Source organism: Anabrus simplex, chromosome 1 (genome assembly GCF_040414725.1).
Source record: "Anabrus simplex isolate iqAnaSimp1 chromosome 1, ASM4041472v1, whole genome shotgun sequence".
Lineage (NCBI taxonomy): Eukaryota > Metazoa > Arthropoda > Insecta > Orthoptera > Tettigoniidae > Anabrus > Anabrus simplex.
The window spans coordinates 1,757,801,788-1,757,945,966 of NC_090265.1; the positions used below are offsets into that span (position 1 = coordinate 1,757,801,788).

A 144,179-nucleotide genomic window follows, 5' to 3' on the forward strand; every position below is an offset into this window, starting at 1 on the left:
TTGTCACTGGGTTCGTCATCCAAAGTAAATCCAGTGACACACACATGAACAGAAGATTCTTGTTGATGACTCGCTGTTAGTCACTAGCAACTGAGTGTATTGTAATCTCGGGTTACGCCCTGAACTTTGCTCGCTATTTCATTATAAAAGAGCCTGTATCCCAGCCTCATCAGCTTCACTTAATCATCAACTCGCTGTAAGGTAGGACTCTGCTAGTCCGTCACCAATAATCGAACTCTGCATTAACATCAGCACTGAGAGTAGATTATCAGCAACTGTTTAACTTATTCAATCTTCAATAAAAGTCAAGTTATTTTAAACCTGCTACCAACAAGTCTAGTTATTTCTGAAAGAGTAGCCTACAGCAAGCGGTGACGAATTCGAGACCTTAGTGGTTTAACATTAACACTGTTTGAAGGTTCTACTTTCGAGGTATAAACCGCTAAAACTTAACTCACTCAACACTGCAGATGGTGTACTTCATACGAACGGGACATATGGCGCGAGGTCTATAAAGACACTTTATTGCACCGCTAGACATTCATCCCTCTTTCTAAGAAAGAAAAACCTTCGCTACAATGACACTGACCTCAGAGAAAAGGCAAGGAATGTGGGGAGAGGTATGTGGCAGCCAAGTATTAAAATCAGCGTAATCGAAGAAAGTCAATTTCCGCCAGATCACAAATGATACCGCGCCCCAACTCCTGGACACTATTTTACGTATAGGAACCTTATAGTGTATTTATCCCCCTCTGAATATCAGTGGAATCATGTTAGCCCCTGAATCCCAAGGTTACGCGCGCATATCTAATGACGGTAATGGGATTTTTGATAGACGGGATAAGAAGTCAATTCAGTACTCAATGAAGTACGATGTCAGTAGGTAGAAGATGTCCGGTGACGCATTTGGTGTTTACCTCAATAAATTGATTAAAAGTCACTAATGGATGACCTACCATAAGTTAGTGGTATCAGACGAGTTGGCCGTGAAGTTAGGGACGCGCAGCTGTGAGGTAGCGTCCGGGAGATACTGACGGCAGCCCTGAAGATGGTTTTCCGTGGTTTCCCTCTTTCACACTAGGCAAATGCTGGGGCTGTACTATAATTAAAGCCACGGCCGCTTCCTTCCCATTCCTAGATCTTTCCTATCCCATCGATATATTAATATTCAATATTAATAATTTATGCTTTGCTGGCGGAATCTACTATTTACAGTGCACTAAGTCTTCAGGTATGGGCTAGAGAAATTTTGTTACTTTCATTGATCTGTCTCTTTCTTTCCTTTCGCTTTAACAAAATGAAAGTGACTGAGGTATGAGCGATGCTAGTAATGCCAATCCTTACGCAGCCAGTCCCTGCTATGAACGGTGTGAAACTGTTGTTCATAGGGTCAGTTGGTGCATGCATTTCAGTGGGCTTGGCAGACTGATGTGTAATTGCAACTTCTGGCTCGGTGAGGAAAGCAACGGTAAACTGCCTCACTCCTCGTTTCCCTAGTATGCCTCTTCAGTGATGCCTAGGCCATCTATGACCATTCATGGTGGAACTGTTGAGGATCCAACCAGCCTTAGGGCTGATGACTAAATATACATAATTAATAATTAATAATTAATATCTCTGTCGGAGCGACGTAGAGCAAATAGCAACAAAAACGTTAGTGGTAAGTGTAAAGTATATAATGAAACATAGGCAGCCTCAGTGTCTGCCACGATTATTATTATTATTATTATTATTATTATTATTATTATTATTATTATTATTATTATTATTATTATTATTATTATTAACAAGTACATAGCGATTGGGAAATATCTCGGTGGCAATGACCACTTACACTACTGTGAAAATAAAATAAAGTTAAAAATAATTACAGAACAAAAACAACACCCACAGAAACAGTAACAAGACTCCTACAAACAGGAGCCTTGCGGAGGAATAGGAAGATTGGATGGGCTAGACAAAGAAAAGGGAAGGAAGCGGCCGTGTCCTTAAAGTAGGTATGTACCACGAGGCATTTGCCTGGAGAAGTCTGAAACTATGGAAAACCACTTCCAGGATGGCTGAGGTGGGAATCAAACCCACCTCTACTCAGCTGACCTCCCGAGACTGAGTGGACCCTGTTCCAGCCCTCGTACCACTTTTCAAGTTTCGTGGCCGAGCCGGGAATCGAACCCGGGCCTCCGAGGATGATTTTACCAACAGAGATATTTGAAGCAGAATTGCTCTCTTCAGTGGAAATTTGCAAAAAATCATAGAGGGGCCTCGTACTTGAGTTATTCCCATTTGCACAGGAAGTTCCATAACAATCATTTTTGTGCAAGGCAAAAGAGTTCCAGAAGTTAGAGAAATCATTGCTGTAGGGCAAGAAAATGTATATCTTAATGTGGTTGTTAAAGTAATACACTGTGTAATAGACTAACAATAGACTAACTAAACGAATCTTCAAGTACCTTTGGAAAAAGAAATCAACCACCCCTGGATTCAAGAAGTGAAGAAAGACCTGGAAAGGAACAACATACGAGAAGAAGAATTATTGGAAAGGAATATTTTTAGGAAGAAAGTCCTACAAATGGAAGGATTCCAAGGGAGTATGGAAATAAAACAGGTACAAAGTGGACTGAAGACAGGAAAAAGAAGCACAGTGAAACAACGAAAGAATACTGGAAAAAAGGAAAGAACAACTAACAGGAAGAATTGAAATTGTAACGTGGTCCATAGAAGGCAGGAACGCAAGAAGAAGAAGACACTGTGTAATTACGAAATTAAACGGTCAGTCAGAATATTGGTTTAATTTCGATACATTTTTCTACAACGTTAAAAAATGAAACAACTGTTGAATGGTTATCGTCAACCGAAGAGTTTCAGTAACAATCCAATGATCCAAGCGAGCCATCAGGAGTTCAGTTATCATTGCTATCGGTTTGCTATTCAGCTGGGCAATAGGGGAGTAGATAGTAATAACGTTATTTGATTTAAGTCCCACTAATTATTTTTATGGTTTTCGGAGACGTGGAGGTGACCTAATTTAGTCCCTCAGGAGTACTTTTTCGTGCAAGTAAATCTGCTGACACGAGTCTGATGTATTTGAGACCTTGAAATAGCACCGGAAAGAGCCGGGATCGAACTTGCGAAGTTGGCGTCGGAAGGCAACTGTCTCAAATATCTGAGCTGCTCAGCCCGGAAAAAAGGGGGAGTATATCTACTACAGTAGTATTGATTTTTAGACATTTCACAATAGTAGTAAGAGTAAGAAAATATCTATGGGGAAACTTTACTTTTCCAGGGATATCGGACATGGAATGACATAAACCAGAGATTGAGATAGCATAAGGCAGCCTTATCGTCGCTTTCCGTAAGATATAACAATTAAATTCCTGTTGGTCAGCTTTGTAAACTAGCTTATGCTCGCACCATCTCGTGCTTGTTAAAATGTGGTATAGGTGATAACAGTTCAGAAGAGACTGTGGAAAAGGAAAAATAATTTTACCTTCTTTAAATCCATCAAATGGTATATATCAGTATAAAAGGAAATACATTGACTTAGCTGATTTTTCGCTGTGAATGTTGCTGTTTTAAAAGTTGTGTTTACTATTATTAGTTTACTAGCTGTAGCACCCGGCGTTGCCCGGATAGTTTCTGAATATTTACCTTTAAGATTTGTATTACCAGTTAGTTATGTGTGAAGTGAATTTTTATAGAATTCCTTTTTGACTTGCAGATTCATATGTTACGATCTATTATGTAGTTTTAGAATTATTTAGATGTGTTTGTTTTCAAGTGTTAGATTATTTAATTTTCGAGTAAAACTTTGTCCTTATGGAAGCTCGAATCGACTGGAAAGTATTTGATTCTGTCAAAAATTAATAAGTGATAACTCTATGTATTTAGCCGTCGCACTATAGATACGATGTACAGGATTTCAACTGACAATGAGACTGTCCCCCTCTCGCCCCCACCCATAAAAGATAAAAAATCTGGATTGTCACCATTCATCTCAGTGACCCCAAAACTGTAGATTAGACACTATTTTCGATTATGTTTATATCTCACTCACCTCTCACACCCACCCCAAAGTGGGAACTTTAAAAAATTTGGAGTGTTACAATTCATTTCAGCGACCACGAAAATTACTGATTCGATACTATTCCAGATTATTTTTATACCTTTTCACCCCTCGCCCTCTTCCCTTAAGGGTGCTAGGCGTGTCTTACCCCCACGCAGTTTGTCTCCTGATACTAAGTTACATGTGTACCAATTTTGGTTGGCAGCTATGCCCAAACGTACATGCATAATCTCGCTACTCTAGAATCCTGGAGCTGACGTTGCCATGGTTACGGCAATTCATTTCTTTTGTCCGATTCCTAGAGCAGGGGTAGTGTGGTGGCAATATCTCCATAACGGTTGGTTTTAGGGGCTTAAAACATGATTTTCGGGCCCATAGGGCTTACCTAGTTTTGTTCTTTGCACCAAGGGGCTTAAAATGAGCTTTGTGTCGTACTTGTATGACAAATTCGGTATTTTGCCTATATTAGCCTGTTATTTTTATAACTCCCCCTCCCCCGTCGCACCCCCTCCAATTGTTTTGAAAATAAAATACTGCCCATATTACTCACTGGCAATGTAACTTTCTATAGGTGAAATTATTTTTTAAACCGGTTCAGTAGTTTTTGAATTTATCCGTTACAAGCTAATAGGCCTATACAAATATTTCCTCTTTATAATATTAGTATAGATTTCTGGCCGACTGTGCGACTACTGTGTTGCACGATTTCATACAGTGATAGATTAGAATACGTTGGTTCATAAGCTGGAAACTGTATTCTTTCCAGTCATGTCTACTTCAGTACTGTCACCCAAACTAATTTTTGGGCGTTGAATGGGTTTAACTTGAAGTTGAAAAGTCTCCATTTAAAAAATGGGAACCTACAACTCAAGTCTCTGCGCGAATCATATCTTCCACGTTAATAACAATCTGACAATGAAAACCGTGTCTAGCTGAAAGTAAATATTCAGTGGAGTCGGCCTTTTGAATCAAGAATTATAACAAATAAAGTGAGTGAATTAGAGAACGGAAGAAATAAAACAAATAATGGAAGATAATGGACTCTATTATGGAAGGTAAGGGAATTAAAGGGACACCAAGACGACGATGGTTAGACTCAATTTCTAACGATCTAAATATAAGAGATAGAAAACTAAAGGAGGCCGCAGAACTAGTTACAAATAGTGGATTGGGTGGCGATTATTAAATTCACAGAGGCTTGCCGACTGAATGATGAAACGCGTAATAGTCTATAATGAAGATGTATTTATTTGACATAAAATAGTATGATGAAGGCGTTGAAAATTTAATCAGAAAAAAAGTCCTAAGGAAGCAGAGGAAGCAAGTAAGGATGTAACGGAGAAAACACGAAATATAGAGGGTGCCAAGTTTGTTAATAAGTCATTATTAATTATATTAGATGAGATTACAAATAAGTAACAGAAACTTGGGTGGGAACAATCTGTGCTGTGTAAATTACTGACAGAACTGCTTTATCCCATGACAAAAGATTAAATTAACCACGGTATCGTCCAGCTCTATGGTAACCATTTTTTTTTTTTTTTTTTTTTTGCTAGTTGCTTTACGTCGCACCGACACAGATAGGTCTTACGGACCACGGAAAACCATTTTCAGGGCTGCCGACATTGGGGTTCGAACCTACTATCTCCCGAATACTGGATACTGGCCGCACTCATGCGACTGCAGCTATCGGGCTCGGTACTGCTAACTATTTACAGTGCTAGCCTTTAGTTCAAAAGGCTCCGGGTTCGACTTCCGGCCTGACCCGAAATTTAAATCGGAAGTTGTAAAACCGTTTGTCTCCGGAACTGGTTTTGTCTTCAGCATTAGGCCTGCAATTCATCGTAGGTTTTGCCCCATCCTCACAGTCGTACAAGTCACCTATAGGTGTCAATTCAAAGGTCCTGCACCTGGCCTCCCCGGAGACCATACGCCGTTATTATAACCTGGTTATCGTTCTCAAAAATACGAAAGAGTCTTCGCGGGATGAACGTAATCTTCTGTGCACCGTGCTTTCGAACACGGCCAGCTGTTCTCACAAATGAGCACGCTGTCATAGGTCCATCTGCCCAAAGTATTTGCTAGGTATTTTTGGAGGCGTTATCTCCAGTTCATTCAAAATACTTCCTGTAAAAAGCCTCATCATCCTCCGTTAATTTACTAACCTACGTGGAGGATTTCCTCCTTTCTTAATCCACTTACCGTACAGTGTATATTTCTCCATCGGAATCAGCGCAGGATCCCAACTCTACCGCCTCAAGGACAGTGTCCTGGAGTGTGAGACTCTCGGTAGTACGGATACAACTGAGTAGAAGGACCAGTACCTCTCCCTGGGAGCCTCACCAGCTATGTTGAACAGCATCCTTGTAGACGGATTGGAATACTGGAAGGGATAGACAAGGACGAAGGAAGCTTCCATGGCCTTAGGTTAGGTACTATCCCAGCATTTACCTGGAGGAGAAATGGGAAACCAGGGAAAACCACTTCGAGGATGGCTGAGGTGGGAATTGAAACCCCCTATAATCGGTTGATACCCCAAGGCTGAGTAAACCCCGTTCCAGCCCTCGTACCACTTTTCAGATTTCGTGGCAGAGCCTGGAATCGAAGCAGGGCCTCCAGGCGTAGAAGCTAATCACACTAACCACTACAACACAGTGGAATACTGCGAACTATCTATTAGAGATAAACATAAGCATTGAGCTTTAGTAGATTTATATAAAATTTAAAAATAAATTATTTACCTTCTTTTTCTATCCGCTATCTTTTGGGATTGCCAGAATTATTCTTTACATTTTATTTTACAGTACAGCGTGCACCTTCTGGCCCCGCAGTCAAGTGGTAGCCAGCCTGTCTCTCACCTCAGGGCCCCGGGTTCGATTCCTGGCTCTGCCAAGAAATTTGAAAAGTGGTACGAGGGTTGGAACTGTGTCCACTCCGGCTCGGGAGGTGAAGTGAGTAGAGGGGATTTGATTCCCACCTCAACCATCCTCGAAGTGGTTTGCCGCGGTTTCCCACTTTTCCTTCAGGCAAATGCCGGGATGGTACCTAACTTCAAGCCACGGCCATTCCCTTTCCTCTTCCTTGTTTATCCCTTCTGTTCTTTCCTTCCCCTCAAAAGTCCACTGTTCAGCATAGCAGGTGAGGCCACATAGGTGAGGTACAGGTCATCTTCTCCAGTTGTTTGCCACCGACCCAAAAGTCGCCTCCTCCAAGACACTGCCCTTGAGGCAGTAGAGGTGGGATACCTCACTGAGTCCGAGGTAAAAATGAACCCTGGAGGGTAAATGGATTAAGAAGAAGAAGAAGAAGAAGAAGAAGAAGAAGAAGAAGAAGAATGCACCCAAACGTACACCAAATAGACCTGAAATCTCCCCTGCGTTTTTTACTTGTTGTGGTAAACCCACAGGCAACATCATTCCCACTTTGCATATTTGTTACGTATAAGTACAGATCTAAGTTAAACAAGGTTTCAGTTTTTTTTAAAAGGAGTCGATAATTTTTCAGACTGTTGATTTTGTAACAGCTAATTATTTATTTTCCATGATACAAAAAAGAAATAGCCTATATTCGTTGAGGAATATGCTTATATCAAAAATCACTGATATTATATTCACTTCCTGCTACAAGCTAAGGCTGTATCTTACCTGCAGGCAATCAACATTTCTGCATTTCATATAAAGACTTCCATTAAGCCTGAAGTCGTGGTGAGGGGCTGTGATAGGGCCTCTTAACAATATCCCCCACTCGCGAGAACAGAACCACCAGTCGAGTACGAAGTACGCAAGAAAGAATAAAAGGTACTTAGAATTCCATTAGCAGCACATTAGCGCAGCAACGATTCAGTTTCCTGTGGTTTAAATGGAACCAGTTGTTTTCAGACAGCAATCACAGCAATGCTAATATTAAAACATTCACTCAATTAATGTCCCGAGGATATTTAATAATTTATCAGAAAGTAATCGAAAGTTGAATTAAAGGGAGTATGAAAGGCATACCCTGATAATGTTAAATTTAACATACATCCCGGTTTCTTTGAAACTGTCCAACGTAATAAAACTAAATTTTTCTAGGACGTAGATACGTATATAGTACATTTATTGGTGTACTCTCTTGACTATAGCTCTATTAAAAATCAAGCTGTGGATTTTTAATTCAAGTTCACACATTTTAAGTTTCTTTCTTTAAAAATATATATTCATGACCAAACTATGTGTGTTACAGCTACCATTGTAGATTTATAAAAAAAACGATAAAGCTGTTAATGAGAGAGAGAGAAATTTAACACCTCTATAATGAGTAGTTTCTGACAAAATGATGAACATTGGCAAAAAAGGTGTACTATATCAGAAATCACACTTGAAAGTGTAATGCCACTTGCAAGATGTAGATGATGATATATTTCTTACCACAAAAACACCAGATGTGAATACGATAGCAACCAATATAGCCAACTTATACAACAGGATGTTTGATATAACTAAACATAAATTAACGCCTTCTAGATTAAGTATTTTCCGAGATATTTTGCCTTCACTGAAGAAGTGATCACGAAATCGGGAGAAAAGGTTTACGCAGTAAAATATTATTTTAAAATTTATGAATAGTTACAATCATCTAAAATCAATGAAACTTACATCAAATGGAAAAAGGATTCTACAAGTAATAATTTTCCATAAAATCAAAAACAGACATTTTTAACAATACCACTGTTCGTATTCCCCTTAAGCGTGTTAAAATACTAAAATAGTAAGATGATTTAACTTGATGTTCTGGTGAATATTGTTGAAAAGGTCCATTGAACGCTAAAAGTTGACTTATACACTTTGGGATTATTAACTTATAAGGAAATGTACTGTTTATGTACTCTATTGGCATATAAGTTTTTGGCTAACGGAAACCATTCCAGTTGAAGTTGGTCTCCATCAAGGATCTGCGCTGAGTCCTTATATCTTTAATCTGATAATGGATGTTCTCTCTGAAAGTCTTAGTGATCCAGCTCCTTGGTGCATGCTATTTGCAGATGACATCGTACTATGCAGCACTAATAGAGAACAACTTGAACTTAAACTAGAACACTGGAGAAAAGCTGTGGAGGATAGAGGTCTTAAAATCAGCCGGAATAAGACAGAATACTTGTGCCTCGGTGGAAAGGGAAATTATAGTGTGAAAATGGATGGAAATCAACTCCTCGCAAGTAATTGTTTCAAGTACCTTGGATCATCTGTATCTGATGATGGCAATCTAGATATGGAAATTACACACCGAATTCAGGCTGCCTGGTTAAATTGGAAAAGGCTGTCTGGTGTCCTCTGCGACAGGAGACTAAATGTCCAAGTGAAAGGGAGTGTCTACAAAAGTGCGGTGAGACCTGCCATGATATACGGTGCAGAAACTTGGCCAATAGTACTATCGCAAAATAAGCGGTTGGATGTAGCCGAAATGAAAATGCTACGATGGATGTGTGGTGTTACAAGGAAAGACCATATCAAGAACAGCTTCATACGAGGCAGTGTTAAGGTTACTCAAGCATCATAGAAAGTTCAAGAAAGGCGGTTGCTCTGGTATGGTCACATTAAGCGCAGGGATGAGAAATATGTAGCAAGAAGAGTGCTTGACTTGGCGGTGAAGGGCAGGAGGGAGAGAGGAAGACCTAGAAGAAGATGGATGGACTGTGTGCGAGAAGACTTCGCAGAAAAGCAGTTAACTGAAACCACCATTTGGGACCGAGGAAAATGGAAAAGACTTGTCAAAAACGTCGACCCCGCATGAGCGGGAAAAGACGAAGAAGAAGAAGAAGAAGAAGAATTGGCATTTAAGTTTTTAGATATCCTGAAAGTATTGTTTGATGTTTGCTACTTTCGCGTCAAAATTACTTCAACATTTTAACGTGCTTCTCTTGGAACTTGCACATTTCCAAAACCAAGTGAGGAGGCTTTGATTTCCACTATGTTATCGCAACAGCTTATTTATTGCCGGTGGTATTATTGGCAGGAAACTATAGCTAACTGCAGTAAGGTGCTTGATTTGTTATTCAGTGCTTCTTGATTATGAGGCGTTGTTTTGATGAGAAGTCTTTTAGATTTGGTACTCATACAGAAAGATGAATATAATAATTTTTGTTTACTTTTAAAAAGTCCTTTACGTCGCATCGACACAGATAGGTCTATCACTTCGAGTAGCCTTTGATATGACCTTTAATAAAGCGCAATAACAAACTCTTGAAAAAGTGGGTGTCTACCTACCTGAACCAGTATTCAGTCACCATCAATTGTATGTTGCGGTATATCGGGTGAGAACGTTTGAAAATTTTAAGATCCAGATACTTTCGAATGGTCGATGCACAATGAATTTTGTATGGAATGAAGGGTTATAAACTACATTTCGAATTAATTATTACCGGTTTAAAATGTTCATAAAACTATTGAAAATGGCAGGCAGAACAATATTACTGTGACAGGCATATCAAGACGACTTGCCTCACCTACATTATCTATAATGAATGCTGCTGAGGAGCCAGGATCCACTAGTAATAATAATATGGTAAAAGATTTTATGTCGCACTAATACTTTTATGGTATTCGGAGACGCCGTGGTACTGGAAAATTTGTTCCATAGATATCCTTTTACTTGCCATTAAATCTAATGGTACAAGGCTGTCGTATTTGAGCACCATCAAACACCTCCGGGATGAGTGTGAATCGAACCCGCTAACTTGGTTTACACGGCATAGATCGGGTAACAGGATACCCAACTATATGGATTTCGTATAACTCGAATAAAAATGTAAAGGATGGGGTGTGCGTTTAGCTCAGTGGCTTAGCTGCTTGCTTCCGACCCAGAAGGCTAAAGTTCATCTCAAAAATCTCTAGACGACAGGAAGGGCATCCAGCCTTAAAACGCCGGCCAAAACAAAAATTAGTCTGGGTGGCTCAGCGACCCCATATATTACTGAGGAAACCTGAAGAAGGTTTTCCTCGACCGCGTATCAGGAAACGAGATTAAGTGGTAGATATAAAATCCTACATAAGAGGAGATATTCTCCTGCCTATTAGAGGATAACACTTTGGAGGCTAAAGTGACCAAGTTGAAATCTTTTTTTTCCGTTATTATTCAATTAATTATATGAAACGACCAATCAAAATACGAAATAAAATGAGTTAAATAAAACCAATTATATAATGCTTCGGACGACTGTCTTCTCATTCCTGTCTTATGAATTTCAGCAAAATTGGAGGTCTGGAAAGAACATACTGAGGCATATAAGTGCACTCTGAAGATGGATAAAATCATATATCATCCTTCTTCATAGGAAACAACAGTTACTGGAACAAATCACAGCATGGTGGTGGTGATAATATTGTCAAGATGCTTGGGGAACCATCCATTTTCACACCCACGTGACCCTTCCATTTCTTTCCCGATTCCCTTATTATTCAAAGAGTCAGAACTCCTCATTTTTATGGGGCGTGTTATCCGAGTGAAAACACTGCTGGCTTCTCATCAAGGCGGTTGTCAATCAAATCTCCGCCAATCCTTGTCCAATAAAAAGGTACACTAATCTGATTAAAACTCCATAAAAATTGTTCATGTCCCAAGGCTGTGATCATGATCGTGATACCAGAGACATGTAGACTTTACCAAACCCTTGCTAAACTTATTCTTGTTAATAGCGGATTTTTTAAAGAAATCTGATATTACATTGTACTTCCACTTGAAAATAAGCATACTGTTGATCACAAAAATATTAAATTCCAAATACATCGTGGTTCAAGTTCAATATTGTACCAGGAATCATTGGTCACCTGTAACATAAATTTACAAAGTCCGATATTTGTAACGGTACGGCCAGAGTTTACATGAGTTCTCAACGACACGGCACGGCACAGCCAGGTATTCAGCGTGCAGTCCACATCACCTGTTCCACGTTGCCGATGACGTAATAGCACGTGAACAAGTCGTGGCGATGAAGAACCTAACAGAACATTTTCCAAATTCGAAACCCGTTGGAATTTCAATTTATAAACCACATCACCTTGTAGCCCATAATTCAAACGTAAACGACTATAAATTTGATGAAAACTGACCCTTGTAATTAGAAGATATTCACTGAAATATTCCACGAGGTACAAGAGACGGCCCCGCTGGGTTATATAAAAGAGTGCAGTTTTGACAGGATCACCAATTGAAGTTCAGCACTCACAGCAGTGGCTTATGCAGGCTAGTGAGAGGGGACTTATACACGATGGTCGAACTCAGTACTTTACGCCAGAATATTCAAATGGACTTGTAAAATCAGTGAAATTTTCGATTGTACATCACAGTGACGTGTGATGGTTCTAGTTATTAACTTTATGTTTCTAACCACAGTTTTAGACGTTAGTAATTAAACAAGTGACAGTACTTGAATAGAAGATACTTAAAGTTTTCGCGCGGGAATTGAGAACATTTCTCAGATAATCACACACTACTTAGCCCTCTGAAATATACTGTTCCGGGACCGTACTTGTACATTTAAAGACTATGTTGAATTGTGATGCATTCGCGAAAAGTGTGAAACATTAAACTGCATTTTATTTTCTTTCACGTTCAAGCTCTGAACTTCTCAAACAGTTATATTCACGAATGGACTTTACTATCGTGTGTTAATTCTTATAAATATTATGAGACTTACACTTCGTCTTCATGAGTAGACTTTTTAATTGCGTGCAAACACTTGTAATATTACGTGAAATGAGCTTTACTGTAATCTCCGCGTGATATGATTTACGGATAATTGAACTGTGCTATAGATAGTGAGGTGAGAGAAGAAGTTTGCTATCATACTGAGGTGAGATTGCTCTGTTATCTTACTGTTCTGAGGGGCCCGATTATCAATATAGTGGTAGTGAGGGTGTTCAGGAATAATACAGATACCCTCAGCTATCGTCGTAGGTACATACGAAGCAGAGATAAAATAGTATACAATATTAGTTGATAGCTCAAACATATACGTGGTAGAAGAAGCAGCACGATGTAATAATCATAATAATAAGAATAATAATTTACAGCAGAATTTGCGCAGTGAGAAGGAATAGGACCAAAAGAAGGTGACAAGAACAAGAAAATCTCGAATTTAACAAAGCAAACAGGATATGTATTTAACAGATAATTAAAATAGTATACATTTTTCAACAAGTTTAGTAAATCGCAGACAAGAGTTTGTTGGACTGAAATATATAGAGGAAACCTTGAAAGACAAGGAAAATGTGCCACATTTACAATATAAAACATCAAAACCATATGAATAAGTATAAAGGGTACAATGAAGAATAATATAAGTCGATATAGAGGAAGCAACCTGAAAGAAAAAGTGAAAAGAAGGAAAAAGGATAAAAATGAAGTAGGGATTGAACGGGGAAAGGGATTCTCTTCGCCGGGTGAAGTTACGCTGCAGAATGTGTTAAATAAACATTATACCAAAAGGTAACGATGGTCCAAGGAAATAGATATTGTGATTTCAAAATTCCATTGTCCGTAGTACAGTTCGTGTTTGAAAGGTTTTAGTCGAAATAATGTCTTGCATATATATTTGATGCCGTAATAAGCTGGCCAAAGTAAAGTTCAAGTGAGGAAGATGGCCCAATGAAGAATTTAATGTCCAAATAACATTATGATAAAACTTGCTCACCGGATAACCTGAAGAAAATAACAGTCCAGATGGTAAATGACAATATCGAACGTAGCAATAGTATGGCTGCTTCCACCATTCCGTAACGAAGCCAGACTCAATATTTTGAGCGGTGGAGCGAGATTATATAATCGTACAGAAACATTGAGAAGAATAGAGAAGTTGAAAACCAGCATATTCCAGAAACGTCATAATCACGTGTCCAATAGAGGTTAGCGCAAGCACACACACAGGTAGAGGAGGCGGTGCGTGGAGAAGAAGATGACGTCAGGATCACGTGATGAACAGAGTAGGCAGGCGACAGGTGAGCATAGCAGAAGAGTGAATGAAGCAGTGGCGGCGTGATCGGCGAAAACCAGCATACGAAGGTAGGATGTATACGTAGCGGTAGCGGAGATCGTAACAATAGACTTTGATATCCGAGTAATAAGTTATTACTTACGAGTAATTGAATTGTACTTTTAATAAATTGTGATATCCGAGTGACATTAATTGCGGAGGATAGAATTAGGCGTGTAATGGACTATCATTTCCAGTATAAAGTCGAGAAATATGCTGCCAGTGATTGAAATAACTCACTCGTGTGCACTTTACCAGATAATGTGCTATGTTAAAGGAGGACACCCTTAAAGTTAATGATAGTCAGTTGAACTTTTTCGTGTTCTACAACTATATTTGAATACGATAAATCGTGACGAGTGACTAACGCAATCATCAACACCTGTAAACGAGGGAAGAGAAGACTTGGTTCGAAGTGGGACACGGGACTTTTGTTTTTTTTTGCTATTGGTTTTACGTCGCACCGACACAGATAGGTCTTATGGCGACGATGGGACAGGAAAGGCCTAGGAATTGGAAGGAAGCGGCCGTGGACTTAATTAAGGTACAGCCCCAGCATTTGCCTGGTGTGAAAATGGGAAACCACGGAAAACCATCTTCAGGGCTGCCGACAGTGGGGTTCGAACCCACTATCTCCCGAATACTGGATACTGGCCGCACTTAAGCGACTGCAGCTATCGAGCTCGGTGGGACTTTTGTTCAACAAGGGAATCAATTGGTACCATGGTGGACATCACGACATCCGACTACAGGGGGATTCGACGTGTGGTTCGCTGAACTACTGTACATCTTCTCCAATCCAGTCCAGTGTTCCAGTAATACAGGTGATATAAGTGCTTTAAAAAAACTTTGTGGTTCCACCAGACTAACTTTCCATTTGTGGAACGGTAGAGTCCGTGATTTTGGAATGGGCAGCTCTACGAACACTATAAACTTTAACTACAAATCGTTCTGCTCTAATGCAATTTCCTAAAAGAGTAGATTAAATTATTGCTAGACAAACTTTATTTAATATTTCGCAATTTTGCAAATTTCAGTTTTAAATACTTAGATAAACTGTAGGCAAAGATTTGCGTCTCAAGTGCCACAAAACTCTAAATATAATTCACATTACAAGTGATAGAATATTTAATTTGACCATTTTCTCTTCATTTAGTATGAACGTATTTCAAGAAAGACTTTATCTGAAGAATTCGTTGTCTCAAGATATAGTTTATTTTTATTTAAGAGAAAACTCTAAGGACTTGGAGAAAGGTTCGTTAATATTGACAAGCCTATTTGTATGATAAACATTCTTTACTTTCAATCATTTCAAGGGAATGTAGCCATTTTATTGTTTTATGTTAATCTATTATCAACAGAAATTATAGGGAATCAACCGTTCATGCTCAATGAAGGGAATAAATGTTGTTTAAAAGATATATACTGTCATTTCGCATACCTCTCTCTGTACCGCTCCAGAAGAACCATATACCTCTTTGACAAACACTCATGCCATATGTTTTATGACCAAGTTGTTAGGAAAATCAATATAATATCTTACCCAGTATATAAATCATACGGTATGTATAAAATTTAGTTGCGATTTTGGGCAATAGTCTGCGAAAAGTTAACCTTTTGAGAAAATACATTAAAAATGATGTTATACACATGAAATTTAAACATATTTCTTTCTGGGAATGAATGCATAAATCATACCATATCTTTCGTTTCGGAATAAATAGGAACAGTGTAGTGCATGCGTAAAATTTGAGTGTTCTATGTGTAATAGAATGGGAATAAGGTGGTTTAATATAAACATATCGTTGTGATTAGTACTATTCCCAACTCTGCCCTGAGTCCTTAATCAACGTATCATATATATTTCGAACTTCAAACGAGAATAATAGAACTAAATTAACTACAGTCGAAACAAAATCACACAATGTCTCTATATCACGCGTAAAGGAGTCCATATAAGAAGTTATTCATCTCCCTCAACACTGAATCACATTCTTTACTACCTTCAGCACACTTAGAATATGCACTAATTTTCTGACTGTCTTTCCGCATGCAAACGGAAGAAATATGGTGTTTTTACTTTGTTTTACCTTTGCCCTTTGGGATGACATTCCTTGTAGCTAAGGTAGCAACGCCATCTTACACCGTCAGGTTTTTGGCTTTCGTTTGCTGATTTAATTTACAGCCTAATATCTCTTCCAGGGCCAAAATTACTGGCAGTTCCTCAGTATTTTGAGCATGCTTCTCGTTGCTAGGTTTGATGAGTTGAACACCCAGGTCTCTTTTATTTTTTTACAACATGCTTTACGTGGCACCTACACAGAGAGGTCTTATGGTTACGATGGGACAGGACAGGGCTAAGAGTTGGAAGGAAGTGGCCGTAGCCTTAACTGCGGTACAGCCCAGCATTTGTCTGGTGTGAAAATGGGAAACTAAGAAAAACCATATCCAGGGCTGCCGGCAGTGGTGTTCTTACCCACAAAGGTCTCTTAAATACATCCTTCGATTGTTCCAGTTCGAAAAATTCAACAAAAATTGTGGGAAACGATTCAGTGCCCCAATGAGTGTAAAGAGCTGATTGTGGTCATCTTTGAATGCCCCTCTTTGTAGTATATTTCCGCACATTCTTATCCACGGTGTCTACTCCACCCATGACTCATAGCAATACACATTAAATACTAATGGGGAGGTTGAGGGGTATTTTATGCTCATCTGTTAATATCACTCTCAATCAATATTCCAAATATTCTAATATCCTATTCGTTTCAGTTTCATGTAATTGTAACAACCTAAGTTCTTCTTGATATATTACAAATACTTCATTCTAGGTCTTCCTTTTCCTTTCTTTTCCAGCACTTTCCATTCAAGATTTTTTTTTTTTTTTTTGCTACTTGCTTTACGTCGCTCCGACATAGATAGGTTTTATGGCGACGATGGGATGGGAAAAGCCTAGGAGGTGGAACGAAGCGGCCGTGGCCTTAATTAAGGTACACCCCAGCATTTGCCTGGTGTGGAAATGGGAAACCATGGAAAACCATTTTCAGGGCTGCCGACAGTTGGGCTCGAACCCACGATCTCCTGTATGCAAGCTCACAGCCGCGCGCCTCTACGCGCACGGCCAACTCGCCCGGTTCCAAGTTTGTTAGTGATGAAAGTGTTGTGTCTGATGACACGTCCAATAAATTTTAATCGCCTGTTCTGCATTTCCTTTCTTAATCTTCCCTCTTCTTTAACTTCCCTTAAGACTTCCAGGTTGTCTTATCTCTCCATCCAGCTCGTTCTGGTAAATTTTTGCCAAATCCACATTTCAGCAACTACAGCTCGACTCCTCTCTAATTTACCCAGAGTCCAACTCTCACTTTCATATTGCAGTGTACTCCATACAAATGATTTTGCAAAAGATGTTCTGACATCTATACTCATATGTGTGCTGGTTGAAATATTTTTAGTAATAAATTCCTGTTTTGACAATGCTATTCTTCTCTTTACTTCCAGGAAGCATCTATTATCCGCTGTTATCATACTACCAAGGTAACAGAAATGTATCCCCTGATCAATTCTGACGTCATTAATTATGTTGGTTTAAATTTTTTCCATATTTTTCCGTACTACCGTTACTTTCGTTTTCCACTTGTTTAATTTTACTTTCCATAGTTTTAGAGTGTCTGAGAGGACTTGCAGCATTCTATTTATTTCCTTTTCTGAGTCTGCAATTAATACGATGTCATCTGCAAATCTGTTACAATGTATCATTCCACCATTGGGTTTTGTTCCCTTTGTTTTCTTCTTCATGATTTGAATAGCTTCAATGAATATATTAAATAAATACGGTGTTAGGGGACAGCCTTGTCTAACTCCTTTTATAATCCTGGACTTTTCTTCCATTCTTTAATGATTATTTTTGTGCTCTGGTTCAAATGCTGTTGATTAATCGTTCTTCTATACTTCCAATCCGGTCCTGTTTTCCTCATAATTCTGAACAGTAATTTCCAGTTCACATTGTCAAAAGCTTTTTCTAAGTCAATGAAGGAAAGATACGTTGTTCTATTCATTCCAGTTCTTCTCTCCAATAACATGCACAAGGTCAGAATTGCTCCTCTTGTTCCTCTGCCTTCTCTAAATCAAAATTGGGTAAAATTTCCATAAGCGGGCCTGGCATGGCGCGCCTCACACTCCGCTCGCTGTATACGCGGAGGCTTGGTGGCGGGTGATGATGTCACCAACTGTTGAGAAAATGTGACGATAGGTTACAACCACTAAATTAACTTTTTTCTTGCCGTGCGGGCAGTATGCGCCGCGGCGATAGTTAAGAGTCTCTCGAAGGGAGTGTGGAGAGCTTGGCCTGAATTTACAAAGGTAGGTTACAGCTACTAAATTACATTGGTAATCCTGTAACCACTGATCATGCGACCTCTAGGGGGGAAAAAGTTACATAGACTTCTTCACAGCTGGTCGGAGCTGGCCAATGGGAGTAAAGATAATGGTGGCAATTTCTTCTTTCATGCTGTCTTGCTTTCAATTTTCTATATAAGAAAGAATGCTTTTTGGGGCGGGATGGTGGGTTTATGGCAAGCGTAGGGGAAGGATCTCTCCTCTCTGGTACTCCAGGTATTGTAAAACGTTCCTTTTGAATCTTTACTAATGATTACCAATGCCGGCCCGCTTGCGGAAGCGCCACCCAAAATTGGTCTTCTCCATCATACTTATCTACTTTTCCTTTTATTCTGTTCTTAACTATGTTAATGAGTATCTTGGAGGCATGTGGTAACATTGATAGTGTCCTGTGATTGGCGCAGTCAACTGCTCTTCCTATTTTAGACATGGTAATGGTTCCTCATTGTGTGAAACGTTATTACATGATTCCTCTTTCGTAGTATTCATTTATTATTGTATATAATTGGTCTTTGATTTTGCTATCTAAATTTTTCACTAATTCTGCTGGGATGTCATCAACTCCGGTTGCTTTTCCTTCTTTCAGACTCCAAAGGGCATGTTCAAATTCATGTCTCATGACTGGAGGACCTTGCACGTCTCCTCCACACTCATTAATGTCTTCAATTAGATTACTTTCATTGTTGAAGTCCTGATCATCGTACAGATCTTCTATGTATTCCTTCCAGCGAGCACATATCTTATCCTTGTCTACCAGTGATATTCCTCCTTTATTTTTTACCACTGCAGATTTGGTTCTATTTGTGTACTGAAGGGCACCGATTTCTTATAAACTTAATCCTCTTTTCCCTTTTTTATATCTTCTTTTATCTCTTCAGCAATGCTTTTGGTTCATTTATCTTTTTCTTTTGTGCATTTGGTTTGGATGTAATATTTAATCCTGTTGTAGTCATCTACATTGTTTTCCTTCTTGAGCGTATTCCTTCCTTGAATTAGGTTTTGTATTTATTCTATCATCCAAGGATCTCTGGGCTCCAATTTCCTTTTTCCTAAAAGCTCATTTGTTACATCAATCATCCTCATCTTGATCTTATTCTGCTGCATTTGCTCATCAGTCCCATTTCCCTCGTGTACCTTCCTGTAAGAGGAACTTCAAGTAACGTGTTTGAATAACCATTTCTTTTTGACTGTAGAAATCTACCAAAGTTGAACCTCTTTCATTTGTTTCACCCAGACCAAAATTTCCTACTGTCTTACTACCTGTATGGGATCCACTATAACATTAAAATAGCACATTATTGCGACATTATCTTTTTATTTAGTTAGATTTAATATCCCTTCGATATATACATAGACTACATATTATCCACTTCTTCAAAGTCATGAGCCGATGTTGGGAAATACGTCTAAATTATTACCAAGTGCACAGGTGCACTGTTAATTTTCACGATCATTAATGTGTCGCTGACAGTCCTGAAAACATTATTTGACAATTTTCCTCGTATTTAAGTGCCACTCCATGCTTTCCTCTTTTGTCTCCACCACTATAAATTACTCTAAACTCATCACAGTAGGAGTCTCAATTTCCTTCCCATCTTGTCTCACATATACCTATTATATCTAATTCTTCTTCATCAGGTCTTTCACTTCATCCAGTTTTCCCGCTTTCAATAGCGTTCGTATATTCCATGTTCCATTTTCATGGCGGTCTTAAAGGGATTTCGCTTGCTAATGGCCTGAGAAGCCCTCGTACCACTCCTTCCAAATTTTTGGTTCCGAAATCCATGATCAGTAGGTAACGTTTCCTCATTGATGTCAGCTTCCATGGTTGCATTATATTTGGGATATCCTTAGGATCGTTAATGGGGTGGTTCCCCATTGATTTCTTCATTCTATGCCATTGACCAATATGTATAGTTTCATTCGCCCTTAGGGACGATTTCTCACCACAAGGACGAGTGCCCTAACCTCAATTTGTTCATCCACACTCGGAGGAGGCTGTTGACGACATTGACGAAGACCAATCAATCAATCAATCAATCAATCAATCAATCAATCAATCAATCAATCAATCAATCAATCAATCAATCAATCAATCAATCAATCAATCAATCAATCAATCAATCAATCAATCAATCAATCAATCAATCAATCAATCAATCAATCAATCAATCAATCAATGAATCAATCAATACTGATCTGCATTTAGGGCAGTCGCCCAGGTGGCAGATTCCCTATCTGTTGCTTTCCTAGCCTTTTCCTAAATGATTTCAAAGAAATTGGAAATTTATTGAACGTCTCCCTTGGTGAGTTACCAATCCCTAACTCCCCTTCCTATAAATGAATATTTGCCCCAGTTTGTCCTTCCTATTAATGAATATTTGCCCTAGTTTATCCTCTTGAAGTCCAACTTTATCTTCATATTGTGATCTTTCCTACTTTTATAAACGCCACTCAAACTTATTCGTCTACTAATGTCATTCCACGCCATCTCTCCACTGACAGCTCGGAGCATATCACTTAGTTGAGCAGCTCCTCTTCTTTCCATCAGTTCTTCCCAACCCAAACTTTGCAACATTTTTGTAACGCTACCCTTTTGTCGGAAATCACCCAGAACAAATCGGGCTACTTTTCTTTCGATTTTTTCTAGTTCCACTTACACCTGCGGCCGTTTTAATCGCCTATTAGGACTGGCAGAGGTTATCGTGGGTGAATTCTAACCCACAGCCCACAACTTCCAAACATGAACTGTAGAATTGACACGATCAATAAAATATTCTACAATATATATTTTTGATTAGTAGTATCAACTTTATGAGAGAAGACAATTTAAAATCATTTAAGTGATGTTTAATACTAGTTACAAGAAAGGGAGATTTATATTTTGGAGATTGATCAGGGACCCGATAAGGAATATAAGCGAAAAGCAGTAGACCTCTCCATCAGTCCTCAGTATTATCTGAAATGCAACGTTCTATTACGTGACATGGATTTTCGGCGACGAAATACCTAGCACCACTGGGAATACGACATAACATATGTATATTATTCTTACACGAGGCCAGTTCTTCATAAAAAATCCCGTGATGTCGTTATCGTACCATCTCATTAAATAGGCTCATCGGGATGATTTTCGGATCAATGAATACGAAGACCTCTCGCACCTTTAACAAATTTATCGCAGAGAGAACAGTTTTGTTAATTCAGCGCCAACCACGGAAGACGTTTGCGAATTTCTTAGCAATTCGCACGATGGACACATCCACAAGTCAGTAGTGCTAGTAAAATTCTGAACTTCCACATCAGAGATGCCAGTACGAATTCCGTGAATCCTCGAAAGATATATCTCACAGAGAAGTAAAACATTGGATCTAGCGTCACCTTATTTCCTACATAGACGACAGGCAATTGTTCATTACTCTCTATCTGACACATACAAGAACAAAGAATAACTAACTTAAACGTTGAACACCATAGTGGAAATACACGACGCTTGAATGATAACAAAACAAGGCTACCGTTCCTTAGTTGGTATAAAGGACACCTAGGTGGTGTTAACCAAGACAGTATACTTTTCGGAAAGGACAAGGGGAAATCTTACCATCAACGACAAAGAAGAAACTATAACAAGATGGCTGTTGTCTTGTTCACAGCTATACTTGAGAATTTAAGAGAAATATTGTCATTAAAACAGAACTCATCTACGGAAGACAAAACAATCACATATGCAAAAGGAACTACCAAACTTCGCAATCAGTCGGTAAACCCCAAACGAAATACAAGTTGGTTGATATCAATACAGAGATTGCTTTATTGATATCAGTGGAGAAATTCAAAGCCTCCTTACATTCGTTCACTGTCTAGAATCCAAAATTCAAAAAAGATACCACCGCGACGATGGGATAAGAAAGACCTGGGAGTGGGAAGGAAGCGACCGTTGACTTATTTAAGGTACAGCCCCAGTATTTCCCTGGCGTGAAAATGTGAAACCACGGAAAACCATCATCAGGGCTGCTGACAGTGGGGTTCTAACCCACTACCTCACGAATGCAAGCTCACAGTTGTGTACCCCTAACCGATGTGATTTGGTAATCGGACATATGGGAGGCAATAACATTCTCTGTAGTAAATATAGAAAAAAGTACTATTGCTAAACCGTAAACAAATGAAGCGGTGGGCACAAAAATTAAATCCCACATATCCCCGGCTGGTACTGCTAGGGATAACCAGAGGGGGCGCATTCCGCCGTGCGAAGGAGGTGTTGCATTTTTCTCGCTTTGCGCATGACGTCACGGTGGAATAGCTAGCAACGCGGGACCAAGGTAGATTGCGGCAAATCCTTCAGTTATCACATGTATCGGATGTATTTGTTTACGTTTACAGTGCTGAGTTTTTAAAAGAGTGTCAGGGGACCCAGTTTCGTTTTTCGTTTGTGCTGATTTGCTGTGATTTACTCGGTACAAGATATGAGATAATTGTCAAATGAAGCCGTAAAGTGTAGAGTAGGCGAAGCTTTATCTGTCTCTGTAATAATTAAGAGGGAAATTCCTCAAGGCAGTATTATTAGACCTTTATGTTTCCTTTTTATATCAATGATATTTGTAAAGAAGTGGAATCGGAGATAAGGCTTTTTGCAGATGATGTTATTCTGTACAGAGTAACAAATAAATCACAAGATTGTGAGGAACTGAAAAATGACCTCGATAATGTTGTGAAATGAACAGTAGGCTATGGTATGATGATAAACGGGGTTAAAAGTCAGGTTGTGAGTTTAACAAGTAGGAAAAGTCCTCTCAGTTTAATTACTGCGTTGATGGGGTGAAAGTTCCCTTCGGGGATCATTGTAAATACCTAGGTGTTAATATAAGGAAAGAACTTCATTGCGGTAATCACATAAATATGATTGTAAATAAAGGGTACAGATCTCTGCACATGGTTTTGAGGGTATTTAGGGGTTGTAGTAAGGATGTAAAAGAGAGGGCACATAAGACTCTGCTAAGACCCCAACTAGAGTATGGTTCCAGTGTATGGGACCCTCACCAGGATTACTTGACTCAAGAGCTGGAAAAATCCAAAGAAAAGCAGCTTGATTTGTTCTGGGCGATTTACGACAAAAGAGTAGCGTTAAAAAAATGTTGGAAAGTTTGGGGTGGGAAGACTTGTGGGAAAGGGGACGAGATGGTCGACTAAGTGGTATGGTCCGAGCTGTCAGTGGACTGATGGCGTGGAATGACACGGTAGACGAATACGTTTGAGTGGTGTCTTGTATAAGTAGGAAAGATCACAATATGAAGGTAAAGTTGGAATTCAAGAGGACAAATTGGAGAAATAGTCGTTTGTAGGAACGGAAGTTGGGGATTGGAATAACTTACCAAGGGAGATGTTCAATAAATTTCCAATTTATTTCTTTGCAATCATTTAAGAAAAGGCTAGGGAAACAACAGGTAGGGAATCTGCCACCTGGGCGGCTGCCCTAAATGCAGATCAGTAGTGCTTGCTTGCTTGCTTGCTTGCTTGCTTGCTTGCTTGCTTGATTGATTGATTGATTGATTGATTGATTGATTGATTGATTGATTGATTGATTGATTGATTGATTGATTGATATTCACAGAGACGTCGTTTAATAGGCGGTCGTAATAAGGTGATGACTGTTCTATTCTTCACAGTGCTCTAGAATGCCGGGCTGCGCTGTAGTAAACTGTAAATCCCACAACCGAAATATCAAAGAAAGTGAAATAGTTTTGCATGCTTTCCCGCGTGATATTAAACTACAAAAGATTTCGGTACCGAAGTGCTGCAGAAAAGATTGGGTAAATATTAAAAATGCTCGAATATGCCATCTTCATTTTCAGCAGTCAGACTACATAAGAGACTTGAGGTCTGAATTGTTGAATTTTCCTCGGAAATGGGTGCTGTTCCCTCACTTATGTTTCCATGCATTATCACGAACACTGTTTTAGAGAATAGGAATGATAACATGCCTGCAGTTAGTGCCTGCATTACCTCGTCTACCGCAGAAGAAATTAATGAGCCGTACGACAAAGGACTAGTGCAGAAACGAACTCTTGAGACTTAAAAAAATTATCACCCATTTGATGTAATGACACACAAAATAACCCTACTGGCCCTTCAGAAAAGGACAAATTATTAAAAACTATTGCAGCTCCTAAAGCAAGAAACGGCCGGTTGTCTGATGCGAATATGAAATTAAAATTACGAAACAAAGGCCTTGCGAATAAGCAGTCACTTTCACGAAGAAATGTTCACAAACTAAAGAAGAACAGAGTGCTTTAGTGTCCGACGAAGTTAAACGAATATTGAGGAAAATATTTTCACCCAGCCGAATAAGACGTCTGTTAAACGGATCTAAACGAGCTCAGTGGAATAAGGAGGACATTTTTAAAGCGATTACTCTACGTGCTGTTTCGCAGAAATGCTACATTTACTTGCGAGAAAAATTGAGATAACCACTGCCTGCAGTTTCAACGCTAAGAACATGGATAAACCGGTCTGTTCGCTGTCGGCCAGGCAGATTGCAAGACGTTCTACTTCTGATGAAAATGCAAGCTGAGGGACTGAGCGACAAAGAAAGAATCTGCGGTGTACTGTACCGTTCCCGTCCTATAAAAGTCTACCGGCACCGTCGGAGAGCTGCGTGTTCGGCTCATAAAATAAGATCAGGGATAAAATTAAATCAAATATCTCAGGATAAATCTACCATAGGTATGTGAACGGGAAACAGCAACATAATTCCACGAATAAAACACAAAATAGGGGGTAAGATGGATTTATCTAAGAACATTATATGTGATTCATTATATAAAAATTAATTAAATCTAAGCTTGAAAATGGCTCATGCAAATGCCAAAATCACTAGTATGTGCCGTGCTCATTGTTAACAGATTACTACTACATTACATGAAAAGACGGGCAATGTCCCTATTAATACCAAATATTAACAAAAGAGATCTGGGGAAAAATACACACTTCGCTTCGAGTCGACGCAGTTAAATTTATCATATTAAATCCTGACGGATATCATTTCAATAAATGTTTTATAGGACATACCGCGACAGAATAGAATTATAATAGATCCGATCCATATTACAAGTTATATTTATAACAATTATAATCAAATCACATTGTTCCAGGGGTTCCCGAACTTAAATCTACACTGAATTTACAAACAGTTCGTTCTGTTATAAGTGGACAGCTTGAATAGCCGACTTCCCATCAAAGTGAGCTACGCGCTCATATGTAAGAAACAAGTCTTTAACAACGATGACAATGACACATAAACAATACATTAAAATGAAAGACACCATTAAATATCTAATATTTTCTTCTGCTACTGAAGCCTTATGTCTTAACAGATGTATTCCACCGGCATCATGTTAACACGCAGTAGCGTAATCGGCTGCGATCTTTTATTAGCACCATCATAGTAAAATGTAGGATGCAGTTGTCGCGGAATCCTCTTAAATACGCCCGACATCTGTGAATTGTGTATAACTTGACAACTCATTGTGTACTCATGAAAGCGACCGTCGGCCTGGCGTTCAGGTTAATAGCTACATGTCTCCCACGTCTAACCTTGTTTATGTTTACGAGATTTGTTGAAGTGTATGTTTGATGTTTGTTCACAAAACCTGTGTTCCCACACTTCGTTCTCTCGTGCTAACCACAATACGATGTTACCGGCTGACTCATCCCCAAGGGTCGACAGTTCGTGCGTAACCTCGTCCGAGGTAACACGGCAAGCGGCTTGTCGGTAGTGTGTAGATATCACGCAGTGCAAATGTGTGTTCCTAATACATATTTGTGTAGTCCTTGGACAATTGTACGTACAATCATGGAAAGTATCAGGAAGAACACCATAAAGTTTTCGAAGACAAGATTAATAGGCTTTCACCTTTAGAAATCCATCGTTGGATTAGTCACGAACTAAAACTTAACAGCGACCAAGTGATTGCCATGCAGTTAAATAATGGGGAAAATGCTGTGTACATAAATCTAGTATATGTGACTGTTTATGAAAACCTTCTAGCATGTCACGAAGGAGTGAAAACATTTCTTTTAGCTAATGACGGTACCACTAAAGTAACGATTTCGGCAGCGGGGACACTGTAACTAAACGCGTACGTGTGTTCAACCTCCCTCCAGAAATAAGCAATGATCGCCTTGCACGAGTTCTCTCTACATATGGAGTAGTCAAAGACTTCCAGGAAGAACGCTGGAATGAAGCCTATGAATTTGCTGATGTAAGTAATGGCATGCCCTATCCCGTCTCAGCTTCTGCTGAATGATTCTAGAATTCCATTATCGTACGAAGGACAAACAAAATCATGTTTCTATAGTAAAGAAACGACACACCTTCAAATAGATTTTCCCAATAGGAAAGCCCGTCCCGCGCTGAGTAGAAAACAGACATACAGCTCCGCAGTGGCCGAGTCTGATGGCAGCAGTACACTAAGCAACACAACAGATGTAGAAGTCGGCGTTCTCTCGCCTGAATACCCAACCGTATTAGAGAGTCTTACTCACACTCCGCATAAACAACAACATGACTTTCAAGAAACCTCCCTTGTAGCTGAGAGCATAGTGGACACATCTTTACCTCGTAGTACGGGAGAAGCAATTAGGACACTTTGTGGTGACAACTTTGAGAAGAGGAAAAATATCCAGACAGTACAGGAGACTGTAGATCAGGCGGCAGCTGACGACAGACCAGTTGGAATGAAATAAATAGTAAATACACCACTACAAGGACAACTCTGGTCTGAGGATATGGAACTTCAGGAAGACACCCGTGCACCAACAGGAGACACTCAGTTAACAAAAAAGAATACACACCCATATTTTAAAATGAAATTAAAGGCAACAAACAAACAAAGTCTGCTTCCTTGCGCAGTGAAGACATGGAGTTTACACCAGATTCGGAAAATTCTCCCATTCCTGACACTGTAATTTATCCTAACGCAACAAGAGGACCGAGTGTTAGTGAAAGTGCAGTGACCTTGATAGCAGGTGACAAGACTACCCCAAATACGACATGCAGTCCCAAGGACTCCCACAACTTACAGATGAAAGTTGTCAACAAATACGTTGCACGTGACGAATCAAAACCGTACAACACCCAAAGGCGTAGTACCTCACGCAGTAGGCTTAAATAATAGGAAGTGTAAACCAGGGTATGTGTGACATTGTATTGATCACAGCTGCTTAATCAAATCCTTCTACAAGAATGAATTCTACTAAAATTATCATGATTCTTCCCTTGTTTCTGCAGATGACTCTCCTACGTTGTGTCAAAAGTCTAACCACGCAAGCTCCCCTTCAGGATTTTCTCAAGGATTTCGTCAAGAAGTCAATGACCCAAACTTAAGACTGACTATCGGGGTACGAATATAAAGTAAACGTTGGTCCATCACTTCGAGGTACGGCTATAATATATAGAGCAGGACTGAGTGTTTCTGACCCGGAGTTTCATCCCAATGGTACAATTGTTGCTGTTCAATGTGAGGACGCCCTTTTTATTAATGTTTATGCTCCATCCGGTTCTCAAGGGTGTTTAGACAGAGAACGCTTATTCGAAGATGACATCAGATATTTTGTGCAGGACTATATTAACAACATAATTTTGGCACGTGATTTTCACTGTGTATTAAATCCACGTGATCAAACTGGACATTTCAATAACTGTCGCAGCCTACAAAATCTTGTTGAGGGATTTCAGTTACATGACGTTTGGGAACTGAAACATGGAACTGACGTCTTATCTACATTCTATAGGGCCGGGTTAGCTTCTAGAATAGATAGGGCATATATATCACGAGAGATGATAACTAGGCTACACAGTTCTGAGGTTATACCGGTGTCATTCAGTGACCATCATGCTCTCATCTTTCGTTACTCAACAACAGTACGACCACCTCAACATGGGCATGGATACTGGAAACTTAATGCGTCCCTCTTGTACGACCAAGATGTCCAAACACTATTGATGAAATTGCGTAGTAAACGATCTAAATACCATTACCATGTGACCTGGTCGACGGATACTGTTAAACCAGAAATTAAACGATTTTTTCAAAATATTTCCAAAGTAAGGAAAAGAGAAATACTTTGAATTTTCGTTATAAAGTTTTTTTACAGGCTTCAACGACAGCAAGCCAGTGGAGAGAATGTCCTTAATGAAATGAAAGAAATCAAACATACTATCATATTATTCAAGAGAATCATCTGAAAGGGGCGTTCATCCGTGCAAAAGTACCCTCAGTCGTTGAAGAAAAGCGTGCCTCACTATTTCGCATTTTGACTGAAAGACGTAAAGGGAAGAGGAAAGCAATTATTAAACTCCAGGATGAGCATGGTCACATAGAGTCGGATATGAAGGACGTCCTCAAAATTCGTGCAGACTACTTCACAACACAATTCCATGACGACCCACCCATTAATCAACAATTTTATAGCATCCTACAGCACGGTCTACCAACGCTGAATAAAAAAATATGAGTCAAGTTTGATTGCAGATATTACCTCGGAGGAAATACTCTCTGCACTTTGCCAAGCACGGCGTCATTCCTCTCCAGGCCCAGATGGAATAATTTACGAATTCTACAAAACAATGTGGGACATAATAGGGGACGACCTGTTGCAACTGTACCCAGAAATACTAGCGAGGCCACACATCTTAATGGACGATTTCACGTCGGGAATTATCATTTTACTGGACGAATTGGCTGTGCGCGCAGAGGAGCGTGGCTGTGAGCTTGCATCCGGGAGATAGTAGGCTCGAATCCCACTATCGGCAGCCCTGAAGGTGGTTTCCCATTTTCACACCAAGCACATGCTGGGGCTGTACCTTAATTAAGGCCACGGCCGCTTCCTTCCAACTCCTAAGCCTTTTATCTCCCATCGTCGCCAGAAGACCTATCTGTGTCGGTGAGACGTAAAGCCCCTAGAAAAAAAAGAAATATCATTTTAATTCCCAAAAAAAAAACAGGACCTCTAGGAATGGAAGATTTCAGGCCGATCACCTTGGTAAATACAGATTACAAGATATTCACTAAATTAATATCATCTGGAATAAAACTGCAGTTGCAACAGATCATCGGACAATGGCAATCATGTGGGACGTCAGGTCACAATATTATTTTCAATCTGTTAGTGCTGAGGAACATAATTCTGTTACACGACAAAGCCTCGTCGAACCTTCCTCCCACGACACTCGTCAGCTTGGTCTTCCACAAGGCCTTCGACAGAATAAAACATCCGTATATATGGTTCACAATGCAAACTTTTGCCTTTCCACCTAAATTGATTGAGTGCATTAAAGGACTGTATATATCAGTCACCTCACGAATCATTATAAATGGACATCTAACTGTGAGAATACCTATACCGAAATGAGTTCATAAGGGATGTCCCCTCTCTATGCTTCTGTTCATCGTAGCGCTAGAACCATTTCTTCACCGAATAAATCAGTGTATAACTGGCCTGTCACTCGGTGCACAAAAAGTGAGAGTACGGGCGTATGCTGATGACGTGTGCATCATCCTAACAGAACCATCCGACGAAGAGCGAACTCTACATATCATCCACGAATTTGAGGAAGATTCAGGATCGAACGTAAATAAGAAAAAGTCCGGAATGCTGCTTCTTGGCCGACATCCCTCACCTGCGCCTAATCGATCACTGCCCATTGCAACTAAGTTGAAGATCTTAGGAATTGTTTTCCAAACAAATTTTAAAGAGATGCTAACCGAGAATTGGACGTCGATAACTAATAAAGTTAGAAACACCGTAATGCAGCAGCATACCAGGTCTCTGAATTTCATCCAAAGAGTATGGCATATTAATGTGTTTGCTTTATCTAAAATATGGTACTTTGCGCAAGTTCTACCTGCAACAAAACAAATAACACAGCGTATACAACTTTGTCTAGGTCACTATCTTTGGAGAGGTTACCTGTTTCGGGTGAGACGTGATCAGTTGTACCTGCCGATTACACATGGAGGACTCAAGCTAATCAGTGTGGACTGAAATGTAAGGCTCTTCTGGGAAGAACAATACTTAAATCACTATCAGGGTTGCACACTCGAACAGAACTGACATTTCTTTAACCTCCGGAGCCTGATGTCAGAGGTAGTCGACATAGGCATATATATCCTGCTTTCCGAACCATCGTTGGTATCCTTGACAGTCTCCCGTAGGACCGGAAAGAAAGGAAAGAATTTCATTCGACAAAGAATTTACACACTTACCTGCTGAAAGGATTACAGAGACCAGTACCGATTGAACAAAAATTCCCTGAACAAAAATGGAACATGGTGTGGTCAAATGTTGACAGTCAACAAGTACCCATTCAGTGGAGGTCATCAGTCTACTCGGTAATTAATGACATCGTTCCAACAGCAACAGAACGCTTTCGTCACAACTTGTCTGAAGATAATAGGTGTGGACATTGCGGCGAGCTCGATACCACAGTACATCGAGTTACATCTATTCGAGAAGCGCGACCTGTCTGGACATGGACTGTCAATACAGTGCATAAAATACACCGAGGTCTGTCTTCTTTACCAACTGAGCAGTTAATGATTGGCGAATTTCAACTGGAGGAAAAATCAAAAGTGAATGCTGTAACTTGGTTGCTAGCGGCGGCAGTGCATTGGAATTTGACATCATACGATAAGAGTGGATGGACTTTGGTGGACTTTATGAGATCAATCAAGACTGCTTGTTGGGAAATGGTAAGAAACAGCAATATAGAGAAATTCGCGAAACATCTATTTCATTTTAAATGTTATTTGATTTTATGTTACACGGTGATGTACTGAGAACTGACAACAGTGAGATGGCTTTGTGTTATTCTAATTTTTAATTCTTTCTTTAAATTATAATATGCAGTTTAGTGTTTCTATTAGTCACAACACTCTTATACAATTCTACAGGTGTGTTTTGGTTTTCAGCTCACTACCTTTCTTTTAACTGTCATGTCTTTTTCCTTTTTTTCTTTTTGACTGATTAACTTGCATTGTGATCTGTACTATGTAATATTTGTAATTTTGAAAAGGCGAATAAAAAATTATCTAAAAAAAGAAGAGCTGTACCAGGTTCTCGTCTTACGCATACTAATCTGTAGTTCATTACTGCGACCGATATTGCCTCACGTGACGTACATGTCATATTGTTTCCTCCTAAACCACGCATAATTTACTGTTTTGTTCCACGTATTTCAGCACTTAATGATCTGATAATAATAATAATAATAATAATAATAATAATAATAATAATAATAATTGCTTTACGTCCCACTAACTACTAATAATAATGCTATTTGCTTTACTTCTCACTAACTACTTTTACCGTTTTCGAAGACACCGAGATGCCGGATTTTTTTCCCGCAGGTGTTGTTTTACGTGCCAGTAAATCTACCGACACGAGGCTGGTGTATTTGAGCACCTTCAAATACCACCGGACTGAGCTAGGATCGAACCTGCCAAGTTGGGGTCAGAAGGCCAGCGCCTTAACCGTCTGAGTCACTCAGCCCGGGCCCTAACTACTTTTACGGTTTTCGGAGACACTAATGTGCCGGACTTTAGCCCCTCAGGAGTTCTTTTTATGTACCAGTAAATCTACTGACACGAGGCTGACGTATTTGAGCACCTTCAAATACCACCGGACTGGGCCAGGTTCGAACCTGCAAAGTTGGAGTCAAAAGGCTGGCACCTCAACCGCCTGAGCCACTCAGCCCGACAGAATGCACGAAATGTAGTTACGTTTAATATATTTCGTTGTATAACATGTCAATTTTTCGTTTGAAACAAAACGTTCGATGTGCTTCGATAATTCAATTCCGATGTTACTCATTTGGACATCCTATACCATGCATGCGTTCGTTGGCGTAAGGGACTGTCTTCCTTCTACCTTTACGCAATGCCCAACGGGGATAGTACCGTATTTCACGTCCCGGCGCGCCTATCGCAACCAATAATTATATCACACGCTCGTACAGGTCTCGCACCGACTCAGGTTTTCAGGTCATTTCCATACTCACTAGATCACGGGGCTGACGACCACAGATATCCCAATACCCTAAAGGACGTAACAGCAAATGAACCAGTATTAACGCTGACAATTCGATACATGTCCAGGGTCCGAAACCGAGGACTAGTGTTGCCTGAAGCTCCTAAGACGGAAACTAAATACTAACAACAACAAAACCAGTCTGGCGAGAATGTAACGTAACATGTTATACACTGGTAGCAGCCTTCAGCTCTTATCGTAGGTCAGTTGCTCGTGAATATAAAACCAGTTTGGCAAGTATATTACGTAATATCTCGTGTCATTGCATAAGTAGAGCTCAGCTGTTACACTAGTACATTTGCTCTTAAACATAAACAGAACCCAGTTTGGCACGGATGGCGCGTGACTTGCCTATTATCAAAGGAAAGCTATTCATTCAAAAGAACAAGGCATACTACCTATTCTAAAAACATCGTATCCCTTTGCTCTCGAAAATAACTTCCGAGGATTACTAAACGTTTGATATATAGTGGTTCGTCACATCGTTCTCTATTGCCACCAGAAATATCTGCACGTATACCCCTAACACTCAGTATACTATTTATTTGCAACTACTCATACCTGTAATGATACATAAAATCAAAGTATTACGCATCAATACACCGATTATTTTAGGGAATATGTCGGAATATTACCATCGTTTTAATCTGGATTATATTTCGAAATGATTTGACAACAGAAGTAACAATGACCCCTAGGCTATTTGTTTGTGCCCGTTGTTGGAATTGCCGTCTCGTAGCAACTCCAAATCATTAGCAGTAAGGTGAACCTACTAGTCCCAGCATGGATGTACATTGATGTAGAATTTATTCAAAGGAGATGAAAAAATTGTGGTATGATTTAATTTGGACGGATCTTGAAAAGTGTAGATAATTGGCGAGGATTTCGGATTATTTCTGGCAAATAACGTACAGTGGGACTAGTTTATTCCATTCTATTCCGCACAGTAAGTAAACTGTCGTTTTATTAATTATATGAGTGCAATTTTCTGCCGAACTCATTCGTTCACAAAATAATCAATTCCACATTTTTGTACCTTTTACTCATGCATACAAAAATTTACATGAGATTATCCGAGTCCTAACAACGTGTGAAGCATTCATGCTGTCCACCGTGCTGTAGCAAAAGTCTGTCGTTATTTCTCTTCTTTGTGACATGCTCAGTCCAACTTATTGGCTGAATGGTCAGAGGGACGGTTTCGGTTCAGGGGATTCCTGGTTTGATTCCCGGCCAGATCGGGAAATGTAATAAATTCCCCTGGCTCAGTATCTGGATGTTAGAATTGGGCAAAACACACTCTCCTTCATACAAATACAGTACACGACACTAACAACCACCATAGAAGCACGCAATAGTGAGTACAACCCTCCAAATAGGGTTGACGTCACGGAAGTTCGGAAATTCGGCCGTATAAAGCAAACCTAAGTCCACATGCGCTACATACCTCACACCTGGGACTCCATGAGAATGTGAAATAAGGAGCAGAAGAGGAAGAAGAAGAAACATTGTGATTTGCCCCTTTCACCTAAAATTACTACTTACAGTATTTGTCGTAATAAAATGGGGCTTAGGTGCTCTGTACTTCGGAGGGTGGATTGCTGGCCACTGTTCTTCTGATTTAGTCTGTCAATATTTCCACTTACTTGTGCTAGGCTCCTCGGTTTTGTCTTTCCTATCCAAACTTCCTTGGTCAACTCTTGTTTTCCGACGCCAAGAAAGTCTTTCATATTACCGCTCTTCGTGCCCTGCCAATTATTTTCCATTTTTCGTAGCTTCATACCTCTTCAATTTTTCATTCTGGTTAGTGTTAATTGAGTATGGTCGCCCAGTCGTACTTCCTCTTAAAACAATAATCACCATTACTACTACTACCACTCATCTGTCGTAAGTTCGAAACTTGTTTCGTCTCGACTATGACACTATCATGTCCGAGAGACTTGGATATATTTTACGTCATTCATGGACCGTCCCATTGTTCCCTCTCATTCGTGGATGGTTTGGTTCTCTTCACCTTGCTCCTGTAATTATGATAATCACAATTCACTGACGTTTGATAGAACAACAACTACAATAATAATAATAATTTAATTATTACTAAAGCCCGGCTCACAAGACTTTCACACCCGCGGAACGACTGTCGTTTGTTTTACACGCTCCCGCCCTTTCCGGGAAGCATGTTTTCAAGCGGTGGCCAGTGCTGCCAACCTCTGTACTTGGGAACTGACGGTTAGGATACGACCTGGACAAGACCATTGGTCCGGAGTTGTTCTTGCCGTGCGGACGTTAGGACAGGAGCTGGGCAGGACATTGACATAGGGACAAGAAAAGGTGATGTAGGGGCGAAAGCCCCCAGGTTAGAATCCGCGAAGTGAGCCTAGGCCTGTTACATTTCCTTGCGCTTTCATTGTGCTGGGGTTGGTAACGGATTATGATTAACATTGTTGACAGGAACGTGTTCACCTGTCACTTAACATTGGCCTATAGGAATGAAAAAAGCGTGTAATACCCTTTATTTTAGGCTATAAAAGTAAATGTACTTGCTGGGGTGAGATGGTGGGTTCCTGGAAATCACAATGAACACATCTCTCCTCTGAGACGCACTCCAAGTAAGAAATCATTAATTTCCACTTATATATATATATAAAATAACAGTTTTGTTTGTACGTTGCTCAGAATTTGAAAAGAATGGTATTTCTGTATCGGTCATGTCCACAGTAACAAGGAAATGCAAGTTTTAATTTTCCGTAATTTCTGTCTGTCTGTCTGTCTGTCTGTCTGTCTGTCTGTCTGTCTGTCTGTCTGTCTGTCTGTCTGTCTGTCTGTCTGTCTGTCTGTCTGTCTGTCTGTCTGTCTGTCTGTCTGTCTGTCTGTCTGTCTGTATGTATGTACACGCATCACTAGAAAACGGATGAAGAGAATTTAATAAAAATCGGTATGCAAAGTCGTGAAATAAGTCGCTACAATCTAGGCCATAAATAAACTTATACACACTGAAGGAAATGGTAGTTAAGGGGAAGGTCTAAATTTAAATTCTCAAATTGTTATGTTATTAGTGGTCCCATTTTAATTAAAATCAGTATACAAAGTCGGAAAATAAGTGGCTACAATATAGGTCATAAAGAATTTTATTCACGCTGAATGGAACGGTAGTTTAGGGGAAGGCCTAAACTTCAATTCTCAAATATTTGTGTTATTACTGGCCCTATTGACAAATACTTCATGATTAAAGTTGTATAGTATTAAATTTCCGATCATTTATGTCTTATACATTTTTACCGTACCGGCTATGATAACAGAGATATTCATGAATTTGGATTTTTGTGTGCTGTCGACAGTGGTTTTCGAACTCACAACCTCCCGAATGTAAACTCACAGCTGCACGCCGCTAAACGCACGGCCAACTTGCCCGGTCGTACCAGGTAGTCCTATAACAGCCTACCTGAATATTAGCGGGAAGTAGGCGGGGAGTTAGATAACTTTCTTCTTTAGCATGCCATTCCTCTGGTTCATACATTTTCTGATACTACTGGTACGTAACAAACTTGTTCATCATAGCATTAAAGCTATTCAATCCATACCCTGAAGCACTGATTGGAATGAGCAGTGTGCATATTTAACGGAACAATGGCAGAGGAGTATTCACGGCTGTCTGTGCCTGGTCATTCCAGCACTGGAACTTTGGACTATTAGATCTACACCGTAGTACTGTTCGTTAAATGTGAGAAGATGTGCGGTTTTCCATTTGAGCGATTATTTTATATTGCTTTTAATCCCTACATTCCTACTGACGTATTTGTAGTGGCCTAAGTTAACTGTAGTTAGGAAAACCACAAAGACAGTTTTTCCGAGAATCCCGTAGCGAAGCACGGATACATCAGCTAGTAATATTATAAATATGTTTTCAGGCGGGCTGGAGTAATACCATAATTTATTATTTTCCATTTGATTGATGCGTGATAGTACATAAGAATGAAATGTGTTATTACATTTGCAGCTAATCAACACACCATCTTCATAAAACATTTGAGAGTTCGTTTCATTAGGCTTTAAGTGAAAAAGGAAATCCCGACAATTCGCGATTTTCGATAATCCGTGACATTCCGTGCGTTAAACTGCTGCAAATTATCAGTTTCAGGATCTGTATACGAAAAGTAATTACGTTACGTAACAAATCGAATAATGGAATAAATTACAATACGGAGTGACTTGGCCGTGCTGTGACCTCGCATTCGGGAGATAGTGGGTTCGAACCCCAATGCCGGCAGCCCTGAATATGGTTTGTCGTGGTCTTCAATTCTCATACCAGGCAAATGCAAAGGCCACGGCCACTTCCTTTCCATTCATAGCCTTTTCCTGTCCATAGAATCCATGAGACCTGTCTGTGTAGGTAAGACGAAAAGTCAATTCTGAAGGAAAATACTTAGTAAATAAAGTAAAAGAAAATTGAAATTTGCTTAAATTATACGTTTAAGCCTTTAGCGGACGGACAATTTTTAAAATCTTTACGTTCTCCACTTCTCGCCGAAGAATTTCGAAATATGGAGCCAATTCTTTTGACGGTGCAGACCTTACTTTCCAGGTAATTCCTGGCTAAACAGTAAGTCCTATCACAAAACGGATGGCATAATCTTGGTTCAATATGGAGCGCTCTATAACTTTGGTCCTATCATATTTTGTCGTATCTCTATCCCTTATACCTTAGATTTGGCTGTATTTCTCGACTGTTCGAAATTTGTGTGAATTTTACACGTTTATTTCATCGTTTGACACAGAGTCATCAAATTTGGCAGATATATCAAAAAGACTGATTGACATATGTGAACCAAATTTCATGAATCTGGCTGTCAGGTAAGTGTGCGAAAAATAATGTAAAGTGTTTAAAATGTACCCAATTTTCTAACTCATTATAACCCGTAAATAAAGGATATAAGATCAAATGTTTTTAAACAAACGTATACAAAAATAAAAGTGCCGTCTGATGGAGCAAACCGTTTGTCGATGTGATGTGCCGTTTAGGAGCAGCAAACCTCGAAATGAAGGCCTACACTTATAAACGTGCCCATGCTTATCTGTCATCTATGTAAATAAAATCGTAAAGAACGTGTGTTTGTACATAGACTATTTTGGCGAAAATTCCGTACACTTATCCGTTTCAGGTGTAATAATGACCATCTGCATAGTTTTTAGGTTGATGTCTGTTTGTCTGTTTGTCTGTTTGTCTGAGTTCTTATAACTTGAAAACTACTGGATACCAAACTTGATAGAATACACTTGTCTTTGGGTAGGTTTTAGGGCCAATATCGTTTCTGAATACCTAAATTTACTGGGGGTGTATCCGAAACCGGGACAAAGATTTTGCACCGCCACAAAATCTGCACATCCAAAATTAATCCAAATCCACCATCCTTAATGGAAATCAATTTCTAAAACTTGTTCTCATGCACATCATGTTCATAAGGGAGAAATCATTAACGGACAGTTCTTCAGCTAATGTCCCAACGGACTTACCTGAGATGAGATACGAGAACATATTATAGGACCAGCCATTTAGACTAAATATGGCGTGTAATGGTAGAATCCGTTCGTCAATATGACATACCGTGTAGCAGCAGTTAATCTGTAAATTAAGGTCTACAATACTGTAAATGTGCATATACGTTCGAATGTCGATATATATAATATATTCATTGATCTAGATTTGTATCCATCAGAAATGGGTGTGTCTGCTATTGTAATCAGCACTCCCCACATCGACTTGGACTGGCAGTAAGAATGGGGTCCTTCTCCAACTCCTGTGTAACTGTCATTAGTAAGGAGGGCCTACCATTTTCGATTTCATTTGCAGAATACAAAGGAGCATGCAATTTTGTTCAAAACTTCCCTACACGATTGTGTTTGTCTGTAGGCAAGGATGCCCGTCATTATAAACAAATGTACCCATCTAAAATATAACTGGCATTAGGCATAGTGGCCTGCTATTTCAATGGAAACTCACCAACTCGGAGTGACTGGCAGTAAACTGGCTGGCAGTAGGAAAAGTGGCCTGTCATTATAATGATAACAGCACATCTCAATTTTGACTGGCAGTAGGGAAGTTGCCTGGGATTATATTAAAACCTTCTCAAATGTAATCTTTCTTGAAGTATGAAAGGGAGCCTGCAATTGTAACGAATGCTCCCCAAATCGATCACAACCGCGCAGCAGGCAATGGGGCCTGCCATTATATTGTAAACTTCCGAAGTCGATTGTGAATGGCGGTGGGCAAGTGAGCCTGCCGTTATCATCACAACTCCACAACTCACACTTTACGTTGGAAACAACGTACGGGTACCTACCCGTGCAATTCCTCGGATAAAGTTAAGGGACATGCGATTAAAAAAAATCGTATTCACTGCATGCACAGTAATTTATTTCGATATCCGTATGCAATGTAAAGTACGATTACACTGATTACAGCAAGACTTCGGGAGAATCAAAAATTTCATGCAGGAGAAAGTAGTTTTTATTTTAGCATGACATTCCCACGAGTTTCATAAACTCCAAACATCGGGTTACATTTTAACATATTTTTGAAGAAACTCTGGATACCGTTGGTCATACAGATTCCGTATGAATGTGTAGGACACTACATCACTAAAATAAAACTATGAAATCGTGTGAGATTTCTCGGTCAAATCTAGTTTTATTCCGACCCTAGGTACTAGATTTGTGTGGTACTTTCACAACCTTTATAGTCTTTCCTCCCTTTCGCCTACGTTTTCATTCTTCGAAGGGTACTTATACTTAAAACTATCACCATCACTGGACTGCATAACCCGACGCCGTAACTCGTAAATGCGCGATGTATTATATCTTTCAAATAATGTGGTTTCTGATTCCAAAAATAATACGTTAATATCAGAAAAAATATTTAAAAAGTATTTATGTTAACATAAATATTTTTAAATTTATTTGTATCAGTAAAATTATAAGAGATTTGAATGTTTTACATACTGCACGATTATTGTAATTTCAGCAACACTTCAGAAGAATAGACAATGTGATGCAGGAAAAAAGCAGTTTAAATTTTAGCCTGACATTCTCACGTGCCCCATAACAAGCCGAATTGTTTATGGCTATGATCACCCGGTAACGAGAAAATGTTATTTCACAAAATTTACAACAACTTTTTTCAGAACTATCAGATGAAATAAAACTTGGTTTAAAGATCACAATAAGTTGGTTTAAGACCTATTAATGTTTCGTAACGATATGATCAATATTTTTAAGGTTATGAATTTTCAAAATGAGATTTCGTTGGAAATGGAAAAAGAAATCGGCACTTTTTTAATTCAACCTGCGTTAAAATTTTAACTGGGTAAAGTAAAATATTAGACTACGCATAACTAAAGGTAGAATAAAATAAGCTAAATCTTGTTGTACCTCGTTTCAGTGTGGGACAGAGGATAAACATTTTATGAGCATATAAACTCGGGTGTCTATAAATTTTTCCACGACAGTAAGCACCACTACGAGTGCTAATGTGAGTCAATACAGAGTTTCACTTAAGCCCTTAAAACTATATTCGGCGTGCACATCTTTTTAAAAATCCGAAACATTTTTTTTTGCTTGTGGATTTTACGTCGCACCGACACAGATAGGTCTTATGGCAACGATGAGATTGGAAAGGTCTAGGAGTTGGAAGGAAGCGGCTGTGGCCTTAATTAAGGTACAGCCCCAGCATTTGCTTGGTGTGAAAATGGGAAACCACGGAAAACCATCTTCAGGGTTGGCGACAGTGGGATTCGAACCCACTATCTCCCGGATGCAAGCTCACAGCCACGCGCCTCTAACCGCACGGCCTACTCACCCGGTAATCCGAAAACTCCAGAGGATATTGAACTAAGGAATACATTAGAGAAAGAATGATGTAAATGCGTTAATTTGGCTAAGATTTAAATCAAAAGATGGTGAGCAAATAAACAGGCGATTATAGGCTGTTTTTTCCGGAACTGTATTTAGGCCGGAAGTGATTTTTGAAATTTGTTTTCATAGTTTGATTGAGCTATGCATGACTCACAAGTGAAACCCTTCCAGGCACTTTAGCCCTTCAACTTTAGGCACAACGGATAAAATTGCTTAATTTTACATGTTTTCTAGTAAGAAATATTGTCAGCATTAAAACATTGTTTGTTTTCGCTTTTTTTAAGGAAGAAAACTGTCAAAGGCCTCTCTTTTACATCGCTGCTTGAACCTCAGGGAACGAAATCACGCTCCAAGTACTGTAATATCGCTGAAGTTATCTCTACATGATGGCTGCTGAGATAAGCAATGAGTGTTGTGTTCTACAGCGTATTGATGCCCCTTCCCGGCCACCTCTAATGGGAAGTGCTCCCCAATCGAAGAGCGAAACTTGTGTCAATTTTGATGACAAATCAATTCCTCTTCACCGTTGTACTGGTACTAATGATATTACCACTTATTTCAGGGAAGAACCTACTAAATGTGGATGAGGAGTGGCTAAGTCCTCCTTAATACATATTCAAGGAGTGTATATGTATATCATGTACGTCCACTCTGTCGAGTACAGTCTAAAATGTTGAATATTGTCAATAGAATATGGGTGCACGTATTATACAAATAAACCTTTAATTATCTGTAAGTTACTGTGTTCCGTTGTACTTACATGTAAATTAGTAATTTGGGTACCCTCATATAGGATGGTGGTGATTATTGTTTTACGGAGATTAATGACTGAAATATTGCAGTATATTAACAAAAGTCGAATTTTCAATTTTAATCTCTAACGCCGTTTTAATGCTCTAAATGTCGGATTTAAAGGGTAGCGGTTCGGCATATATAGAGTAAACCCACGACCATTTCTCTCTCGCTGTCAGAAAATATTACCTTCAAAGTTCATTCGGACTACTATTTCAATAATCCCGCTGGAATATTTACCTTGTCGTAGGCCATGGCCGTCCATAACAAGAGCCACAAGTCTGAGGGAGTAACTTGCAGTCCAGAGCAGTTTTAAAGCAAGTATGTTTCTTAAACATTTCAATTACGTTTTTGTAGTTTAAAACATTACATCTCATTGCCATGTGTAATATACTCCTTGTGACTGAGTTCTTATCAGATTCACCTTAATATTTTATGAAGTTTCAGTATACACTGACTGACAGAGCAAATGCAACACCAAGAAGGAGTGGTCAGAACTTTATGCCAATTGCAGGGTAGACTGACGTCACTGAGGTATGCTCATGATGTGAAATGCGCCGCTGTGCTGCGCACGTAGCGAACGATAAATGGGACACGGCGTTGGCGAATGGCCCACTTCGTACCGTGATTTCTCAGCCGACAGTCATTGTAGAACGTATTGTCGTGTGCCACAGGACACGTGTATAGCTAAGAATGCCAGGCCGCCGTCAACGGAGGCATTTCCAGCAGACAGACGACTTTTCGAGGGGTATGGTGATCGGGCTGAGAAGGGCAGGTTGGTCGCTTCGTCAAATCGCAGCCGATACCCATAGGGATATGTCCACGGTGCAGCGCCTGTGGCGAAGATGGTTGGCGCAGGAACATGTGGCACGTGCGAGGGGTCCAGGCGCAGCCCAAGTGACGTCAGCACGCGAGGATCGGCGCATCCGCCGCCAAGCGGTGGCAGCCCCGCACGCCACGTCAACCGCCATTCTTCAGCATGTGCAAGACACCCTGGCTGTTCCAATATCGACCAGAACAATTTCCCGTCGATTGGTTGAAGGAGGCCTGCACTCCCGGCGCCCGCTCAGAAGACTACCATTGACTCCACAGCATAGACGTGCACGCCTGGCATGGTGCCGGGCTAGAGCGACTTGGATGAGGGAATGGCGGAACGTCGTGTTCTCCGATGAGTCACGCTTCTGTTCTGTCAGTGATAGTCACCGCAGACGAGTGTGGCGTCGGCGTGGAGAAAGGTCAAATCCGGCAGTAACTGTGGAGCGCCCCACCGCTAGACAACGCGGCATCATGGTTTGGGGCGCTATTGCGTATGATTCCACGTCACCTCTAGTGCGTATTCAAGGCACGTTAAATGCCCACCGCTACGTGCAGCATGTGCTGCGGCCCGTGGCACTCCCGTATCTTCAGGGGCTGCCCAATGCTCTGTTTCAGCAGGATAATGCCCGCCCACACACTGCTCGCATCTCCCAACAGGCTCTACGAGGTGTACAGATGCTTCCGTGGCCAGCGTACTCTCCGGATCTCTCACCAATCGAACACGTGTGGGATCTCATTGGACGCCGTTTGCAAACTCTGCCCCAGCCTCGTACGGACGACCAACTGTGGCAAATGGTTGACAGAGAATGGAGAACCATCCCTCAGGACACCATCCGCACTCTTATTGACTCTGTACCTCGACGTGTTTCTGCGTGCATCGCCGCTCGCGGTGGTCCTACATCCTACTGAGTCGATGCCGTGCGCATTGTGTAACCTGCATATCGGTTTGAAATAAACATCAATTATTCGTCCGTGCCGTCTCTGTTTTTTCTCCAACTTTCATCCCTTTCGAACCACTCCTTCTTGGTGTTGCATTTGCTCTGTCGGTCAGTGTATACAGGAATTAAATATAGTTCCGGTTTTTTTTACGAGTTGAATATTACCTTCATATATTTACTCCTGAAATAGCACAAAACTAGACTCTTGAATAAATAATAAATACTTGAAAATATATATATCCACTAGTTTATATCCGACTGAAAAACCCGGAATTGTTCAAAAATGTACGAATATTTTTGACACGGAAGCCAAATTGTAGCTGAGAAACACGAAAATTGCGCCGCAAGAAATATTTTCCATGCAACATAATTGTCAAAAAGGAACATTTTAAATAACTTTGCTGCAAATTAACAAAAAACAGTTGTTGTTGGGTTCTGTATTATATTAACTTGTGTTTTAAATCTGGTTGTGAAAAGTGGTAATTATTGGGAACTCCAAATTTCAGTCTTGGCTCCTAAACACCAATGAGAGTAAAAATTGCACACATGTCGGAAACTCAGCAAATGAAGTTATGAGCAATAGAAAGGAGCCACGATGGCATGAAACGAAATGAATACCTAGGCTTCACAAATATAATACCGTCGGGGTTAGAAGAGAACATTTTTAGACCAAGTGAGGCCAGATAGGAACCCGACACAAATAAGTAGAAGCAAAAGTTCTATTCGGATAGGGGACCCGTGGTCGCTGACACATTGTTCCGGAGTTCAAAGCCCCTCTGTGTCATATTATAGCCAACTCCTTCAAAAGGAAGACGATTCCGTGGATGTAGTGTACCACCCTAAAACGTAAGCAATACGGCATTATAAAGCTCCAAAATTTTGAGAAGAATTTATATTCAGTTTTGAGATTCAATTTCAATAGGATAAAAATATTAATATTCAATTTTAAAATTGTATTGTATACATTACTGTTATTAACTTACAAAAAAGAATTATGACTCGTAAAGTAATATCTTCCATAAAAATTATACCTAAATATATGCGGCAGAAATTTGAATCTTTTAAAGAAAATTTGATGCTTTCTCCATCCCTCTTCATAGCTTAAGGGAGACAGAGAGTTGATATTATGCTAGTATTGTAATCCATAGTTGATGTTAAAAATCTGTCAAAATGTTAGAATCTTTGAGCAAATATTTATTTCTCATGAATCTATAAATATGGCTTATTGCACACAAGTGGCACTAATATAATAGAGTTAGAGGGATGTTCCACCATTCAACACAATATGAGATATTTGAAATTTATTAAGCGAAGACCGGTATCGTCTCCCTTGGAGTCATCATCAGTTCTTGTAGAATAATTAAATCGAAGGGAATCTGATAAACATCATGAGGATTGCCTACATACAACCCAATAGGTTGACATAAAACATGACAAAATTATATACACAATGGCAATCGTCTAAATACCTATCAATAGGTTGACAAAAAAACATAATGACAAATTACTGTATGTACATAATGCCATGAAACACTTGACACTTTAAGAAAGTTCTTGGATCTTTGTTAAAATACTGCCGTGTGTTTGTAGAACACAGAACAGGCTTCTTGGTCTTTCTTAAAGTGCCAAGTATTTCGTATCATCTATATATATAAAATAAGAGTTTTGTCTGTACATTGCTCAGAATTTGAAAATAATGGTATTTCTGTATCGGTCATGTCCATAGTAACAAGAAAATGCACTTTTCACTTTTCCGTAATTTCTGTCTGTCTGTCTGTCTGTCTGTCTGTCTGTCTGTCTGTCTGTATGTATGTACACGCATCACGAGAAAACGGTTCAAGATAATTTAATGAAAATCGGTATGTGAAGTCGGGGGATGAGCCTCTACAATCTAGGCTATAAATCATTTTACTCACGCTGAGTGAAATGGTAGTTTAGGGGAAGGCCTAAAATTGAATTCTCAACTATTTATGTTATTAGTGGTCTAATAAAAATCGGTATGTGAAGTCGGGGGATGAGCCTCTACAATCTAGGCTATAAATCATTTTACTCACGCTGAGTGAAATGGTAGTTTAGGGGAAGGCCTAAAATTTAATTCTCAAATATTGTTGTTATTAGTAGTCCTATCTTGATGAAACTCGGTATGCAAAGTCAGGAAATAAGTCGCTATAGTCTAGGCTGTAAATTATTTTATTCACGCTGAATGCAATGGTAGTTTATGGGAAGGCCTAAAATGTAATTCTCAAATATTTCTTATTAGAGGTGTAATCGATGAATGCTACATAACTGAGGTTATATCGTATTAAATTTCCTATTATTAATGTCTTATACATTGTTACCGTACTGGCTATGATCACAAAGATATTCATGAATTTGTATTTTTGTTACTAAGTCCATATCAGCGCCGAGTAACGAGAAAATGGGTAAACAGTATTTAATGAAAATCGATATGTAAAGTCGGAGAATAATAAACTACAGTTTACGGTATAAAATATTTTACAAATCACAGAGTCGAAAGAAAACTAAATGTGTAGGCCTACAATATAGAAAGCTCATAACATTGATCAACAATAACATTACATTGACCATTGTTTGTCGTGATGTGCTTTGTGTCTTCTGTTGCCCCTCATCTCCGGTAGATATGATTACTGCTGCGTACAGAGTATTTTTTATTTGATTTACGTCACACCGACATAGAAAGGTTTTATGGCGACGATGGGATAGGGAAGGGCTGAGAGTGCCTTAGGCCTTAATTAAGGTACAGGCCCAGCATTTGACTGGTGTGAAAGTGGGAAACCACGGAATACCATCTTCAGCGCTTCCGACAATGGGGTTCGAATCAACTATCTCTCGGATGCAAGCTCACAGCTGCGCACCGCTAACCACACGGTCAACTCGCCCAGTCGTACAGAGTGTAACAGCCTGCCTGAATATTGATGGGAAATAGCTGGGGAGTTAGATAACTTTCTTCTTTAGCATGCTATTCCCCTGGTATATACATTTTCTGTTACTACTGGTACGTAACACACTGGATCATCATAGCATTCGGGCTATTCAATCCCTACTCTGAGGCACTGATTGGAATGAACAGTGTGCATAATTAGCGGAATAATGGCAGATGAGTGTTCATGGCAATCTGCAGCCTGGTCATCCCAGCTCTGGAACTTTGGACTATTAGATTGGCACCGCAATCTAATCGCAGCACTGTTCGTTAAAAGTGATAAAACGTGCGGCTTTCCATTTGATCGAGTATTTTATGTGATAGCATTGCTTTTAATCGCTACATTCATACTTACGTTTTTGTATTGACCTATGTTTATTTCAGTTAGGAAAACCACAAAGTCAGTCTTTCTGAGAATCCCGTAGCGAAGCACGGGTACATCAGCTAGTTATGTATATAATTTGTCATTAGGTTTTATTTCAACTGGTTCACATGTTTTCAAATTGATTGAAACTAGACCGACAAGTCCTTCCATGTTCTACAAATACACGACGGTATAGACATAATAGAGTATGAGACTTTGGGCTTATGCAGTGTCAAGAAAATAACGTGAAGTTCTTTAAGTTGTACAGAGAATTGTGCTCTGCGCCATCAGAACAAAATCTCGACTGTCCACGAGAAAGGCTTCTTAAACAACGACTTTTTAAATTTAGAAATAGAAGTGGAAATGGTACGTTCATTCGCCACCAGATGGCTCCCCGGAAGTGGCACAGCGCTAGCGTTCGAAGCGGAAGCTGACCGAACCATCAGGTTCACATAACATGTGTACATAACATATGACATTGACAGGTGTATGACATTGACAAAATCCTGGAATGAAACATCTGGCGATGAGGAACGTACGAATTTGGAAAACACCGAAACGAAATAACAATAGTGAAGGGACTGTGAAGAGAAGTATCTACATAAATTCTTCATGGCTGGTAACCAGGTATTACGTAATTGATAACCAGTGTCCCTGTTGAAATTGTTAGGATTTCTAACTATTTCCACAGCTTCCCGTATAATCCTTGACCTGTAGTGTCTAGTGTGGGTAAGAGCTTGAGCATCTTAGAACATGACATCATGAGCCGACGATAGAGCATGCTCAGCTATTACCGATGTGTCTGGCTGGTTGAGACAAGTATTACGTTCATGTTCCTTGATACGGGTACCAATGGGCCGGTATGATAGGCCGATGTATACCTTACCGCAAGTACAGAAAATTTCATATACCCCAGGATGTAAAAGTGGGGACAATTTGTCCTTGGTTTTACACAGACTGTGAGCAATTTTAGTGGCTGTGCCAAACACGGTTTTTATATTGTGTTTGTGGAGGACCTTGGCAATTCGATCTCTGGGGTTGTGATGGTAAGGCCTTACATTCACTGTCCCTTCACTATTGTTATTTCATCTCGGTGTTTTGCAAATTCGTACGTTCCACGTCGCCATATGTTTCATTCCAGGCTTGTGTCAATGTTATATACCTGTGAATGTCATATGTTATGTGAACATCTTAGACTGATTCTGATGGTTCGGTCAGCTTCCGCTTCGAACGCTAGCTTTGTGCCACGTCTGGGGAGCCATCTGATGGCGAATGAACGTACCATTTCCACTTCCATTACAACGTCTAAATTTAAAAATTCATTGTTTAAGAAGCCTTTCTCGTGGACAGTCGAGATTTTCTCCTGATGAAGCAGAGCACCGTTCTCTGCGAAATGTAAAGAATTTCACCTTATTTTCTTGACACGGCATAAGCCCAAAGGCTTATACTGTATCATGTTTATAAGTACGGCCCGTGAAAGCATCAATGGCAACACAACGGTATTCTTAACCCAGATCCAAGATCTTCCTTAAAGTGTCAAGTGTTTAATATCATTATGTACGTAATTTGTCATTACGTTTTATGCCAACCTATTGATATATATTTAGGCAATTGCCATTGTGTATATCATTTTGTGATGCCTTATGTCAATCTATTGTGATGTATACAGGAAATCCTCACGTATACTCTTATCAGATTCCCTTTGATTTAATTATTCTACAAGAAGTGATGATGACTCGAAGGGAAATAAACCTATTTCGCTTAGTAAATTTCAAATATTTTACATTGTGTTGAATGGTGGAACATCCCTCTAACTCTAGTTATAGACCTAAGTCAAAAGGGAAATGAAAATCATAACCTATGATAAAAGTGAAACGTCGAGGTTCCCATAATGGAAAATTATTCTCACGAATGGCATACAGTATGCAGTAGCAGACGGCAAGCCTGAGTGGACGGTGCGTACTACTGGATAATCAGCAACCTCTTGGTATGCAAGTGAGGTAGGTAGATTATTTCATCCCCATGTTATTAGAGGAAAAACAACATTCCAACAGAAGGCAATTCAATGATCGTGGGAGATATAATCTGATGTAGTGGATATTTAAGCACATCTGATTGTATAGTTTAGCTTATGATAGGTACATGTATTTAAAAGAAACCGCTGGCACATGTAATCAATTGAGAGGCATCGCTTGCCAAGGTGACTGCACTCGAGCTACTCTTCTTTAGGTTGTGAGTACAATGTACAGGTTCGTCGAAAAGCACGTGAATTGAGTATATTATTGTCAGAACTTTGGTGATACTAATAAGTTTTTTTTTTAAATTACGTCGATATCTGGCACCGTTGCTATTTTATCAATCAGATCACTTCGCGGGCGAATTTAAATTAGCTTTATAAGGCAGAGTTAGTAAATCTGTGCGTTGCTTGATCGAGCTTGAGAGTCATGCCAACAAATGAGCACAAAACACTAATATACCGTGGGTTTCAGCTAGTGTTACTGTACCGTGCTTGTTAGGGCACAATCTTATCAGCAGAGAGGTCCTTATTCAAGTGCCTCCCCTGGAGAAGTTCATTTATTCTATTGGCACTCTCAAGCCGTTAATAAGTCACGTACAGATTTGGCAACATCACCTTGCAAAGCGCATTTGAATTAGCCCACGATGCGATTTGATAGGCTAACTTCAGAAGCTGATAAAATGATAATGGCGCGACATATCGACGTATATTTTTCAAATTACCTGTCAATATTACGATCACAAACACGGTTCACCACAGTGTATGAAGTTAGTTATGTCAATACCCACGTTGTTAAAAGATGGCAGCCCCGTCAGGATGCCATCACGATGCTCTAATGTTTAAAGGTGACATTTGTCACCTTGACAGCTGTTAAAAAAGTACGTGGAATTTCAAATTGCCCACCACCACGTGCATAAGGTGGTAACCACGAGGTATTAGCCCCGTCAAGATGCCAGCACGATGTGCTCTTTTTTAAATATGGCAGCTGTCACCTTGACAGCTGTCAAAAAGCACATGGCTTTGTTTTCAAACAAGAGCACCTGGCTTTGTTTACAAACAAGAACACGTGGAATTCAAATGTCGCGCGCGTCGAATTCAAATCTCCCGCGCTGCTGAGTCAGCAGTCACGTGACCAGCTCCGTCGCCTCTGATTGGCGGTTTGTGGGAACCCTACTCTTCCTCTACTAGCGAGGTGGTGATAAGGGAGGTAAAAAGCCAAGATATGTTGTTCATTTCACTACTCTGTTCGTCGCCCTTCTTATCAATCAATCAATCAATCAATCAATCAATCAATCAATCAATCAATCAATCAATCAATCAATCAATCAATCAATCAATCAATCAATCAATCAATCAATCAATCAGTCAATCAATCAATCAATCAATCAATCAATCAATCAATCAATCCTGATCTGCATTTAGGGCAGTCGCCCAGGTGGCAGATTCCCTATATGTTGCTTTCCTAGCTTTTTCCTAAATGATTTCAAAGAAATTGGAAATTTATTGAACGTCTCCCTTGGTAAGTTATTCCAATCCCTAACTCCCCTTCCTATAAATGAATATTTGCCCCAGTTTGTCCTCTTGAATTCCAACTTTATCTTCATATTGTGATCGTTCCTACTTTTATAAACGCCATTCAAACTTATTCGTCTACTAATGTCATTCCACGCCAACTCTCCGCTGACAGCTCGGAACATACCACTTAGTCGAGCAGCTCTTCTTCTTTCTCTCAATTCTTCCCAACCCAAACATTGCAACATTTTTGTAACGCTACTCTTTTGTCGAAAATCACCCAGAACAAATCGAGCTGCTTTTCTTTGGATTTTTTCCAGTTCTTGAATCAGGTAATCCTGGTGAGGGTCCCATACACTGGAACCATACTCTAGTTGGGGTCTTACCAGAGACTTATATGCCCTCTCCACATAATTCACTGATACAATTTTGTCGAAGTGTCAGGCATCGATATTTTCATCAGACCTTCGTTCGTTGACTCTTGTTCCTTTCCGACCCCAACGGTATTACGCGCTGAGCACTAAGGGAGTTTTAATTTACACTTCTTCCGTGGCTCTTGTCTTCCTTTGGCCGATACATTCATTTTCCGAAGTGTTGAACCCCTTCAGTTTTCTGTATGATTCGTGTGAACCATGTGACTTTGCCGCGGTGGGGAGGCTGGCGTGTCCCTATGAAGTAGGTAGCCGAGCCATAGATGCAACCATACCGGATGGGTATCTGTTGAGAGACCCGACTAACGGCTCGTTCACCGAAACGGGGGTAACAGACTTTCGGAAGTTAAAGGGCTGCAGTGTAGATGATTGACTGATATGGTAATAATACTCAACGTCGCTTAGATATGTTGATACTGCTGCACGGCTGAAAGCAACGGGAAACTACAGTGGTAACTAACTCCATATGACATGCAGCCCTCTCTGGATGAATGATGTACTGATGTCGAATCACTCCCTGGTGAAATATCCCGGAGGTAAGACAGCCCCCCATTCGGATCTCCGGGTGGGGACTACACGAGACGGGGCAAACATCAGGAAGATGGATACTGATATTCTTCGAGCCGGAGCTTGGAATGTTAGAAGTTTGAATCGCTGTGGTAGGTTAGAGAATCTGAAAAGGCAGTTGAATAAACTAAATTTAGATGTAGTTGGTATAAGTGAAGTTCGTTGGTGGTTCTGGTCAAACGAGTACAGAATTATCAACACAAAATGAAACAAGGGAATTGCAGGAGTAGATTTCATAATGAATAAGAAAATAGGACAGCGCGTAAGCTGCTACGACCACCATAATGGAAGGATTATTATGGTCAAGGTAGACACCAAGGCTATGTCCACCACAAGAATGCAGGTCTATATGCCTGCTAGTTCAGCGGATGATGAAGAAATCGAAAGAGTATATAAAGAGATAGAAGATATAATACAATATGTAAAAGCTGGTGAGAATCTCATTATGGTGGGAGACTGTAATGCAGTGGCGATGCTGGGGCGCAGAATTTTGTATTTACATTTTCGTGTTATTCATTAGAACATTTTTGTAAAGTTTAGAAAACTGTAACAGGTAAGTCAAATCTCGACAATCCGCTCGCTCTACAGTAGTTCAGCACTCCCCAGCGAGCTGGATTTCTTTCCCGTGCGAAAGAATGTTACCCCAGCGAAATTCAAGTCGGTGTGTTGACGCAGGCCCCAAAAAGCCTCTTTGCCCTGGGGAGCCAGGGTGTGGGCTGTGGGCCACCCTCGAGATTCACAGCGTCTTACAGGGAAAGGCCAGCTAGCTTGGGAAAGGTATGCTAGTTGTAATAGTTAACACTCCAAGTGTTCAGTGCCACGCATCAGAGGCTACAAGAAAAACATATCAGTATGTTAACAGTGTAGCCACTTGAACTCGCCTTGCTAATAAAAATAGTGCTATTTTATGAGATAAATTGTAATAAAATTATATGTTTTATTTTTGGATTTCGGTACGTATAAGGCTTTTGAGATTATTCATTGATGGCACGTGTAAAGAAATTTTTTAGATACTCAGGTAAATACTTAGGTTGCCCAGCATGAACACAGACAAGTCCAAAGTACAAGAATTTTGTATTTTATTGCTGTACACTCGTGGGTTTTCCTGTACTGGTGGTAGGGACTGTGAATTTTTGTAGTGTTGTTCTTGTGTTATGGGTGAAGTTTTCGCGAGTTTTGTGGGATCCTTTATTAATATAACAGTAGTATTCATCGTGATGAGCACTTCCACATGTCTGTCGTCACTCACTAAATTAAGTAAGGATTTTAAGTTAAAAACGTCCCAGTACATTTCTGTGAAAACCATAGCTATACGATAACGATCCGTCACGGGGTGGAACTGTAAGTGAATTGTTTAAAATCTGCTGTAGCGTATGTTATGATGCTGCCGTGAGTACCAATTTGGAATGGGTAATTTGGTAGGGCTGTATTTCTTTCCTCATTTGGGGTAACGGACGTGTTCGCCGCACGCCACTGCTGTAATGCAGTGGTGGCCCAAGGAAGAGAAGGTAATACTGTAGAAGAATTCGGATTGGGACAAAGGAATTAAAGAGAAATCCGGCTCTTTGAATTCTGCACCGATCGCAATTTAGTCCTGGCTAACACTTGGTTCAAACACCACGTACGACGGCTGTATGCAAGGACAAGACCTAGAGACACTGGAATGTATCAAATAGACTTCATTATGATTAGGGAGAGTTTTAGGAATCACTTGTTGGATTACAAGACTTTCCCAGGAGCAAACGTGGACTTTGACCACAACCTGTTGGTCACGAAATGCCATCTGAAGTTGAAGAAATTGGATACAGGAAAGAATACAAGGATATAGGATCTAGATAATTTGAAAGAAAATAGTGTGGGGGATTGTTTCAAGAAACATGTAACACAGGGTCTTAATGAAAAGGCTGAAGGAAACACAGTAGAGGAAAGATAGACAATGATGAAGATCGACTTCAGTGAGGCTGTTGATTAAAAGTTAGAAAGAAAGGAAAGATCAAGCAAGAAACAATGAATAACACAAGAGATACCTACTAGACCTGATTGATGAACGACGAAAATACAAGAATGCAAAAATGATGTGGGCAGAAAAGAATACAGACGAATAAAGAATGAAGTAGATAGAAAATGCAGGACAGCTAAGGAAGAATGGCTGAAAGAGACGTGCAAGGATTTTGAAGGTTGTATTGAACCGTATCCCATCCTAAAATCCGACTAACTCAGGATATATCGCTTGGTGTGAACGGGGTGTGAGGCACAACACAATAAAAGGCTAATTACTAACCATACTATAAATATATGGACAGGAAATACGACTACATAGCTACGGAATAAGAACTCCGGTTAACTGGTAAAATGGATTAATTTACTCATAACATAAGTTTAGTTCATACTAAAATGCAAAAGAATAAAAATAGAGGTGGAAAACTGACTCGTGGTCATAAAATGTATGTTACGCACATCCTCGAAGTTAACATTATAACAACGAAATCTTTACAATAAAACGGACATTAACACGTGAGTATCAAACATGAAGAAAATACAAATAAAATTCAGGAAATTTCAGTGACATTACATCGCCAGTGATTGGATGCGCAGCGCCGATAAGACCCTAAGTCATTGTCCGAAGGATATGATAACTATTACCGTCCTTGTGATGCCTTAATAATGATCAATTGTACTAGGGAGGGGTCTGTCTATACATATCTACATTCATCAACAGGTTGATCACAATGAAATAAATACACACATGTCTAGAGCTGCACTACTAAACTCCCAACCAAAAATCACTGCTTCTAAATATGGGACCAACCCATTTGCAAAGTGACCGTGTCAAAACGGGCTCCCAAAATTTGCTTGCGCGCTAAAGTCCCCTTTACTCAACGCAGGACAAAACGTCACAAATGACAAAAAAGTAACACACACAAGACAAGAAAAGAACCAAGAAATTGCTTGAAAAAAATACATATAAACATACACACAGAAAATATAAAAGGTCATCGCGATACGAGTTCCGATACATCCACGGCCGCGTCTGACTTCACGTTAAACCAAAACAGTGGCCTACTGTCTTACATCTCCACGTGGCGGTCGGTCGCTCAGCTAACTGCAGGACAACAAGATATAACTAACTTTGATACGGAAATAGCAAGGGGTTTATTCAATAGATTAACGGGCTTGGGGAACAAAAGGAAAAACTTTCACTCGAACGACTGGGAGGAAATCTCAGCTGTAGCTACCTGCTAAAGCTCTACAAGGCCAGGTCCTATCCTGCCATTCCTCATAAATACGAGGTTCATAATCTCTGTTTCAAATTACAACAGAGAGCTCTTTCTTTCAATAAGCAAAGCACATGGCTCGGTATTTCACATAATCGGTCCCAGCAAATACAAACTGCTTCTCTGCTTATCACATATCCAATTAGCCCACAAAATGATTCACGGCACATCCGGCCTCGTAACCAATATCCCTTTAGTTCAATGTTCTCGCATACTCCGAACTTGCTCTCCGTAAATATTTAGGACTCTGCTTAGCCCAACGTCGTATTCAGTTTGTCGTACGCCTTATAACTAGATCTGTAAATCCTTGCCACTTGAAATAAAAAAATACATCCTGTAATAGTGTGATGTTGCTAAATTAATCTAAAATACACCGCAGAAACGCGTGGCCCATGAATACACAAAGCCTCTATCTCAATATACCTCTATCGTAAAAAAAGAGTAACTCACTCAGTAAAATATGGAATACACTAAACAAAAATTATAACTAACTACATCTATCCTGCTTTGTCCCTTATTTCCAGGCTAAATAAAATATGTACACAGGTTCCGGGCTCGAAACATGCAAACAGCCCCAGACGTATTTAAATTGAAATACCAAGAATAAAACAACTGCCATTCTGGCTGACTTCTAATCATTTACAAATTACGAATGTAGACCCTACATCGTCATTATCTAAAGCACGCTTAAACCGTTAGGACACTTATCTTTGCTGGCACCTCGGCATCACCGACAAGTCACATGACCGCTTTGCCTATGTGCATTTAGCACATCATGTTAGCAGTCGTCAAATATTGAACGTCTATCCTGCTGACGTCTGGAAACTACCATGGCTGCTGTCTTGGTCCTGGATACGCCTGCACTGTTATTGGTCTCCAAATACATCACCTTCACCGCTTTGGTTGTGCGCGTTACACATTGATTTTTCCCTTAGTGCTTGACTGCGATTTACAACGGTCTGCGATCTAATTTGAGTTCCGATTATCACGCCACTATTTTATAGGATTGATTTCCAGGATAAAATTTTTCCTTCTCACCGGATATTGATGCGGAAACGCACACGATAATTCGCGGTGCACGATCGTGACACGTCAGTTTATTACTAATATGGAAGTTAATTTTCTCGCGTAAGTTCAGTTTATAGTTTCAGCAATTTGTAAATTACGCCAAACCGCAATTAGCGTATATAAATAATAATGAAATTAAGATAGAGGTCACTATCTTGAAACACTGATTCACACAATGAACTGAACAAAGGTCCGAAGTGCGCACACAGAGTTTACGGTTAAGTTCAAAGGTCACAGAGTGCGGTTCAAACGCGCGACTCGCCTCACAAATACACAATGAAAAAATTAGATTCCCCCTTCATGGGCGGTTTTATAGACTCACAGGAAGTTCGTTGGTGAAGGTACTTTCCCGCTGGATAATCGATACTGGTCTCTCAACGAACGACTGAATCTCAACGGGTTCTCATTCAAATACGAGTACATATCGTAATTAAATTGCAAAAGTGATCAAAATACATCGTTTCTCAACATCTTATGTCATCAAACCTGTGGAATAATACTTAATAACGGATATCTTTGTTTATATTCAAGCGATCCCAACCATGGTTAAGCAAAGTTAGCTAGCCTGAACTCAATGTCAAGTAGTTCTCAAGCTTCAAAGCTTCTCCCTACCAGCTCGCACTCTGTGAAATTTGAACTACCGGCTCGACTCAAAGAAGACGTTCGTTTGTGCAGGTCCGACTCCTGGTTCACAAAGCTTAGGACACGCCCTCCCAAAGTACTGGCCTACGTTTTCAGTGACTCAATGCTGCTGTTAATAAAATATTGCCGCAATCCATACCAATTAATTGAGGCTCACCCTTCTCCTACCCAGCGAAAAAGTATGTTAATATCTTTTTATACATATAAGTGTCATCACGTACCTCTCGTTACTGTGGTCCTGCCTCTCGTGTTCGCCCTTCTATGGCCTCTTTCCATCGGATTTCTCCATGAATCCTATCACGTAACTCTTCTACGAAACGACGAAAATCTAGATTTCTCTGCGGAAAATCGGAACGGTAGTTCATTTCTGCCAGTCCTATTTTCCCGTTCGTCCCTGCGGTTGTATGGCCTCTTTTGTCCCGCAAAGTTGCCATATCTGTAGTGGTAGGTTTTACCGTTAATGCCATTAGGGTAGTTTCTTCCCCTCTGACACCCTCGGCGGCCCCGTGGTGTAGGGGTAGCGTGCCTGCCTCTTACACGGAGGCCCCGGGTTCGATTCCCGGCCAGGTCAGGGATTTTTACCTGGACCTGAGGGCTGGTTCGAGGTCCACTCAGCCTGCGTGATTAGAATTGAGGAGCTATCTGACGGTGAGATGGCGGCCCCGGTCTAGAAAGCCAAGAATAACGGCCGAGAGGAATCGTCGTGCTGACCACACGACACCTCGTAATCTGCAGGCCTTCGGGCTGAGCAGCGGTCGCTTGGTAGGCCAATGCCCTTCAAGGGCTGTAGTGCCAAGGGGTTTGGTATGTTTTGGTTTGGTTCTGACACCCTCGGTTCCAAGCGTATCCGCCTCTTCTCCTTCCATTCATGCGATGGTCTGGCTGCAAGTTCTTCCTCCGTGGTTCCCTGTCTTCCCTTCTGGTCTCTCTGGATTTCGTTTGTGTGTCGGAATTTTGCTGAATGTTTCCTTTCTTAATTTTCGACGGCGGGCTACTGTCATCGCTTAGATCGACAGTGTGCACTACGTCAGTGTGCCTAATCCTTGGATGTCCTTGATTTGACGTTTGCTAAAGTTGACGTAGCGTCATTTCCGCTTCAGCCGCAGTCTTTTTGTTCGCTGCAATTAAAGTTATTTGGACCTCCATTGGCAACTGCCTCGAGATTGACGCAATTATCTCTTTCTCTGACGGTAGCACATCTCAGTTATTAAATGTTATCATTTGTGAAACAAAGAAAGGTGAAAATTTGGTCGGAAGTGTGGCGGGATATTTACGCGAGTATAATTCCATGCGTAAATTCAGCTGAACAGTGACGTCCCATAATTTGCGCAGGGAAGCATTCTTGAATTCCTCATATGTGCTGAGCGTATCCCTGGAAGCCATTATCCACTCTAATGTTGAATCTCCTAGAAATTTTCTAGTTCTCAATTTCCTCTCCGATTGGATTCAGCAGTCCAAACAATAATCGTCCATCTCCCTGAGAAAAGCACGCGATGTCCGGTTGTCCAAGCCGGTGAATTGCCGTGGTTTGTCCTCAGCTGTCCGTAATATGTTATATACTAACGCTCCTCCTGTCATGTGCGGATTCGATTTTCGCTCTTCTGGTCTCCGTAACTGTTCTAACTCGCTTAACATAGCAGGTTCACTAGCTTGACTGGTGTCCCTGTATATGCTTTGTTGTTGAATTGAACCTTTCAGTTTACTCAGTTCCTCATCCTTTCTCAAATCCAGCAATTCCATTTTATTTCGCATATGTACGAGCTCTGTCGCTCTCGTTGTCAGTTTTTATTTTTCTGGCTCACTCCAGCCCAATCCTCGATACTGGACCCCATTTCTTGCATCTTTGCCTTTGCTACTTCACGGTCAGAACTTATTCATTTCGCTCCCTTTTATGCCTATTTCTTCGGCGATATGCTGCCTCAATTGCCCTTCCATTTCCTTCATCTTGACTTCGGTTTATCGTTGCCTTTCCCGCATCCTGACTTCCACTTTATCTTCAGGCTGCTGCTGAGCGTCCGTAATCTGGTTTCCTATCTCCACCGTCATGTTGTCAAGTCGTAACTCGGTGTCCTCGCTGAGTTTGTCTATCGAGCTTCGGTTCTTGCCTATCTGAGTTAGAGCCTCGTCCAGAGTTGTGTTCATCTCTCCAAAACGTTTATCAGTACGCTCTGTGCTATTCACTACCTTGCATTTAAATTCCTCAACAGATTCCTGAATTTTCTCTACCTGCACTTCTGCTTTAGACTCTAACTGATCTAAACGTTTTTTTTGCAGTCTCCCCATCCCTTCTTTAGAGCATCGTTCCACATTGTCTATTTTACTCTATAATTCCTCGCCTAATTTATCATTCCTTTCCGTGGCCTGCCTGAACTTCTCCTCCAGTCACTCACTCCTTACCCAATTTTTAATTGCTTCCAGATACCTGTGTCCGACTGCTCGCTTTCCAACCTTCAAGTGATAAAGCAGGCAAGCGTAGTTTTACATGGTGTTAATATCGTGATGAAACGCACGGTACGTTATGTTTCACGTGGAATTTGAACCACAAAGGACTAGAAAAATTATTTCAATAATCTTACTTACATCGAGCAGTGTCCGAACGATGGATACCTTAAGGAGAAGTTAGAGATAATCCCCTATATCCAACCTCACCTGTCCAACTGTTATTCTCTTCCAGTCCCGACTTTATTAGAATTGTGAGTCCTAGGAAACCTGTCATAACACGACTTCATTGTCTTTCCGCTTCCTATATCGATACCCACATTATTCTGTACTCTTTAGTGTTAAAGATGGGACTAGGAATCACCCACCACTCGATCTTCCTTGGTCAGCTGTTACTCTGATTGGGGGGCATAAAATACCTACACGGTATCCTGCCGGCAATCATACGAGGCAACTACATGATCACTCGCGCTGTTAGGTCTCCCCTAACGCTACTCACTGGTTATACACACCCGACCGCTCGCGCTGTGTGATAGCAACTAACACAAAGCTTGACGCGCTTTTTCCCCACTCTTTCCTCCCATCCAAAATATCACAGCTACTAAACAAATACATCATGGTTCGCTCAAAGGACAGAATGAGGCATTTTCAAATGGACTCGCAAATTTGGAGCGAGTGTTCGTGGCGTGAGGGCTCTCATCTGAGTCTGGCATCCACTTTTACGTAGAGATTCTTATTTTCGTATTTTCTCCCCGACTTACCTTGGTCAAATCTAGTTCTTTTCCATCACCGAATATTAGGTTTGCGGGGTCTAGGGAGTCCGTCTTCACTCTCTTCGTGGCCAATCCCTTTATTCTTCTAATACACTCATTAAATGTAACTTGAAACCTTTTCAGTCTATCGAACACTCAGGTTAATTAAAAATTACACTACAACTTATCTGTAAACACATTATTAAATAACAATAAAAATACACACTAGTAAACATAGAATGCCAAGGTTCACTCTTGAGTGAACATCATCAGATTCTATCAAATCACATCCAAATAATTAGAATATTTATGTTTGTAGTAAATGCTGGATTTGAGACAAAGGAGGACATTATTAAGATAGGTTTCATACTTCAAGTTCCTAAGTATTAAAAACTAAACATAACTATTCAAAATATTTGAGTGTGATTTGATAGAAACTGATGATGCGCTTTCAAGAACAAAACTTATCATACTTTGTTTAATAGTGTAATACCAGCTGCAGTACCCGACGTTGACGGGTTAATCATATAGAATATGCAAAATTATCTAACTCCGCAACTACTTTCCACCAATATTCCGGCATGCTGTTTTACTCGGGACGCAGCAGTAATCGCGTCTATCCGAGATGAGCGGCAATAGAAGAGACAATTCACATCACAACAGTGGTCAATATTATGTTATTGGTGATCAGTTTGATGAGATAATCATGAAAAGAACCATCGCTAGTTACCACTATTAAACATTACTTATATGTGAAGAATATTGATATGGACTAATTAACCAAAGTCTAAACGCATTATTCTATTAACATAGTCGGTAGGTAAAACTGTACAAAACATAAATGATTGGAAATTGTTCGCTCTATAACTTTTGTTATGGTATGTAATACTTTTCGATAGGACCAATAATTTCGGTATTTAAAAATATATCTTACTCATCTTCCCCTAATCTACCATTTCATCCAGCGTGAATACAAATTATTTATATCCTAGACTGTAGCGCCTTATCCTCAGATATTACATACTGATTTTCATTCAATTCAGTTTACCCATTTTCTTGTAGTTCGGCGTTGATATGGACTTAGCAACAAAAATTGAAATTCACGAATATTTCTGTTATCTTGGCCGGTACAATAAAAATATGTAAACATTAATGATCGGAAATTTAACTCTATATATCTGTAGTTATGTAGTAATCATCGATAGGACTATTAATAACATAAATATATGAGAATTACATTTTAGGCCTTCCCGTAATCTACAATTCCATTCAGCGTGAATATAATACTTATATAGCCTAGATTGTAGAGAATCAGTCCCTGATTTTACATACCGATTTTATTTGAATTATCTTCAGCCATTTTCTCGTGATGCCGTGCAGACTGACAGACATATAGGTAGATAGATATATAGATAGATAGATAGATAGACAGATAGATAGATAGATAGATAGATAGATAGATAGATAGATAGATAGATAGATAGATAGATAGACAGACAGACAGATAGACAGGCAGATAAAAATGACGGAAAATGAAAAAGTGTATTTCCTTTTTACTCTGGAAACTACAGATAGAGAAATACCATTCTTTTGAAATTCTGAGCAATGTAGAGAAAACTGTTATTTTATATATATATATATATCTATATATATAAAATAACTTGTCCTGACTGACTGACTGACTGACTGACTGATTCATCATCGCCGAGCCAAAACTACTGGACATAAAGAGATGACATTTTGGGGATATATTCATATTAAGACGTAGGTGCTCGCTAAGAGAGGATTTTTGGATATTCCGTCGCTAAGGGGGTGAAAACGGGGGTGAAATTTTAAAATGAGTTGCTCTATATCTCAAAACTTTAAAAGTTTACAGATGTAAAAATTGGTATTTAGAATCTTCTTTAAAAATAAGAAAACACGTATTTTTTTGTTTTCAGAAAATCCCAATAGGAGGGGTGAAAAAGGGTGAAAATGGGGAAAAATGGGTTGAATGCCTTTAATCAGGATACCGTTACCTATATCTCAGAAACTGAAGATATTACAGACCTGAAAATTGGTACTTTTGATCTCTTTTAAAAATAAAGAAACACGTAATTTTTTGTTTTTGGAAAATCCAATTAATGGGAGGGTGAAAAGGGGGTGAATTTTTAAAATGAAGGAATCTATATCTCCAAACTTTTAAAGTTTGCAGATGTAAAAATTGGTATTTAGAACCTTCATTAAAAATAAAGGAACACGTATTTTTTTGTTTTCGGAAAATCGCAATAGGAGTAGTGAAAAGGGGCTAAAAAGTGGTTGAATGCCTTTAATGAGGCTACTTATATATCAGAAACTGAAGATATTACAGACCTGAAAATTGGGGTTTGGGATCTCCGTTAAAAATAAAGAAACACGTATTTTTTTCTTTCTGGAAAATCCAATTTAGGGGGTGTGTGAAAAGGGAGTAATATTTTAAAATGAGTGTATCTATCTCAAAATTTTTAAAGGTTATATATGTGAAAATTGGTATATAGAATCTCCTTTAAAAATAAATAAACACACGCATTTTTTCGTTTTTGGAAAATCCAAATATTGGGGGGTAAAAAGGGGGGAGGTTAAATTTTTTAAAATGAGTGTGTATACATATTAAAACTTTAAAATTTACAGATGTAAAAATTGGTAGTTAGAATCTCCTCTAAAAATAAAGGAAAACGTATTTTTTGTTTCCTGTAAATCCCAATAGGAGGGGTGTAAAAGGGTGAAAAATGGGTTCAATGCCTTGAATGAGGATACATATATCTCAGAAACGAAAGATATTACAGAACTGAAAATTTGTATATGGGATCTCCTTTAAAAATAAAGAAACACGTATTTTTTAGTTTTGGAAAATCCAATTAATGGCGGTTAAACAGGAGTGACAAATTGGGTGAATTTTTGAAAGACTATATCTACAGAATATCTTGGAAACGTAAAATGTTACAGACGTAAAAAGTGGGTGTTTGTATCTCCTGTAAATCTAAAGAAACATAGGTGATTTGTGTTTGGAAACTCCACTTAAGGGGAACTCAAAAGGGGTGAAATTTTAAAATGAGAATTTTTAGTTTATCTCAAAAAACTTAACATGTTACAGAAGTGAAAAATGGTATTTTTTTATCTCTATTAAACATAAAGAAACGTGTATTTTTAGCTTTCGGAAATACCACTTGGGTGGAGGGGGGGGGGTAAAAGCGACTGAAAATGGTGTTGAATTCTTTTAATTAGGCTACTGATATCTCAAAAATGAAGATGTTACAGACGTGAAATTTGATATTTGCAATCTGCTTTAAAAATAAAGAAACACGTATTCTCGGAAAATCCAATGAGGGGGGGGGGGGTGAAAGAATTGAAAAATTAATTAAATTAATTGAATGAGAATACATACATCTAATAAAAACTAAAGTTGTTACAGACGTGAAAATTCGTATTTGGATCTCCTTTAAAAACAAAGAAAAACGCGTTTTGGGGGGAAACCATCTTGGAGGGCGGGAGTGTAAAGGAGTTGAATTCCTTTCATGAGGACACATAAATCAAAAACTGAAGAAGTTAGAGTCGTGATAATTGGTATTTAGAAGACCCTTTGCTATTAAAGAAACAAGTATTTTTTGCGGGAAAATTCACTTAGGGGGGAGGGGAGTAGTGGGAAATGAAGTGAAAAAAGTAAATTATTTTTATGGGGATACTCATATCTCAAAACTGAAGGTAATAGACGTGAACATTGGTGTTTGAAATCTTCTTTAAACATAAGAAACTAGCCTTCTTTTATTTTGGGGGGGGGGGGGGTGCCGGTAAATAAACTTAACGGCGGTGGGGTGTAGAAGGAGGTGAGACCAATTGATTTTACTGTTCTTAATGTACTTATAAGGATCCTCGGCAGCGCGCCGGCCTCTCACAGCTGGGTTCCGTGGTTCAAATCCCGTTCACTCCATGTGACATTCGTGCTGGACAAAACGGAGGCGGGATAGGTTTTTCTCCGGATACTCCGGTTTTCCTGTCATCATCCATTCCAGCAACACATAATAATAATAATAATAATAATAATAATAATAATAATAATAATAATAATAATAGTAATAATAATAATAATAATGATGATGATGTTCCGGACCGTCGTCAAATGTGCGGGCCGCGCTGGAAACGGCTCCTGGACGGGTAATGACTAAGAATGCAGTCCGGCCGCGGGTTCAGTGCCTTCTAGGCACCCAATATGACACCACGCCGGATCTCCTGAAGGATTTTATCCATATTAAAAATGATTATAGGAAAAGATGACAAAGATTTACGGACCCAACTGACCGGGAGAAATACCTGAGCCTAGCCCGGGAAGAACGAAATCGATTGCTGGAAAAGAAGATTGAAAAATGGGAGGAAACATGCCGTAATCTAATAGAAAACGAGTCAGATCGGGAATTTTGGTGGGTTCTCGCAGAAAACGAGTCAGACCGCGAATTTCGGCGGATTATATACCGGTATCTAAAACAATAAGCATTCAGTTATAAATTTCAGTATAATACCGTAGCGAAGCACGGGTATCTTGCTAGTATATATATATATATATATAGATTAATTTTGAACTTGTGTGCCCGAAAGACTGGAAAGGTTTTACCTTACATTTAACTGAGTCGTCACTGGAAAGTATGGCTTCCTCCTTAACAGAAACGAATAAAAAAAGTAAAATACACTCTTTATTCGACGGACTGGAATCGTTCACATTTTATCCTCAGTTTAATATTACGAGGAGATACTTACCTAGTTAAACTTCTCCAATAAGCAATAATCTCCACCCTCACTAGGAAGAACAAACTCCTCATAATGTTGAAGTTCAGGGTCTGCAATTATAATGTAAACTACCCAACTCAATTGTGAATGGCAGTAGGCAAGTGTGTCTGCCATTATATCACAAATCTGTAAGAAACACTTCACATTGGAAACAGCGCATGGGGACCTCCCCATTCCGTTTCTCGGATAACGCTAAGAGACATGCAATTTTAAAACAATATTATTTACTGCATGTACAGTATTTACTTCGGTATTCGAATACAATGTAGAATACCGTAGCGAAGCACGGGTACATTTGCTAGTTTTTATATATGCATGATATGATTATTTTAGTCTCTATCTTAATCACTTTACCCTCCAGGATTGGTATTTCCCTCGGACTCAGTGAGGGATCCCACCTCTACCGCCTCAAGAGCAATGTTCTGGAGCGTGAGACAATGGGACAGGGGTACAACTGGCGCGGAGGACCGGTACCTCACCCAGGTGGCCTCCCCTGCTACGCTGAACAGAGGTCTTGTGGGGTCATGGGAAGATTGGAAATGATAGACAAGGAAGAGGAAAGGAAACGGTCGTGGGCTTAGGTTAGGTACCATCCCGGCATTTACCTGTAGGAAATGTGGGAAACTACGGACACTGCTTCGAGGATGGCTCATGGGGGTATCGAGCCACCTTCTGCTCAGTTGACCTTCCGAGGCTGAGTGGACCCCGTTCCAGCCCTCGTACCAATTTTCAAATTTCATGGCAAAGCGAGGAATCGACCCTGAGCCTCCGGATGGGGCAGTCAATCACACTATTAACTACAGCACGGAGGAACTTACAAATCGTTTTAATTTCATATTTTGCAGTCCATTCCAAAACGAGAATGATACCGTTACAACAGAAAATGATACATTCCTGGTACTCAAATTCCTGGATCAACAGTACGAGCGGAGAGATGGCGTGGAATGACATTAGTAGACGAATAAGTTTGAGTGGCGTTTATAAAAGTAGCAAATATCACAATATGAAGATAAAGTTGGAATTCAAGAGGACAAATTGGGGCAAATGTTCATTTATAGGAAGGGGAGTTAGGGATTGGAATAACTTACCAAGGGAGATGTTCAATGAATTTCCAATTTCTTTGAAATCATTTAGGAAAAGGCTAGGAAAACAACAGATAGGGAGTCTGTCACCGGGGCGATTACCCTAAATGCAGATCAGTAGTGATTGGTTGGATTGATAGAAGAAACTGAAAAAAAATTTTTCAAGTTGCTTTACGTTGCATCGACACGGATAGGTCTTATGGCGACGATGGGAGAGGAAAGGGCTAGGAGTGGGAAGGAAGCGGCCGTGGCCTTAATTAAGGTACAGCCCCAGTATTTGCCTGGTGTGAAAATGGGAAACCACGGAAAACCATCTTCAGGGCTGCGAACAGTGGGGTTCGAACCTACTATCTCCCGAATACTGGATACTGGCCGCACTTAAGTGAACTGAACATTTCAAAATGAGAAATGAGTATTCTCTCCTTCTAAGACTGCGCAGTATCTACAACAGAGCAGTTCGTACAATTGGCTCACTATTCGATGACCTCATGATAGACTTCACAGTGTTAACAAATCTTTAAAGAAAATCATCCACACACAAATTCGTAAATGGCTATACATTCCTCCTCATTTCTGTATGTAGAATGCAAAATTATTATTTTATGTGTGTTGTTATTGGCTGCGGAGAATAATCTTGTTCTCCAGCGTCAAATAGGACATTGAAACAACCAATTAGGGTAATACGGCCTGCGCCTCAACAAAAAAGAAGACAGAAAACATGACATTAGATCCTCCACTACTTGGAACCAACCTCGTTGGCGGTGAAGACTTACCGCGAGTAGAGAAATTTAAGTATCTTGGCTCAAAAATCTCTGACGATGAGACTGATTTGCTGATGAGATCAGCATAATTATACATGCAGCGTGGATGAAGTGGCGAATTATAACGGGCGTCACCTGCGACTGTCGGATGGAGGACCATCTGAAATCTAAATTCTACCGGACTGTCGCTGTTTATGGCACCGAGTGTTGGAGGTAGAACGCCGACTAAACTTCATGGAGACGAAGACGCTTGGTGGACTCCTGGCATCATTAGACTGGATGACATTGCAAACGATGAAATTAAGAAACGTTTGGGCATTGCACCGATTGCAGGAAAGCCGTCAACGCTATTTGCGCGTGTGTTGAGTGCAGAAGTCGATACACTGGCAAAGTCAGCTTATATATTGGAAGTCGCTGGAAAGAGGCGCAAGGGACGACCAAGGTAGCCATGGACCGATACAGTACACAACGACCTGAAAACTATAAGACTAGTCTACATCCAGCCATGATCCAAGACCGAATTGAATGGAGATAACAAATCCACACAGGCGACCCTGCCACCAGGCGGCACAAACGCCAAAAAAAATGGAGAAGGAGAAGAAGAAGATATGTTTTGTTATTTTATTATTTGTGTACATTGATCCGTGAAACACAATCATTGGTTCTTTAATGATTAACATTGCCAGTTTAGTGCATAGCAGCCACTTTGTTATTCGTAAAGCTTGAACATAGTTGCGAGAATATAAATTCAATCCTGTTATTCCCTCCCAAAAAGAGGGAAAGGTGTCATCCTTTACAAGGAGTGAGCACCAGCTAGTCCACCTCTGTGGTGTAGTGGTTGGTTTGATTAGCTGCCACCCCCGGAAGGCGGGTTCCATTCCCGGCTCTGTCACGAAATTTGAAAAAGTGGTACGAGGGCTTAATTGGCTGTCATACAAATTTTACTGAAAAATGGAAGGGTATGTGTAGGTATTTTAAGGCAGAAACAGGTTCCAAGAAGGACATTCCAGGAATAATTAATGAACAAAGGGAGTGTGTATGTGAGGATCTTCAAAAGGCAGAAGTATTCAGTCAGCAGTATGTAAAGATCGTTGGTTACAAGGATGATGTCGAGATAGAGGAAGAGACTAAGGCCAAAGAAGTAATAAAATTTACATATGATAACAATGACATTTACAATAAGATACAACAGTTGAAAACTGGAAAAGCGGCTGGAATTGATAAGATTTCTGGGGATATACTAAAGACAATGGGTTGGGATATAGTACCATATCTGAAGTACTTATTTGATTATTTTTTGGTCGGAGGAGCTATACCAGATGAATGGAGAGTTGCTATAGTAGCCCCTGTGTATAAAGGAAAGGGTGATAGACATAAAGCTGAAAATTACAGGCCAGTAAGTTTGACATGCATTGTATGTAAGCTTTGGGAAGGCATTCTTTCTGATTATATTAGACATGTTTGTGAAATTAATAACTGGTTCGATAGAAGGCAATTCGGTTTTAGGAAAGGTTATTCCAATGAAGCTCAACTTGTAGGGTTCCAGCAAGATATAGCAGATATCTTGGATTCTGGAGGTCAAATGGACTGTACCGCGATTGACATGTCTAAAGCATTTGATAGGGTGGATCATGGGAGACTACTGGCAAAAATGAGTGCAATTGGACTAGACAAAAGAGTGACTGAATGGGTTGCTATATTTCTAGAAAATAGATCTCAGAGAGAGTAGGTGAAGCTTTGTCTGACCCTGTAATAGTTGAGAGGGGAGTTCCTCAGGGCAGTGTTATCGGACCTTTATGTTTTCTTATATATATAAATGATATGAGTAAAGGAGTGGAATCGGAGGTAAGGCTTTTTGCGGATGATGTTATTCTCTATAGAGTGATAAATAAGTTACAAGATTGTGAGCAACTGCAACGTGACCTCGAAAATATTGTGAGATGGACAGCAGGCAATGGTATGTTGATAAACGGGGCTAAAAATCAGGTTGTGAGTTTCACAAATAGGAAAAGTCCTCTCAGTTTTAATTACTGCGTTGATGGGGTGAAAGTTCCTTTTGGGGATCATTGTAAGTATCTAGGTGTTAATATAAGGAAAGATCTTCACTGGGGTAATCATATAAATGGGATTGTAAATAAAGGGCACCGATCTCTGCACATGGTTATGAGGGTGTTTAGGGGTTGTAGTAAGGATGTAAAGGAGAGTGCATAGAAGTCTCTGGTAAGACCCCAACTAGAGTATGGTTCCAGTGTATGGGACCCTCACCAGGATTACCTGATTCAAGAACTGGAAAAAGTGCAAAGAAAAGCAGCTCGATTTGTTCTGGGTGATTTCCGACAAAAGAGTAGCGTTACAAAAATGTTGCAATGTTTGGGTTGGGAAGAATTGAGAGAAAGAAGAAGAGCTGCTCGACTAAGTGGTATGTTCCGAGCTGTCAGCGGATAGATGGCTTGGAATGACATTAGTAGACGAATAGGTTTGAATGGCGTCTATAAAAGTAGGAAAGATCACAATATGAAGATAAAGTTGGAATTCAAGAGGACAAACTGGGGCAAATATTCATTTATAGGAAGGAGAGTTAGGGATTGGAATAACTTACCAAGGGAGATGTTCAATACATTTCCAATTTCTTTGAAATCATTTCGGAAAAGGCTAGGAAAGCAACGGATAGGGAATCTGCCACCTGGGCGACTGCCCTAAATGCAGATCAGTATTGACTGGCTGCCGCGGAGTCCACTCAGCCTCGTAAGGTCAACTGAGTAGAGGGTGGTTTGATTCCCACCTCAACCATCCCCGAAGTGGGTTTTCGTGGTTTCCCACTGCTCTCCCAGGGAAATGTCGGGATGGTACCTAAGTTAAGCCCAATGTCGCTTCCTTCCATCTTCCTTATTTACACCCTCCAACTTTTCCATTCCTTCCACAAGGCCCCTGTTCAGCATAGGAGGTGAGGCCGCCTTGGCGAGGTACTGGTCCTCCTCCACCAGTTTTATACCCCCGATTCAAAATCTCAGGCTCCAGGATATTGCCATTGAAGCGGTGAATATGGGCTCTCTCGCTGAGATCGAGGAAAAACCAACCCTGGAGGGTATATCGATTAAGAAGGAAAGACTATCACTAGAGGTATGGAGCAGCCATTGTAAATTCGTTTCGCCATCACTAGCCTAGTATAGTCAGGCAGACCCTCTAACAAGGATGTTAAACAGCATGTTATTGTGGTGGGGATAGTGTTTTGTGTCATGTATAGACCCGGGATCTTGGGGACAGCACAAACAATCAGTCCTTGAACCAACAGAATTAACTATGTAAGATTAAAATGGCCGGCCAGCTCGGAATCGAACCCCGAGGCCTTCGTACCGGAGGTCTCATCACTAAACATTTAGCCGATAGGGTGGACAGTTGACCAGCTCAAAAATCCACGTTATTTTTAATAGAACAACATGGAACTCGTTTGAATTTTGAACATTGGTGTCATTCGAATACGTTATACATCCAAATTCTACGAGGTGACTGTTATAGATTATGCCGGCGAACGCTGCTATCAAATGACATGTGGTTTGAATGTGAGACATTGCTGGTGGCTTACCTTCTGTGAAAAGTATCAGTAATTCAAATATTGCACGCGAAGCGGACTCAGTGAAGAGAAGATTCAGCAAATGTTCTCCCACATTCTTGTTATTAACTAAAGATTGCTCAGTCAGCAGATTTCCTTCTCCGTCGACAGAAAAATAATGCGGCCGGCAGCTGACGACCATATGTCGTCAAAAAGGAGTGACAAGGGTTGATAGATGTAGATCAATTGTGAATTATAACGGTCACTCGCACAGTAGATGGAATTTTAACAACTTATTAAGAAACAGATAACACTGTGCGAGGTGGCCGTGCGGTTAGGGGCGCGCAGCTGTGAGCTTGCTTTCGTAAGATAGTGGGTTCGAACCCCACTGTTGGAAGCCCTGAATAGGATTTTCCGTGGTTTCCCATTTTCATACTATACAAATTCTGGAGCTGTACCTTAACTACGCCAATAGACGCTTCGTTCCCTCTCCTAGCCCTTTCCTATCCTATCGTCTCTATAAAACCTATATGTGTCGGTGCGACGCAAAACTTGTAAAAAAAGAGACAGACAGCACACGAGCCTTTCTTCTAGAATTACAATTCAGAAATGCAAGCTCAGAAACTTAAGCAGTTCATTCCGATGTATAGATATGAAAATACTATCAGTACTGGTGAATTAACACAGCAATATTATGCTTGTGAAGTTGAATCATGCTGCCTTTGCTGGCGAGATCTAATTTTTTCGCTATGTCTTCTATGTCTTTCTGGTACAGGCTAGAATAAATTTGTTACTTTCATTGACCTGTCTCAGTCTCAACTTCGGCTTTTACAATTTTAGAGTTTGAGGTATAAGCGATGCTAGTAATACTATTCCTAAAGCAACCACTCCCTGCAACGAACGGTGTGGAAAAGTCACTTATAGGGTCGGTTGGTCTGAGCATTGCAGTAGGCTTTTCAGATTGAGATGTAATAGCAACTTCTGGCTCTGTAAGGAATGCAACAGGATACTACTAAACTCCTCATTTTCCTTGTAAGACTCTTCAGTGATACCTACGTCATCTATGAGGGCTAATGGCTTAGTTCTTGTGGATCTAACCAATCCTTGGGCTGAGTATTCAAGCTAAAGACACAATAAATACGTGCATACATGCATACATGCATACATACATCCATACATAATATATATCACGTTCTGCGTGGTCTTTCTTTTTTCTTTTAGCAGATACTATCATTCTCCGATGGCTAATACCTATTCGCCGGCCCCATGGTATAGGGGTTGCGTGCTTGCCTATTATCCAGTAGTTGTGAGTTCGATTCTCGGCCAGATCAGCATTTCTTTTATGTTACAAGTGAACTATGTAATGCGAGTGGATGCATTTTTTTTTGAAGACTTTGTTTGTAAAATACGATATGATGTTTTATTTTTATTGACCTAACCTGTACTGTATAATGTTGTAACATAGGCATTTGTAAATAGTAGAATTCTGTCTATAGTTCCTGGAAAGATCCAGAAAGTTACATAACTTTGGTACAAGGTGTGTTACTTTGTTGGTATGTGTTCTAGAAAGTGTGTTCTGTCTATTCTGGAAAAATACGACTTTCCCGATCATGCGTATTCTAGAATGTTAGTCAAAGTTCGCGATCGAAAGTAAGGTTGTGATTGGTGAGTCTAGGTGGCGATAGGGAACTCGTGCACGCTGATTGGATGCCTCCAAGGCCGGAATTTCCTATATATAGTGAGCGAGGCAGTGTTCGGATTAATTCTGTATCCTGAAATCTGTCGGTCTTGGTCTATCTGTCTGCGAGCAGCCTATCTGGATGACGTGTCCCGGTTTCCGGGATGGCACTCTCCTCGGGTAAGCACTCTTGAATTCCGTTCCTGCTAAAATTTCCGTAATGTTCCGATTTGCTTTTCATACAGGAGTCTGCCCTAACCTCGCCTAGATTCAAAAAAATTAGTTACTTATGACGCTTTAGTTTTTCTGCTAGGCCTACCTGTTCGTTTTCGGGGCATTCCCATTTCTTGTTTCACTAAAATATGTAGAGTGCAGTTTAATATTATTTCCCTTGGGGTTTGCCTCTGGTAGTTCTGTACCACCTTAGGTACGCTAAGTTTTGGATAACGTTTTTTTCACATCACTGTATATTGCATTGTACAACTACAATTGTAAATAGATGTATAGTTGATTTGAGATTTGAATTTACACTGCTACGAAATAACCTATGTACATCACTGAACTTATAGCTCGCAACTCGGAATTGTATGTGAAATGTATTTGTAAAATTATTTGGTAAATAATATTCTTCGAATCTAAGAATCACGGCCATTTATTTCGGAATCCGCTATCTAAGCCATGTCCATGCCTTTGGTAGGTTCCCAGCCCTTTTCATCTTCCCGGTTTGTTGTTCACTAGTTGGCCCTACTGATGTTTACATACATGTTTTGTTGGAGATCCGCGTAATGCCAGCTACTGTTCCGAGTGTGTAGTGATTTCTTATATTGTGTAGTTTGCTCTTACCTTCCCCTTTTAACTCTGTTTGTGCCTTGTTTTGGTGTTACCACTGTACTAGAGGTAACATTTGGTAGCAGAGGCAAGCGCTAGATTGTGGAAGAAGAAAAGTGAACCGTGATCATACCTAACCTAAAACTCCGTAAAAGTTGTGGTCCGTATATCGCTTGAAATCTTGTTTCTACCTGTCAGGATGGCTCGCGCTGTTCCTAATCCTTTCCATTTAAGAAAGGCAGAACTGATTTACAAGTTAAAAATTCGCAAAATTATTTCGACAGGGAATGTTAGAGATGACACTAGCCTGTTGAAGCAGTCCCTTGACCTACGTATAATCATACCTGAGTTAACTACAGACGAGATGCGTGAGCCTCTGGCCGTGATTGAAGATGGGTTACCTGAATTTAACGCCATTCTTGTGTCCTTTAGTGCTTCTAAGCCCTCGCATGGCCAATTAGTGCGGGTTAAGGGGCAGTTATTACATTATTTGGACAGGATTAAGGATTTGTTGTCTATTCAATTGCCGGAAGTTGAGCGGCAGAAATATCAGACCTTATTAGAACAGTTTTCCAAAGTTTTCGACAGAATCAGTGGTTTGCTTGAAGGCAATAAGTTAAATAACACCGTTTCTCATATTCAAGTGTCGATCCCATCTGGAATGAGTGACGGTGTTAATTGTGGCGAGGCATCTGTTGCTACTCAAGTGGGCGATCTGACACCTAGTGCTGGTGTTTGGCAAATTCAGCAGTCTGAGGTGACTGATGCTGCCCTGGGATCTTCTCTTTCATTGTCTGAAACTAGGACACCTGTCATTCTAATGATACATCTCTTTTGCATGTTGGTAACCGTACAAGTTTTCCTATGATTCCTGCTAATTCCGTTGAAGCTCAGTGTTTACCTTCTGTTCCTAATCAACCCGGTTCTGATTCAATGGTACAAAACCACCCACCTGTCCTAGCGCCACCCGTATCGAGTTGCATAACCTCTACACAACCGGTTAATGCCCAAATGGTCTCTCAGATTAGTGAGAACCTTTCTCAAATTAGGTTGTCTGCGCCCGTAACATTGCAGGATAACGTTAATCCTAACCTATCCTGTACTCCGTCCTTTTCACAAGGGCACCCGAATCAAAGGCACGAGGCCTTGCTAAACCCTCTGGACTATTCTAAGCCTTCCCAAGCACCCCCTACACCTGTCTTCCCCAGATTTTCTCCAATCTGCCTCACCCGTTGACCACTGTGTTTAGGGGTATCTCTAAATTTTCAGCTAACTCCGTTGATGAAATTATTTCCTTCCTTCGCTTTCTAACCGAGTTCAAGGATCAGGCAATAGTGTAAAATCTCAGTAACGACAACGTATTTCAAATTCTATACCCACATGTCTCTGGAGCTCTTTCTGAGCACATTGTCAGGGCCATTACTGAAAGATGGTCAGTAGATCAATTTCATGCCCATGTTCTTGAATATTTCATTCCTGCTCGTGCCTTGTCTGCATTAGTGCAGAAGCACTATTTTAGAGTACAACATTTTAATGAGTCACTATCTGAGTATGTTCAAGACATTAAGCTCCAAGCTAAGATTTTCCGGCTCCACTATTCAGAGGCTCAGATGGTTGCCAACATAGTTGAAGGTCTCGCCCGAACTATGGATCATATCTGGCTCTTTCACCCCGACCTGCAACATTCGCCCAGTTGGAAGCAAGTACAGTGTCCGCTGAAGGCATTCGATATGCTGACCAGCTACGCCTGGCATTAGCCCCACCTCCTATAACCATACCCCCTACTCAGGATTCAAAAAACCGCCCCGTCACCTGCTCCCAACTCGCGTAATCCCCGTTCATGTTACAGTTGTGGCTCCACGGCTAATCTCAAGCGGGACTGTCCCAAGGCCGGGACATTAGGCAATAGGAAACCTGCGATGGGTGGAGGCTCTTCCACCAATACTTCTTGCCGTAACTGTGGATCAACTAGGCATTTCTCTAGGCAGTGCCCACGGAACACTTCTGGCTCTGGACCGCCAGGCCATAGTAGTGCTAGATGACTAACCGCTTGTTCTGATGACAAATCCCAAAGCATGGCTTCTTGTCTTGTCGATCATGACCGTACCTTGGTTGATTTACTTTATTCTGAGGCTAATGATTGCTCCCAGGCTGACTCGGGTCTTCATTTCTTTCAATCTTGTAGGATTTCTGCTATACCTTCTTGTAAACTACCATATTTATGCATAGAGGTAAATAATGAACCTGTCTGTGCGTTGCTAGACTCTGGAAGTAGTTTCACCTTGATGGGTGAGACCTGGTATGATTCTATGAAAACTGTTTGCAAGCTACCTACATTACAACCAGTGTCCTTAACATGCCATACTGCTAATTCCCATTCATTGAATATTGTAGGAACCCAAGAGGTCAAGATTAGAGCCCGAGATTTCACCTGGAAAATGCCAGTAGTAGTGGCAAAAGATTTATCCTGCCAATTGATATTGGGTGCAAACTTTATTGCAAAAACAGGCATGATTTTGGACCTCCAGTTCAATAGATTCCATTTTAAATTTTGTGCAAGAACCTTTGAGCTGTGTGATCGCTCCCCAATTCTGCCTTGCCAGGTTAACGCTCTTCCTGAAGATTCTGATGAACCCAAGGCTTTTGATTTTAATCACTTACCCGAAGAGCAGGCCAATCAACTTGGGAAACTCTGCGATAAGTTCCCTGATGTCTTCACCGACAGGTTAGGCGTCACCAATGTATTAGAATACAAAATTGAGGTTACTGATAACATACCTGTTCGCTCTCCTCCGTACCCGTTGTCACCTCCCAAAATTAAAGCCCTGAAGGCTATCATTGATCAAATGCTCGCTGATGGAGTGATACGGCCTTCGAAGTCAGCCTATTCTTCTCCAATGATTCTGGTTCCCAAACCACAAGGTGGTTATCGGCCTGTAGTGGACTATCGCATGTTGAACCGTAAGGTAGTCCTCCAATCTATCCCACTTCCTGATTTGCACTCTTGTTTTTCTTGGTTCGCTAATGCAAAAATTTTCACCACGTTCATTTAAATCAGGCTTATTACCAGATACCCCTTGCCGAAGAATCCAAGCATCTCACTGCATTTGCAACCGATTGGAACCTATATGAATTCGAACGCGTCCCTTTTGGCCTAGCAACTGGAGCGGCTGTCCTTACACGGTTACTAGATTATGTCTTATCGGACATTAAGTTCAAGTTTGTTTATAGTTACCTTGACGATCTCGTAATTTTTAGCGAAACCTTCGAGGAGCACCTACTCCATCTCAAGGAAGTGCTTGAAAGACTGCGTAAAGCAGGTCTAACCCTCAAGGCATCCAAGGTTTCCTTCGTACAACCCCAGATGTCCTTCTTAGGACATATCGTGTCGGGGAGGGGTGTCTCCATCGATCAGTCTCGTACTGCCGCAATCCAGAATTTTCCCCCTCCAAAGGACGTCAAGGCTGTAGCCAGATTCATTGGCATGGTGAATTTCTTTCGCAAATTCATTCCTAATTTTGCTGAACGTGCAGCTCCATTGAACGATTTGAGAAGAAAGGATGCCAAATTTGTGTGGGGTGATGCCCAACGTGAAGCCTTCATGGACTTGAAATCTGCCTTATGTAACGCCCCTGTACTGGCTATGCCAGACCTTTCTACACGCTTCATCCTTCAGACTGACGCCTTTTCCTCAGGCATATACGGAGTTCTTCTACAGGAATTTCAAAAAGGGCGTCGTCCTATTTCTTATGCTTCCAGTGCCCTGAATCCTGCTGAGCACAATTATTCCATTTATGAGTTGGAAGCCCTGGCTGTTGTCTTCTCCTTAGAACGCTTCAGAATGTAGCTGGAACATCTCCCTTTCGATCTGGAAACTGACAATCAGGCGTTGAGTTGGGTACTGGCCAAGCCGCGAAGAACCGGTCGTCTAACACGATGGGCAGTGCGCATCTCAGCCTTCCAATTTGAAGCCCGCCACATTCGTGGTACGGAAACGTTGTGGCTGATGGCCTCAGTAGAATGTTCCATCCAGACGGCTCTGACCCTCAATCCGAGCCAGTAGACTCATCTCCCGAACAAATATCAGCTTTTGTCAATGTAGTTCTCACTGACTCTCCCTTCCTTTTCAAGGATATTGCCAAACATCAAGAGGATGATCCTGAGTTAAAAGCCATTGTCGACAGGATTAAATCCGGTGAGCATGTTAAGCCCTATATTCTTAAGAATGGTGTCTTGTGTTGTCCTGGTCGTGGTCACAGAGACCTCAAAATTGTAGTCCCAACTAAGCTGGTCCAGGCTCTCTTCAAATACTTTCATGAATCCCCAGTGGGCTGTCATCTGGGCGTTTTCAAAACAAGAGAAAAAATCCGTAACCACTTTATTTGGAAATCCATTGATAGTGAGATCCTTACCCTTGTCAAGTCCTGTAAGATTTGCAACATCAGTAAACCTGCCCCGAATACTCGTCTAGGTCTCTTGTCTTCTGAGCAAGCTACTCGCCCCATTGAAAGACTGTTCATAGACTATATTGGTCCTTTCCCGAGATCTCGGAATGGTCATCGTTTCATACGCGTGTATGTTGACGCCTTTTCGCGTTTTACGTGGCTGTTCCCCACTCGGATGGCTAACGCCAACACCACCATCTCGTGCTTGAAACAGATATTCGCCTCGTTTGGACCCTGTCAATTCTTGGTAAGTGATAACGCAAGAGCCTTTACTTCTGCCCAGTTTCGGAATTTCTGCTTTGATCTATCCATTGCCCACGTAACCACTACCCCGTATTACCCGAAGCCAAATTATGCTGAGAGAGTGTATCGTAACCTGCGATCTGCCCTAATCGCTTATCACTCCTCAGAGCACTCCAAGTGGGATTCCTCATTGAATTGGTTGTCATTTGCATTTAACACTGCTGTCCATGAAAGCCACAAGCAAACCCCTGCTTCGTTAATGTTGGCTTTTACCCCAAATTCTCCTCTATCTAACCTATGGTCAATTAATGATCTTCTGCCCGACGATGCCAGCCCAGAAAAGATCCGATCTAATTGGCACCGTGCACGAAAGAACTTGAAGTTTTATTACGCTAAGGTCCAGCGTAATTACAACCACGGGCGAAGACCGCACGATCTCTCTGTGGGTGACCAGGTGTTTATTAGAACACATCCCGTCAGTCGTGCTGCGGACCATGTTATCAGTAAGTTGGCCCCCACATTTCGAGGTCCCTGCACCATCTTAAAGTTCCTCACCCCGTGACATTATTGGTGAGCGATCCCGAAAGGAAAAGGATCAGCAGAGTACATCTCTCCCAGATCAAGGTACCTTAAGTCTGGTAGGGAAGGGTAAATACCATTGTTGGTGACCGTGTAGATTTAGTTGTAAGTTATTTGTAAGAATTTAGTTATAAAATAATTTTATTGTGGGGTTATTTATAAGGTTTTAGTTATAAGATAATAATAAGTTTTATTGTAAGTTAGTTGTAAGTAATTGTGTAAGTGAATACTTTAGGTATCCTCTAGTGTCATCGATTTAGTATTGTAAGTTAGATAAGTTTTAGTTTAGGGTCACTACTTGGAATTTTCTTCCTTTTACTGTCAGGTTTAGGGCACCCTCCTGTAGTTTCTTTTCACCCCGAACATAATCTTGTCACGTGAATTGTAGGTAGCAGTGCTTACCCCGGGGCTAGTGCCCTAATATCCCTGGTGTGCGAGGGAGAGTCCCTACTGCATACTTATTAAGGCACCCATCGGGTGACTCTACGCGAGATCTTGAACCCAGCAGCATAATTTTACCTCAAAATATTCCCCTGTCTGCTGCGGTTTGTGTGTGTTACAGTGGCTGCAGTGACCAGCTTCTTCAGACAGCAAGTGCCAAATTCGGAGGCACACTGTGTGCCTTGGGCGTGACCATCCGGAACCACTATCCTGCGGGGAACATCCTATTGGTGGCAGGCGGACTGGACGGTGTCTCACCCTTGCTTATTTGGTGCAAGAGACCACTGAACTGCATCTCACCTAGGTGTCGGGTTTGGACTGACATTGAATGAAGGCTGGCGGCAAACGGCCGTGTCGGCAGCAGAATCATCAGCAAGAACCTGTGGCCTAGCTGTGCTGTGACTGTTGTGGGAAAGTAGTGCAAAAGTGTTAGCAACAAGTGAGAAGTTTTGGTATTTCTAACATTTGGAAGAAGGTATGGTGTACATGATTTGGTGGACAGACTACAAATTGTCTAATCATCTGTGAAAGAAGGCATTTTGAAGTGCAATGTGACAATCCATGTGGATTTTGTGATATTTATTCAAGAGGTGGATCTATATTTTTTTGAAAATTATGTGACAGTTTGTGCTGTTGGTTATGACAAAGTTAACTTCAAGAAATCAGGTGTGTTAAAGTAATGTACCTTTACTATCGGTACTGTGTGAAAACGTTCTATCGCTTGCTCCCCAGTGAGGTTATATTATTGGTCGAGCAGGGCTCGACTTTCGGAGGGAGGAAGATGTTACAAGTGATCTATGTAATGCGAGTGGAATGTTTTTTTTGGAAGACTTTGTTTGTAAAATACGATATGATGTTTTATTTTTATTGACCTAACCTGTACTGTATAATGTTGTAACATAGGCATTTGTAAATAGTAGAATTCTGTCTATAGTTCCTGGAAAGATCCAGAAAGTTACATACCTTTTGTACAGGGTGTGTTACTTTGTTGGTATGTGTTCTAGAAAGTGTGTTCTGTCTATTCTGGAAAAATACGACTTTCGCGATCATGCGTATTCTAGAATGTTAGTCAAAGTTCGCGATCGAAAGTAAGGATGTGATTGGTGAGTCTAGGTGGCGATAGGGAACTCCTGCACGCTGATTGGCTGCCTCCAAGGCCGGAATTTCCTATATATAGTGAGCGAGGCAGTGTTCGGATTAATTCTGTATCCTGAAATCTGTCGATCTTGGTCTATCTGTCTGCGAGCAGCCTATCTGGATGACGTGTCCCGGTTTCCGGGATGGCACTCTCCTCGGGTAAGCACTCTTGAATTCCGTTCCTGCTAAAATTTCCGTAATGTTCCGATTTGCTTTTCATACAGGAGTCTGCCCTAACCTCGCCTAGATTCAAAAAAATTAGTTACTTATGACGCTTTAGTTTTTCAGCTAGGCTTACCTGTTCGTTTTCGAGGCATTCCCATTTCTTGTTTCACTAAAATATGTAGAGTGTAGTTTAATATTATTTCCCTTGGGGTTTGCCTCTGGTAGTTCTGTATCACCTTAGGTACGCTAAGTTTTGGATAACGTTTTTTTCACATCACTGTATATTGCATTGTACAACTACAATTGTAAATAGATGTATAGTTGATTTGAGATTTGAATTTACACTGCTACGAAATAACCTATGTACATCACTGAAATTATAGCTCGCAACTCGGAATTGTATGTGAAATGTATTTGTAAAATTATTTGGTAAATAATATTCTTCGAATCTAAGGATCACGGCCATTTATTTCGGAATCCGCTATCTAAGCCATGTCCATGCCTTTGGTAGATTCCCAGCCCTTTTCATCTTCCCGGTTTGTTGTTCACTAGTTGGCCCTACTGATGTTTACATACATGTTTTGTTGGAGATCCGCGTAATGCCAGCTACTGTTCCGAGTGTGAAGTGATTTCTTATATTGTGTAGTTTGCTCTTACCTTCCCCTTTTAACTCTGTTTGTGCCTTGTGTTGGTGTTACCACTGTACTAGAGGTAACATTTTACTTGGATCTTAGGGTTGGTTCGAGGACAACTCAGTCCACATGATTACAATTGATGGTGAGATAGTGGTCCACGTCTAGAAAGCCAAGAATTTCGGCCGAGTGGATTGTCGTGCTGACCACACGATACCTCGTAATCTGCAGGCGTTCGAGCTGAGAAGTGATCATTTGATAGGAGATGGCCCTTCTGTCCTGTTGCGCCGTGGGGTTTGATTTGGCTCATAACTTTTCCTTCTTATTTTAGAGTTAATGTTAAAGTTAAAGATGGATGGTTTTGAGAGTGGCAAACCTTCAAATGCATCCAAGGTAGTCGCTGATTATTTTAAGACGTGACTAAACTCTCCGTGACCCTTTTCTTCCTTTTGACGATATCTGCAGTCTTCGAAGGCTTTGGCTTCTTCCATTTAATGCTCCGTTTAAATTTAACAGCCGATGGCTAACCAGTAACCACCTACAGTAGAGTGAGAATAACCAGATAGGCCTATTGCAAAAATAATTCCAGTCAAGGTCGACGTAAGTTGTAATTCATCTCCTGAATATCTCACTCAATCCATGTTTTATATTTTGGAAATAAATCAAGAAGGCAATTTCAATTATTGTTGTTCCTGCACGTTTAGTTTAGAAGCGAATATCAGATCGTACGTGTTGGATTTCAAGGTATCAAGTGAGGCAGTGGTAGAAAATTAATCAATATACATAATATTTCACACGTGAGATACCAGACATGCCATTACTCATGAATGGTGGATGGTGAGTAGAATTAATTACCTAATCACGAGGGACATTGTAATCGATTTCAACCGCACCTTCTATATCGTACGAGAATGAACATATCATCTCGTGTGTATATAACATAAACAATGATAAGTGTGTTATATTAAGTGTTTGTTTCGTTATTTTCTGCGAATTACGTCACTAGAAGCCTTTAATGTGCAAAAAAAAAAATAACTTGCAATGGAATGCCATTATAAGGAGGAGAACGTGAAAACTAGAGTCCGACACTTCTACTACATTTCTGTAGAAATAACGTCAATATGTTATGACTATAATTTTGTATTTCCTTCTGTGGATGGGGATGATAAAATGCATCTACGATATCTCCTACTTGTAGCAAGGCTCAGTAACAGGTCAGTATTAATATCATTGTTAGTAATATATTTAGACCACTTAAGCAGTAGCACCAACTTCTTCTACTTCTTTCAAGTTTTCTCCATTTTACTCGATCCAACACGCCCTCTGGGCTGAGGTCTTCTCTTACGGAGTCCATCCTTCGTTTCATTCCTCTTCCACGTGAACGACATCCTCCAGGGTCGAGCTGCAGGACAGCGTTTACAACAGAACTCTTGTCCTGTGCATGACATGACCATAACCAACCTCAATTTAGCAGAGCAATAAACATGAAAGGGGATTCCATAGCTTTTAATCTTGGGACTGTGGGTTGGCAGTCACGCATCCCTTAGATCAGTATGGTATTCCTTCCAATCGTTTGTGTAAGGTTCCTTGCGTTCCTAACTGACCTGCCTTGATTAATTCTTGGACTTTTCTGACCCTGGAGTTACTAGATTTGTGAAACCTAGGAACTCTCTTATTTCCACACTTTCGTGAATTTTCCCTGTACCGAGCTCGATAGCTGCAGTCGCTTAAGTGCGACCAGTATCCAGTATTCGGGAGATAGTAGGTTCGAACCCCACTGTCGGCAGCCTTGAAAATGGTTTTCCGTGGTTTCCCCATTTTCACACCAGGCAAATGCTGGGGCTGTACCTTAATTAAGGCCACGGCCGCTTCCTTCCCACTCCTAGCCCTTCCCCTTCCCATCGTCGCCGTAAGACCTATCTGTGTCGGTGCGACGTAAAACAACTAGCAAAAAAAAATATATCCCTGTACCTTCATTACTTAGAGTGTCCGATCTCTGCCGTTTACCCTCCGATTTTCCCCAATTGTACTTCTTTGAACACTAATCGTCCCTCCCGCCATCATTATAATTTTGCTTCGAATGGGGCCTACATTTGCAACCGTAAGTGGTGACGGTATACGTGTTACCCCTGGCTGTTCTGGCGCGTCCTGGTTTTGTGAGTAGCCAACGATTCATAGTTACTGTAACAACCCGAAATACCATGTACAACAGCATCATTATCTTTAGCTCACATCATTCCTAATGCAGTTTCCATTACGTTACGCACGTGTAACGTGCTGCTGTTTCATTGTATCAAGACTTACAGTCGACCATAGGTCAGTGTTAACTCTATTGTCAGGAATACATTCACGCCACTTAAACATTAACACAAAACCCATTAGAACAACTAAGCTGCTGTCGACCCATTAAATGAGTTGAAAGTTATTCGTTATGGAGAAAAGAAAGGCGATTCGAATTCAAAATAGTTAAAATGGAATACTTTAATCTCGTGAAAGGACACATTGCAAAAAGAAATTGCGTTAGACACTGGAAAGTTTTGTGACCTAAACCTTTTTGGTCTAACAGATGCATATATCTAACAGAGGAAATAATTTTTTACTTTATTTTATTATCACATATAATGTTAAGCTAGTAGTAATCTCAACCTATAGTATTGTAAGCCGTAGTGTTAAGCACTGGAAATACTTGTATGTGAATTTGTATATGATAATGCTGGCTTTAGAATAGTAGTATTTCTTGTAATATTTCCTTTCCATGGAAATGAATGTTGTTTTTATGGTCGTAGTTGTTCTTGTTACTTCATTATCACACTACTATAAATACATTTTCCAGTTGCGATGCATTTGTTAATAATAACAATACACATTCAGTCACTGTAATATTAAAATTTGTGTTCAACGTTCGTAAACGTACCGGTCATATCAAAAAACTTCATTGTACTCTTAATCGTTCTATTATGTATGTACTTATGTCTTTCTCTTCGTTAGTGCAGTTAACTCTTCGCTGTCCACTTCTATTGGAATGTCCTCGTTATCTTCTGGCACTACGACGTTATGCATGAAAGCACTTTTACCTTCTACCATGGTCGTGAATGTTCGTCTGCTGACAGGTTCATTCATCGAGTGAGTGCAAGTCTCCTTTTTCAAATGAATGTCTGAAATAGTGCATCTGATAATATCGTCATTTTCACATTCAAACAACAATCACCTCCAACAATTTCTCTGCTGGTATAGTTGATTTTAGAACGATTATTGTACACATTATAAGAATTTCCCCGATTGCCTAATTTGTTAGATAAGCTACATAGAATCTTTCATGTGATGTCATAATAATAATAATAATAATAATAATAATAATAATAATAATAATAATAATAATAATGTCCGCCTCTGCGGTGTAGTGGGTAGCGTGATTAGCAGCTACACCCGGAGACCCCGCTTCGATTCCCATCTCAACCATCCTCGAAGTGTTTCTGCGTGGTTTCCCACTTGCCCTCCAGGCAAATGCCGGGATTCTACCCAACATAAGGCTACGGCCGCTTGCTTCCCTCTTCCATGTCTATCCCTTCCAATCTTTCCATCCTCTCCCCCCCCCCCAAAGGCCCCTATTCAGCGTAGCATGTGAGGACGCCTGGGCGAGGTACTAGTCATGATCCCCAGTTTTATCCCCCAACCCAGTGTCTCAGTCTCCAGGACACTGCCCTTGAGGCGGTAGAGGTGTGATCCCTCGTTGAGTTCCAGGGAAAAACCAACCCCGGAGTGTAAACAGGTTAATAATAATATGAATAATAATAGTAATAATAATAAAAATATAATGTTGTCTTTGAGTCAAATCAAAATCAATACTGATCTGCATTAAGGGCAGTCGCCCAGGTGGCAGATTCCCTGTCTGTTGCTTTCCTAGCCTTTTCCGAAATGATTTCAAAGAAATTGGAAATGTATTGAACATCTCCCTTGGTAAGTTATTCCAATCCCTAACTCCCCTTCCTATAACTGAATATTTGCCCCAGTTTGTCCTCTTGAATTCCAACTTATCTTCATATTGTGATCTTTCCTACTTTTATAAACGCCATTCAAAATTATTCGTCTACTAATGTCATTCCACGCCATCTCTCCGCTGACAACTCGGAACATACCACTTAGTCGAGCAGCTCTTCTTCTTTCTCTCAGTTCTTCCCAACCCAAACATTGCAACATTTTTGTAACGCTACTCTTTTGTCGGAAATCACTCAGAACAAATCGAGCTGCTTTTCTTTGGATTTTTTCCAGTTCTTGAATCAGGTAATCCTGGTGAGGGTCCCATACACTGGAACCATACTCTAGTTGGGGTTTTACCAGAGACTTATATGCACTCTCCTTTACATCCTTACTACAACCCCTAAACACCCTCATAACCATGTGCAGAGATCTGTACCCTTTATTTACAATCCCATTTATGTGATTACCCCAATGACGATCTTTCCTTATATTAACACCCAGATACAATGATCCCCAAAAGGAACTTTCACCCCATCAACGCAGTAATTAAAACTGAGAGGACTTTTCCTATTTGTGAAACTCACAACCTGACTTTTAACCCCGTTTATCAACATACCATTGCCTGCTGTCCATCTCACAACATTTTCGAGGTCACGTTGCAGTTGCTCACAATCTTGTAACTTATTTATCACTGTATAGAGAATAACATCATCCGCAAAAAGCCTTACCTCCGATTCCACTCCTTTACTCATATCATTTATATATATAAGAAAACATAAAGGTCCGATAACACTGCCCTGAGGAACTCCCCTCTCAACTATTACAGGGTCAGACAAAGCTTCACCTACTCTAACTCTCTGAGATCTATTTTCTAGAAATATAGTAACCCATTCAGTCACTCATTTGTCTAGTCCAATTGCACTAATTTTGCCAGTAGTCTCCCATGATCCACCCTATCAAATGCTTTAGACAGGTCAATCGCGATACAGTCCATTTGACCTCCTGAATCCAAGATATCTGCTATAACTTGCTGGAATCCTACAAGTTGAGCTTCAGTGGAATAACCTTTCCTAAAACCGAATTGCCTTCTATCGAACCAGTTATTAATTTCACAAACATGTATAATATAATCATAAAGAATGCCTTCCCAAAGCTTACATACAATGCATGTCAAACTTACTGGCCTGTAATTTTCAGCTTTATGTTTATCACCCTTTCCTTTATACACAGGGGCTACTATAACAACTCTCCATTCATCTGGTATAGCTCCCCCGACCAAACAATAATCAAATAAGTACTTCAGATATGGTACTATATCTTTGTCTTTAGTATATCCCTAGAAATCTGATCAATTCCAGCCGCTTTTCTAGTTTTCAACTTTTGTATCTTATTGTAAATGTAAATGTCATTGTTATCATATGTAAATTTTATTACTTCTTTGGCCTTAGTCTCCTCCTCTATCTCGACATTATCCTTGTAACCGACAATCTTTACATACTGCTGACTGAATACTTCTGCCTTTTGAAGATCCTCACATACACACTCCCCTTGTTCATTAATTATTCCTGGAATGTCCTTCTTGGAACCGGTTTCTGCCTTAAAATACCTATACATACCCTTCCATTTTTCACTTAAATTTGTATGACTACCAATTATGCTTGCCATCATGTTATCCTTAGCTGCCTTCTTTGCTAGATTCAATTTTCTAGTAAGTTCCTTCAATTTCTCCTTACTTCCACAGCCATTTCTAACTCTATTTCTTTCCAGTCTGCACCTCCTTCTTAGTCTCTTTATTTCTCTATTATAATAAGGTGGGTCTTTACCATACCTTACCACCCTTAAAGGTACAAACCTGTTTTCGCATTCCTCAACAATTTCTTTAAACCCATCCCAATTCCATACACCATTTTGATGCAGCCCTCCATGCTATCCTATCCTGTGCTAACCTTCTCATTTCTACTCATCTGCTGCATCCTACATCTGCTCTAATCTGCTTGTCATATTCATCCCTTTGTCTATCCCTACCGTTATTACACCTACACTTCCCTCACAGATCAACTGCACAAGTCTTGCGTGTCTTAAAATGTGTCTTATAATTCTATCACTTGTCGAGATCAAATTTAGCTTAATTGATCTTCTTTCACCCATTCGATTCGATATCTCTTCATCCGTGATTCGATCCGTCTATCTCACTTTCACCCTTAGGGTTGAAAGGCACCATAGTATTCTCAAACATTAGAAATGTCACAGTATTACAAAGAAGCAGTAAGAAACTAGAAACGCATTTCTCTCAACAGTTAACATTGTGAATTAACCAAGTGCATCCACTGTGTCTTCGCCCATTATGGCAGCAACTATACGGGATCTGCTTGATTCGTACCATTAACACCTCAAAGCAGAGAGTTCCAGGAGAACTGATAAGCGAGTGAGTTCAAGTGTGGACGTGAATAATTTTCTATTCTTTTCTTCATTTTAATTAATTAGAAGTGTTTAGTCAGTAGTAAGATGCTAAAGTGCCTCTATATTACGTTTACCCTTGTTCCTGTGTATATACAATCAGTTCCTTGCTCCGGAAAAGTAGAGAAAAGATGATTGATTGATTGATTGATTGATTGATTAATTGATTGATTGATTGATTGATTGATTGATTGATTGATTGATTGATTGATTGATTGATTGATTGATTGATTGATTGATTGATTGATTGATTGATTGATTGATTGATTGATTGATTGATTGATTGATTGATTGATTGATTGATTGATTGATTGATTGATTGATTGATTGATTGATTACTATTCTGGCTCAATAACTATTAATGATAGCTGAAATTTTGTACAGAACTATTAGGCAGACATTAGATTAACGTAAACCAATTTTAGGGTTTTAGGAATTAGGAATAACCACTGAAAATGTTCAATAATTTTGCTTATAAATATAAACAATCATACTGTTGAATTGTCACATGCACTTAAAGAATGCAATAATGGTCAGATTTCAAGGCCAGATTATGATTAATACATATCTATATATATAAAATAAGAGCTTTGTCTGTACATTACTCAGAATTTGAAAAGAATGGTATTTCTGTATCGTTCTTGTCCACAGTAATAAGAAAATGCATTTTTTTACTTTTCCGTAATTTCTGTCTGTCTGTCTGTCTGTATGTATGTATGTATGTACACGCATCACGAGAAAACGGCTGAAGAGTATTTTATGAAAATCGGAATGTAAAGTCGGGTGATGAACCGCTACAATCTAGGCTATAAATTATTTAATCACGCTGAGTGAAATGGTAGTTTAGGGGAAGGCTGAAATTTTATTCTCAAAAATTTGTTATTAGTGGCCGTGTCTTAATGAAAATCCCTAGACAAAGATGGAATATAAGTCGCTACAATATAGGCTATACACGCTGAGAAAAATGTTAGTTTAGGGGAAGGCCTAAAATGTAATTGTCAAATATTTATTTTATTAGTGTTCGTATCTTCACGAAAATTGGTATGAAAAGTCGAGGAATAGGTCGCTATAATCTAGGCTATCAAAAATGTTATTCGCAATGAGTGAAATGGTAGTTTAGGGGAAGGCCTGAAATGTAATCTATATATAAAATGATTTTAGCCTGTGGTATCACGTACATTCAAGACAACCCTGAAGAACCTTGGAGATCCTTGTATACTAATTTAGTGTCTGGGAGTAGTTGAGTGGTGCAGTGCTCGTGGGTATGGAACAGCTAAATAATTAGGAAATCTCTGGAATCTCATAAGACAAATTTATGACCCCAAGCCAAGCGAGTTAATTTAGACGCAGGACGCTAAACTTTTTTAAAGAGGTGGCGCGTCAACAAAGATTTGGAGCGAAAAGGAAAGTAATTTATAACTTAAAGCAGAGAAGAAATGCATTTAATCTGAGAAGAAAATTGCAACCTCCATAAACTGAGCAAAATTTTGATATGCGACTTGGGCATAACTAAAAGTGCATATGCGAGATTAGTACTTTGCGCGCTTCTTGCAAGGAGACCGCCAGAGGGAGAATCTCGCGGGGAAATCATTAGCTTGGGTAAGCGAGACGTGTTATAAATATGCAGCGGTAGAGCACTCGAGACGGCACTCTTTGACTGTCTCGCGACTCCGACGGTGTGATACAACTCCAGGAGGACATCGTGAATCAGATCTAATTGGCGAGCTGTTAACGTCCAGTACAATCTACTTGGGAATCGAATTTCCATTCACGTATACAACGTGAGAAACTTCGCAGAGAACGAGAGAGAAGAACAGCAAGCTGTAGCAACGGAGCAGCTGTCGAGACAACCGAGCATCGACGCGGGGACTCCAGGAAGGCGAAGCTCACCACAATACCGGAAGAGACACTGGACCACCTTCACGGGAGCTGTCGAAGAATCATTCACCCGCCAGCATGAATCCAGTGATCTACATAACTCTGCAGATGGCAGTGTCATCTGTCAACATGAGATAAGATCCTGGGTTCCATAGAGAGCCGCCTCACAATGTCATCGGTACTCCCAGGTCAGACAAACCCAATTTTTAATTAGCATGGGCTAGATTAAAATTAAAATTCAAGGTGGCGTCAGCCACGACAGTTATGTAAATAATGGTTTGTATAGGATAGGTATGCACAGACCTCGAACTCTGGCCGGTAGAAATGGTTGTAAGTTTTTATATTTTCACCTTGTATTATGTTTGTTTCTGTTCGCGGCATCTTTTATGCATTGGTCACGTTAGCTAGGTCTTTTATCCAGACACGGGAAGCAGAGGATTTTTATTTCATTGGTTATTGTACGTACGTTTTTCATACTGGAGACAGATTCCTGGACTTGCACAGGTTGGCATGGCTCGAGGTGTTAGATATGGTGCTAGTGCTTCATGTGCACGGTAGAGATAGCTAATCACACGCCTGGACGTTATATGACTGAGTGCTGTTGATATGATGAATAATTTTGGTAGTGCCAGGGAATTGAACCCAGGTGTCATGATGAAAAGCCCTATGGAGGCAAAGTATGTGAGAGTAATATGTATGTCCAAGCCCTATGAAGGCAGATATGATATGATGAGATAATTTCAGCACTAAAAGGTTAGAGGTGTGTTAATGTAAGGGGGTATTAAGTCCCTGTAGTTGAACAGCTGTGCGTAGTGTAGGATGGCGGGGGAGAACACTCTGCCATATGACTTGTGCGAGGCAGGGCAGTCGAGTGTGACGTCATAGAGGAGAAGATTGTGTCTCTATCTGCGTGTTTGTTTTGTTTTCAAGTGCTTAGGGGGAGTCGCCCTCGGCTTGTGACCTTGACTATAGCTGCCTGTTAGGACCGCAGTTCGTTTGTTAGGTTTATAATTTTTCTTGTATACTTAATCTCGCCACATATTTACTTCGCCACGTATTGTTGGAGCGGGGATATTTTTGGGTTTATTGATAAGTGTATGTACCTTAGTTAGGTTGGACTGTGAGCTTTCATCCAGTCCAGGTCTTGTACTGTAAAGCTTTGATTACGGAAGAGTATGGGTTCAAGGTCATGTGAAACAACTTTTTTACGCATGGGAGATTGCCTTTTGATTTTTCCATTTGCCCAGATAGTTCTCTTATCTTCCTATTTCGTCTTATTCTGTTGTTCCACCCTTGTTCCAGGCCGGCAGACCGATGGTTTTGTGACATGGAGTCCTCGGCGATATCAGATTGGAATATATCAGATATTCAAACTCTTTGTATATATGATTTTGGATTTAAATTTTTGTAATAAATTCATCATGTTATTTTATGAATGCATCCTGGTTTCTCGTAATTTTTGTCATTTTTATTTTAGATTATTCTTACCTGATATGTCACATATCCTGTTGTTTATCGTAATTTCTCCCTTTGTTTTCCCTTGTACCCCTGAGATGTGCGTGACTGAGTTGCTGTGCGAGGATATGTGTTCAGGTAAGACTATGTGCACAAGCTCACGATTGTGGGAGTTTTTTTACTACTGTGCTCTTTGTTCGAGACCGGTATTCGCCTGGCCGGAACCATAGGGCCCTGTAGGGCACAATATAAAATAAGAGTTTTGTCTGTATATTGCTCAGAATTTGAAAAGAATGGTATTTCTGTATCGGTCATGTCCACAGTAACAAGAAAATGCATTTTTTACTTTTCCGTAATTTCCGTCCGTCTGTCTGTCTGTCTGTCTGTCTGTCTGTCTGTCTGTCTGTCTGTCTGTCTGTCTGTCTGTCTGTACACGCATCAAAAACGGCTGAAGATAATTTTATGAAAATCGGAATGTAAAGTCGGGTGATGCACCGCTACAATCTAGGCTATAAATTATTTTAATCACACTGAGTGAAATGGTAGTTTAGGGGAAGGCCTAAAATTTAATTGTCAAACATTTATTTTATTAGTGGTCGTATCTTCACGAAAATTGATATGCAAAGTCGGGGAATAGGTCGCTATATTCTCGGCTACCAATAATGCTATTCGCACTGAGTGAAATGGTAGTTTAGGGGAGGGCCTGAAATGCAATCTATCCTATGTAAAATAAGAGTTTTTCTGCACATTGCTCAGAATTTGAAAAGAATGGTATTTCTGTATCGGTCATGTCCACAGTAACAAGAAAATGCATTTTGCTTTTCCGTAATTTCTGTCGTTCTGTCTGTCTGTCTGTCTGTCTATCTGTCTGTCTGTCTGTCTGTCTGTCTGTCTGTCTGTCTGTCTGTCTGTCTGTCTGTCTGTCTGTATACGCATCACGAGAAAACGGCTGAAGAGAATTTTATGAAAATCGGAATGTAAAGTCGGGTGATGAATCGCTACAATCTAGGCTATAAATTATTTTAATCACGCTGAGTGAAATGGTAGTTTAGGGAAAGGCCTGAAATTTAATTCTCAAATTTGGATGTTATTAGTGGTCGTGTCTTAATGAAAATCGCTAGGCAAAGATGGAATATAAGTCCCTACAATATAGGCTATACACGCTGAGAAAAATGGTATTTTGGGGGAAGGCCTAAAATTTAATTGTCAAATATTTATTTTATTAGTGTTCGTATCTTCACGAAAATTGGTATGCAAAGCCGAGGAATAGGTCGCTATAATCTATGCTATCAATTATGTTATTCGCACTGAGTGAAATGGTAGTTTAGGGGAAGGCCTGAAATGTAATCTATATATGAAATAATTTTTTGCCTATACATTGCTCAGAATTTGAAATGAATGGTATTTCTGTATCTGTTATGTCCATAGTAACAAGGAAATGCATTTTTCTCTTTTCCGTAATGTCTGTCTGTCTGTCTGTCTGTCTGTCTGTCTGTCTGTCTGTCTGTCTGCCTGTCTGTCTGTCTGTCTGTCTGTCTGTCTGTCTGTCTGTCTGTCTGTCTGTCTGTCTGTCTGTCTGTCTGTACACGCATCAATAGGAAAAGACTGAAGAGAATTTAATGAAAATCGGTATGTAATGTCAGGTGTGAACCACTACAAGCTCGGCTATAAATTATTTTATTCACGCTGAGTGGAATGGTAGTTTAGGGGAAGGCCTGAAATGTAATTCTCAAATAAGTTATTTATTTTATTAGTGGTCGTATCGATAAATAATACATAACTAACCTAACTTTAGTTATGTCGTAACTTAGTAGTAGTTATGTAAGAAGTTATTACATTTCCTATCCCTTATGTCTTATACATTGTTACCGTACCGCATATAATCGGAGATATTCATGAATTTGGATTTTTGTTAGTAAGTCCATATCAGCGCCGAGTCACGAGAAAATGGGTAAACAGAATTTAGTGAAAATAGGTATGTAAAGGCTGAGAATAAAGAACTACATAAATAACTTTGTAAGACACCCTAATATCACAGAGTCGAAAGAAAACTAATGTGAAGGCCTGCAATATAGAAAACACATAAACTTTATCAACAATAACACTACATTGACCATTGTTTGTTGTGATGTGCTTTTTGTCTTCTCTTTCCTCTCATCGCCGGTAGATAGGATTACTGCAGCGTACCGAGTTTTTTTTAAATTTGCTTGACGTCGCACAGACACAGGTAGGTCTTATGGCGACGATGGGATAGGAAATGAATAGTGGTGTGAAGGAAGCGGCCTTGGCTTTAAGGTACAGCCTGGTGTGACTGGTGTGAAAATGGGAATCCACGGAATACCATTTTTTTGCTTAACGTCGCACCGACACAGATATGTCTTATGCGACGATCGGATATGAAAGGTCTAGGAAGTGGAAGGAAGCGGCCGTGGCTTTAATTAAGGTACAGTCCCGGCATTTGCGTGGTGTGAAAATGGGAAACCACGAAGAACCATCGTCAGGGCTGCCGACAGTGGGGCTCGAACCCACCATCTCCCGAATACCATCTTCAAGGTTGCCGGCAGTGGGATTCGAATCGACTATCTCCCGGATGCAATCTCACAGCTGCGCGCCCCTAACCACACGGCCAACTCGCTTGGTCGTACCGACTGTAACAGCCTGCCTGTATATTGGTGGGAAGTTGCTGGGGTGTAAGATAACTTTCTTCTTTAGCATGCCATTCCTCTGGTTCATACATTTTCTGATATATCTGGTACGTAACACACTGGTTCATCATAGTATTCGAGCTATACAATCCCTACTCTGAGACACTGATTGGAATGTGTTGTGTGCATATTTAACGGAATAATGACAGAGGAGTGTTCACGGCAGTCTTCGGCCTGGTTATTCCAGCTCTGGAACTTTGGACTCTTAGATCGGCACCGTAGTACTGTTCGTTGAAAGTGAGACAGTGTGCGGTTTTTCATTTGATCGAGTATTTTATATGATAACATTGCTTTCAATCGCTAAATTTCTACTGACTTTTTTGTAATGACCTATGTTGAATTCAGTTAGGAAAACCACCAGGTCAGTCTTTCGGAGAATCCCGTAGCGAAGCACGGGTACATCAGCTAGTATCTATTAAAATTTTATTCCAGTAACATTGCTGGTTTCTGAGATACATGTGCCAACCAATGAAGTGACAAAATTTATTGAACATTATAAATTACACTCATTAAAAGCATTATAACAAAAGTAATTTTTGAGAAAGGACAACTTCCATGGGTTTAAAATACTTCTAGATGTATAGTGCAATTATCCCAATAATTATAACTTCGTGCATTCTATATTTCAGTAGCAGGAGTACCAACAATATAAGCAAATTTTTGGAGCATTTTCTAAGATGTTCACGTCGTAGTAACCTTAATCAATTAGATACAGAAATGTTAAATTCATGTTGAATTAATTGTCTTTCTAATATTGGGTTATTGTTAATCTATAATGAACTCTCTCATGCGTGTCAAAAATGTTCTTTTATTACATGTAGCTTTGGAGGGAAACTTATTTTAATGTAGTCGGTGTTTAAGGCAAAAGCAATAGAAATATTCCTTTGTCAGGTCTCGGCCAAATATGCACTCTCTCACAAGGCAAACGAACATTATATAACACTCAGCATGGTAATATAAGTCTTTCTAGCGAAAAGAGTATTTAAAGTTAACTCCAAGAGTATGAACTTGGTATATGTCTCAAATCTCCTTCACCGTGTTAATACTGAAGTGGAGTATTGGGGAGTTCGGATAAACCTTTTAGCCTATATCTTCCCTACCTCAATCATCCGCGGAATAACGTCCTAGTGACATTTTATAGGCGAACGAAGAATCTAACTTCATATCCACAGCACGAATCTTCAGCTAATAAAATTTCAATACATATTGCGATGTTGAGCTGTTCGAGTCCATTTGTCGAGGTTGATAAAATGTAAAGTGGCCAGTTTCTATTCCATTTCGCTAAAGTCACCCTTAGCGTCTGGAAGTTATATATGATAAATGAAATAGATAACTTCCAGTACTTTTCTTGAAGTTGTTTTCCTTTTTTATGTGACTGCAGGATATCACTACCGTCCGTACACCGTCACTAACATTTGGAGGTTTGCCAGAAACTGACGCCACGTCTATTTCGTACAGCAGACGCATGAAGAAGTCACGCAGTATACACAGCGATGCCTGCTGCCTCGCGTTTAAATTTGTTAAAAACATAGAAACTGGAACGAAAATATATTTATCAAAATTAATGGAATTTCCACAGTAAATATAGAATCAAGAGATTTACTTTCATTCTGCTCCTTTTTAAGTCTGAGACAATAGAATACAATAGATTTATTTTTTGCAAGCTTAACTATCTCATTGTCAAGCTTTTCGACCCTTTATTTTACCCAGCGTGGTATTTTGACTACCCCAGTACAGTTTTCTGATTTACTGTAATACTTGTTTTTAGATGCTATTATGTCCATTACCACTGGCATCGGAATCGTGTAGATTTTTCAAAATCCCCTATGTAATTAATAATTTCGGCATTCTTACTTGCAATTAATATCTATAATTTCAGCATAACAGCGAAGTTTATTTCAAACCAACCATAGTAACTGAAACGAAAGATAACAATGCATGTATTGGAGCTAAATAATGGGTGTAGAGAAAAATTCACCAATGTAAAATTAAATGGCAGGGAAGGATTCAGTTAGGTGGAAATGTAATAAGCAGTCTGGCCTATGCTGACGACTTGGTCTTAATGGCAGATTGTGCCGAAAGCCTGGAACTTGAAAATAGGTGCAATGAGTATGGTATAAAATTAGCCTCTCGAAGACTAAATTGATGTCAGTAGGTAAGAAATTCAACAGAACTGAATGTCAGATTGGTGATACAAAGCTAGAACAGGTCGATAATTTCAAGTATTTAGGTAGTGTATTCTCCCAGGATGGTAATATAGTAAGTGAGATTGAATCAAGGTGTCGTAAAGCCAATGCAGTGAGCTCGCAGTTGCGATCAACAGTATTCTGTAAGAAGGAAGTCAGCTCCCGGACGAAACTATGGTTACATCGGTCTGTTTTCAGACCAACTTTGCTTTACGGAAGCGAAAGCTGGGTGGACTCAGGATATCTTATTCATAAGTTAGAAGTAACAGACATGAAAGTAGCAAGAATGATTACTGGTACAGACAGGTGGGGTCATGTGAGGCGAATGGAGGACGATACGTTACCTAGGAGAATAATGGACTCTGCTATGGAGGGTAAGTGAAGTCGACCAAGACGACGATGGTTAGACTCGGTTTCTAACGATTTAAAGGTAAGAGGTATAGAACTAAATGAGGCCACAACACTGGTTGAAAATCGAGGATTGTGGCGACGTTTAGTAATTTCACAGAGGCTTGCAGACTGAACGCTGAAAGGCATAACAGTCATTAATGATAATGTATGTATGTATGTATGTATGTATGTATGTATGTATGTATGTATGTATGTATGTATGTATGTATGTAAAATTAAATAACGAAGACCAAGAAGAGAAATATTTCGAGAAACCTTCACTTTTGACAAAAGGTTAAAGAATACATTTCACAACAAGCGGGGTACTGTCACAATCCCACAAATACATCCCATCATTTAAGAACAAAAACCAAAAGATTGTATCAGTCACGAATGTAAATTAAATGTCAGTCATTGTAAGAAAATGTCATGAAACGAAAGTATGTAACCCTTCAGATAAAATTATTACAGGGAAAAAATAAGCATGGGGTAGTCAAAATACCCCACTTGGTAATGCGCAGTTTATGGCGATTAGGCCCTCTGTTACATCTAACCAGAAAATATAATATATATATTGAACCATACTGTTCATGAGCCAATAAGCATCGATTTTAGTATTGGATATTGGGATTACACAAGGCCACCCACGAAGCCATTGTCTTACAGTATATTTCATAAAGGAGTCCAGAAGAAGCGTTCTTGTGTGAAGTGAGCTAGAGCGTCATTATGAGAAATCTCCAGAACCTCATTAAAGGGAGTTATGTCCCAAGCCAAGCCTCTTGATGAAGATTGGGGACGCTTCCTAGATCCCGACAAAACTTATATTAGGAGGGAAGAAAGAATTAAATTAATATCTTTGGTTACGGAAGAGTTGCAATGGATTTTATACAAGAATTGCAACCTGCATAATTTCTGCTTAATTCTGATATGCATTGGGGCTGCATTCATGAATGCATTCATTAAATGGAGTACTTGGCGGGAGTTGAGCGGGAGAACGGCAAGTCGCGGGCGCGCGTATCTTGCACGCGACCAAGCGGCGTGATGACGCTATACTGGTTTATAAAAATAAGGCCGCCTGGCATATCAGTCTCATTCTTTGACCGGAAGGCCGCTTGAACGAGTCGTCATACTGCGTGTTGGTACTGAGAACAACGCTTTGTCTTCGAGCTGCACATACGACTAGTACTGCTGTATCTGCGAGGAATTACCCCAGCATCAAGTCAGAACGAGTTTTTGACATCATCATTGCGAAGGAGCCACAACCGGAGCTGAAGCCAACACGACAACGGGCATCGATCCAGGAACGTTGGGAGCACCTGATCAGCGCGACGTCGAAGGGGACATCTTAAAACTACATAGGGAGCTGTATGAAGGAGCCACACCAGAAAGAATGTCTCCAAGTGGTCAACCGTGTCTGATGCAAGCGCCGCAGTCTATCATGATGTGGTAAATTCAGTGGTCCACAGGGAGGGCCGCTCCGTCATGTCATCAATAACATAAGGTCAGAGCTTTCCAATTCTGATTCAAGCATGTCACTTAAATTTAGATAGGAATAGGGGGGCCGTCAGTCAACAGATTAGTTATGGTAGGAGATTTTCTTGGTAATAATGAGCTAGGCCTCAAGCTCGAACCCCGTACATTAGGGTAGATGATTGTTTGTAGATTCGTTGTTGGTGTATTTATATTTCCTTTGATAGTATTATTTTGACGTACGTGTTATTTTCATGGGTCAGGTCGTACTCCTTTGGTCATAGTAGGTTAGTCTAACAGACAGGCACTTTTTATTGTATCGCATTTAGGCATTTGTCTCTGCAGACGTAGATGTGTATAGTTGTGACCAGGATGTAACCCGTAATTCACCCAGCTTCACTGATAGAGCGAGCGAGTCCGAATATTTGAGAGATCTGAGCCCATGAGAGGCAGAAGTAAGATTTGCGATTGATATGAGAGAGCCCAGCACAGTTGAGAGTATATTGGATGTATTGGAGATGCCTAGTATGGCCATGTGACTATCGCTTAGTGATTAGTGTTTTTGTAGCACCAAGGTTGAGCCCATGAGAGGCGGAAGTAAGATTTGCGATACCGCTGGTGATATTGAGACGAGGGCAGATAGCCCAGGTGTATTTCAAAGAGGGCTTTTAGCACCAGATTACGTGAGGTGTTTTTCTTTTGAAAGGCGAGATTTTTTAGCCTGCAGACCAGATGAGCTCGTAAATTATGTGGACTGTCGCTGGTGAAGTGGTTGGAGGGAGAAGGTCGTTAAGCCTGACGTCACAGTCTTGAAAATTGGTGATATTGTCGTCTGCAGCTTGTCAAGTGTGCCAAGGGGAAGAAACGACCTTCATGTTTTGAAAGCAGGAAGAGATCTTTTTTATGTTCTATTTGTTCTACGTTAATTTTAACACTGGCCCGTTTGATATGGACACCCGTGGATATTTTGGTTATGTTCTTTTTATTTTGTTTGCATATGAATCTTATGCGCCTTACTCGTCATGGGACTAGGGTTCGTGACCGAGTCAGGACACTCTACATTCTGTGTTGATATTTGTTAGCACCGGGGTTCGACGGTTCGAGGCATAGTAAATTTTATGGGAATCACTGTTTGATGTGTATTTCAGCAGATATCCGTTTTTCTAGAGTTCGTTACTTACACCATTGTAACATGCTTGTTACAGCACAGCTGTTTTCGTGAAGGCAGTGAACTGGTTGTCATCGGCTCAGCATTATCTTGACCCATGCATTCTGAAAGCTCTTATATTTGTAAATAATTCAATTTTATGTAATAAATCCTTGTTTGTTAAACTTTGAATGCAGCGATGTTTCTGTTAGATATTTGATTTTATTCTAATTTAGCGAATTCTTACCTGAGTAGTTACATATCCTAGTGTTATCTTTATGTTGCCCATTAATCCCCATGTTATCCCTGAGAAGAGCGCTTTATCCGGCTGAGTGAAGAGATATGTATTCAGGTAAGACTATGTGCACCATCTCACGTCTGTGAGAGTTCTTTCACTACTGTACTCTGGGTTCGAGACCGGCTTTCGCCTGGCCGGAACTTTGGAGTCCAGTAGAGCACAATATTGTACCAGGAAGGCCTAGGTCCTGTCACATATCAATTGTAAAAACTTTATTTCAGCATACAATTTCCGTCCGACATACGAACAGCGGAGCGAAGGAACATTCCAGTACGTACCAGACTCCACGAGCGACCAGGCGAGGCAAAGTGACGTCACCTACCGCTTGAAACTTGCCTCCCCTAGAGATATTTCTCGAAAGAATTTTTCTTTCGTGAACTTTTCAACGCCTCAATCAATTTGAACGAGACCAACGCTAAATTGTAGCAGACGTCGTAAAAGTAAAATCCTGTAAATTTCATAGCAATCTGTCCAGTAGTTTCTGAATTATAACGTTATAAAATTTAAGAAGATCGAGCACTCATGGTCACATGACTTAGAACACCACCCTTCCCGGCGCAGGTATACATGCCACTAGGTCAAGGCTAACAAGCAGTTCACTTCAGTTCAGCAGTACAGTCTGGCAGTCCAGCAGTGCGGAGCAGTGCAGTATGTGTGTGTGAGTGAGACAGAGAGGAGACTGATCCCCGTACACTATGTCCGTACAGTGTCGAAGACAGTACTTTCCGTCGCGTTTCGCGGAGACGAGATTATGGGATAATCAATCGCCGTCGTACTTGTAAAAGACGTCGCACCGTGATTAGTTTATCGTGCCGCAACTACGATATAATTCACAGACATTTCGGAGTATAACACGTGTGAAATTATTTTAGTACGAAGTTAAATATTGAACATTCACAAACTAGAAAATGACGCGTGGACTTAATTAATTTCACATAATATTAAATTACCGCAATAAACAGAAACTGTCGTGTACAATACCTCTAACTACTCCAAGACTCATTTTTCTAATACAGTACATCCTTGAACTGTGTCTCTCTATTTTGCGTGTCATATTAGGATATGACTTACTACAGTGATAAACTGGGTGAATATTAAGAACTTTTGTCTAAAGTAATATAATTTTAGCACCACCAGAAAATCAGTGTTATCTGCTAGGATAACGATTCAAAGACTGTGGTCAGAGACTGTAATGAGAAATATTACACGTAACTTTTCAAGTGTTTGAACTGTGTACTTATGGACGTTCTCAGTGACGATTTAAAATAGGTTCTATGCAGCAAGGACTGTGATTATTCATTTAACGTCATAAAATTAACACACAAACTGAACTGTGTTTAACAGTGAATGATAGTATCTGTAAATAACTACTTGCACCAAATGAACGTTCCGTGTGCTAAAATCACCTCCACGAGCAGCGGAAATCTTGATGAAATTCTACAAGATCCAGCTACCTTCAACATCATCTCATCCATGGTACCCATCGAGGGACGTCAACGTGGTTTCTTCGTGGAACATCAAGTTCGAGTCTTCGTCCGCACCCCGCGGAATGTTCCAGATTCTCATCAACATTTGTAAGCCAAATTTTCTTTATTAAGTGAGTGGTCACAAACTGATAGACTTTTTTTTATCAATCTTGATCAGTGGTTTACTCAGTGCTGCGTGTGACGATATTTCGTACTTTTTCATCATTTCTCAAATATTCATCTTTTAATGATAAATTTACTTTACATAGAAAAACTCTAGGATTTTCAAGTGTTCTATATTACAAGGCTAACAAACTGAGAAGTTTCAACAGAAACTTAAATTCTTATTGCAATTTTCAATTATAAGTATGTGTTCATTTCATGAATTAATACTTAGAAAGACTTTAAGTGAAGAACTGACACTTCGTGTTTTCACAAAAGACTATAGGATCTGTGAGATTTATTTATTTTCACAAACTTCAAATCAAGAATATTAACGTTAATATTCTTGATTTCAACAAAATATCTTAGTCCTATATTGATATTGAAGGGTGCTGAATCATTTAACATTATTTATAAATTGTTTGGAAAAGGTACAACCATCTATTATTCGCCCTGCGATTCTATCCTGCTCTGTACCGGCTCCAAAATCAACTTCCACTACCTGAGATCCTTCTCATGCCCTACACCCCGAACTTTTCCTGGTACAATATATATATGAGCATAATTAAAGGAAGTATATTATATTTGAAATATCTTACACCTACGAAACAATACAGTATTACATTACAATAAACAATAATAAACTAAGAAATAAATTAGTATTATAATGATGATGATAAGGATTATGTAATCAATTACTAAATAAGTGTAGTATTGATAAAATGTTAACAGGTAACTTCCGTTATCCTTATCAGTAACACTTTTATTATATACAATATATAGCTTGAAGAAAAGCTAGCCTATAATATTATGAACAGCAATTCAGAACTTCATCTATAAGTTAGTAGATATTGGTGACAAAGTTGAATGAACATAGCAGATGAGGCCCCTCTGATAGAGACGGGCAGTGTATTCCACTGTCGTGAGAAGAAATAATAAAATAGAACTATCATTAACAAGTTAATTCATATCGTTCCTGTATTTTAACGTAACTTTAAATATACTGATTATAGTCATGGGACGTACAGTGTTACTTGGAACCACACTAAATGACGTGTGAATTGATTTCAAACACCTGAATGTAAAATTATAGATTTAGAAGAGTAATGTACTACAAATGCGGACATTTCATAATGATTTGGGCAGGTGATACTCTTGAATGGGAGCCCCCCTACTCAGTCGTTTGTGTTTCAGTTGAGAATAAGGAATATTATGGAAACTTTGTAATGTTCACTCCTTGAAACGTTATTCTCCAAGTTACTTTTTATGTACCTAGCTGGATACACATCAAGTACGTATGATGATATTATGGACATTCTTTAATACACCAACACTTCCTGGTTTGATCTCACATAATTACTCTCTAAATGATGACTTCGTCCGATTGACGAATTCCTACATCTCTACTCATAAACTGACAGGGAAAAACTTAGTTATCTGATAGGCAGGGTTGAACGTGTTTGGTCGTCGTGTTTGTTCGCTCCGAATAGAGCTTCAAATGTAAAGAACCGGCAGGCTGTGGCGCTGACTAGACCTCAGGCGTTTTGGCGTGATCCCGTCATAGCACATGTAAATACACACAATACACGTTTGTTATACGACTACAGTTAATAAGTTCGTGGGCTGGCGCCTACGGGGTAAACAACACGGCGTACATTCATGTTGGATTGGCGCTTACAGTGTAGGCAACACAGTGTACACCTGTGCACGTACTACAGTCAGTACGTTCGCGGACTGGCGCTAAGAGTCCAAGGATCAAATAGATTTTTACCTCTTTCTTCGCGTCTGTTTCCCGTCGTGGCAATGAGGCGATTTCGAATTTACCATCTGAAACGCTTCACTAGTGGATTTGCCTAAATGTTGGCAGGCCATGCTCAAATTACAGTATTCAGAATTTCCGCTGCTGAGATGCAACTACCCTTTACAACAGAGACCGTAGTTCTACTTATACTGCATGCACACTTAAATCAAGGACGTTGACTGACAGCTCTGCGTGCACGAGAAACAACTGTTACGAGCGCTTTGTCTAGGTCGTTATCAGAGAGCGCAAGCCTAGAGTGGTGTATATTACATGTTCATAACTACGCTACTCCGTGCTGTACCAGTTTATATCCTTTCATATACAGACTTGTATAACAAAATGTGTTCAACACGACGTTTAAATCTCCGCAGAAGTATATTTTCCAGCCCCACCTACATCTGGCGCAGTGCCGACTGGCTTGCAATTTTTCGTACCCTGGAATGCCTTCCCTGGAGCCCTCTCGAAATAGGTAATGTCGAATCGGCTCTTGACCTGCTGTACGACTGGCTGCAAGCTGCAATTAAAGACTTTGTACCTGCACAAAGTGCTACTACCAGCAAATATCAACACTGGATATCGCAAGAGACCAGACTGGTACTAAATAATAAGAAGCGAGCTTGGCGCCTGTGGGGAGACTTCCCCAACCCATACACTCACAATACCTTCGTTAAAATCTGCCGACACGCGAGGTTTATGGTCAGAAGAGACTACAAAACACACGTAGACATAGTCACTGTAAACGTCCGGAGCAATCCCAAGTGCTAATGGAGTCTTATCAACACAAGGAAAGGGACTGAGAGGATTCTTGTCAGTGTGAAGCACGACGATGCAACATCAGATGGCGCCGATCGCAAGGAGCTGTTCAACTGGTATTCTTCTCCAAATTCTCGCCTCCGTCACAAAAGCAACCGCTCCCTCCCGTAGGTACAATTTCAAACAGAGCTCTATCAAGCATAACTACCACAACAAGTGAAGTTCAAACTCTTCGTACCAACAAAGCTACCGGTCCCGACACTATATGTCCTCTTTTATTGAAAAATACTGCCTGCATCCTTTGCGTCCTTCTCTCTAAATAATTAACAGATATTCCTCCCCGGAATATTTTCCCATGACCTGGAAACAGGCAAAAATAGTCCCACTTCTCAAGTTAAGCCAAAAATTGGTTTGTTCTTACCGACCAATTTTTATTCCCCCCTCACTAACCTTTATCTTTGAAGAAATTATACACCACCACCTCCTCACATTCACCTCACCCTATATCTCAACCAATCAACATGGTTTTCTACCAGGTGGCTCTTGTCTAACAAACCTGGCCACTCTTCATAGTTTTGTATCGCATGACATTGCAGCTAAATCACACCTTGGTATCAGCTACGCAGACAATTAAAACGCTTTCGATTCTGTGGACCACACTCTGCGGCTCCATAAACACTCTGAACGGTTTAATATACATGGAAGTCTTCTGACCCTTCTTGCTGTGTTCCTACATAACCGTTGGCAGAGAGTGGTAATATCAGGCACATCATCCTCAATGAGGATTCCTCATGGATACCGGTCACCCCCAGTGCTTTACAAGGTAGTGCTTGCTGTTTTCCTTGTTTATGGACAATCTGCCGTCCAATCTTAACGAAACAGCATGTACCCTATATTTTGCTGACGATTGCAAGATATTTAAGGAGATCTGGAATCGAGCAGATGCAGTTCTTCTACAGTCCTCCCTTAACATACTCTCGAACTGGTACCGTTCTTGAAAACATAGCCCCAAACCCCAAAACTGCAGACACATGACCATAAGGCTATGTAAATATTCTCTACCTACTCCATATGACCAACTCGACAAGCCTTCGCCGTAGTTACGCAACAGCGTGACTTAGGTGTAATATTGTATACAAAATTACAACTCAAAGCCCACAGAGAAACATATCCAACCAAGGCTAAGAAATTACTGGGCATTCTCTACAGCTTCACAGATATACCTGATCCCACAGCTTTTTATCACTTCTTCCTCACGATCATTCGAACTTTATTGAACTAATTCTCTCCGGTTTGAATAAAAGCCCCCTCCTCCACTATCAACCAGTTAAACAGAGCAGAGTTCTTCTTTGCTGCAAATGTTAAAAACAGGAACTCCAAGCTCAGAAATCTGTCTACGCAGCAGGTATTAATGGCAACAAATGTGTCATCGCAGCACAACAGGCGACAGATAGACGACCTGAGTTTCCTCCACGGGATCTTCAATGGGCTCTACCGCTCGGAACATCTTGTCTCACTCTCCTCTCTCCGTGTTCTTTCCCGCTCCACCAGAATCAAAGACCTTCTCTACATCCCCCACACTCAGCACTCTATACTTAACACGATCTATCCAAATCCGCCTCCCAATTCTCTTTGACAATATTCATAGGAGACTAGAGCTGGATATAGCATAAAATAAATGCATATTCGAGAGCGGTGTAAAGAGTATCTTAAGGACAAGTTTATGTGAATTGGTTATTCCGCCATCTTGACCCACTACGACTTGACTATGGACATGGACATTCTCGTGGTTTTCAATTTGTAGAGTTGTCATGTAAGGCTGTATACCTGCTATGTTTGTCTTATTTTATCATGGAAGTTTACATTTGTTAATTAATCTGTTGGCAGTACAAGGGAAATATGAACAGTGAAGCTGTATCTTGTGCTTCGTGAATGATTGATTAAATGAACAAAATACGCGAAACACCATTCTTTGTGAACACCGTATAGAGTACTAGGAAAATGAATTAATTACTTTAAAGATTACCATAAAATATGAAGTAAAAATAAAAAGGAATCTATTCAATGTTTAGGGACATAACATGCCCAGTTCCCCCATGAACAAATATAGAGCAAAATAATGCCCAGTATTATGTCTGTCAATATTGGGGTTCATCAAGGTTCAGCAATGTCACCTATCTTATTTATGCTACGTATGGATCATACAGCTGAGCTGACATCAAGACGCCATACCCGTGGACGATCTAATATGCTGATAATGTCTTCCTTGCGCATCATTCCCGAAGGAATCTGGAAAACTCCTTCAAACTTGGAAAGACCGTTTAGGAGAATACGACATGCGCCTTAAGATCACTAAAAACGAGTATATTCCATATGGCTTGCAGACTGTTGATACTATTCACCTTAGCAAGGCCTAGCTAAAGCCAACCAATTTAAATAGCTTGGATCACTTACCAACTCAGATGAAAAGACATTAGCAGACAACCGAGCACGAGTAAATTCCGCATAGCTGAAGTGGCGTCAGGTTGCTGGTGTGCTATACGACAATCAAATTCCCACCCGCCTCAAAGGTGAAGTCTACAATTCCATGCTGCGATCAATTGCACTCTATGGGTCGGAATGCAGGCTGCCACTAAGAAGCATGAGCAGGTTCTGCATTGCAAGTTATAAATTTCATATTAGAGCCCGTATTGTCAAAGTATCACCTTGTGAGAATTTAGATTTTATAATTCCACCTTTACAGTACTGTAATTGTCTTTATTAAAAAGACTACATTAAATTACACTCGTGAAACATGTTTCGTCCTCTTATAGGACATCTTCAGTCACCAATACAAATACATAATATTACAAATAAGGCGAGGACATATTAAAATAAGTAAATGCAAAGTCGTTGTATCCTGTGAAGCGGCGTGATAACGTCTTGTCAATCTTCAATGTTAAAATGGTGCAGCGTGAACGTGATATGAAGCATGAAGTCCAATTAAAATCATATGTTAAAACTGTTGTTCAAAACAACGAATTGTCAATTATAAAACACCTTAAGTGGCTATGCGAATAAAATTATGTGCATATTGTACATAAAACAGTGTTGTGATGATGCCACATTATAATGGCTTTCTTGATTAGGAGGTGGAGTTGAACCTGATTGTGTGTTGAAAATAGGGGCCTAAAAAGAAAAAAGAAAATATTTGTGAACTGAAGAATAAAATTCCGTTAAAATGTGAACTAAGTGCCCATCCAGTCACTCACCTCCTTGCCCGTCCTACGTCGACCACTCCACCTCAAGTGCTAAAGCTAACTGAGTGACGCCCTCGAAGGTCGTTGAGGACTGACTGTGAGGTGAGGTTCAGAGGAGTTTGACGGAAGGGGAAAGGCGTGAGGTAACGTATTACTCACGCGCCTTCGTGAAAAGAATTTGTTGATCAACTCCTCGAAAAGTATATTGATATCCTCCGATATCTCATCAAGTTTATAAATCGGGTTACATTTTTGATCAATATTTATAAAGATGTTTTCTAAAATATTCAATAGATTTCCTTTCTTACATAAATGGAGAATTTGAAGGTCTTGTTGTATGCCCGTAAATGTATGATTGGTATCGTCCATATGAGAACCGAATGCTGAGAATCTGCCGTACTTTGACGCATTAACATGTTCATTATACCTTATGTCAAAATTGCGGCCTGTCGGTCCAATATAACTGGCGGGACACTGCTGGCACTTTAATTTGTAAACACCTGATTTCTGAAATTTGCTATTGCCGTTATTAATAGTGTGCTGATTGAAGAAAAGATGAACGTTGTTATTGGTTGTTTTGAAAGAAACTTTCATATTAAGTTTCTTGAAAATATTCGTGATTTCATATACACTGACTGACAGAGCAAATGCAACACCAAGAAGGAGTGGTTCGAAAGGGATGAAAGTTGGGGAAAAAACAGAGACGGCACGGACGAATAATTGATGTTTATTTCAAACCGATATGCAGGTTACACAATGCGCACGGCATCGACTCAGTAGGATGTAGGACCACAGCGAGCGGCGATGCACGCAGAAACACGTCGAGGTACAGAGTCAATAAGAGTGCGGATGGTGTCCTGAGGGATGGTTCTCCATTCTCTGTCAACCATTTGCCACAGTTGGTCGTCCGTACGAGATTGGGGCAGAGTTTGCAAACGGCGTCCAATGAGATCCCACACGTGTTCGATTGGTGAGAGATCCGGAGAGTACGCTGGCCACGGAAGCATCTGTACACCTCGTAGAGCCTGTTGGGAGATGCGAGCAGTGTGTGGGGGGGCATTATCCTGCTGAAACAGAGCATTGGGCAGCCCCTGAAGGTACGGGAGTGCCACCGGCCGCAGCACATGCTGCACGTAGCGGTGGGCATTTAACGTGCCTTGAATACGCACTAGAGGTGAGGTGGAATCATACGCAATAGCGCCCCAAACCATGATGCCGCGTTGTCTAGCGGTAGGGCGCTCCACAGTTACTGCCGGATTTGACCTCTCTCCACGCCGACGCCACACTCGTCTGCGGTGACTATCACTGACAGAACAGAAGCGTGACTCATCGGAGAACACGACGTTCCGCCATTCCCTCATCCAAGTCGCTCTAGCCCGGCACCATGCCAGGCGTGCACGTCTATGCTGTGGAGTCAATGGTAGTCTTCTGAGCGGACGCCGGGAGTGCAGGCCTCCTTCAACCAATCGACGGGAAATTGTTCTGGTCGATATTGGAACAGCCAGGGTGTCTTGCACATGCTGAAGAATGGCGGTTGACGTGGCGTGCGGGGCTGCCACCGCTTGGCGGCGGATGCGCCGATCCTCGCGTGCTGACGTCACTCGGGCTGCGCCTGGACCCCTCGCACGTGCCACATGTCCCTGCGCCAGCCATCTTCGCCACAGGCGCTGCACCGTGGACACATCCCTATGGGTATCGGCTGCGATTTGACGAAGCGACCAACCTGCCCTTCTCAGCCCGATCACCATACCCCTCGTAAAGTCGTCTGTCTGCTGGAAATGCCTCCGTTGACGGCGGCCTGGCATTCTTAGCCATACACGTGTCCTGTGGCACACGACAACACGTTCTACAATGACTGTCGGCTGAGAAATCACGGTACGAAGTGGGCCATTCACCAACGCCGTGTCCCATTTATCGTTCGCTACGTGCGCAGCACAGCGGCGCATTTCACATCATGAGCATACCTCAGTGACGTCAGTCTACCCTGCAATTGGCATAAAGTTCTGACCACTCCTTCTTGGTGTTGCATTTGCTCTGTCAGTCAGTGTACTTTACTGTGACTATAAGTAAAAAGGGTGTAACAATCTTCTTTCTTTTTTGTGTCGTTGGTTAATATGGAAAATGATTTTTTCTCAATTTTGCTAATAATTTTATCCAGAAATTGCCTGTTGAACCCGTTTCTTTTTGCTATAAAATAAATATAGTTTCCAATTAATTTTTACGATCTGCTTCCGACATGGGTATATTATAAACTCTATAAATCATACTGTAAAAGATAGTGGACTTACGTTTATACGGCTCTAAGTTTCATAAAATGACTGAAATGTGACTTATGTTGGTTTAGCTCCGAGACAACTTTCGTGTCAAACACAACTCATGGTTCCATAAACATGGTTAAAATAGTTAATGTTTAGAGTCTCAATGAGATACATATTTGAAACATATGACCGCAGGGATGTATCTTTTCAATTTTAACCGAAAACTTACAATGGTGATGATATATATAAAACAAATTTTCTGAAGATAGCATTATAATTTGTCATCATTAAAAGGTTAGAATGTAAACTAATTTTGGTACTATGAAGTGTCGAGCATCCCGTTTTTTCATAATGTAGCAAAAGTAACATAAATTCTAGGAGTTCTACAGGCCGTACCCCTGGGTATCGCTGCAAATCTCATAGCATAACCATTGTACAGGATAGGGTATACTATGCTTGATACTGGCTTAGGTAAGTTTGTATTCTAAACTATCAGTGCTCAAAAATCGAGACTCTGAAAAGCAATGTGACATATGAAATTTTCTAAGTTTTGATCCCTTTTCTCGAAATATTATTTTTCATTGGAATCAGAAATGTCAAATATAATAACACTCAGCAAGTTTTCAGCCGTGATAACTCATGTAAGGACATATTTTCGCATAAACGCACACACAAACACACACACACGCACACTGCTGTCCAAAAACTATGTTAAATCAAGTGTAATATTTTAAGCAAGGTTACTCTGAAAGCAAGCTCCGAAAAAGTAAACAAATGGAAAACAAAAGATGTGATTCAAACACTCCAAAGTTTAAAGCCAAATTAATGTTTTACCGAACCTGGCCATAGACTAGTAATATGACTGTAATAAAGAGACTAGGAATATTGGCTTTAAAACCTTTTGGATAAGAAATAGCTGAAAATATATTTTTAAATATCGAACTATATGTATTTGGTATCGTTCTGAAGTGAAGTGTGTACGTAAGTTCTTGTTCAGAGTTGGAGAAGTCTAGATCAGATGTAAGTAAATTCACCATAATACCTGAGGCTTAGTTAAGTTTTACGGAAAACAAAGATCGATGATTACGAGTTCAGAAGAAGAATCTCGCTAAGAAGTTCTTAAAATTGATAAGACTACTACAGAAATAGCGAAGGCTACAACAGAAATATCAGCAAGTCATTTGAGGCACTGGATCATACTGGTGAAGTTGACAAAATGTTGTTGGTTGACATTACATTTGAGTTCTCAACCCCAGTAAAGGAAGCTTGTAACGTTTATAAGGTTAATGACTCACAGCCTACCGGTCTCATCTTGTGTGGAGTAAATTAATAGTTACGTCTGTGTTTGCATTTCCTCAAACTATAATCAACCGCCCACTCCACATATGAGAGTATAGTACCTAGACAATTACACCGGAGTCTGGCTTAGGGAGAATTACAGTATATCCTGGAGGCTGGAAATGGGCCATTCACGTCTTCTCTGGAAGATACGAGCTTGGTTAACCTGGGTAAACAAGAACATTATCCCCAGACAATGTACTTTCGCTGTAGCGTCGACTATTAAACAAAATGTGAATCTCAGGGATCAAAATAATATGTTATCTTCCAGAAAATTTGTTTTACATATATCATCACCATTATAATTTGTCATCAGATGATTATGCAGTAAAAGGTTAGAATGTAAACTAATTTAGGTACTATGAAGTGCCGTGCAACCCGTTCCTTCATAATGTAGCAAGAGAAACATAAATTCTAGGAGTTCTACAGGCCGTACCCCTGGGTATCTCTGCATATCTCATAGCATAACCGTTGTGCAGGGTAAGGTATACGATGCTTGTTACTGGCTTAGGTATGTTTGCATTCTAAACTAGCAGTGCTCAAAAGTCGATGTGACATATGAAATTTTCCAAGTTTTGATCCCTATTCTCGAAATATTATTTTTCATTGGAATCAGAAATATCAAATGTAATGCCACTCAGCAAGTTTTCAGAAAATGTTTAATGAACGAGAAACTATATTTTAAGACTATTTTAAAACTTAGCACTAGAATAAATTTAGCTGAATACACACCAATAATCATACCTATTTTCGCTTAAACTTATTAGTGTTTTGTCATCTATTCACAAGGTTAAAATGTTTTATAATGATAATTTATTAAATACTTTCATTTTTACATACGAGTAGCCTCCGTGTCTCAGACGGCAGCGTATCGGCCTATCACCGCTGGGTTCCGTGGTTCAAATCCCGGTCACTCCATGTGAGATTTGTGCTGCACGAAGTGGAGGCGGGACAGGATTTTCTCCGGGTATTCCAGTTTCCCCGTCACCTTTCGTTCCAGCAACACTCTCCACTATTATTTCATTTCATCTGTCGGCCATTAATCATTGCCTCAGAGAAGTGCGACAGGCTTCGGCAGCCGGCACAATTCCTATCCTCCTATCCTCGTTGCAAAATGGGGGCTTCGTGCATTCGATCCCTGACCCAGTCAATGACTGGAAAACAAGTTGTAGGTTTTCATTTTCATTATTACATGCATGTATTCCCCCCCCCCGTATTTCCAGAAATTTAAGAGTGGTGGGAGGGTTGGTATATGGTTAAACTGGTACATGCAGCTCACCTCCATTGGGGGTGTGCCTGAAAATAGCTGCATCATTTCGGGATGAGGAGACGGGTTTACTTTACATAAATGCTGAAAATGTAGAATTCTCAGCTAATTTTGCTGTTTGTACAGAATGCCTCAGAGCAAACACATTGGTGAAGACCTAGTTTCATTTTAGAAGGTTTTGAAAAAAAGCGAATTTCTCTTCGTCTCCTTTTGCTCTGTTTTTAATACCCACAACGCATCCTTTCTAATCTTCTGAGTGTGTGTATAGACGGCGTGTGGCTGTTCGTCTTGTCATCTTTAGTAGACAAATTTCGAGCAGCTGCATTATACTTGTAATGTTATCCAATATTTTCTGTAGGCTTAACTCTTTAATGCATGATTTTTTGTTTTCATGTTTTAAAGTTATTTTTGGACTTCCCATAAGGTTTATAGAACGGAAAAAATATTGAAAAAAATATCAGTAATGCTACATATATGCTACATCATGAATAAACATTCTCTTTGATACGGTTGCCATTCAACTAGTTCCTATATAAAATATATACAAATGGGTAACTAAGGTCAAACATATTCTATAAACAACTTGGAACTCATGCGGAACATGCACTGGTTCATGAAATGCCCATCAGAGGCGTGCAAATCAATTTGTTAATGTATGTTGCATATATGCTACATCATGCAACAAAGGGGTGTAGGCTCTCCCATCTCATACCATATGCTACTCTAAGGTCACAATACAGCCAACCTATGAGTAACTAAGGTTAAAGACATTATATAAACATCTTGGAACACATGTGGAACATGCATTGGTTCAAAAATTGCCCACCAGAGGCACGCAAAACAGTTTGTTAAACTATGTTGCATATGTGTTACACAATGCAACAAAGGGTTAAATGGTGCCATCAATTTGTGCTGTTATTCAAATTAACACCATATCGGATGAGTTCTAATACGAGCACAGATGATGTCAGAATATACACAGCTTAATATTGTAAATTAATAACAATTAAATTTCTGCGTTTAACTCGAAAATACTTGTATCGTCATGAAAGGCTTTGTGGATTCCTTGCGGCTTCACACTACTGGCGGCAATATTCACTCGTAGCAGTAATACACGTTTATTGTTCGAAACACAAACGAAGGTGTTAGATTTACTCACAAGATAATGGTGGGGAATCAAAAGATTCTATCAATAATTAAATAACTTCGCATTAGTATAGATTCAAAGTTCGAAGTAAAATCCGGAAAGAGCATGGAGTGTTACTTCTTCAGAGTTGAGTTACGTTCACTTAAGAAACGACTCTGATGGAGATACTGTAATGTATTACGTTCATCGGACATCTGCAGTAAAATCTACGTAGGAAAGAGCAGTGAATACAAAGAATGAAGTTTCAAAAGAGTAGCAACTCTTATGTACCTAAATAATATAATGTCTAACCTTATAGTTTCTGTGTATTAGAAGAAGAATCTCTCTCTGAACAAACACATACATACTGAAGGACTTAGATGCAATCCTCAATATTATCGTAATGCTACTTCACTGAGTAAGAACCAAATTTTGTTTTCTGTTCTTCTCTTTTAAGAACACGTTGGAAGGGATGTATCCTTAAGGAGAGGAGAAGTGGGAAGTGGGAAAACACGGAAAAAACACTTCGAGAATGGCTGAGGTGAGAATCGAACCCACCTCTACTCAGTTAACTTCCTGAGGCTGAGTGAAACCTGTTTCAGTCCTCATACAAATTTTCAAATTTCGTGTCAGAGCCGGAAATCAAACCCGGGCCTCCGGAAATGGCAGCTAATCACGCTAACCACTACATCACTGAGGCGGACTGCTTTTCTTACTAAGACTTAATATACTGCCATAGTGACCTTTCAGTGTTCAGTAAGGAAGCCTAAATGAATACCATGATATAAGCCCCTCCACACGTCGTATTTGCAACTATCACTGTGGCCTCTTTAAATTCCAAACCACCGAGCTCGTTAGCTACAGTAGCTAAAGTGCGGCCAGTATCCAGCATTCGGGAGATAGTAGGTTCGAACCCCACTGTCGGCAGCCCTGAATATCTATGTTTTCCCATTTTTACACCTTAATCAAGACCACGGCTACTACCTTCCAAATCCCGGACCTTTCCTATGCCATCATCACCTTAATACGTATCTGTGTCGTTGCAACGTAAAGCCAATTGTAAAAATAATTACATACATTACTTCATTTTTCTTTTCTTCTTCGCTCACCCATTTCTCGGTATATTATTATTTATTTTATGATATTCCATTTCACGCACAATAACTTATGATTATATGCCTTTTACTGTGTTCTTATATATCCCATCAAATCACCCCTCCCCACTCCTAGCCCTTCCCTGTCCTATCGCCGCCATAAGACCTATCTGTACCGGGCGAGTTGGCCGTGAGCGTAGAGGCGCGCGGCTGTGAGCTTGCATCCGGGAGATAGTAGGTTCGAGTCCCACTATCGGCAGCCCAGAAAATGGTTTTCCGTGGTTTCCCATTTTCACACCAGGCAAATGCTGGGGCTGTACCTTAATTAAGGCCACGTCCGCTTCCTTCCAACTCCTAGGCCTTTCCTATCCCATCGTCGCCATAAGACCTATCCGTGTCGGTGCGACGTAAAGCCCCTAGCAAGAAGAAGACCTATCTGTGTCGGTGCGACGTAAAGCAACTAGAAAAAAATTCCAAACCTCTTGTTTTTATGTTCAAATATTTCATCTAAACATCACTACTTTGGTCTATTTCTCGTACCCTCCATGACCAGGCAACCTATCCTCGTCCATTTCCCTCACGTTATCTCAACACCGAAGCCGGATTATGTGTAAGTCCAGTTCAAAGAATCAATGTAAATAATGCTCCTTTTTTTGCCAAGTGTAGGTGTTTAGATTAGAACTATTTTTATTAATATTACGTCACCGTTCGCCTCTGTGGTGTAGTGGTTAGCGTGATTAGCTGCCACCCCCGGAGGCCCGGGTTCGATTCCCGGCTCTGCCACGAAATTTGAAAAGTGGTATGATGGCTGGAACGGGGTCCACTCAGCCTCGGGAGGTCAACTGAGTAGAGGTGGGCTCGATTCCCACCTCAACCCTCCTGGAAGTGGTTTTCCGTGGTTTCCTACTTCTCCTCCAGGCGAATGCCGGGATGGTACCTAACATAAGGCCACGGCCACTTCCTTCCCTCTTCCTTGCCTATCCCTTCCAATCTTCCCATCCCTCCACAAGGCCCCTGTTCAGCATTGCAGGTGAGGCCGCCTGGGCGAGGTACTGGTCATTCTCCCCAGTTGTATCCCCGACCAAGAGTCTGAAGCTCCAGGACAATGCCCTTGAGGCGGTAGAGGTGGGATCCCTCCCTGTGTCCGAAGGAAAAGCCGACCCTGGAGGGTAAACAGATGATGATGATGATGATGATTACGTCCACCTCCGTATTGTAACACCCCCCCGTCCCGTGTGGGTCTGGCCATGGTAACCCCAGCCTGTCGTAAGAGGTGACTAACAGAGCCCCAGGGGTTCTTAACTTATTAGCGTGGTTTGGCAACTACGGGGCCCTTAGCTGGATCCGGGCATTGCTTCCACTTATGCTAGGCCTCTTACCTCCATCTGTCCTAGCCAATCTCTCTTGGTAAAATCTTGTAATTTTCCTGCTCCTACGGTGTTAATTTTTTGAGACCTAGGGAGTCATTCATTTTCACGCCCTTCGCGGCACTTCCCTTCGTTTCTTCGAAGTGTCGGACTTCTTCCATTTTCCTTCTGGTCATTGTTAACAGAGAATGATAGACCAGTTGTACCTCGTAGAACAATAATCCCCACCATAGTGTAACGCTTAGCAGGGGGCTCGATTCCCGTTACTGCCAGGAATTTAAGGCTGGCAAGAGTGCTGGTGTGTGGATAAGAAGGTACATACAGATCACCTCAGATGAGGGTGTACCTGAAAAGAGCTGCACCGGCCTGGGACGAGGACACGAATTGACTACTACCGTTATTTATTTCTTCCTCTTTCTTTCTTTCTTTCTTTCTTTCATTCATACTTTCTTAATCTGTTTACCCTCCATAGTTGCTTTTCCCTCGAACTCAGTGAGGGATCTGAACTCTACCACCTCAAGGGCAGTGTCCTGGAGCATGAGACTTTGTGTCGGAGGATACAACTGGGAAGGAGGTCCAGTATCTCGCACAGGCGGCCTCACCTGCCATGCTGAACAGGGGCCTTGCAGGGCCACGTGAAGATAAGAAGGGATAGGCAAGGAAGAGGGAAGTAAGTAGCCTTGAGTTAGGTACCATTCAGACATTTGCCTGGAGGAGAAGTGAGAAACCACGAAAATCCGCTTCGAGGATGGCTGAGGTGGGGAACCGAACTCTCCTCTACTCAGATGACCTCCCGAGGCTGTGATGACCCCATTCCAACCCTCATACCACTTTTCCAATTTAGTGGATGAGCCGAGAATCGAACACGGGCCTCTGGGGTGGCAGCTAATCACGCTATCCACTACACTACAGGGGCGGAATATTTATTTATTTATTTTATTTATTTATTTATTTATTTAGTTAGTTAGTTAGTTAGTTAGTTAATTATTTATTTACCTAGTTGCAGCCAACTGTGGACTATGGTTACTAAAAATACCTGCCTCTGTTTCTTTGGCTTACACTTTGTTTGTACACTTCGTAAACCGAGCGAGTTGGTCGTGCGTTTAGGGGCGCGCAACTGTGAGCTTATATTACGAATATAGCGGTTTCGAACCCCATCGTTGGCAGCCCTCAAGATGATTTTAAGCTGTTTCCCATTTTAACACCAGGCAAATGCTGTGGTTGTACCTTAATCAAGGCCACGGCCACTACCTTCCAAATCTTGGCCCTTCCCAATGCCATCGTCACCATAATACGTATCGGTGTCGTTGCGACGTAAAGCCAATTATAAAAATAATTACGTACATTACTTCATTTTTCTTCTTTGCTCACCCATTTATCTGTATATTATTATTTTATGATATTCCATTTCACGCACAATAATGTATGATTATATGCCTTTTACTGTGTTCTTATATATCCCATCAAATTACCCCTCTAAATTTTCTCTTTGTTAACCTTTCTGGATATTTCAACTTCCTGCTTATTATGCCGCATTCTGTTAAGTTTCGCTTGGTACTACTTTGAGCCCCTTTTATCTGCCATACTATTCCCTTCATGTCCTTCACCTACAGTGTCATTTACGGAACATCTTCATTCTTTAGTGAAACTCTGCCTCAGAAATATCCCAGTCCTACCCTATAAACACATTGTGCATACCGTTCACTCAATAAATACTACTGATTTCGTATGCTCAGGTGTTAAATTGTGTCCACGTATTTCAATATTCCAATACCTACGTGTAGTCGTTACTGCGTATAATAATATTGACATTATGCGAGAACACACGTCCGAACAATCAGATGATGCAAGAGCTTAGCATGTTCAGGTTTCAAATTGCTTATTGAATTATTTGATAATTTGGTCATTTGTTTTACACTGATAAAGAGCATATAATGGCGTCGGTTCTATACATTAGTTACAAACGCACAAAAAATTAGTTTCTCACTTAATGCTGGAAAACATAAAAATTATATTTGAATGCAGGTATTGGTTTCCAAATGAAATTTTTATACAGTGTTTATCCAAGTCATATTGAAGTGTATTTCCCAAAATTATAAAACATGACAAAGATACAAATGAGTATGATTAGAGGTCGTTGTACGTCGTAGGTCATCTCATTGCCATCAATCGGGTGCAAGAATCAGCACAGTATTCAGTTTTATTCAAATCTAGTTTGCAATGAAAATCACCATATGACTATATAAATGAATTTTCTTGTTTCCTGGTCCCTCTTGTATGGTTGGCACTACTGCGGGTGAAGCCATTTTTAACAGCCACACGCCCTTCTCGACACAAACCCCATTTGGAGAGCTATATTCATTACTGCGTGTTTCTGTAGTGGTTAGAAGCCGCGCCGTGTAGGGACAGCGTGCTTGCCTCTTACCCGGAGGTCCCGCGTTCTATTCCCGGCCAGGTCAGGGAATTTTAACTGGATCCGAGGACTAGCTCGCCAACGGCCATACCATGTTGAATACACCGGTTCTTGTCCGATCACCGCAGTTAAGCAACATTGGGCGTGGTCAGTACTTGGATGGGTGACCGCTTGGGAACACCACGTGCCGTTGGCTCAAGTCCCTTTCTGTCCGACCCCGCGGTGTAGGAGGCAATACGTCCGCCTGTCACCCGGCGGCCCCGGGTTCGTTTTCCGGCCGGGTCAAGGTTTGTTTATTTCAATGATTAATATCCCTGGCCTGGGGACTGGGTGTTTGTGACGTCTTTAATCTTCCTTTCCTAACACACAACGTTCCACACTACCGCCATTCCAATTAAGCCCAGGTTCATACAATATGGTGCCAGTAGGGGCAAAAGATCCACATGGGTCGACTCCCCGAACAAATAGTATTAAAGAAAAGAGGGCTGGCTGGAGGTGCTCTCAGCCTACATGAGCTGTCCGACTCAAAGAAGGTCGAAATAAACTGGGTAAAACAAACTAAGGTCCGCCTCTGTGGTGTAGTGGTTAGCGTGATTAGCTGCCAGCCCCGGAGGCCCGGGTTCGATTCCCGGCTCTGCCACGAAATTTGAAAAGTGGTACGAGGGCTGGAACGGGGTCCACTCAGCCTCGGGAGGTCAACTGAGTAGAGGTGGGTTCGATTCCCACCTCAGCCATCCTGGAAGTGGTTTTCCGTGGTTTCCCACTTCTCCTCCAGGCGAATGCCGGGATGGTACCTAACTTACGGCCACGGCCGCTTCCTTCCCTCTTCCTTGCCTATCCCTTCCAATCTTCCCATCCCTCCACAAGGCCCCTGTTCAGCATAGCAGGTAAGGCCGCCTGGGCGAGGTACTGGTCATACTCCCCAGTTGTATCCCCCGACCAAGAGTCTGAAGCTCCAGGACACTGCCCTTGAGGCGGTAGAGGTGGGATCCCTCGCTAAGTCCGAGGGAAAAACCGAACCTGGAGGGTAAACAGATGATGATGATGATGAAAACAAACTAAGGCGGACCTTCAAGAAATGAATATCACAGAAGATCGTGGACCCTTTTCTACAATAGTAGCAAGCTCAAATTTGTGGAGAAACCTAAGAAGAAAACTAGTAGGAAGTGGTCCACTGGATGCAAGATGCAACACAGTGCATTCATGAAGAGATTTTGGGAGGGAAAGAAGGCGAAAACCATCAGGCCAACAAACAAGTTCAAACGCGCTCTTTGAACAGGCATAACGACGAAATAAAGGAGAAGAAGAATACAACATTACCAAAAAATACAGTATACCATACCAGTCTACCACCGCAGGATAAATATAATTTAAAATCTAATTTCAGGGATAGCATGTTCTTTTGATAAATATGAGTTACACGAAAACGTTTATTCATTAACTAATTGATTAGATGGTATGTTATGGATGCCGGCTCCGCGGTTTGGAGCTAGCGTGCCTTCCTCTTATCCAGAGTCCTCGGGTTCGATTCCTATCCATGTCAGGGTTTCTTACCTGGGTATGATGGCTGGGTCTAGATCCACTCAGCCTACATAATGGCAATTGTGGAGCTATCTGATGGTAATATACCGGTCTGGATCTAGAAAGTCAAGAACGGCCGAGATGATTCGTCGTGCTGACTGCACGACACCTCATAATCATCAGGACTTCGAATTGAACAGCGGTCGCATGGTAGGCCATGGCTCTTCGGGACTCTTGGGCCATGTTTTTTTATGTTAAGTAAACCTTAACTACGTTGATTAATAATAGAGGAAGTCTCTAGACATTAAGTTACAAAACAAAGATAATAATATTATTGGTTTTACGTCCCACTAACTACATTTTATGTTAACCGTAGACACCATGATGCCACAATTATGTGCCGCAGGAATTGTTTTAAGTTCCACTAAATTTACCGACACCTGCCGATTACAGTTGGCCATTTTTATTCTGCACGAAACATCTCTGAAACATGCAATATGCCAGTATAACACGACCTAATAGAATGAAAGTTGATTTCGAATACAATGCTGTCGTGAAAATTCCATATTCAAAGGCGTTTAGTATTTTAGTGCGGTAAAATTGATGAAGTGCGCCTATGTGGTGTAGTGGTTAGTGTGATTAGCTGCCACCCCCGGAGGTCCGGGTTCGATTCCCGGCTCTGCCACGAAATTTGAAAAGTGGTACGAGGGCTGGAACGGGGTCCACTCAGCTTCGGGAGGTCAACTGAGTAGAGGTGGGTTCGATTCCCACCTCAGCCATCCTGGAAGTGGTTTTCCGTGGTTTCCCACTTCTCCTCCAGGCGAATGCCGGGATGGTACCTAATATAAGGCCACGGCCGCTTCCTTCCCTCTTCCTTGCCTATCTCTTCCAATCTTCCCATCCCTCCACAAGGCCCCTGTTCAGCATAGCAGGTGAGGCCGCCTGGGCGATGTACTGGTCATTCTCCCCAGCTGTATCCCCGACCAAGAGTCTGAAGCTCTACGACACTGCCCTTGAGGCGGTAGAGGTGGGATCCCTTGCTGAGTCCGAGGGAGAAGCCGAACCTAGAGGGTAAACAGATGATGATGATGATGATGAAAATTCATGAAAATGATGTAACCCTGGTCGAGATTTCTTTCCAGGCTTAAAGGTGGTAAGTTTCACATCCTTTCTGAGGATTACTTAGTTATCTATTTTACTTTAGCGGTGCAATTATTTGAGGCAATATTTTTATGTGATTTTAAGTGTTTGAAAATTACGTTGTGATAATTACGCTGTGACTTGCTTTAAAATAGATTGAATAATATCGCATCCTCATTTTGAAATTCAAAATTGCATAAATCTTTAGCGTCGGTTCGAATGAAGATCGGATCATGTTCAGTTCGTTAGTTGACAAATATTTTCCATATTTCCAACGCTTTGAAATGTGGTGGTGGTGGTGGCGGTAATTATGGTTCTATGAGGAAGGAGAAGTGAGTAACAATCCACATTTAACCCTCACCAGAGGATAATATGGAAGTGTTACGACTCCACTAATTATTTTTTAATTTTGTTTGGCTACTCCTAGCCCGGCGCAGTTTTTGTAAAGCACCCTTCAATGGCGGTGGACGATATTTTTCGTGAATAGAAACCTACTTAAAATTGTGGTGGAGGGTAGTGTTATGTGTTTGTATGGGTTGGAGAAATGTTGAGGGAAAACAAAAACGTACACTCCCCGAGGCGAAGGAATAAATCATTTTAGGTTAACATTCCCAACACTGCCGAGAATCGAACCTAGGGCACTCTGAACCGAAATTCACTACGCTGACCATTCACCATCCGTTGAATCGGATGAGCTACAGATTGAGGAACTTTATCATCCGTCAGGAAAAATAGGTCTGAAAGTCTCAACTGAATAAACATAATATGGCCAATATTAAGGACAGTCCGTTTAAGATAAAAACAACACAGAGCGATGTTCAATGGATTGAGGCTTTCAAATATTTAGGATAGTGACCAGTTATGATGAACAATAAAGGACAGGATGTGGAGGCAAAATTAATGAAAATGAAGGCAGCATTCATGAAGACTCTTCAGGTATACAATAAGGGACCATTATCATGGGGAGCTGAGATCCGACACTATCAGACAGTTGTAAAACCAGAAGTTTTGTATGCATCAGAAACAGTAAGACTGACAAATAGAACCTCAGAACAAGAACTGGAGAATCTAGAACGAAGGATAGAGAGAACGTTCCTAGTACCCATTAAAAATGAAGGAACACGGAAGCTCAGAAGAAAAAGATGTGCATATGAAGACGGGCAAAGTAACAGACGCCATCGCGAAAAGGAGGCTGACTTTCTTCGGTCATGTGTTCCGAATGTCTGACACCAGGCTGACGAAACAGATCCTAACACAAGTTTTGAATCTCAAAGGACAACTTACATGGCACCCATCAGTGGCTGATAATCTGAGGCTGAGTGAGATAATGGAACAGGATGTCCTAGACAGACGCACCTTTTTTAAAAAAGTCGAGGATTGTAAGGTACTTGAATATGAGATGAAACCATGTAAACGACTTCCCTGGTCAAAGGAGGAAATAAATGCTCCCATTAAAAGAATGAGGGACATGTGGGCAATTATACGTGAACATGGGTGGAAACCTGAATAACGATGGTCTAATGACTCCGTAACGATGTTAAAAACAGTGCTAATAATTTTTCCGGGGTTTCCGCGGTTAACAGAGGAATAGGAAACGCCTGGTTTGAATGGCTGGACAGGAGGATTACTTCGAGCAACTTTTAGTATAATAAATCTGGAAATATTATTTATTTCCTTTCTTAAAATTGATAGATAAAAATTTTAATAGAATAACAAAGAACAATTGAAAGGGTTAATAACGAGTTCATCAGCTGTAGGAAATGCTTTGGACTTAGAAGCCCTAAATCACGTACAAGGACATGAGTTAAACATCCAGCGTTAAATTACATACGAAAGAGCATGATTGCTATTGTCAGGTACAATATTGTGAAAAAGCAAGGTTTGCTCCGTGCTGGTGCACTTCACACGAGTCTCACCTCTAAAATACAATTGTCTAGCCTCGAACAGGCAATCCGTTCCTCTTCATGCACTTAAATTACACTAGGCAACCCATCGGGTGACCGCATTTCAAAGTATTCATACACGTTTCCACCATGGTGCCCTTTTCAATTGCAATGCTCCGCAGTAAGTCAATGAATGCCCAAAAAGGGGAACCAAAATTAAAACACAGTTCCCCTAAATAATAATAAAGGCATTATTACCCTTACTACAAGGCCTTGAGGATAAAAAGGAAAGATTGCGCATAGCAGGCCGTTAATAAAAAGCAAGGAGGTGAAACACAAGCACTCCTTATAGAAATGCCTGTAGGAACAAGAACCTAAGTGGGTTTAAGGTCCAATGACACAGAGGCTAATCCCATACTAAAACAGGGTGACTAAAGTAGCAACATTTAAAGCCGAGACAAGATTTCAAAATGTATAGGTAGAAAACTTTAACCACCCAGTTCAAAAGTTGAAGGGGAGACGACCGAGGGTTACCTCTCGCGTTCTCTTACATTACATATTCCCCAGTGTGGAATAGAACTAGAATACGAATATTTCGCAGAAGGTCCTACATTTACCACTAAATTAAAGAAAACAGATAAAAACGGCCGAAATCTTCCCCTCAAACTACCCGCAGGCACTATCACATGTTTAGGTAAATTTGCCGTTACCTTGTATCGCTGGTTTTTCTTCAAGCCGGCCGCGACCTGCCGCCCTAGTCCTTCGTCAAATCACTCTCTCGAGCACTGGAGCAATTCAAACAAGACGGCCCTAATTTACCCTGCTTATATAGTTCTGTAAGGGAAAGTTCCTGATTAAATTGAACTTCACAATGCTGATAGGCTGAATTTTCATACACAACCTAGGGTTTGATTGGCTAGAGAACCTATTGACAAGCATATGAGAGGCAGATTTCAATGGAGGAGGAACCAGCTGAATTGTTGACAACTGCGGTACATAGAAAAGCAACCCTCAAAGAAAAGGGGTTGCCAACTCACAAAAGAAACATTACATGTCCATTAGTTTGTTTTCAGTCCAGCAGGTATCATTACTACTGTCAATAGATGGAAAAACCATCTCACCATCGAAGAAGAAAATTCTTGGGAGTTTAAAAGTTCACGTCCGTTGGCATAGACGGCCGTAGTGAAGGCTCGCAGTTTAAATAGTCAGGGAAGGTGTACGCCTGGTACAATAATAATAATAATAATAATAATAATAATAATAATAATAATAATAATAATAATAATAATAATAATAATAATAATAATAATAATAATAATAATAATCTTCACGGATATGATAATCTTATGGTTTATTATGTCGTGTTCGTACGCAGTTGTTCACCCATAGCGTGGCATTTGGCTCATCAGTTGGACTGATATGCGTTTCCAAGACACTGCCTAGAAATGGTAGCACTTCTATACAGTCCTGCCTAGTTATCAAATAAGGATAAAAGTCAAGAGATCTCTCTTCTCTAGTAGGTTAGCACTCCTATTTGCTAATAATAATTTAGTGTGACTCTTATTACACCTCTAAGGCAGACCCTCCGAAAGGCTGGGTGGCATTTACCGTGTATGGGAAACTGGGTGTTGTTCTAGTGGAGGATAGTATTGTGTATGGTGTGTGAGTTGCCTGGATGTTGGGGACAGTACAGACACCCAATCCTAGAACCAGGGAAATTAACCATTTAAGTTTAAAATCTCCGATCCGGCAGAGAATCGAACGTGTTGCCATCTGAACAGAAGGCTACGACGCTCGCCAATCAGCCAAGGAGCCGGAGTTCTTTATTTCATAGCTAGGTGGGAGCGTGTAGACGGTCTGTCACTGCTAGGCAGTGTCTTAAAGGCACCTCAGTCCAACTGTTGGGCGCAATGGTTCGCTATGGCCGAAAAACTGCTCGCATACACGGCCTAATACCCATAAAGTTCTTAATGTTGTGAATTTTTTACCTGTGACCGTAAAAGTATTCACTGTAACAACAGCAATAATAAATAGGTTCCGTGTACAGACATTATATCATTTAGATTTCTAGTGTCTCACAGTGGACGATCCGTTCTACTTTACTGCATGACAGAAACCTGGAACACTATTCAGTGACCTATTACTTATTTTTAGAAATTACTGTTATTGAATACGTCCGCCTCTGTGGTGTAGTGGTTAGCGTGATTAGCTGCCACCCCCGGAGGCCCGGGTTCGATTCCCGGCTCTGCCACGAAATTTGAAAAGTGGTACGAGGGCTGGAACGGGGTCCACTCAGCCTCGGGAGGTCAACTGAGTAGAGGTGGGTTCGATTCCCACCTCAGCCATCCTGGAAGTGGTTTTCCGTGGTTTCCCACTTCTCCTCCAGGCGAATGCCGGGATGGTCCCTAACTTAAGGCCACGGCCGCTTCCTTCCCTCTTCCTTACCTATCCCTTCCAATCTTCCCATCCCTCCACCAGGCCCCTGTTCAGCATAGCAGGTGAGGCCGCCTGGGCGAGGTACTGGTCATACTCCCCAGTTGTATCCCCGACCAAGAATCTGAAGCTCCAGGACACTGCCCTTGAGGCGGTAGAGGTGGGATCCCTCGCAAAGTCCGAGGGAAAAACCGAACCTGGAGGGTAAACAGATGATGATGATGATGATGATGATGATGATGAATACACAGCGAATGTTTTACAATAGATATTTTCCATGCCGTCCTCTGACAACATTGAGTGTCAGGTTAAATTTCCTCTGACCGTCAAATATTGAACTTTCACTGCCTGGTTTGAACTCACAACCTTAGAATGCCGGGCTAACACGCTACGTACCACTGATCCACAAAGTGGTCATACGTATCATTGCTGGATTTCTTTAAACCAGCTCTAATTGATTGGAAAATCTTACAGTAGCATTAAAAAATAACATATGGTCCAATCACTCGAAAGGAAGGACGAAAAAAAATTGTGTCAGTCTACTATGTTGATGGTTTACAGCTAATCTCATTAGTATTTTATCATACAAGTATAAAGTATTGATTTCCGTGTATGAACAAGTTTACATTGTAGTAATTTCATATAACATGACGCACCGGTGTAGAGAATGATTCCATTTAGCACAAGTCGGCGGGTGGCAACTGTTCCAGGAAGGAACAAAACAATCACATATACACCATTGATATCCACATTCATATTAACAACATGGACATACAATGACTTGTTGCTTAAAGGCATGTACACGGTGTTTTCTGACGACACGAAATATTAATTATGTGCAATTGAAAACAGTGCTACCTGCACTCCTACCTACGTTTGTATTTATTGTTATCAAATAAAACGGTTCAGAAAATATACTGAATTGATCGTTAAGAATGATTATCATCAGCTGATGAAATCCCTATATAAATTATATGAAGTGCTAAAAAGAAACAATCACTTCATACATACATAATTTTCACTTCAATGAATGACTTAATATTTTTTAAAATAAACAATACGTTCACTTTCTAACACGTACCTTTTTTCTTCAGAAATTCAATTTACTAATTCTTCTCGTTATGATAACCCTTTCTGTACTAGTGGTTTCGCAGTGAAACCATGTTTAGAAGCTCACTTGCCCGGCTTCCTGCTGGTTTTCATAAGAAACCGGGTTGCCTCTCCGTTAACTGGAGCCATCTGCTGGCTGTTTCATGTATCTAAGGGAGCTGAAGTTGTTTCGCAGTTGGCGCACAGTGTTTAGTTCATGGAGGTATTCATGTAATGGCGTCTTGCCTACTTGCTCTTCATTACGATTATAAATAACAACTTATGTGCTAGTGAACTGTAAGTATTTGTTCATTTTATTATTACTAAAATCCTAATTAACAAGTTTGTGGGTATTTCAGTTTATAATTATAGAAATATTTTCTATTTCTATGTGAAATATACGTGGTTTCAACCTGAAACCAGTGGGTCACTGCCAAGCTCGAGAGACGTAACCACCAGGTCTACTTTGACAATTATTTCCTCCGTAGCACTAATTCAAAGTCTGCAAGGAGAAAAGTTTATGTTTGTGGTACGGTGAAGAAGGGCAGAGTACAAATGCCAAAAGATTTAGTAAACGAAAAACAACTGGAACGTGGTGCTTCTGATTTTAGATATATTAGTAGTGGCACTGTGACACTTATTTGGAAGGACAAGAAAGGAATCCTTTTTCTTTCAAACTTTCATGACCCGTCGCAGAAAACTACCGTTTCACGAAAAATGAAAGATGGAACAACAGTTACTGTCAATTGTCCAGTGATGGTTTGAGATTATAACTCGAACATGGGGTTTGTGGACAAGGCTGACATGCTGAAGTCGGTGTATGAAGTAATCCGTAAAGGTAAGAGATGGTGGTTGGGCATATTCTGGCACTTCGTTGATGTATGCATTGTGAATGCTTACATCCTGTTAAAGGAGAGAAGTGAAGGTGGTGCCACACTAACACTGAAAATTTTCCGAATGTCAGTGGTTGCGGGAATGATTGGGGCCGAATCAACTCCAACTAGAGGCAAGAAAACCCCACGCGTGGAGAACAAATTCAAGAAGTACGTGGCACCAGAAATGCGATTTGACAAAGCTAACCACATGCCAACTAAATGTAAATCCCGACGCTGTGCTCATTGCAGTACTATATCAAATCCCCACCGAACCAAATGGGCATGTCTTGTATGTGACGTAGGTTTGTGCCTGGAGAATGAAAGAAACTGTTTTGGCGAGTATCACAAGAAGTGCAAAAGTGCACTAACTTCCCAGTGGTTTCCTGATGAAACCACACCTGGTATGGACACCCTATATTTGTGACGAACAGACTGAGTGTGCTTTATGATTCTGTGTACCTATTGTATAGTCATCTTGTGAATAAAATAAATTTTCAACTTTAACTTCTTTTCATGGGGCTCAAAGGGTTAAGGAACAGTCCGCGTGTAATTTTTGGTTGAGCTTGAAGTACCACTGGCTGAGTACTACACCTTTGACCTTGAATTCACTCGGGCGATTCACTATATCTTCAATAACACGACATTTCTTTTAGTACAGTATCCATACGATATCAGGAAAATGCACATACACCTCTTTCAATGTAGGCTAGCAAGTTCTGCTCGCGTTCCTCGTCACTTGAACATACACGAATATACTTTCTCTTGTATACAACTTGTAATCTTCCGTAGACAACTCTTACGATCGCTGCACTATTATCCTCTAATGAAGAAGGATATTACGGCAACGTCTAATACGACGTGATGTGGTGTATTTTACGTGATGGATGATATACGCAAATCACCAATATATTACGCAACATTTCTCTCCACATATTTAATAGGAGACGTTGTCTCCCTATTTTTAAGACAGATACAATTCTTTCATATAGTATTTTACAATTCCATTCCATGAAGAATTATTATACACTTAATAGTCTTGCCTTTCCTCTTTTTTACATTATCTGCCATACCGTTCTTAGAATCAACGACGGCAGCACTCACTTTCCTTATTGCCGTCACTAAAAAATGAACAGTTTCCGATCATGTACATAGGTTCACACATACTTCATCCATTGTTATGCTATTACAATATAAGCGCATTAGAACATGAGCACATGTAAATTAGCATAACATAGGCGCCAAAATTAATGAAGTGTACATTCTTAAACCATCATCTTACGATTTATAGGTACAATAAAATACAACTGAAAACCAACTTACAACAACCACCAATAACTGGAAACTGCGTGGAGTGAGAATAATCAAATACATATTAATACAAACGCCAACTGCAATCATATTATGTCTTTCGATAGGTTAAGGGATCAGGTACTGTAAACTAACAACAGTGTCTTTATCTCAGTGAACTGTTCTATTAACTGATGGTTAGAAGTGAAGTCAGTGATAAAATTATCAAGAAACTCACATACCAGAACTGCATATGTTTCACAGCAAACAATATTATTACTTTTAAAATTAACTTCCCTAAAGAGAACTCGAATTTAATTTCATCTTCTGTTGTGGCACAGCTGGGAAAGCAGTATAGCAAGAGCACAGGGAACCAGGCTACGCTACGCATATATTCAATCAATGAAAAAGGCGATATGACGAATTCCCAAACTGATCCAAAAAGTATTCTCCATTCCCAATTTATATATATATATATATATATATATATATAGGAGAAGGCTAGACCAAATGACTGTGACTTTAACAACGCCAAAAGTCTCCTTGTTGAGGCTGCCAAAGACGTTGCAGAAATCAAGAGAAGCAAAAAGCATGCCTGGTGGAATGGTACCTGCGAATTAGTCCTCCAAGGAAGACTCAATGCATGTAAACAGTACTACTCTACGAAATCAGAAAATGATTGGGAAACCTACAAAACCCAACGTGCCCAAGCAGCTAGAGTGTTCAGAACTGAGAAACGTAAATACGAAAAATCTCTCATTGAAAAGATAGAACAAAACTTTAGGAAGAATGAAAGCAGAGAGTACTACATAGCCTTCAAACTCAAACTCACTGGCTATAAACCACCATCTCTATGCTTTGAGCGAAAGGACGGCACACTGGCGACGTCAAATGAAGAAAATTGCAGCATTCTGGCAGATTACTTCAAGAATATATTTAATTGCTCTAAACCGCAAAGCGCCATTGAGACCAAGGAACCCTTACTCAGGTACCCAGATTCCAGACCACCCGACAGAGATGAAATTAAGCGCCACATTGCCCGTCTCAAAAATAACAAAGCGCCGGGTGAAGACTCAGTAGTAGCAGAACTATGGAAATATGCCCCAGAGGAATCACTTGATATCCTGCAAAAGCAAATAGAAGAAATTTGGAACAAGGAGACCCTACCCGAAGATTGGAAAATAGCTTTGATCCATCCACTACACAAAAAAGGCAGCATGAAGAACATCAGCAACTACAGAGGAATATCTTTGCTACCCGTGACTTACAAAATTCTATCACTTGCCATCCTGGAGCGTTTGGAAGCACAAGTCGAACATCAAATAGGTGAATACCAAGGAGGGTTCAGAAAAGGTCGCTCAACAGCTGAACAGATCCAAAATCTCAAAACGATCATCAAATATTGTACACTAAGTTCCAAGCAGTATGTGTCTGTCTTTGTAGACTTTAAGAAAGCGTACGACTCCATTGACCGGGAAGTCCTGCTAAACATCTTAAATGAATTTGGAGTTGATTTGAAACTGCTGGCATTAATTAGAGCCACCCTGACCGATACAAAATCCAAGGTGAAGTTCCACGGATGTCTCTCGCATTCCTTTGACATCAAAACAGGAGTCCGACAAGGTGATGGGCTATCCCCGATACTCTTCAACTGTGTTCTTGAAAAGATCATCAGAACCTGGCGGGTGTGATTACAGGAAACCAACAACAGTCCATTGAGAATAGGAACCAAATCCAAGGGGATCGCAACAGACTGCTTAGCATTTGCCGATGATATTGCTGTTCTCTCAAACGACATAGAAACCGCTAGAGCTCAAGTTGAAATTTTAAAGGAAATTGCCGAACAAACTGGTTTGCAGATATCGTTTGAGAAATCAAATGTAATGACTAACATCAAAGAGGCTCCACCAAAACTCCATACAAAATACGGGGACATCACCCGAGTAGAAAAATTCAAATACCTGGGTGAGATCATCATGAAAAATGGACTGGACAAAGAAGCACTTCAGGAGCGAGTACACAAACTGGAAATAGCCTACCAAACATCCCGCACAATCTACAACAAAAGATGCCTTTCCCAAAACACCAAGATACGTCACTATGAAACAGTTCTGAAGCCAGTAGTTCTATATGCAGCCAAAACCCTGTCTCTAAATGCCAACAAAGGACTCCTTGAAGAACTGGAGAAAAGAGAACGCAAAATTGTGAGAGGAATCTTGGGATCAAAGTACAAAAATGGAATCCATCAAAAGAGATCCAACAAGGAAGTCTACAGTAAAATAGATAAAATTACCAACACAATCAGAAAAAGACGGGCACGATTTTACGGTCATCTGAAAAGAATGGACGGAAGAAAGTTAACTAAAGAAATCTTTCACTTTTTTGATTCAAACCCCAAAACCACAATTCCCTGGTTTAGAAATACCAAATAAGACCTGCAAATGCTACATATCTCAGCTGAAGACGCCCTTAACAGAGATCTCTTCCGCAAGAAAATATTGACGAACGGGCTAAACCGAGACGAGCAGCCGAAGAGAAGACACGGTGCCCCTTGGACAGAGGAGCGTAAGCAGGCCCACTCACAAAGAATAAGGGAAATTTGGGCTCTAAAAAAGGCGAAGTTCAGTGTCAAATGCAACAAGACTTAACGTGGTCCTTGATGGCCCCAGCGAATTATATATATATATCTTTTATTTGTTAAAGTATCAAAAAATCCTTATAAAAGGAATGGAATATGTCACTACTGACCGTGATTTAAAATAAAATGAATATAAGAAGCAGTCTAGCAACAAAGGGATGATATAAGAAAGTTCATAATTTATAAAGAGTAAAATACGACCAGCGTTTTCGTGCATAAGGAAATCTTTATAAAAGAAGGCAAAAATATAGAACGTGAACCCAAGTGTCAAGGAATTTTGCTCTACATTTCACATGAAACAACTTGGTAGAATATTACAACCTCTGCTACGCTCAAAGTTTCACATAATAAGCTTCTTTGACAAGCAGTCGTGATCAGATCTTATGGGTCAGGGGTCGTAAGAAAGTTCTAAAATCGAGCCAAAAGTTGTTCATACAGTACTTTGAGATAGGCAGTACTTTAAAGTTCGTATACCCTTGAGAAAAAAGGAGAAAGGAGATGTAAACACAGTTCGAACTTCGGGAGAACAAATCTGAAAATATTTAATTACTTGGTTAAGGCCTGGGCGAACGTCCAACTTAGGTAGTACATTCCCTTGTATTTTTCTACATTTAATTATTGTTCACAAAGAATCAGATCACTTGAGAAAATAATTAGGAATAATCACGAATCAGTAACCTATGATGAAAATATGAAAGACACGATTAATTTTTAATTTACCATTGCCTAAGCCACGAACACCGGACTTGCGCAGTCATGCTCATCTACTTTTATTACATCCATGCGAGCGAAAGTGGTAGAATTTCAAGTACCGACCAGCGTGATTCTACCGTTTTTTGTTTTTCTTATTTTTTAGCATGTAGTTCGACGGTAAAATCTTCCATTTTCCTCCAGAGCTCCAAGAGCAGAGAACAATTCAGAAGGCCTACATTGTTTGTTAGAGCATGTAGCCAACGGTAAAGTTTCTCATTTTCCTGTAGTGGACCAAGAGCAATGTACAATTCAGAAAGCAAACGCACCCAGTTACACTGGCGGAAAAATATCCAAACACCATGAAATAAGGCATGTAAAGGCAAAGCAAAGTCGTCTCCATACAGGCCATGAAGGCCCTTGGAGGAGTGGAATGTAAAGGCTTCTACTATCCGTAAACTCGGAACATGATGGGGTAGAGTGGTTAGCTCTACGCCCGGCCGCCTTTGCCTCAAGGAATTAACCGGGTACTCATGTCTGGCGTAGGCTGAGTGAACCTCAAGGCCATGTGCACCTCCGGAAGTGGAAATCTTGTTTCTTAAAGTTTACGACCTCCTGACGGCGATTTGAACCGACGTCCTTCCGGCCGAAACAAGCACGTCATTACATCCTCGGCCAGGCAGCCCTGAAATAAGGGATGTAGAATACGGAAATTTGGCAATGTATTTATCGAGGTAACATATTTCATTGATTACAAGTACAAGACTACAGGTTAATATCGGCGCGTGAAAAGCCATCGCAAATGTGCCATGCTGGTCCATTAATAACCGGTGCAATCGCCTGACTGTTGAATACGGGCATGCAAACGTGCATGCAATGTGTCGTATAGGTTCCGGATGCCAGCTTGTGGGATGGAGTTCCATGCCTTGTCGAACTGAAATCATATCGAAGGAGATACTGGAATTAGTCCAAGGGATAACCGTAGGAGTTACAAGCGATTTGGCATGGGTTGTTTTATTTTGAGTTGTGTATAAAGTTATGCAGGTTATAGGATTCAAGGTTAGGGCTATGCAAGCTAGTTTCTTAATAATTTTTAGTGTTATAATGTAAACTTGTGCAGTGGCGTCATGAAATAAATAAATGGTACTGGTAATTATGACAATATATTCCACTTTTTATCTGCGGTGAAGAAAACGTTCAACGTAAACAATATTAGATCAATATTTTCGTCAAAGGAATGTTTCTGATGAACAGGTCCGCGTGATAAGGAAAATGTAATTAAATAGGGAGTTTATAGAAACCATTCGTCCGGGATAGATAATGTTTTATGTTAATTAGGATTATGCGATTACTTCATTTATTAATTTATTAAATTCAGCGGAACCGTACTCTGAGAATTCGCTTAAAACCAAGTGACTACCTAAAAAATGTATTCTGGAAATCTTAGGTTTATTTGCTAATAAATTTTTACTTATTAACGTACCGATTAAGGGGACCTGTCCGATGGCAATAGACTTTATTGCCACAAGTGTTGTGAACGGTTGTTGTTGTTGTTGTTATTTAATTTTACAAGTTGTTTTACATCGCACCGACACAGATAGGTCTTATGGCGATGATGAAATAGGAATGGGCTAGGAGTGGAAAGGAAGCGACCGTGGTCTTAATTAAGGTACAGCCCCAGAATTTTCCTGGAGTGAAAAGGGGAAACCAGGGAAACTTATCTTCAGGGCTGCCAACAAAGGGGTTCGAACCCACTATCTCCCGAATACTGGATACTGGCCGCACTTAAGCGACTGCAGCTGTCGAGCTCGGTATGTTGTTATTTTGGTTCTGATATATTGAGCATCGATCAGGTCTAATATCTCCTGAGTTACCCATTAGAACTTAGTTGATCTTAGCATTCTTCCTAACATTTCTTCAGCAGCCCTACTAACCTCATTATTCACGACTGCCCATTGTTCTTATATTGTGTTTACTTCAGCCTTTTCATTTAGTCCTTGTGAAACATGTTCATTGAAACAATCCCTCACACTCTTTTAACTTGTTTAGAATCCATCACCTTGCATTCCTTCCTTTATTCAAATTCTTCAACTTCATATGGCATGTCATGACCAACAAGTAGTGATCAGAGTATATGTCTGCTCCTGGGAAAGTTTTGCAAACCAACAATTGGTTTATGAATCTCTGCCTAGTCATAATGAAATCTATTTGGTACCTTTCAGTGTCTCCAGGTCTCGTACACGTATGCAACAGTCGTTTGTAGTGTCATCCTTCCCCAGTTGTATTCCCCAACCCTAAGTCTCACGCTAAGCGACAGCAGCTAACGTTATATCATGATAGTCCGGTAATAAATGATATATATAGGAGGATGGGAACACCGTCCAGGGTTGGATTTTCTTTCCTACTCATCGAGGGCAGAAAATACAGGCGATTAAAGAATGAAGTGGATAGAATGTGCAGGACAGCATAGGAAAAATGGCTGAAAGAGAAGTGCAAGGATGTTGATGATTGTATGGCTCTAGGAAAGGTAAACGCTGCATACAGGAAAAGGAGCCGGGCAATATTCAAGTCTTCATTCCGAGGTGGTGCAGCTCTTTTCAGGTGCATCCTCAACCACACTCCAACCCTCTTGCTATTCTTAATCTCTGGCAATACCGGAAATAGAATCCTTCCTCCGAGGACGTTAAGTTTATCTGCATATTCTTCCAAATATTGAGATACTGTTTGTTTTGGAACTATTTGCCAACGTTCATAAGTAGCTATTAAAATTTTCGGCAGTGATTTATCTTACTTATATCTGCCACATTTACTTTCTAGCTCCAATATTACATGATCTCATTCGCAGTCTGAGGAACTATACAATACGAATTATACAGCAGTAAACTTGCATTTGGATAAGGTGGATTAGAATCGCAACGTCGGTTAATCTGCAGATGATTTTCTATGGTCTCACATACTACAGCAGGTAAATAGGTGATCTCTTCATTAATTAAGTCCTCGGTCGCTACGTTTCAAGTCCTACCGGTATCCCTTTCACATTCCAGCGTTAACGAAACCGCATCTTCGTTATTATAACTTCAAACAAAAAGTCGAATTGTTTCGAATAAAACTCCGTTGGTTTGCTTCACTACTCTACTTTATTTCAGGATGCCCTAATAAATGTACACACACACATATATAGACACCCAATTCTAATCAACCATAAATGGCCACACTTACTAATTGATGAATTTTTACAAGTTTCTCCTCCGTACGCATACCAGGTCGATCTGACGACAGGGCTACAGGCCACTCAACACATGATGACTGTTCCCTGATTCGACTCCAGAGATAGTCCAGTAATTCACATTGACATTTGCAGTGAACCACTAAACAGCTACAGTTCAACAGTATTCAACAGCAGCACGATACTCACAACAGCGAGTATTAACAGAGGCCTATTTACTCTCACATTCACGATAACTGCTTCGGGCTTCCCTCGCTGTCTCACGGCGGTCCTTAGACCACAGAAATACACAACCACACAGTACTCTGAGGTAGTACACAGTCTTCCCTTCGGCACGGGTCTGCAGTCCAGCTATTCGCTTCACACTCCGACACATATAAAACAGCTCCTCGTTCTCATCTCGATGGGATACTAGCAACAGCCAACACCTCTGACGCTCTCAGCCAAGCCACCGAACCCCAAGACACTGAGTCTCAAACTGCCTCCACCACGCAGTCCAACACTGACTCCTAGTCCAACACAACACTGACTGACTGTCCGCGGCTAGCCTCCCTTTTTATAGCTCGGTTGATGTGAACCAGAATATTCGCGAGGTATCTAGAGGCGGAATCCCCAAGGAACTCACGGGTAAACTAGCCGACGAGAAAAATTCACGGAAATGACGGCCATGCCCTCCAGACCAGCTGGAAGGTCCCTGGTCGACCGACTCTCCAGCCCCTTCCAAAAAGTCCCGAAAGGCGCCACCACAGTAACAGTATTATGCAGTTAGAAATTAAGAAATCGAGCCCACTGCAACTTACGTAAACGCTAGTTTTTTTTTTTTTGCTTTACGTCACACGGACACAGATAGGTCTTATAGTGACGATGGAGCAGGAAATGGCTAGGAGTGGGAAGGAAGCGGTTGTGACCTTAATTAAGGTGCCTGGTGTCTAAATGGGAAACAACGGAAAAACACTTTCAGGAATGCCGACATTGGTGTTCGAACCCACTATCTCCCGGTTGCAAGCTCACAGCTGCGCGCCCCTACCCGATCGCTAGTTTGAAGTCACACAGAAGAATGGAGCACAAGGTCCAGAAGTCAGAGGAACAGAGACTTGACTCAGCAATAGTTGCAGAATGGCCAAAAACTACATGAATGATCAAGGAGAAGGCAGTTCACAGTGACCCATTTTCTAATTTGACATTTATAGAAGGATTGCGTCTGATGTTTGTCCAACACTTAGGGAGATGGCTCAGTGAATTTGTTGAGGATCCGGCGACAGTGGGATACCAGGATTGGAAATTTATCCGTCAGTATCAGACGTATTTATAACACATTTGTTGGAAAAGTGAGATGGAGCAGATCTGTATCGTTGAATCATAAATTGAAGGAAAAGTGAGTTGGTCGTGCTTTAGCGTCGCGAGCGTTGAGCTTGAATTCGGGAGATACTGGGCTCGAACCCCACTGTCGGCAGCCCTGAAGATGGCTTTCCGTGGATTCTCATTTTCGTATCACGAAAATGCTGGGGCTTTACCTTAATTAAAGCCATGGCCGCTTCCTTCCCACTCTTAGTCCTTTCCTATCCCATCATCGCCGAAAGACATAGCTGAGTCGATGAGACGTAAAAAAAATGGAAGTGCCCTTTAACCCTAGGAATACCAACAGGTATGAGAGGTGTACTTTGTGCCTGCTATTTCTTCCTTTATTTATTTTAACATTTTAAATAAAAGGCTGTAAAATGTATTTATTGTTACTAAATAACAATGATGACCGCCTGGTGGCCATAATCGTGAAGGCGCTGAAGTCTAAACGGTCTGACACCGAGGTTAGCCGGTTCGAGTCCCGTTGGTCGAAAACATTTTCACCATCAGAATGTTGGCCAGCAGAGTAGGGGAGGTGGTGGTATACAATTTCTAATCAAAAAGCCTGGATTAAATTCCAAATCTCTCCACAGTGTGGAGTGAGGGCATATGACGCTGTTGACGGTGATTCATCCGCCCGATGGGGACGTTAAGCCTTGAGCAGACTCCTTGGTGCTATTCGAGAGGAGTAGGCTATGTGCCGGCACCGGGTTTCACTCTCTCCCTACTATCATATATCACGTCATTCATTCCATCTCATTAACTCCTCTGATGAGATTGACGTCAGGAAGGGCATCCGGTCATAAAAACCCGCCACGACAGATTCATCTCACCTCATACCCGACCCCGTAGGGAAAAGGGACAAGGGTTGGACAAACAAAACACTAAATAGCAATTATGCCGAAAGCTGTAGTTGGTTTGCTAATTTTTACCGTCTGAAGGCCGTACAGAGGCATTCAAACACGAGTCGGTATGAAGTACCCCACCGTCGGTATTTGACGTAACAAATCCTTATTTTGTGTCGTTAAGAAAGAAAACTTTAAAATATTAAAAAGTGAGCAAGCCTATCGTCATATATTCATCATGCAAGTGAAACACCTGCAGAAAACACAGTTCCAAAACTGTTGTTAAGTGCAAGAAAGGGAGTACATCCCTAACTTTGCCAGGATAAATAAAACATATTACTTACTTACTTACTTACTTACTTACTTACCAGCTGAACATGTGGAACTCAGAGTGAAAGTTATGATTCATCAGACTGAAAGTAGAATTTGGAACATATTTGTATTTTAACAATACAACAGCCAGCTGTTTATTTGTAGGCAAGCCGTTGAAGGATTGAGTGCTGATAACGTGACCAAATTGAAATAAGCTCTCTCATTGTGGAAAGATCTGTTTGGTTGTTTGTAAGAAGTGTAAAATAAAATGCTGTTTGTATAAAGGTCTCCGACAATAATGATCATAATTGTCCAGTATCTTGACATTAAGTGGTGGTCACAAAGTACCACCCACACAGCCCCCATTGGTATACAAAGAAATAAAAATAGGTTGGCATTCCTAGGGTTAATAAATGGCTTAACAAGCAGAACGTCACTTTTCTTTCGTTAATGAGTGGAAATGGTTATTCAATTCTAAGAAAAATCCTCGCATAACATTGATCATTCTTATGAGAAGTAAGGAAGTGACACCGAAATAAAACAATGTTCTTTATCTTCGTCTTCTGAACGTGTTCTCCTACAAAATGTATGGACCGTACTTTTTGATTTTCCCCCCTCGTTGTTGGATAGTTTATGTTCCAGATAAATGGAATATTTTGACAAAAAATACTTGTTTTAAACATTCAGCATTTTTCTGTCATACTTAACAGTTTCCTATGTTTTTTCTATTTGTATTACGTCGCACTGACACAGATAGGTTTTAAGGCGACGATAGGATAGGAAAGGATTAGGAGTGGGAAAGAAGCAGCCGTGGCCGTAATTAACCCATTGTTCCCAAATTATTTTATTTTTTATCGTTTTGATAATTTATTGTGCTTTTGCTCATAGAGGATCCCAAAACTGCAGTAATTGTGTCAAAATTTTCTAGCGAAATTTCTAAGTACCCTTTTCTGCATGTTCCATTAATGGAACAGCGGGCATGAACGGGTAGGGTGTTTTTTCAAAAACGAATTTTGCATTTATATGAGTTTTCATGCATTTGCATATATTGGCCCTCAATTCAAGATCAAATAAAATAAAAGCACACTTTATTTACAACTTAAATACAGGAAATCCAGTAATCAGCAATGAAACCAAGAAACAAACATGCTCTGCTGTCTTTAGTAAGGAAGGTTCACATGATAAGCACTGTACTAGAGCGGTGAAGTCTTTTCTCTTCATTCTGTTTTTAGTCGTTGTCTCACATGCCATGAAATGCTGCAAAAATAGTTGACATGAAGTGCTACGCCATATTCTTGTAGTGTTTTCCTTATACTGTGCGCATCTGGAAACAACTGCATGATATTCTTTTTGTCAAAACGCACTTCATCTGAAACTCTTTTGTTTACTGGGCAGACCTGCTTTGGTGATCGGCCTATGGAAGCTCTCGAACTATATTTTTGTACATATGGTACAACTATCCTCCTAGTAAACGCCATCAATCAAGTGGTTGGTCTTTATACTTACTGGAAGAGCGATAAATCAACCAAGCATTATTAGCAGACATATTTAAAGGAAATGCAAACAGTGGCCAGTACTATTTCTTCATCCTTATGGAGACTAATGACCCCAATATTTTCGTAGATGCGATCAACGCCACGCATGTATGTGTTGTAGTTCACTACTGTTGCCGGCTGAGGAAGATCACTTTTTCTCTTGAGTGATCTGTTCCACCTCTCTACTGTTCCAAGAGGACTAACTCTCCTGCCTGAGTCGAGGCTACGGTAACAATAATGATGTCATAAGGGTAATCCCACCTTCAGCGTCGGTTAACTAATGATGTGATCTTCTTCCCCTCTTGGCTAACGCGTTAGCATTCTTCAGCTGAACTCTCCCTAACCTGTTTTGACGAACTGTTCCCGTAGCATTATGCCCATTTTTCTACGACTACGATTTTCGAAGACAACGATGTGCCAGAATTTAATTCCGCAGGAGTTCTTTTACGTGGCACTAAATCTACCGACACGAGGCTGACTTATTTGAGCACCTTCAAATACCACCGGACTGAGCCAGGATCCAACCTGCCAAGTTGGGATTAGAAGGCCAGCGCCTCAACCGTCTGAGCCACTCAGCCAGCCTTGTCCATTTTTCTGGAGTTCCTCCAAAAGTTTGATTGAACTGAAATAGTTGTCAAATTAAATATTATAGCTGGCGTCCTTCGGTAATAATGGTACCATGTCCAGAACTACGGATCCGCCTATACCAATTCCAATTTCAGGCCTTGTGTTTCCTGTACTGCCTCCTTGACATGGATTTGAACTACGCAAGTCAACTGAATGGATACACTTTTCATCTGATTTAGCCTGTTCACTGTTCCACTCATCAGAACCTAGATGTATATCTACAACTTCTAGATCTATGATTCTCTGTACAGTTGCCTCCGCGTGACAACGGAGCTGGTAGCCTGATATGTTGTCAATATCTTGAGCAACTTCATCCCCACTATCTTCATCTGACATTAAGTAATTCTCCGGCGGCCGAATAAACATGTCCAAAATGACAGCTTCAGTCTCCATTTCATTAAGACATTCTTGTATCTCATGAACTGACAGTCTAGAGCAGGGCCTCTCAAACACTCAAAATCTCACGCGTGCATATCGAGGCGCAGAGACTCCGTGCACTGTGCATCGTTCCGACTCGACTCAACTCGGCTTGACTCGGATGGTGTAGTGCGCTGAGAGCGACAAAGCGTTAGGTGATAGACGGCTTGTTTATCAGTGAAATAGATAAGTGCAAGACAACAACATAATAATGGAGCAACCTGGACTTTCGAAAGTCCATTTCAATCGAACTGGAAAATTTCGTATATCTTTGTCAGTCGTGACGATAAAGCCAAATGCTTAATCCGTGGGACAATAATTATGTGATTTAATCAAAAATATCTATTTTCCAATACAAGGGCTTTACTCAAATTCTACCAGAATTTTTCGAAGGAAGAATTTTCTAAGCTGCATCGAGAAGCAGCTAAGATTATTTCTATGTTTTGTTCCACATGTATATGTGAAAGGCACTTTTTCCTGCTTTGACTGGTACGAAAACTAGATTGCGTGCGAGTTGGCCTACTTCTGATTGTAATTTAAAGAAGGCTCTCAAATTGCAGTCAGCCAGTCCCTTGTTGCAAGCATAACTGGTATCATTGCAAAGATAAAGGAAGAGCTAGAGAAGATAAATTGTCTGCTCAAACCAAATTGAAAGAAGAGTGTTTTAACACCGGTAACGTTGTCCCATACAACAGTGTCACAGCTCACCGTACATACACATTTCGCAGTGAGGAGTGGATCAGTGGGGAAGGTGGAGAAGGCGAAGACAGGCCGAACGGGTGAGACAGTTGTAGGGGAAGTGGAGTGGGGGTTTGCACTCTGGTCAACCTAGTGAAGTCGTCTCCTGCACTGCACGGCGCATGCACCCTGAGAGGCCCTGGTCTAGAGCGAAACAGAAAAAATAGTGTGGATCCCAATATTTCTGGATGACAAAACTAGAACAACTCTAAACATCAATAGTACTCATGTCCTTAGTGCCAGCAGTGGAAGAAGCTAGCAATGATAAACCCCATGTCATTCATGCCCGCTGTTCCAAAAATGGAACATGACATTTTCAGCTCAGAAAAGTTATTAACAACTTGAATAATACAGTTTTAATGTTATGTTCGGTTAACTACAACTTTAGTCTTTGTATTTACACAACTATATTGACGTGAATGTGATTCATGTTTATGAAGCAAGTAAAAAATTACCCTTTGCACGCTACTGATGAAGAAGACATGTTTAAAACCACACATCTGTAAACAAACAGCTGAGAAACACTTGATTATCACTCAACGCAACACAATCTTGCTAACTCAAATGATGTGAAGTAAAATATTCCTTGAAAATTATACAATATACCTGCACAACAGCTTTTAAGAAACGTTCCATTTTTGGAACAGCGGGAACAAATGGGTTAAGGTACAGCCCCTGCAATTGCCTGGTGTGAAAATGGGAAACTGTGGAAAATCATCTTCAGGGCTGTAGCGGGTGGGATTCTAACCCACTATATCCCTGAAGCAAGCTCACAGCTGCGCGCCCCTAACCGCATAGCCACCTAAAATTTATAGTGACGTTCTCAAAGACTGTACTATATGGAACATTGTTAATTTCCTACTGCGTATCCGAAGACCGTAAAAGTAGTTAGTGGGACGTAAAACAAATAACATTATTATTATTATTATTATTATTATTATTATTATTATTATTATTATTATTATTATTATTATTAATTTACTCCTATCAATAAATATAATACGCTTGAGTGCTCGATAAAATTTACTGTCACAATCTCCAGTAGCTAGTTCTATTTCAGGCAACTTCCACAAATTGGGCAAATAGCGTTTCGTGAAGAATACAGAATACTGGGTTTAAAATGTAGTCACGTTCTTATCGAGATTGGCTCCCAGAAGTATGAGCAGACTACGAACATAATAATTACTCATTAAAGTGATTAAGGAAAAAATGTCTTTGACCCCCGGTGATAATTTAGCTAATGAAGGAAAGGTAATCAGAAATTACGTGATGAGAAAAGGCTCCCATCTTATTATCCTCGTGTATTCTGCAGCTGAATACTGCTCTTTAGTATGGCTTAACAGTTGCCACGTGAAAAAAGTCGATGTACAACTTAACACCACCATGCGTATCATCTCTGGTACACTGAAGCCTACTGCAACGCACTGGCTGCCAGTCCTGTCCCACATTGCTCCATCAAGCCTGCGACGTTCAAGAGCCCTTTTTCAAGAATATAATAAGATCATGTCCAATCCAACTCTACCTATCCATAGAGATGTTGCAGATCTCTGGAGACAAAGGCTGAAATCCCGTAAGCCACCGATGAAAACAGCTAAGAATCTAATGGATGCTGGTTTCAATTTAAAAGAGGAATGGAAAGAGCAATGGATTCGTACAGCTCCGGAGTGGCCAAGCCTCTTTAATCCAAACCACGCCCCAGCTGGTTTCAGCTTGCCAAGAAGAACGTGGGCATCACTAAACAGGTTACGCACAAATTGTGGAAGATCTGCATTCTCCCTGCACCAGTGGGGCTTCAGGGACTCTCCAGCGTGTGATTGTGGTGCTTTAGTCCAGACCATGCACCATATAATGGACGAATGCCCTCTGCGTGCTTATGGTGGAGACCGAAAAGGCTTTGCTGATGTCTCAGTATCCCTAGTGCAGTGGATAAACAATTTAGATATTCATGTGTAATTGTTCCCTACTTACCTTGTATTCTTTGCAGGTTTTTCTTTTGTATAATAGTGTATATACTTGTCCATTCTGTAAATTCCATACGCTTAATAATAATAATAATCCTCCCTGTAAATATTCGGCATTGATGAGACTTGTTTAAATGAAGGTCAAATGACATGATTTGGAAAACAATGACATCCCTGTTACTAGTCTTGGAGTTCTTTTCTGTGTCAAAATTAACGGTATTCATAATCCATAAACTCGGCACAAAGTAGGGTTTTAAATTATACTCATTTATGTTGTAGGCTGAGTGATCCGCGGACAAATGTCTCTCTCAAGAATTAGAAGCCTCGTTTCAAAATGTCTCACAACCTGATGGAGAACTGAACCTAAGTCTTCCCGTGTGGTGTTCGAGAACATTTCTCCGTCTTGGCAGTCACCTGTGAGTGTTGAGAATATTTGAGTTCCCAAAATGCAAAGAGCCTTAAGTCCGTTACAAGATTTTTCACAAAGAAAAACGCTTCATTTTATATGTGCGTTAGAAAGGACCGCAAAACTATCAACATAAAATAAGAAAGTAATATTTGATTTTAGATTCATGTGCGAGAAAAATGAAAAGTCTAGAATTTTCTCATTTTTATTATGCACTCTTTGATTTTTGTTTTTTGTACAAAACATAACGACAAATTGGAAGCTCAGTCGAGTGATGGAAGAATCGAATACTTCATTGAAATGTGTCTATCAAAACCTTGTCTAGGGCGTGAGAAAAAGAAGGAGGATCAACATCGTGCATATCTTTCTTTTGAATTTAAAGGGACACGAGTGAAAGCAATTTTTGGTACTTTGTTTCATCCGTGAACTAGTAATTGCAATAAACTGGGTGTTCTACACTCCATTCTTGTAATGAATGTACTGATTTCTTTTTTGCAACCACTCTTCGCACCATCTTCCACATTCTTCTTTGTTTTCGTGTAATTAATAGCGAATAATAAATCAAGCGGCGTAACCACTCCGTTTTCTTCGCCCGATGCTATGACGTCAACTGATGGCAAGACCTACTGCTTTATCGTAACGTGTGTGAGCTATTTCCCTGTACAGGTAAACCTCCTCGGTTCAGCGCAAAGTTTATGGCCGGCCTAACAGTATACAGAGTGGTCGTAAACAACCTGAACCGAATATATGAGCATTAGAAGGTTGGTCATACTGAATAAAATAATTGGATATCTCGCGAAGTTGTCACTTCATCAGCTACTGAAATTAGCCAATCAGATCGCTTCGCGGGCGACTTCAGATAAGCTTTGCGAGGCGGTGTTGCTAAACCTGTGCGTGGCTGTACGAGAGCGCCAAAAGGAGATAGAACTGCTCCAGGGGAGGGACTTGAACAAGGACCTCCCTGCTGATAGGCCCGGCCTATAGAAAGCACGTTGTAGTGGCATTGGCTGCTACCCACCGTGTGTTAGTGTTTGATGCTCATTTCTCGGCATGACTCTCAAGCCGGATCAAGCCACGTGCAGATATAGCAACTCCGCCTCGTAAAGCCCATTTGAATTCGCTCGCGATGCGATCGGATTGGTTCATAAAATGACAACGGCACGAAATTATTACTATTATTATTATCATCAATTAGATCACAATTGGGAAATATCTTGATGGCAATGAACACTTACAGTAGTGTAAAATTAAAGTTAAAGCATAATTACACAACAACAACAACAACAACAACAACAAGAACGACTACTACAATGGCAACAACAACAAGAGTACAACGAGCGAACCCATGGAAAGAAAATTCTATAGGTAATAATTAGAGTCCGGATTATTAGGTACTGATAGATTAGAATGCAAACTTACTTAAGCCAGTAACAATATACCCTACACTGTACAACGGTTATGCTACGAGATTTGCATACATGTTAGGGGTACAACCTATAGAACTCCTTGAGTTTATGCTACTCTTCCTACATTATGGTACAACGGGTTGCATGACACTTACAACAAACCAAATTACTTTGCATTCTAACCTATTACCACCTACAAATCCGAGGTATAGTAATAATACTACTAGTTTAACATTCGAAATCCAGCATAATCATATACAAATTCACACACAAAGTAAGTATTTCCAGTCGTTAACACTACGGCTTTCAATATACCGTCATATACAAATTCACACGTACCTTAAGTATTTCAATATTTTACTCTATGACTTACTACAACAACAAAGGTACAACGAGCACTTCCATGGATTGAAAATATTACACTAAATACTACTAATTTAACATTTTAAATCCACCGTCATCATATACAAATTCCCATACAACTTAAATATTTCCAGTGCTTAACACTACGGCTTACAATACTTACTACCAGCTTAACATTACAACATCATGTACAAATTTACACGTACCTTATGTTAGGTCAACAGCCCAGAGGCTGGTTGGATCCTCAAAAACACCACCAAACGTTATGCGGTTATAAGGAAACCCCAAAAACCAATGGCCACACCAAAATGAGGTTTACTAGGCAAGATGAGGAGTGAGGTAGTTTGCCATTGCTTTCCTCACTGGGTCAGAAAGTACTACTGCAGCACGACTGACCCTGTGAGCAGCACCTTTCACAACACTCAGATGTACTAGTCATACTCTGAATGTCATTACTCAGCACTACCCATATCATAGCAGCTTCCATATTGTCACATCCATGGATGTTGACTGGGACTTCGGTGGAAGCTACACTTTACTCTGGCCTGTGCCAAGAGATGGATGCAAAAGAAATGTATCCATCAAGAAATGACAGCAGGCAAACACGTACCTTAAGTCTCTCAAAATTTTTCACTCTGACTTAGAGTAGATTTTTTTATTATTTTTTTTTTGCTAGTTGCTTTACGTCGCACCGATACAGATAGGACTTATGGCGACGATGGGATAGGAAAGGCCTAGGAATTGGAAGGAAGCGGTCGTGGCCTTCATTAAGGTACAGCCCCAGCATTTGCCTGGTGTGAAAATGGGAAACCACGGAAAACCATCTTCAGGGCTACCGACAGTGGGGCTCGAACCCAAGATCTCCCGGATGCAAGCTCAAAGCCGCACGCCTCTATGCGCACGGCCGACTCGCTAGAGTAGATTTAACGGCCGTATTTGTTCCAAATTACTCATCAGTATTACCTAAGCTCTATCGCTCATAGACTCGCTTCACGTTGTTTCCGACAACCCTCTATAATGATGTAAGGTATGTAGTCTTGGCGTAATAATCATAATTTGATAATTATGTTAATGTGACAGAGAATACGAGATGTTTGCAAGACGCAGCTTCAGTGGTTCAAAGGGCTGGAAAGCCAAGTGTCTCCAGACAGATACGCATATATTAATAAACGCACTTGATGTTATGAGAAGGGAGATTCCTCTGAAAACACTCACGTAGCAATCTCGGTTAGTTAACCAGAGTTATGTCGGGACATTCATAATAAGACATTTCTGGAGCCAAACGTGCCCAAACAGCTCTGACATGTCGGGTGAGACATTTCCTTCAGTTGAGGAGAATTTCATTACTTTAATTTGTAGAGATATTGCACTGCACGTTCAGCTGTCAGACATGCAATTACAGAGGATCTTAGTAAGTAGCTCTAGATACAGGCGTTGCTGCGTGAATTATGATGAAAAAGTATTAATATAACTTATCTATCTACAGTACAGCGTGATGCATGAAAAATTATCACAGTTTTACCATTTGAAGTCCATGCAGTCCACCTCGGGGTAAAGTTGTTATTGTGATTAGCTGCCACCCTCGGACGCCCGGGTTCGATTCCAGGCCCCGCCACGAAGTTTGAAAAGTGGTACGAGGGCCGGAATGTGATCCACTCAGCCTCGGAAGGTCAACTGAGAAGATTCGATTCCCTCATCAGCCAACCTCGAAGTGGTTTTCCGTGGTTTCCCACTTCTCCTCCAGGCAAATACCAGCATGGTACCTAACATAAGGCCCCGGCCGCTTCCTTCCCTCTTCCTTGTTTATACCTTCTATTATTTCCATCCCCCCACACGGCCCTTGGTCAGCATA

The 144,179-nt window shown here is 40.6% G+C and overlaps 1 non-coding gene across 1 annotated transcript; it reads left to right on the forward strand.

Annotated features, from left to right (window-relative positions):
* The first annotated feature begins 115,671 nt into the window (after nucleotides 1-115,671).
* On the forward strand, nucleotides 115,672-115,790 carry LOC136859444 (5S ribosomal RNA). The gene has a single exon (XR_010859006.2). It is a non-coding gene; the product is annotated as a 5S ribosomal RNA (ribosomal RNA).
* Nucleotides 115,791-144,179: the final 28,389 nt, after the last annotated feature.